The 144,179-nt window shown below is 40.7% G+C and overlaps 1 protein-coding gene and 1 long non-coding RNA gene across 2 annotated transcripts; both read right to left on the reverse strand.

Moving 5' to 3' along the window:
* Nucleotides 1-18,926: 18,926 nt before the first annotated feature.
* Nucleotides 18,927-72,862, reverse strand: RASEF (RAS and EF-hand domain containing). The gene is made up of 17 exons (XM_081104216.1): nt 72,056-72,862; nt 49,514-49,660; nt 46,180-46,270; nt 45,574-45,669; nt 44,377-44,454; nt 43,386-43,501; nt 41,102-41,170; nt 39,393-39,477; nt 38,388-38,476; nt 33,514-33,748; nt 33,081-33,212; nt 32,837-32,981; nt 31,304-31,385; nt 29,987-30,101; nt 25,733-25,852; nt 23,233-23,309; nt 18,927-19,614 (listed from the first exon to the last, which is right to left on the reverse strand). The coding sequence occupies exons 1-17, from the start codon at nt 72,490-72,492 to the stop codon at nt 19,509-19,511; spliced, it is 2,220 nt and encodes a 739-aa protein (XP_080960342.1). The 5' UTR covers nt 72,493-72,862; the 3' UTR covers nt 18,927-19,508.
* A 32,743-nt stretch (nt 72,863-105,605) lies between these two features.
* LOC308528564 lies at nt 105,606-142,498 on the reverse strand. The gene is made up of 3 exons (XR_013996712.1): nt 142,441-142,498; nt 140,005-140,155; nt 105,606-105,674 (listed from the first exon to the last, which is right to left on the reverse strand). It is a non-coding gene; the product is annotated as an uncharacterized lncRNA (long non-coding RNA).
* Nucleotides 142,499-144,179: the final 1,681 nt, after the last annotated feature.

Genomic DNA, 144,179 nt, shown 5'->3' on the forward strand with positions numbered 1-144,179 from the left:
CTTTCCAATCGGGTGGAGAGGGGCAAAGGGGGAGAAATGGTGGACATCTGTAATACTCTCAACAATATAATTAATTTTTAAAAAGAAAGAAAAGGTGACATTTCCCCCACTGCAACAGACTGGGTAAAAAATAAATAAATAAATAAATAAATAAATAAATAAATAAATAAATAAATAAATAAATAAAAACAATTCCCAGTTTCACTTTATCAAAATATATTATGAAAAAAAGCATAACCATGGATGTGTTCAGTGAAAAATTATTCTTGGCCCTAAGGAAGGAGGTCCTTTAAGGAATAGTTCCGCTCAGGAAATATTTTTATTTGCACAGTTCTTTTCATGACAACAGTTAGACTTGATTTGCAGCTTGAGCTGAATTGAGAGAAAATCATTTGGCCATGGATTGTTACAAAAGTCTGAATAGGTCCATATGGTCGGAACTAAATCAAATTGCAAAATTGAAATGTATTCAAAAGTTATTCGGAATCAACTCAGAAGCCAGGAAGTAAAGAACATGGCTGATGACAACTTGTTGTGTACTTAAATTCTGCAAATGACATTTTGACACGTATATTTCTAATTTTCAACATTTTGAGGGCAAATGTCTATTGTTGACAAGCTCTTTAACTGTTCCTCGGGCAATATAAACTTTTACACAAATGCAAACTGTTTTAAGTAAACATGAAGAACTTGTATTTCATGAGGATGTCATTTTCAGATGATTATTATCATAAACACACAAGTTCAGGGAAAAGATCATTTCGACAGGCTTTTGGAAAGATAAGGAATTAGTATTAATGATACTTGCAATAAAAGATGGACAAAAATCTGTGGCAAATCATTCAAGACCTATGGGGTTTTCAGCTGCAACATCTTTAGACATTTTAAGCCAATAACAGTGGGCTCCTCTTTGAATTTAAGGAGCACACATACATTAGCAACACACCCCGGGTACAGCAGACCATGTGGCTACCTTCCTTTGCATCATTCCTCTGAGATCAAACAATAATGTGAAAAGGACAACAGAGCAAAGCCACAAAACGGGGAAAAAATGTATTTGCAGCACAAATATCTTTTTACCTATAAATTGGAAAGCAGACAGATTAACAAGTCCACTCATTGGGAGACACAGTCATTTTCAGAAGGGCAAAACTTAGCACACTTAAAATAACTATTTACTATTTTTAGTGCTACTCACAGTGCCTCTGGTGCCCCCTTAGTGTTTTATTCCTTTAGTCCTCCAACAGCGCTGAGTAGTCGGTACTATCAGCTCCCCATTTTACAGATTTACTATGGTTGCAAATATCAAAAAATTTCTATATGTGACACGGCACCAGAGTTAAGTTAGGGTTTTTCAAAATGCTGACACGCCGAGCTCAAAAGGTTCGCCATCACTGGCCTATACCCAAACTCAGGTAGTCTGTGCTCAGAGCCTGAACTTCTAAATACAGGCAAACCTCATGCTATTGCATTTCACTTCTTTGCTTTTCACAGATGCGGTGTGTTTTTTACAAATGGAAGGCAAGACCCTCCACCTGCCAAAAGATTAGGACTGGCTTTATTGTTGTGGCCTGGAACCTAACCCTAGATTTCTCTACAGTATGCCTGTATTATGCCATTAAATTACCACAATAAAGAGCAATTTCTATAGGACAATTCAAGAAACTAACTGCTTTTTCCTGAGGGGTTCTTGAAGGTGGTCCTCAACTTAAGGAAAGTCACTACCTTCCTGACCACGACTCCTGCTGCCTCTCTGTAGGCTCCCTTTTCTGTTGGGATGCCCATTCAGGTCTGATCACCTCCCGAACACGGATAGAAGCCATAAATCCTGCCAGTGTTCTGGGACCTGATGGCTTTTCCCCCTGGATCCTTCTCCACTGGAGTTGAGCCAGCCCATTCTTCAGTAGCCCATGAGGAATTTCCTTTTCCCACTAAGCTTCCCCTCCCAGGCCTCGGGTGAAGGTGACTTTCTGAGGTTAATTAGTATAGCATGTCTGAGGCAGGTGTTCAATAAATATTTGAATAGGATCAATGGAGGTATTTACAAAGCTTAATCAAGCCAGAGGCGTTTTCAATATTGATGGGGTTCCTAGCAGCACTTCTAACCTCACCCAAGATCCCCGGTGGCTAAAGATACAAAGTGGTCGATGGCCTACAGGCATTCCTTGTTCTCCCCAAGTGCCCTCTGGGAGAACTGCAACACTGAAAAGCCTCAATAATAGGATTTTACTGGTTCAAAAAAAAACAGCCAAGGGAAAAAAGGCTCATCTGCAAATGTCACTAAACTAAATATCTCTTTGTTGTACTTTGTAGATCTTTTCTGGTGAGGGTGAAAGGGAGGTCATGTAAAGGTAACTCCCAGAAGCTGCCACTGTTCATTCAACATGTTCAGTTGGGTTAATTATTAACTCTGATGCTATCAGGATATAATAAAATCTAAATTATCAATGGGGTTGGGGAAAAGGAGAATAGAGAGATACGAAATCCCCAGGCACACACCTAATATTAATCACGTTGTACCGTAGCTTCTGGTTCAGAGGTATTGAATGAATGAATGAATGAATGAATGAATGAATGAACAAAAGAACCAACAGATCAACCAATGAAGAAACAAGTTCATAAAGAAACAAAGACATCCTGGGGCCAAAGGTAAAAGGTCATCAGAGGCAGTTCCACTACTACATCTCCACAATGAGCAACCATGTGGATATTCTCTCCTTGCATTTAGTCCGAGTGTGCAGCCAGTAGGTGCAGGCTGCCTTGTGACTTGGATGGTATGCCCAGGAGTTGGGGGTTCCAGCAAACTGAGCTCCACAGAGCCAGAGAGTGTTCATGGCATCATACCCAAGACAGCGTGCCACTGATGGAAGCCAAAGGAGGTTGGGTATCAGGCGTCAACAGAATGCCAGGGTGAGGGTCCAAGAGGTGAGTGAGCCAGAGAAGATAAGCCAAGCAGAAAAGAGTAGATGTGTGCGAGTGCCATTTGGCTTGGCTGGGATTTCTTCTTTGTTTTTATTTTTCAAAATAGGTAATAGGGTTCACCCTTAAACAACCTGGGGGTTAAGGGCACTGATCCTCTGCACAGTAAAAAAATTCGCATATAACTTTATACTCCTCTAAAACTTAAGTTGTCCCTCAGTATTCCCGGGGGATTAGTTGTAGGACCCCTGCGATACCAAGCTCCATGGATACCAAGCTCCATGGATGCTCAGGCCTCCTATATAAAGTGGCATAGATCTATGCATACCGTCTTCTCTCCGCATCTGACTCCCAGCCACAGAGCAAAAGCAGTACAAGTATTTATTGAAAAAAAATCTGCATGTAAGTGGACTCATGCAGTCAAACTTGTGTTGTTCAAGGGTGAACTGTACAAGGAGCCTATCTATGTACTTGCTCAGTGCTCCTACTGAAATCCCATGGAGTCTATAATCTCAGGAGTTATAAACTCCTCAAAGGACCATATCAGTTTATGGCTATCTGAACAGCCTCTGCGAGATAAGAGGCTCAGAGCACATATTAACCCAGTGGCTGGTAGAGAAACCTGTGAGCAAGCCCATTCTTCCAGTTACCACACAGCTGGAATTTATTTGTGGTTCTACTTTCTCTGGTTGCTGAGATGACCTCTTTTGTGATCTTGTCAACTCAATGATATGTTCCTCAGAAATAGGGAGCATCCTTTTTTTCTTTCTGCCTAGATTCTAGACGAGTCTCAACTGGGCTTACTGGGCACTTCAAGTCTCTGCCACGTATCTGTTCCATGCCAGTAGCTACCTCAGGAATGTCCTCATGGAGATGACAGAAACACAAGAAAGAGCAAGGCCTCTTGAGTTGTAGACTTAGAAGCACCATACTTGCACTTCTGCTTCATTCTATTACCCAAAGCCAGGCACATGGTCAAGTCCAGAGACAGAGGCAGAGGACACTTCAAAGTTAAATGCCCAAGGGGGTGGATGCAGATAGGGTAAAAGATCATTCAATCCATCAGCAAGACCTATCAATTCTACCATAGAAATACTTTCCACACCTGTCCAATACTCCTTCTATCTTATTGCTACCACCCCTTCAGTTCACCATGATCTCTCTTACCTATCACCACCTGACTGCTCTGTCCAAATCTTTCTTGTCCATTCCTTCTCAGACCATTCTCAACGTAGCGAGAATAAACTTAAAAAGAAAACCTGGGGGAGGGAAGATGGCGGCGATATAGGCAGACGCGTCCCAGGTCGTGTCCCGGAGCAAATGGAGTCAGCAGCTGAAACTAGTAACACCCACACCGAATTGGCGAAATTGCTCAGCTGGTGAGACGGTTTGCAGCCGAGAAGAGCAGAACTCCCCAGGAAAGGTAAAAAAAAACCAGGGATTTGGGCAGGAAAGTTTGCCAGACCTCTGAACCCAGAGAGTCGGAGGGAGACCTCGCGGCAGCCGCGTCCCTTGGGACAGGCACAGCCCCTGACGGGGGAAAGGAGAACCGCGGGATTCCTGGCGCCGCCTGGGGAATTGAGAGCTCAGTGCTGTGATCACAGAGGACTGAGCCTAAAGGGGGCAGCCTGAAGAGCTGACCAGACCATGCAGTGCCGGTAAGAGAAGAAGCTTACAGAAACCAAGCCTTCCCCGTTTCCGCGGCCGGCGTTTGTTTGATTGTTTTCACTGAATCCTGTTCATGGGACATTTCGGATACAGACACTCACCTGTGCTGAAGAGAGGGAGAGTGTGCGGAGGAGTGGAATCTGGGGAGAGACTGAGGAGAGAGGGGGAGCCGGGAGAGGTGGCAGCGAATTGAGTGCTGAGACACCCCTGAGCACAGGACTGGGGCAGCCATTCTCTCCGGAGAGTGAGACTCCTCCCCCCAGCCCCCAGGCAAGGAGCACAGCCACACCCAGATTCCACCCTGTACAAGATCAAGGATTAAAATAACCTGATCAGTCCCTGGGAGTTAACAGGGTCTGGCCTACAGAGGGATTTTCAATCCCAGCAACAACACAGCGCTGGTAACTAACTATTACGCAGCCAGCTCCGGGCAGTGAACTTCCACTGGACAGAAAGGCCCTATAGCCTCAGAGGCCAACCCCAAAACACTGCCACCCAGAGGCTGACCCACAAACTGACTCTTTGCTAAACACAAAATAAGGCAGTCTGGGAAACAAAAGCGGTCTGCTTTAAAATAAGGACTGTGGTTTACAACACAGAGGAACAGTGTATTGCAGGGAAACTCAACACTCTCCTGAATACCTGGCAGGTCTAAGGCGAGCCACACTGAAGAATAGAAGAACCAAGGGACCTTCACTACTGCAATTTTTTTTTTTTCCACCTTCTAACTAAGAAACCAATTTTTTTTCTTTTTTTTTTCTTCTTTTTTTTTTCTTTTTTTTTTTCTTTTCTTCTTTTTCCATCACCTGATTTTACCCTTTTAATTACTACCTTCTTATTTTTAACCAGTATTACTACTGCTACCATTTTACCATTTTTTTAAAGTGCCATTTTATTTTCTCTTTATTTTATTTTGGGATTAGTGTTCTCCATTCTATTTTCATCGTTATATTATTGGTTGTTTCTAGTTTGCATTCATCTCCAGGGAGCTGTTGCTGGAATTTGTTGGGATTAATGGCTGTTCTATAGGAGTATTCTCCTCATATAAAAAGTCTCTCCCCCTCTTCCACTTCATTCTCTCTTTTCGCTCTTTTTTTTTTTTCTTTTCTTTTCTCGCTTTTATTTTCCCCCCTTCTTTTTCCAGATTTCATTTTTGCACTCCTTTTTTTTTGGTCCCTACTTTTCTTTTCTTTTTCTCTTTTATCTTTTTCTCTTTCTTCTTCCTTGTTCCCTAATTCTCTTAATTTGGTTGATCACCATTATTTGGGGTTATTAATATCGTGAATATATTTGTGTATAGTGCCTGGTACGTGGTGCCTTGTTGTGTTGTATTTTGTGCCTTTAAATCAACGCAGCAGGTCCAAGCAACAGCAACCTCCTGAGCAACACACCCTCTGCCGAGGAACAGCAGCTGTACGTGAAACCTCGCCCCACCAGCCAGAAGAGCCACCACAGCTGTGAACAGAACCCACCAGAGGAGCTGCTGCCAACTGAAGAGCAGCTGCTACCGCAACCGCCCGAAGAGCAACCACAGATCAAGGAGTCACTGCCACCAAGGGAGCAACCACTGAACGACTCAACGTCTAGATATGTCAGTGAGATCAAACATGGGTAGACAAAGAAACCCCCAAAGGAAAGAGAAGGAGGACTCTCCAGAAAAGCAGCTAAGCAATACAGAGGCATGCAACATGACAGAAAAAGAATTCAGAATAAGGGTCCTAGAGTGCATAAACCGGATGGAGGAAAAAATCGACAACCTCTGCAAGAAGCAAGACGAAACAGATGAAAAAATCGATAACATATGGAAGAAGCTAGAAGAAACAGATGAAAAAATCAACAACTTAAGTAAGACCCAAGAAGAAATGAAGAGTGATATAGCTGCAATGAAAAACTCCATTGAAAGTATCAACAGTAGACTAGGAGAAGCGGAGGACCGAATTAGTGAATTAGAAGACAAGGAAGCAAAACACACCCAAAATGTACTGCAATTGGAGAAAAAAATTAAAAGACAGGAGGACAGCCAAAGGGAGCTTTGGGACAACATGAAACGAAACAACATACGAATAATAGGAGTACCAGAACAACAAAAGGATGAACAAGGATTAGAAAACCTATTAGAAGAAATAATATCAGAAAACTTCCCTGAGGTGGGGAAGAAAAAAGTCACACATGCCCAGAGAGTCCCAAACAAGGTGAACCCGAAAAGACCCACACCAAGACACATCATAATTACCATGGCAAATGTTCAGGACAAAGAGAGAATCTTACAGGCTGCAAGAGAGAGACGGAAAGTTACATACAAGGGCTCTCCCATTAGATTGTCAAATGATTTCTCAACAGAAACACATCAGGCCAGAAAAGAATGGACTGAAATTTACAAAGTGATGCAAAGCAAAGGACTGAATCCAAGAATACTCTATCCAGCAAGGCTATCATTCAAACTTGAAGGGGAAATAAGAAGCTTCACAGACAAAAAAAGGCTAAGGGAGTTTATCACCACCAAGCCAGCAATGCAAGGAATGCTAAAGGGACTGGTATAAAAATAAGAAATAAAAAGCTCAGAAAGAAAACAGCCACACAAAAACAGAAATGGCTACAAACAAGTACCTTTCAATAATAACTTTAAACGTAAACGGACTAAATGCTCCAAACAAAAGACATCGAGTGGCTGAATGGATAAAAAAACATGACCCATACATCTGCTGTCTACAAGAAACCCACCTCATTAGAAGGGACTCACACAGACTGAAAGTGAAAGGATGGAAAAATATCTTTCAGGCAAATGGAAAGGAAAAGAAAGCTGGGGTAGCAATACTTATATCGGACAAAATAGACCTCAAAGTGAAGGCCATAACAAGAGATAAGGAAGGCCACTTCATAATACTAAAGGGATCAATACAACAAGAAGATATAACTCTGGTAAACATATATGCACCCAATGCAGGAGCACCCAAATTCATAAAAAAACTCCTGGAAGATATCAAAGGAGAGATCGACAACAATACAATCATAGTAGGGGACTTTAATACACCACTGACAGCACTGGATAAGCCCTCTAGACAAACAATCAGCAAAGATACAGCAATCCTAAATGACTCACTAGATCAGATGGACTTAATAGACATCTTCAGAACACTCCACCCCAAAGCCAGGGAATATACATTCTACTCAAATGCTCATAAGACATATTCAAAAATAGACCATATATTGGGTCACAAGCAAAGTATCCCCAAATTCAAGAAGATTGAAATCATAAAAAGCATCTTCACAGACCACGATGGCATAATATTAGAAATAAACTACAATAAAAACAACCAAAAATACTCAAACACCTGGAAGCTGAATAGCATGCTATTAAATATTGATTGGGTTACCAATGAGATCAAAGAAGAAATTAAAAACATCCTGGAAACTAATGACAATGAAAACACAACAATCCAAAACCTATGGGACACAATGAAAGCAGTCTTGAGAGGGAAGTTAATAGCTCTACAGGCCTATCTCAAAAAACAAGAAAACATGGTAGTAAATCATCTAACTCTACAACTCAAAGAATTAGAAAGAGAGCAACAAGAAAACCCCAGAGTGAACAGAAGGAAGGAAATAATAAAGATTAGAGCAGAAATAAATGACATAGAGACCAAAAAAACAATACAGAAAATCAATGAAACCAAGAGCTGGTTCTTTGAAAGGATAAACAAGATTGACAAACCTCTAGCCAGACTCACCAAGAAGCAAAGAGAGAGGACCCAAATAAACAAAATCAGAAACGATAGAGGCGAAATAACAACAGACCCCACAGAAATACAAATGATCATTAAAAAATACTATGGACAGCTCTACTCCAACAAACTAGACAACCTGGAGGAAATGGACAAATTCCTAGAAAAATACAACATTCCAAAACTCAATCAGGAAGAATCTAAAAATCTCAACAGGCCAATAACTATGGAAGAAATTGAAGCAGTCATCAAAAAGCTTCCATCAAACAAAAGCCCAGGACCAGACGGCTTCACAGGGGAGTTTTACCAAACATTCAAGGAAGAACTAAAACCTATTCTCCTCAGACTACTACAAAAAATTCAAGAGGAAGGAACACTTCCAAGCTCATTCTATGAAGCCAGCATCACCCTAATACCAAAACCAGGTAAAGACAACACAATGAAAGAGAACTACAGGCCAATATCCCTCATGAACATAGATGCCAAAATCCTCAACAAAATCTTAGCAAATCGGATCCAGCAGTACATCAGAAAGATCATACACCATGACCAAGTAGGATTTATCCCAGGGATGCAAGGATGGTACAATATCCGCAAATCAATAAACGTGATACATCACATAAACAAACTGAAAGAAAAAAACCACATGGTCATATCAATTGATGCAGAAAAAGCATTTGACAAAATTCAACACCCATTTTTGATAAAAACTCTCAGCAAGGTGGGAGTAGAAGGATCATACCTCAACATAATAAAAGCCATATATGACAGGCCCACAGCCAACATCATACTCAATGGGCAAAAACTAACACCATTTCCCCTAAGAACAGGAACAAGACAGGGATGCCCCCTCTCACCACTCCTGTTCAACATAGTACTGGAAGTGTTAGCCATTGCAATTCGGCAAGAAGAAGAAATAAAAGGCATCCAAATTGGAAAAGAGGAAGTAAAACTGTCCTTATTTGCAGACGACATGATATTATACATACAAAACCCCAGAGACTCCATCCAAAAGCTACTAGACTTAATACATGAATTTGACAATGTAGCAGGATACAAAATTAACCCCAAGAAATCGGAGGCATTTCTATACACCAGTAGTGAACTTTCAGAAAGCGAGATTATAAAAGCAATCCCGTTTACCATTGCACCAAAAAAATTAAGCTACCTAGGAATCAACTTAACTAAAGAGGTAAAAGACCTCTACTCAGAAAACTACAGGACGTTGAAAAAAGATATAGAGGAAGACATAAACAGATGGAAGAACATACCGTGTTCCTGGATTGGTAGAATCAACATCATTAAAATGTCCATACTACCCAAAGCAATCTATAAATTCAACGCACTTCCCATTAAAATACCAACGGCATACTTCAGAGATCTAGAACGAACTCTCCAAAAATTCATCTGGAATAAAAAAAGACCCCGAATAGCTGCAGCAATCCTGAAAAAGAACAAAGTAGGTGGGATCTCAATACCAGATATCAAGTTGTATTACAAAGCCACTGTTCTCAAAACTGCCTGGTACTGGCACAAGAATAGGCATATAGATCAATGGAATAGAATAGAGAGCCCAGAAATCGGCCCGAACCAATATGCTCAATTAATATTTGACAAAGGAGGCAAGAACATACAATGGAGCCAAGATAGTCTCTTCAATAAATGGTGTTGGGAAAATTGGACAGATATATGCAAGAAAATGAAACTAGACCACCAACTTACACCATACACAAAAATAAACTCAAAATGGATAAAGGACTTAAATGTACGACAGGAAACCATAAAAATTCTAGAAGAATCCAAAGGCAACAAAATCTCAGACATATGCCGAAGCAATTTCTTCACTGACACAGCTCCTAGGGCACTTGAAACTAAAGAGAAAATAAACAAATGGGACTTCATCAAAATAAAAAGCTTCTGCACAGCAAAAGAAACCATCAACAAAACAACAAGAAAACCCACTGTGTGGGAAAACATATTTGCCAATGTCATATCTGATAAGGGCCTAATCTCCAAAATTTATAGGGAACTCATACAACTCAACAAAAGGAAGATAAACAATCCAATCAAAAAGTGGGCAAAGGACCTAAATAGACACCTTTCAAAAGAGGACATTCAGAAAGCCAAGAGACATATGAAAACATGCTCAAAGTCACTAATCATCCGAGAGATGCAAATCAAAACAACAATGAGGTATCATCTCACACCTGTCAGACTGGCTATCATCAACAAATCAACAAACGACAAGTGCTGGAGAGGATGTGGAGAAAAAGGATCACTTGTGCACTGCTGGTGGGAATGCAGACTGGTGCAGCCACTATGGAAGACAGTATGGAGTTTCCTTAAAAAACTGAAAATGGAACTCCCATTTGACCCTGTGATCCCACTTCTAGGAATATATACCAAGAAACCAGAAACACCAATCAGAAAGGATATATGCACCCCTATGTTCATAGCAGCACAATTCACCATAGCTAAGATCTGGAAACAGCCTAAGTGCCCATCAGTAGATGAATGGATTAGAAAACTGTGGTACATCTACACGATGGAATACTATGCTGCTGTAAAAAGGAAGGAACTCTTACCATTTGCAACGTCATGGATGGAACTGGAGAGCATTATGCTAAGTGAAATAAGCCAGTCAATGAAGGAAAAATACCACATGATCTCACTCATTCATGGATAATAGAGACCATTATAAACTTTTGAACAATAATAGATACAGAGGCAGAGCAGCCTCAAACAGATTGTCAAACTGCAGCAGGAAGGCCGGGGAGGGTTGGGGGGCAGGAGGTAGGGGGGTAAGAGATCAACTAAAGTACTTGTATGCATGCATATAAGCATAACCAATGGACATGAGACACTGGGGGATAGGGGAGGCTGGGGACTGTCTAGGGCGGGGTGATAAAATGGACACATATGTAATACCCGTTGTAATACTTTAAGCAATAAAAAAAAAAAAAAAAAAAGAAAACCTGCTCTGACCACTCATTTAATTAAGTGTGCCACATGGTTTTCTATTGTTCTCAGGATAAAGGTGAAAATCCTGACTAAGACCTGAATTGTTTTCAATTTTTAATTGAGGGGTTATTTTAAAGCAAATAGGTGAACCTGGTGAAAGGGAGAAAGAGAGTGAAGAGAGAGTGTGTGAAAGAGAGGCTTTGTAATGACTTCCATGTGAGGACAGCCTGGGACCCCTTTCTCCAACGTCATCTACTTGCATCCTTCCTTTCACTTTATGATTGGAACACATCATAATTCCCCAACTTGTACACTATTTCAAGCCTCTGGGGTCTTACTTGGACTGCTCTGTGTCCAAGTAGAGTTCTTTATCCATCCTTTTGGTACTGAGTAAAAACCCTCTGCCTTTCTCCATTCCTTCTTCCAGGAAAAAAGAAGAGAGGAGAAGAGCCCAGATTGGTTTGGCTGAGTGGATAGAGCATTGGTCTGCTGACTGAAGGGTCTGAGGTTCGGGGGGAGAGGGAGGGAGGAAGGGAGAGAGAGAGAGAGAGAGAGAGAGAGAGAGAGAGAGAGAGAGGTGGGGGGGGAGAAGGGAGAGGAGGAGGAGGGAGAGGAGGAGGAGGGAGAGGAGGAGGAGGGAGAGATTTAGCAAAGGCCAGCTTAGGTGTACCCTAATTAAGTTAATAACAATGTACCTACCTATATAGTTTAAGTTTAAAAAGTTTGGCTCTCAAAAGAAATTTCAATCATTGTACTGCTGATATTTGCCTCTGTTGATTAATGAGTTTGCTGACCACGGGCCTAGCCTTTTAGAGGGCACTCCCCATAACCAGTGCTATAAAAATGTTGAGTTGGTCAACTCTATGTCAAGTTGTGGCTGTTTAAACTTGATGCCTGAAATGATGAATGCTTATTTCCTGTTCTCAAAGAGCACTTAGGAAATTTAAAAATTATCAGCACACTCTCTATAGAAAAAAAAGCATGAACATTTTGATAGTGTCATTACTTAGGTTTTCAAAATTAAAAGATTAAAAAGCAAACTAGTAAAGAGTAAAGAATTGTTCCTTCTTTAAATTTATATCATCTAATAACTTGGAAATTGAGAAAAGAAAAAGGTAATCTCATACAATTATTGTGGATGTTGCAATACACAGAAAAATGGCCCACCAAAGTACCAATCCACAGAATCTAGAAATGTCACCTTATTGGCAAAGGGGGGCTTGCAGATGTGAATACTGCTCTTGGGATGGAGAGGATATCCTGGGTTACTTAGGTCACCTCAGTATATTCACAAGGATCCTTACAAGGGAGAGAGTGAGAGGAGCGTCCCAGCCAGAGAAGGAGATGTGAGGGCAGGAAAGGAAGCTAGAGTGCTGTCATTGCTGACAGGGGGCCAATGAGCCAAGGAATGCAGGCCGACTCCAGGGCTGGAAAACACAGGGGATGGATCCTCCCTTAGAGCTGCTACAAGAAACACCATCTTGCCAACACCTTAATTTTAGACCAGACTTATTTTTGTTCTCCTGGCCTCCTGCACTGTAAGATATAGACGTTTGTGTTGTTTTGAAGTCATAAAGGTCATTGTAATTTGTTAGCTCAGCAACAGGAAACTAATACAGATCAAGTAGAAAAACAAGACTTGGTACATATACTAATTATTTGGGGGTTTGATATTAAAATTAAGAGCTGTCACTTGTAAACAAAAATAGAAAAAAATAATGGATTTATTGCATCTTATATCCTTTTTCATTTTTGAGCTTTAGCAGAAAATGATCTTATTCAAAGGCTGAGTGACTCACAGAATCAATGAGAAGGCTCAAGAACACAATGCAGATTATAGATGATAAGCAGTGACCAAGGAGAGGCAAGACCTGGGGCCATGTCCCAGAGGGTCTGGGTCCAATCAGAGTGCAGCGCCTCGGCCCTCACTGTGGTGTGAGAGATTCAGTGGCTGCCACAGAGTGCAACCACCCTTCAGAGTGGGGTGCTGGGTATAAGCCTGTGATGACCCAGTCTAAGTTGTACACTACACCCAGGTTGAGGGGTCGGGGATGGCATATCTGTTCCATTTAGCTTCTCTCAGGACCCATGGAGCTCTGCTTCCCACTAGCGTTCACATGGGGCAGGATTTCCCTTAAGAAGACCTGTTCAGAGGCTGATGGTAACAAACGTCTACCACAGGACCTGATCATCTGAATTACCCACAGTTAAGAATGTAAAACACTGTTGTAAAGACCATTTGTTTGTAGTTAAAAACACAGGCAAGTGATGCATTTACAAGTTTGTTGTCGACCCCACCGGAGTGCAACATGCTGTGAGTCGGTCTTCTGCACTCTGTACCCCCCTGGCTGGAATCACACTCAGAACACAGTCGGGATTGATAAATGTGACTGAATGAGCTAGGGAACCGTCAGCAGCCAGATCACAGGGGGCCTTAGAGATCACGTTAAGAAGTTGTAGGATTGTATCTAAAAGGTAAAATGCCAGTTCCTGGAATACTGATCGAGAAGAGATGTGTGGCGAGCTAGAGAACATTCATTTTACCCCTAAAACCAAACAAGACCTACTCACCAAACGCCCCCTTGATGGGATCCTTATCCAGCTCTCGAGTTCTACCCCACTCACAGCTTTGGGAAGATGTGTCAGAAAACCTAGATGGAAAATTTTTCAGGAAGCCAACGCCCTAAGAAGGGCCATGAGGAACTCTTCAGAAGCTAAATTCAAATACAGCCTGTGACGTCACAGGTGCAAGGGCCTTGCAACCAAATTCCCATTCTATGGATAGTTAGGAAATATAAATTCACAAGTGAACCTGACACACCGATGCAGATAAAATAAAGAAAATTTGGTAATTATTCCTAGAACTATGCATTTAAAAATTTATCTTACCCTATAATTTTAAGTTGAAGCATTTTGGCCTATTTTACATTTTCAGCTATAAAAACATAGCGTCTGGATATGGAAAGAAAATATTTTATTTTTATTTTAAAGCTTGCAAAACAGTATGCTTTCCTGGGGATTCATTCCCATCTTGTGGACTTTTGGACTCACACTCTGGAGATCCTTCTCAGTAGCCTACTTGTCATAATATGAACATAAAGCCAGCTTCCATTTCATTAGAGAACCCCATGATCCCACCACCTCTTTTCTCATTTAGACTCAACATCCCAGTCAGAGTTCTGGTATCTTTTTCATCTCTTCAGCCTCTTGATTCCATCAGCCCTTAATAAAGGGAGATCCTACACCTATAAGGATGCCACTCACAACTTTCCATGCCAACTTCCAGGCCCTCATTTCTCTCTCAGTGATTTCCTTCTCTTTAAATCCCTCCTACACAATATCCTGTCTTCTGTGATACCCCAACTTTGTCTCCGTCAAAATATCAAGATATGTGGGAAGTAGTCAATGAACTTATGTCAAGGGACTCCTCTATAGTGCCCCATGTCCCGAATTATGCTTGATTTCAAGAGTTCTGTTGTTCATTGATGGCAGACCCCAGGGTCCTGAACAAGACTAATACAATCAACACTGCTCACAACTTTTTAAAAAGTATGTATTTTTTAATTCTCACCCGAGGATATTTTTACCATTGAGTTTCCTAGAAAGTGTAGAAGGGAGAGAGAGGAGGGGAGGGAGGGAAGACGGGAGCAAGGGAAAGAGAGAGGAACATCTATGTGAGATAAACCCATCCATTAGTTGCCTCCCATACCCTCTGGACTAGGGCAGGGATTGAACTTGCAACTGAGGTATGTGCACTTGACCGGAAATCAAACCCAGAACCCTTTGGTCCATGGGCCAATACTCTAACCACGCAGCAAAACCAGCCAGGCTAATAAGCTTTTACTGATATCAGAAATATCACTGAGAGAGAAACATCAACATAAATCAGCTGCCTCATGAGCACCCCCTATTGGGGATCAAGCCTGCAACCTGTGAATGTGCCCTGACCAGAAACCAAACCAGGGACTTCTTGGTGCAAGGGTAGATGCTCAACCACTGAGCCATTCTGGCCTGGCGCACAATTTTTTTTTTTAATTGAAGGTGATCAGAGTGCCAAGTATTATCCCAAGCCCTTTATGTACATTAATTTAGTCCTCACAGACAATAGGGCTAAGGGCTTGGTGCACTATGTCCAGTTAAACAAGTATAAAGGCAATAATCTTGATGCTGATCAGTTAAAAAGGCTGCTACACAAGTGAGAGCAGGCAGCCTCATCTTAGAGGGGGCATTCAGAGGGCAAAACTTCCTGAAGGAAGAGATGTTCAAGCTAAATGAGCAGGAGTCAGCTAGGCAGCATGGGAGTGCAGAGGGAGGAAATGGGTATCAGAGAAAGAGACAAACCCTGAGGTCATGCGGAGGGCCTGAAATTTATCTACAAAAGCCTGGCCACCACACCCCACTGGGTGGCCCGCTGCCCCAGTGGCCAGGATGGCCTGCCTGTGCCACAGCACCAACCACTATGTGTTCATTCCTTTCTTCCACGAGCCAGCTGCCCAGGCCAACAAGACCAGTGTGTCAGGCACTGTTTCATGTAGGCACCGCCTAGAATTAAAATTACTTCAGGGATGCCTGCAGCATAGTTAAAGGAAACACCCCAAAGACCAAAGGAAGCCTGCTTTATTCAATTTACAATGCAGAAAATATTTGTAGTTCCTTAGACATTTGCATGGCTATAAAAATTACACTTTATGGTATAATTATTAATGGCTTGAAGAGAAATAAAACAGTATAAACCACGTATGGCTGATACCATGAAAATGTAAACCATATAAACCAAAATCATAAAACAATTATTCAATACTCAGAGGCCTACTTAATATATACATATGAAATTTCTTTCACACACATACAATAAAAGCCCACAAACAAAAGATCACTTTTGTAAACTGATCACTGTACAAATATGAAAATAAATCTTTATCTTTAACCTCAATTTTATCTTCAGTGAGAGGGCTGTGAGACTGGAGTTTATGCAAATCACATCATTTTGTATTAAATAATCAAGTGTCACAGATGTCATACAAAGCAGCAAGTGGAAAAAATAAATTATGAAAATGCATGAGGCTAAAAGTGAACAGTAAAAAATGTCTCCTTACCAAACATTCTTTTCTATAATGAAATTAAAATATTAGCCCATGTGTCAGAATACATAAAAAAGGAACATAGTATAATAGCGATTTTTAAAACTCTCAAAGGCAAAATTCATACAAGATGAGTTACTTGCATAGAACTATGCAAATGTATCTAATTAAGTTTAAGTTAAAAACATGAAATACAGTCTTGTGCCACACGCAAGAACAGACCAAAAAATACGACTGTAGTCCCATAAGATCATAAGGGATTATAAGCAAAGAAGTTTGTTTGCAATGTTGAAAGAAAAGGCTGGACCCACTTGGATGTTGATTTTACTGCTAGCTTTGGGTGGTTTAAATAGGTGGGGAGGCTCAGCATGCTGTCCATTTGCCCACACATGCGCGCACAACACACACACACACACACACACACACACACACACACACACACACTCTCACACACTCACACACTCTTGTGCACAAACTTAACTTCTCTCCCATTTCTCTTTTTCTTCCCTCCCAGTCAGCAGTCCACTTGCACGTCTCCCTCCCCCCACCACCCTCCACCCCCGCGGGGCCTCTCTCTCTCTCTCTCTCTCTCTCCCCTCTCCCTTTTACTATTTCTCCTCTCAAGCTTTATCTCTCAGGGTCTCTTTCAACCTCTACTCTCCCTTTCTCTCCTCTTCTTTCCTTCCCTCTCTGCCTTCCTAACCTTCCCTCCTCCTGATGTCTATTCTCCCTCCACAGCCCTCCCCGACTCAGTTCCCCACTGGTGCACCTGGGCACACATACTTTATCTTTTGTAACATATTTTTACTGTACCTTTTATCTTTAGATGTGTCTAAATACACAAACCCTTATCAAAACATTTATCCGTGTTGGAACAGTTAAATATGACTGATTTGTCTATAAAGGTGCCTATGTAATCTAGGCAATTTGGGTGCACTGGCCATGCACTTGAGAATAAAGACCCAGGTAACACTTCTGTATCAAAGGGGTATTCGCATGTACAGACGGTAAGACAAACAGAGACACGGTGGTGGAAAATAATGGCCACACGGTAACGTGAACTCTCACAGTTTTGTGCAGCTGCACCAAACACCTAGATGTGAGTTCCACGTGACTGACATACATGTCAGGTCCGTGCTAAACTGGTCTCCACAGACGGCACCCAGGCAGCAATGCATACCCTTCATCTCACTGTGTCCCCAAAATAAGCACCACTTCTTCCATGTGCAGTTTTACAGTTCCCCACAAGCAAGGCATTTTTTGGTCAGAAACAAACTCTTTTTTTTGGGGGGGGGGGACTAACAAAAACATGAAAGAGGAAACAGGAATCCATGGTGGAATTGCTATAAGGAGACCAACTAACTTTACAGGAAAAAAACAAGAGGTTATCAACAGAGAGGAAGTGTGCTTTCAAAAGCTAAACGATGCTATAGCCACTTATAATCTGTGTGGGCTACGTACCGGGTCAATTTTCATCAGATAAATATGAAGATTGGGGATTTAAGGTTTGATCATAAAAATCATAAATAGGAGAAAAATAGCTACAATAAATTATTTTAATTCAACAAAAAGGGATGTTTCAGCTTACATATAACAGCTATTATTTAAGTTTTTCAGCAAACTACTTGGGGCCTGGCCCTGCATGAACCAGGGTAAGCTCAGATCTCCAGTTGGGAATAACTTAATTGGTTCAGGCCAGTGAAAACCAAACACCAAAAACCAGGCTTCGCTGACCCACCTCAGAGTCAGGTGTTGACCCCTTTGGCTCTTAGAGACCTTTCAGTGGGAAAGTGTGGGAGGTACCGCAGGTTCTAGGAGAGCAAGACCAACCAGCTCTTTGGTGAGGAAGAATCACTAGTCACATTGAACAAAGGATCCCCACTCCTTTCCTAACCACACCTCCTCTCTTAGAGAGATGCTTTTCCAAGAACCACGCACAGCACTCTGCCCCATGCCCATTATTTAAGGAAGTGGATCCTGGCAGGGAGGGAGTGGAGGGATTTGCATTGTATTGGAGATCATGCTTTTAAATCGTGGGAAGATTTGAAATAAGCATGCATCTTTTCCCTTGGCAAAATGTTAAATGGTTCTAAGGACTAATGCATTTTTTAATGAGATATAATTCATGTACCATTACATTCACCCTTTGAAAGGATACAATTCAGTGACTTTTAGTATATTCCAAAAGTTATCATCATCCTAGAAAGATGTCACACACCCATTAGCAGTTTCTCACTCTTGGTTCCTTGCTGTCCCCAGCCCTGGCAGCCACGCACTGGTGAGCTGTGTGAGTGAAGAGCGACAGCCTTCCTGGGCATTGTACTCTCAGTCCTAGGTGGCTTTCTATGTGTGTATTGGAATTTTTAACATCAAATTTAAACCAAGGACTTTGTAAGTATTCTGAGTTATAAAATACTCTCTTTTATATAGAACTATTTTTGTCACAAAAATGTTTTGTTTTACACATAGAAAAATAGATTTTTCTGTCTCCACCAAAGACTGAAAATTGCCTTTTTTCCCTAAATTAAATTCTGCTCTTATTTCAGAAGTGAGAAAAATCAATACTCCAATATTTTAAAAGTACAAACAACCAGAGTCTTTATTAACCATGGGCTATCACACTCTCCTTCTCACTTCTAAAAAAAAAAAAAAAAGTGCTACAGAATGTGAGAGGGCCAAGGCCACGCTGCCTTGTTCTACAGATGAGGACACAGAACTAACATGGGCTGGTGACATGTCCACAACCACAAGCCTAGTTAACAGCAAAGCCAGACCCTTACCCTCTTTATCAGTACTCTAGTATTAAATATCAGAAGGAAATGCTGTCATAGGTTTTGTCAGCTCCTGCATGAATCTAATTATGCCCATGAGTTTCTTCTACAGCTTTGATCTGAGCAAAAAAACATTTACACATTATCGTTTAAGACCCTGTAAGGACAAGACAAGTATATTTAACCAGGGAGCCCAAATTGTTCATGGGAACATAGCGAAGAAGAGCCGAGGTTCTGGAGGGACCCACAGCAAGGTCCAGATCTCCCACATGTAACTCTCCATATGACAGTGTCTATAGGCTGCACCACGCCATGTGAGAAGCAAATAAGTCACACACATTCTGTACTCCGGAAATGAAGACTTCACAAGGCAAGGTGTTTGGGGTTTAACCCTTGCAACAATTCTTCATGTGGGATGACTGTTTGGAACTGCTCCCACTCAGGTTGGTAATGGACTTGCTGTCATCCTCATCAGTTCTTTTTTTCACTTCCCTGGAGAGACAGAGAGAGAGAGAGGTAGAGGCAGAGGTAAAAGTAGAGGAGGTAGAGGGAGGATTACTGAGACACAACCTCAACCACAGATGGCTCTGTGGAAATAAAAGCAGCACTGCTGAGCACTGCCATCCAGACACTGGTGTAAATGCTTTCTAGGTGTTAACTTATTTAATCATCACAAGAACCATATGGATTTGTTGTGCCCCTTGTTACATTGGATATATGAGGAGCTCCCTGAGGTCACACAGCAGGAGAGGTGGTTCAGCTGGGATTCACAGCATGCAGGCTGGCTCCAACTCCAGCATTCTGAGCACCAGGCTGCAGACTCACACATGCACACACTCATGCATATATAGGTGCATACACATGTGTACACACACATGCACACTCACACATGCACACACTCATGCATATATAGGTGCATACACATGTGTACACTCATGCACACTCACACATGCATGCACAGAGCACACATGTACACACATGTGCACACTCACACATGTATGCACAGGTGCATACACATGTGTATACACACATGCACAGTCACATATACATGCACAGACCCACATGCACAGGTACATACATATGTGTGCACACACAGACTCCTCTCGCTCTCTTCTGTGGTTTCATATGCTTTAGTCTGCCACACGCACAGCCTACTACTTACTACCCTAGACCAGGCTCCCATCTCTGGCTGATACTTGCTGACATTAACAAGAAGCAATGATGACTTTGTAACCATTCTTTAATTATACATGATCATGGAAGTAACAATGGATGGTTAAAATCCAGGAAAAAAATCTTCCTAAATAGCTTCCTAAATTTCTTTTAGAATTAACAGACAGTGTGGGTGTCCTAGCATCTCAATAGAAAAATTGCGAAATTGCATTTCTAAGAGAAACTTTTCCTGGGATTGAGAGTTTTTCTAAGAACAAGCAAAGTAGCTCAGGGTGTCACATTTCTGGCCTCCCTCCCAAAAGGAATCCTTCAGATGGTGCACATCCAGAAACCCATCTCCTTCAATTTCATGACATGATGCGGTGTGGAAGGCACCATGCTGGGAGTTATCTTATGAGATGTAAATCGAGGACGTATATGTTTTGCATTTTACACAACATTCTAAAGGCTGTAAAACTTTTTAAATATTCATTTAACCTGGGGAGACTATACCATTTCCATTTAAGACTTAGGCACTTTGACAAGCAACTTTGAAGATGGAGTATAAAGCCAATTATAGTCTTTACACATTTTCTTTCTTTATAATGTTCATACATAACACACTGCTGATAACTAAATTTTAGAGACCTTAAACCAGGCCATAAGCAATACAAACAATAAGAAACTCAATGATAAGCGATTCACAAGTGCCCTCATTATTGAAATGCTGTGCACACAGGTGTTTTACATAAACCCAAGCCTGTGTGGAAGCTGCACCATAAACAGCTGCAGAAGCAAATGGGGAAGGCCGGTTACAGCCTCTCCCATCTTTATGATATAATAAAGAAAATCGATCCAGCACTCTGGGTGTGACCACGGCAATTTGAAGCAATTTAACTTTAATATGACCCTATGAGACAATTCAGCGTTACAGAGCGATTATACTATTCAGGGGAGTATAGATGATTGTATGTACAATCAGACTGTTGGATCTATATGGGGCCTGGGAGATCATTTCCTTCAGCCCCACCCTCATTTTACAGATTAGAGAAGCCTACAGGACGATAGGGAACTGTTCAAGACTTTACAGCTATTCAGGGGTAGATATAAGGCTCGACTTTGAGCCTCCTGACACCACAATCCTTCAACATGCCGGGCAGCAGCCCACAGCCAGGCACAGGGCCTGCTCAGCAGGCCCCTTTCCTGCTCAGACAGAGCAGCAATTAAGCACCACACTGCCTAAGGCTAAGATAGCACTGAACCCCTGCCTAGCTTTGGGCCCAATCCTGCTCTAAAGCAGCAGTTGCCAACCTTTTGGACCTCACAGACCACCAGTTGGTGACCACTGCTCTAAAGACCTGCAGGCCCTTCCTATACCCATCTGCCCCCCTGGGCACACACCACCAACTGCATCCAGGAATTCTCATGTACATTTTAATGAAACACCAATACAACCATCTGAGAAAAAGAAAAGGGAACACCTGCCAACTCAACAAGTATTCCATCTTTAGTTCATTTCATTAATTCTTCTCCCTTCCTCATTTACTAACTATATCCTGTTTGACCAAAATAGCTGTGCACCCAAAGGTGCATGGAATCCATTATTTCACCTAATTTCTGAAGGTTTCATTTTGGCTCTCGACAAATGTGATATTATCCCATAATTCTCCTACTAAGAAAAGGCAAAAAAAAAATGTAATTCACTTGACTTTATATGTTTAAATATTTGTTTGCCTTTTATTTTCTACCTGTTCTAGGTCGTATTCAAAGTTAGCACTGTTTTTGCTTTAAATAAAAATGATTTCCAGATTTCCAGTGTGGTGGGGCAGGTGGTTCTCTCTCTTGGATTAATGTCAAAGGAGATAATGTTAAAAGACTCTGAGTTGAAGCTCAGAGGCATCTTTCAGGTCCTGCCACAAACCAATTCTAAGTAGATCATTCAAGGTCCTGGGGGCCCTTTCCTGATTTTCCCAGGCCACAGTCTCCCCAGGGCCCCAGGCCAAGCCTTCTATTAATAGAATTCTATTCTAAGAAGCACTATACACAAAAAGTCACTAATACAAAAGCAGAATTTAAAACACTGAAAGGTATTTTAACTGCCAACATATACTAGCAGAAGAGGCCAATTATCTTACTAAAGTCAAGATTCTTGTAAAACCTCACAAGCGATCAGTAAAAGCACTATATACCTAAAATTACATTTTTGCTGTGTCAGCAATTAAAGATCATTGGCCTGGATTTTGTTAACACATACTTTTTTTTTCTTTCTTTCTTTCTTTTTTTTCCTTTTTTAATATTTAATCCCTTTAGGGCACTAAAGAATCATCTTTTCATTTGTGGCAGAAAACTAGGCAGAAGAGATAAACATAACATACCATGTTATTTCCTAAGAATACTCTAAGGAGTAAAACACATTTATATCCAAGTTCCTCAATAATGAAATATTCTAATCTACATTCCAAAATGTTATTAACACCATTGCCTTAGCTAAATAATTACTTGTGTAATAAATAAAGTGCTTCCAACGGGCATATACACAATTTGTTTTACTGAGGTTTTCTTTCCTTTACCCTGGAAAATGTCATAATACTTATATTCATAATAGTTTATTTTAAACACTATTATATTCATAATAGTGTTTAAAATCTGGTTCCTATAAATAATTCGTACAAGTCAACTATTAGCTTTGTGGTGACATTATGCAAAAACATCAATGACACCTCAGATGCACCTGCTTTGTTTGGCAGTAAAGGTATGCTTGCCAATGTTCACAGTGATTGTGCAGCATTGCCAGTTTTTATAATATCTACATCTAATTGTTTCTCTAACCCCTACTGAAAGACAAAACAGTGTTTTCCAATGTAGAGTCATGCCATGGTCAAGAGGTTTGACATGAGAACCAACTAAATGAAAACTCAAGTCTACATCCAGTTTTCCAAATAAGAGACAAAGCTTTACCGGGCAAGATGGAGGACAGCTTCCACTATATTCGAACCATCTTTGGCACTTGTTTCACAGAATAATGCCCCATAGTTCTGTGGAAAAGAAACAGGCACTATTAAACAAAGCCTTTGTTTAGGTTTCCTGAAAGTTTAGCTTATAATTAATAAACAAGATAAAAATATTTTCCTGTTGAGTACACTGAGTGAGTAGTAGCTAAGAAGTTTGATTCAGAGTTTCAATAATTAAAAAGAAATGACTAGTTTGAACCTCATTATTCTAGAAATAGTTCCTAGACATGGTAGTTTTCAGTTTGCATTTTTAAAAACCACAATACAAAATTTCATGTTTTAAGATACTTATTTCCAATAGTTGCACACATGCTACCCAATGTTTGCTATCGAATCATTTGAGAGAGATAAAAAATGATCACTTACACTCAGGAATGGAAAGTCCATCAAAAGTATGTCTGCTTTTGGCCAGCAGCTAACGCATGTCCCCTTTTACACTATCCTTTCCTATCAAGATTCAGCAGCCTGCATGTGGCTAAACCAATGGACACTTTCTAGTCCTTTATTATTCAACCTTCCAGAGGGCATGTGTGTGATCACTGATGCTATCACTCTCCTGCTTCCAACCCCTCAATGCTTCCCTTCCAGTCAACTCATGTTCAAATGCTTTACAACGGCCAACAGGACCTCGCTCGTATGTGGCCTCAGCCAGCCTCCCAGCCTTACCTGCCACCATTCTCTCTCACTCATGATGCTCCAGTTACCGTGGCCTTCCCTCATTTCCCCAATGCTCCAAATGCCCCCCATCTCAGGGCCTTAGCACCTGCCATTCCCATTGCCTAAGTTACCCCTATACCCACCCACCCTCTTCCCCAGACTGACTCCTACCTACCTTTGGATCTTAGGTAATTCTCCCTTGAAGTTAAGATTGTTTCCTAACCCTGAAAAGGCTCTGTTAGGTCTTCCCGTTATAAAACCTCAGAGCCATCTGTATTCTTCCTGCATAGCACTGATCACAATTACGACTGATAAAGTTACTTTTGTGTGTCTTTATCTAACAAGCAGGAGACAGTTTCCTTTAGGAAAGGAGAATATCATGTGCTGTGGGCCTGGGTGTGGGTCACACAGTCCTGTGGGGGGTAAAGGGAGGGTGTGAGGGCTGCTCTGGAGCAGGGAGAGAGAGAGGGCTCAAACAGTGGGGAAACCCCACTGTGGGACCTTTGCCCACAAGCCCCCAGATCCATAGAAAAATCTATTAAAAAATCACAAAATGAATGGATTCCTCGTAGAAATGGGTAGTGCTGCTGCTGGGTTCTATAGTTATGATGATATGGGGTGAGGCAGAGAATGCCTTTCAGGAAACAGGAGTGTATACGTGACCAGATCATAAGTAAGCAAACCTTGGAAACTGAGAAAGCATGGGGCGGAAATAACACTGGTAAGGGGACAGAAATGATGGGATCTCTAAAGTGGCATGTGAGGTCTCTAGAGTCTGACATGGGATTATATGCGTTTAATGTCTGTCTCCCCCAGACAATAAACGACAGGAGGACAAGGACCGTCTTTTTTGTTCTCTGTTCTTTGCTCAGCACACAATGAAGTGCTTGCCACATGGTAGACACAGTTAAATACGTTTTGCATGAATCTCTTCTGTATTCATTGCCTAGTTTTGATGCTTATCATATTTGGTTCACAGTTCCAAAATTTAAAACAAGCATGATCTCCCAACTCAGAATAGTGAAATTCAAACTTCTTTTTAAAGTGCACATGGATTAGCTACCAAGAAGCCTTTCATGGTGCTGATGACAGACAACGATGATAGCAGTGTCCCATGAGACTGTGAAGGTTGTGAACTCCGCATCTGATCAAGGAGCATCTGATTCCTTGTAGGGTAGGACAAGTCATAAGGGGGCCATGAAGCATTCTGACACAGTGATAATAATGGGATGGTAAACACTGCCCACAGTAGTCATTTCGGCAGGAATAAGCTCCATCCTCTACACAAATAAAAAACCAAAAATAATTCTAGACTGTTCCAACTAAACACAACCTTACAGGGGGAAACATACACAGCACAAAAGTCTTCCTATTCTCTTCCCACCAGGTGATGCATTGCACCATCTTCTGCCCCTTGGCATAGTAACCCTCTGGAACCAAGCCCATCTTTTCAAAATAGGACACCCGTCCTTTTTCCTTTAGCTGGAGACAAGGACTAGAGAAGGATTCCAAGAACTGGGTGCGAGTGAGGAGGAAGACGTGATCATTCTGGCTCCGCTTTATCAATGATAGGCAGTGGGAGGGAAGGATCGAGTGATCGATTTACATCTATGAGGGATTTAATCCTTGGGCAATTACGTGAATTCATAATGTGGGGGGACAATGAGAGTTCTTCCTGTATAAGGACAGGAGCCCCATTAAACAGGGTGCAGGCTCATCAAAGAACCGCTTAAGCAAAGGTGGACAAAAGCAAAAAACCCCTTCCAACCCGGACCCGCTCTCACTCTTACCATGGCCAGCTTTTCTCCAAAGTACGCTGGGACGCACTTCTCTCCCTCTGCAGCAGCAGACTCACGAAGATCAGCCTTGTTTCCCACCAACATGATAGGGATACTCTCGGTGGCTGCATCCTACCACAAGGAAAAGGAAAAAAGTGCGCACACATCAAACACTGGACACGTGAGGACAATGACGACAGCCGCCGTGTCCAAAAGTCCCTGTGTGCCACATGATGGATCAACACTATCTTTAAACCCCCATATCTCTAAAAAGAGCTAAGCACTTTCCCGTTGCCAGGTGAGGACACTGACATTCAAAGGTTTTAAATAGGAACTTGTAAGGGCCTGGGCCAGGGTCTAAATTGACTGTATCCCCCTTCCTGCTACACAAACCAATATAAGCTCAAGAAGCATGACCTCATCATTTCCTACAACTTCCACGGTGCACAACAGTGATTACACGTCAACTTCATTATCCCAGATACAAAACATGTAAGTAAATCCCTCAGCTACTACGGGACCAAAATGGACTTTGAAAGTTCCGCACTCGCTGCTCTCTGGTTTACAAGGAAAGCAAAGTAAGAAGGTCCTAGAAGTCAACATTTTTCCTATGAGGAGTCAGTTACCACTCTACTCAAAGTAACAGCTTCTCAGGTTACTGCTTCCAAAACAGCCCATGCCAGCTGTCACACTGCCCCCCATTCTCAGTGGAGCTGGGGTGGAAGGGCAGATGTGAGAGGCAGAGCTGAGTTTGAGACCCCTCCCCTCCCACCTCCTGGCCACTCACTGGCTGTGTGAAATCAGGCCAGTCTTTTCATGTTTTTGCCTCAATATCCCTATGTGTACAATGAAGAGGTTAATTAAAGGCACATCCCATCTCATGAGCCTATAATGAGAATAAGAGAATATAACCCGCATCGCACAGGAAAATGGGTTTCTGGTTTCTAAACAGGAGAAGTGGCAGCCCTGGCTAAGACATTACTCTTTGCAATCCCTAAGGACACTCAGGTGCTCATTCCGTTTGGTGCCGTACCCGACACAGGATCAAGAAATAAGCCTAAAACATAATGAAGGTATCTTTGACTTCCCTTCTCTTCACAATCCTTGCCTCTAACTGAAGGCACCACCTGGGTGTGGTAAGGGCAGATGAGAGAGGGAGTCAAAGGCCCTCTCTAAACCTACCCCACCCATCCACTAGTGCAGTGATGGCGAACCTATGACACCTCTGACACGCGAACTCATTTTTTGGGTTGATTTTTCTTTGTTAAATGGCATTTAAATATATAAAATAAATATCAAAAATATGTCTTTGTTTTACTATGGTTGCAAATATCAAAACATTTCTATATGTGACACGGCACCAGAGTTAAGTTAGGGTTTTTTCAAAATGCTGACACGCAGAGCTCAAAAGGTTCGCCCTCACTGCACTAGTGTGTTAATTAATTGTGTTCTTTGACACTCTTCTAGGGACTAAGGGATATCACTGGGAAGCCATTAAGCAAATATTCTCTTAAGTTAGCTAAGAATCCAGCGTCTAAATGACTTCCCCAAATCACACAGGTAAATATCTCCTTCAAGTCTTGACTCAAATAACACCTTCTCGGGAGGCCAGGGCCACACTAATGAAAACTGCATCCCGCTACCTCACCAGGAGGCCCTTCACCCTGCCTTCTTTTCTACTATAACATTTATCACTTTCATCATTCTACTTATTTTATTCACTTATGTTTGTTTCTTGTTATGTCTCTCTTCCTAAAGTACAAGCTCCATAAGGATAGGGCTCTTTATTAACAGATATATCCCAACAGAGGAGGTAACCCCAACATATTTTTGAATGTGTAAAAGTCAGGATGAAATCTCATGTCTCAACTGTCTCCATTCAACTTTTACCCAAACATTCAATCAATAAATTATTCATGACAGAGAAGTAAAATGGGCATAATTTTATTTTACACATGATTTTATAATAATTTGTAACCTAGTACTTTTCAATTAGTGTATTAATTATTAATTCAGAGGGTCTACTCACCACTGGCATTCTACTTCCTCTCAATCCTCTGCTCTATCACACAATTAGTTATTTATACAGTGGCCATATAAATTGTCCCTGCAGAATTTCCTCGAATTGGAAAGGGTGAGCCATGGCTAAGGTTCATCGCGCCCATTATTTTTCTAAGATGAAAGTTAAATGCCAAGTGGACTCCAATTTTTTCTCTATAACAAATTCAGTAATTCATCTTGAATACAGTTTTCTTACTCTTCGGACCCTGTGAAAGGTGCTACCAGCAGCTGAAAAGGTCCTTACCCTGTACGGGTTGTTCAGCAAATTAGGGCAGAGGCACACACTACAGCTGGTCACTACGGGCTCCTTCAGGGCCGTGGCTGGCCCTGCCTTTTATACTTCCTTTTCTTGAGCATAATCCAAAGATTTAAAATGAAAACTAGTTTCAACAATTTTAACAAGTTCTGCTGTAATCTTAACTACCCATGTGTATGAGTTAGTTGGAATTTTCCATTATTCTCTGGGCTCACTGCTCTGTCCCAGGGAGGTCCACTTGAGTACATGCCTCTCCTTCATGAGCTGACTACACTTCAGATTCCTTTCTGGACTTCAAAAGCTTCTTCTCACCCTGATGCTTTATCAAGGGGGCAACCATATTGAATCAGAAGGTCCCATTCAAGCCCCCATTCCAACCCTACCCACTATATAACTACCAGCCAGTGCCATATACTTCCTATGCCTCAGGTTTCTCATACTAAGTGCAAATAATACTATGTTTCCTCCTTTCTCAGATATGTTACTGAGATGAATATAACATGGAAAATTTTTATGAAATAAAATTATTATATAAATGCCTACACATTTCACTGTATTTAAAATTTTAAGTCATGATATTTTAGTAGGACAATATGCACATTTATTTATCACTAAGTTTTACTGCCAATTACAATGTCACTTCTCATATCACTTTTTTTGTACAGGGTATGAAATAAGCCCAAATGAAGAATTCAGAAACAAACTGGAGATCAGACAAGAATAAGTTCTCTGTTTAGCTACCTCTGCACATAATGCCTATTAAAAATTATAGATAATAGACCTACTTGAAAAACTGTATTAGCCATTAGTTTCAGGTATGTTTCTCAAGTAAGTATGCTGAACCAAAGCTTAAACTATTGTTTTATGTTGATTAATAACTGTTGGCAGCACTCTAACTATGGTCAAATAATTTCCCACTTTTAAAAATTATTTACCAAAGGAAATGAAAGCTCCTCAGTTCAAAAGAAAGCACAAATAGTACCACACATGTTAAAAATTCCAACTGGTTTTTCAGTGGTGCCTTGGGATGTGTAAAGACCCAAATCACTACTGGAATAAGGGAGAAAACACAGTTGTGATAGAATGAGGGCCTCGTACCTGCTCATACCAGGTGCTGTCTCACCTGTGTGTCTAGTGCACATGGAAGCACCTGTACTCATCCAACCATGCTACACACCCAGACCCTGTACACAACCAGTCATGCTACACACCCAACCTCTGTACACACCTAACATGCTACCCACCCAGCTCTGTACACATCCAACCATGCTACACACCCAGCCCCTGTACACACCTAACATGCTACCCACCCACCCAGCTCTGTACACATCCAACCATGCTACACACCCAGCCCTATAATATCCAACCATGCTACACACCCACCCCAGCAGCTTCGTTTGTAAGAGCTGCTGCTTCCCAGGTGACCTGCATTTCCATTTGCTTCTAATTTTATCTGTAAGAAAACCCAGAAGTGCCCTGGCCGGTTTGGCTCAGTGGACAGAGCGTCGGCCTGCGGACTGAAGGGTCCCAGGTTCGATTCCAGTCAAGGGCATGTACCTTGGTTGCAGACACATCCCCAGTGGGGGGTGTGCGGGAGGCAGCTGATTGATGTTCCTCTCTCATAGATGTTTCTGGCTCTTTATCCCTCTCCCTTCCTCTCTATACAAAATCAATAAAATATATTTTTTAAAAAAAGAAAACCCAGAAGTTTTATTCCCAGAAGCTCCTTTAGTTGTGTCCTTGGCCTTGCAGGAACTTGCACGGCTACTGAGAGAGAGCAATCCTGCCGAGTGCCCCTGGGAACTCTGCCTCCAACATCCCCTTCTCTGTCACAGCTTGGATCAATGGGTTCTCATCACATTCCTTTCAACGAGGAAGAGAACCAGCATTTTCCAGCATGGTCTATAGCTCCCCAGGCAATTTCCTGTCTCTCTGCTTTGATTTCTTACCTCAATCATATCCACCCATTCTCGTACGTTAAGAAAGCTTTTCTCACACGTGACATCATACAACAGCAAGACTCCATCTGCTCTTCTGAAGTAGGACTTGGCAATACTTCTGAATCTGGGTAAGAGAGAAGCACTTACAGCACGGATCTAATCAGTCTGTTTGCTGCTGCTCCATTCTTCGTCTCTTCTGTGCTCACTCACCTTTTTCTCATCTTCTCTAATAAGCCCCAAGTGAAAAAATCTGAGGGCAATGTATCACTGTAAAAGTCATCTCTGAGGCCCAGACTGACCCAGTGACAGATAACAGGATGAGAATCTGGGCTACTGATTTTAAAAAGCCAATCATTTGTTCCACCAAACAACCCCAAGAATGTCTACAAACCCCAAAACATAACCAGGACAAGGATGACACTGTAATTTCTGAAAGTTCCAGCCTCAGCTAAAACCTACCAAAACCCATGAGTAGGACATAGAGAAGGGTGGAAGGAGACACACATTAGAGAAAATGGTCTTCCAGGCTTGAGGAGGGTGGGAGAACAATGTGGATGCCACCATGCACCAGGCACATTACATACATGGAGGTGAGGGACTCACTAAGGTAAGAGCACACTGCAACCTACATGTCTTTCTCTAAATCAAGTGCAATATTTCATATTGTCTTAGTTAGGGCCATGTCAGCCACAAGTATTTTTTAAACGTTGGAATGCTCAGTCGGCTGCAGAACAGGAGCTCCACGTGGGCAGGTATTTGTGTCCTATTGCGAAGATTCAATAATGAATCTTAGCAGCCTAAATGGTGCCTGGTGCAGAGGTAGGTAGGCACCCCATACTTACTTGTTGAACAGCTGGATAGATTCTGCTCCCAAAGAGTTAGACAATACTAAAACCGACAGGAAATCCTTCTGGTCAAGGGCAATAAATGCAAGATGAGGTACCATCACCAGGTGCGACTCTGCTATTTAGTTTGTGCCTCTGCCCTGGAACCAAGGGAAGCTGTCTTCTATTGTGCCCCCTGAGCAGCTCCTCACGCTGTCACTGCATTCAGAGGTGTCATCTCACTAAATTCTCTAGTTAGGAAACAGGCCCTCTCTTTTCCCAACTGAACACAAGCTTCGTAGAAGCTTAAGATCCTTTTTCTCACACAGCTGATAGATGAGTGAAAGAGGTAAGAAAGTGAGCATTCTTGAAATTCTAAGGTACCATCTAACTGTATGGTACCTTATAATTACATAGTGATAAGCACAGAAAACACGGAGTGGGCTGCGAAGCTTGTCTGTGTAAGCCTAAGCAGGGCCCAAGCTCTCCGGAAAGCACTTGCCTCTCCTGACCGGCCGTGTCCCAGAGCTGCAGGACTGTGCGCTCTCCATCCACAATGAGGGTCTTCATCTGAAAGTCAACTCCTGCAAAGGAATAGAAGAGAACACGGAGAACAGGATGTAAATCATTCCACTGGTTTTTACTTTCAAGTTCTCTTTAGATGAGACAGGAGTCAATAAAGCAAAGAGCCCAGGGAGATGAGAGAAATGAGCATGGCCTTCATCGAGAGTGACTTCACATACGAATTATCAGTCAGACCCCACAACTGCACGGGATGCACTATCTGCAGGCTGCCTGACTTGGGGAAGAATCTAGTCTATGGACAAAGGGGAAAAATCTATGCTCTATCTGTCATGTAAGTAGGGAACTGTTATATCTGTGTGCGCATGTACATAAATATGTGTAGGTGTATATATGTATATGATTATGTACATATGCCATATATACATATATAGCAACTGAACCGCATACTGGAGTCTTTTTATGAATCAAATTGAATTGAACCTTTGGCTTTGTTATTTTGAGTGGTCTAAATAAAGAACCATAAATTTACAAAGATGCCCACTGTGAAGAGGGTAACCAATCTTTTCTAACTTTTCTGGTTATCCAAATAAGAACATTTTAGATACACAAGAAAAATAAATGATAATTTGCATATCTTCAACTCCTTCTACTGATTATTATGCAAATTTGGGAAATTAGGCATAATTTCTGCCTTCTTCTGAGAGGTAATACATTCCATTGTTAAGGAGGGAGGTAGCAAACTTGTATGATTTTGACTACAGTGACAAACAAGCCATCAATAATGTCCCTTTACCAATGTCAAACGACATCTTATGAGAAAAGCTTTCCCTGGCCACACTGCATAAAAGTATACCTCTCCCTAAACCTCTTTTTTTAAAAAAATTATTATTTGTTTTTCATCCATTTCCCTCCTTTGAGATGTAAACTCCTTGCGGGCTGGGATGTAGTCAACTCTGTTCATTGTGTATCCTTAGCACAGGAGTCCTCTAACTATTGCCCGCAGGCCACATGCAAATACAAATGCTGTATTTGTTCCCGTTTTGGTTTTTTACTTCAAAATAAGATATGCGCAGTGTGCATAGGAATTTGTTCATAGTTTTTTTTTTTTAAACTATAGTCCGGCCCTCCAACGGTGTGAGGGACAATGAACTGGCCCCCTGTTTAAAAAGTTTGAGGACCCCTGCCTTAGCACCTGTAACAGCAATTGGCTCACAGTAGGACTCAGGAAATGTTTGCTGAATAAATGAACTTGTCCTCTCAGGCTCTAAGCTTAACCTGTCATCAACTGCTAAGTAGATACCTCTGTCCTTTGTCAGTCTCCCTTTCCTAAAGCTAGGCCTTCGCCAAAACAGGAGAGGACCATTCCATAGACAAAGACACACACACACACATCTATCTATATGTATGGGGAGAGAGACTGACCTGTGTATCTGTGTACACAACCCCTCAAGAAACTAAAACCAAGCTAAAAAAGTCATTTCTCCATTAAAATCTGAAAAAGGAATCATACCCAGTGTGGCACTTGTATTTCCTCGAAATTCATTCTTGCAAAGTCTCATGAGGAAACTAGACTTCCCCACTGCGGCGTCCCCCGCGAGCACGATCTTGTAGGCCTTCTGTGAGCTGGAAGACCTGTTCTCATCCGCCATGTCTGTCTAGGGGTAAAAGACACAGTGGGTGACAAAGGGGGTGTCAGTTTCCTTCCTAACTAGTTACAAGACACAGAAAATTATTTTTGTTCAGGAACCACCTACCTGGGGTGAAAGTGCCAAGATGGGCTTTCTTGGGTAACTAGCAACGCTGCCTTCACTAGCAGGGGGCTTCCAGTCTAAGACCGAAGCCACACCATCTGAACCATACGTCTCTTCATCCCTTATATCAGGAACCTGTTTTTTAAAAAAGTTAGCTGTTAACGCCTCTCATTACACATATGCATCATAGGTTCAAGAGAAGAAACAGATACAGCTGAATGTGTAGTCCATGCTGCTATGGAACAGAGTGCCCCACAAGTCAATCAATGAGGATTTCTCCTTAAATTAGTGGAGGAAAAAAAACCATTCTACCTGTGTTTCATAGTTATAACCTTTAAAATGGATTCCCATAACAGATCAAAGTCAAACAGGGTGCCAGATCTCTATGGAGGATGAGCCTAGGGGCCCTAGGAGAGCAGTGATTCCCAGGGCTTACGTCTGTGTCTGAAGCATCGCCAGCAGAGCTCTCCCGCATGCCGTGCGACCTCGGAAATGCTCTCGGGTGTTTGTATTCCACCTCCGAGTCGTATTCATTGGAATCTCTCAGGGTGGACAGGCCACTGTCGAAGCAGCTCTCAGGCAGGCTGTCAACTTCACAATTCACCCTCTGCATAGGATCGCAGAGGGCCAGCGAGTCACAGTCCTCATCCACGTAGGAAGAGCGGGAGGACCTGGGGTAGAGGAGAAGACTGGTATCTGAGGGCTTCAATGCTCGAGACCACAGGGGCAAGAGTGGACTCAAGACCGACACTCGCACGTTTGCCAAGAATCACAGTGTGTTCCATGATTAAGCATCGGGAGAAATAAAACATTCAAAGCCATATCAGTTCATTCCATGCAACAGTCAATTAAAATAAAGACACTCAAGCATTTAATAAATGAAAGTATTTTTCTAATCACCTTTACTAGTATTTCCTGATTAAAAAAAAAAAAAAAAAAGGTTCCCAGAATCTAAATGCAATCTAAAGTTGCATTAAGAAAAATAAATGGCCCTAACCGGTTTGGCCCAGTGGATAGAGCGTTGGCCTGTGGACTGAAAGGTCCCAGGTTCTATTCCAGTCAAGGGCATGTACCTTGGTTGCGGGCACATCCCCAGTGGGAGGTGTGCGGGAGGCAGCTGATCGATGTTTCTAACTCTCTATCTCTTTCCCTTCCTCTCTGTAAAAAATCAATAAAATATATTTTTTTAAAAAAGAAAAATAAATGTAGAACATGTGAACCTTTTCCCTCTCGTGTGGTCAGACCACATGCTGAACAATGCATCCATTTCTGAATAACATCTCTACTTAAAAGGGATGCTGATAACCTGGGGAGTGTGTATGGGGGGAGGGGAAGGCAACAGTGATGACATGAGACTCAAAACCCTCCAATATGAGAAATGGTTCAGTGCACTCAGCTTAAATCTTAATGGTTTCGCTCTTCAAATAAGCGAAGGGCTGACACGAGAAGAAGAATACATTCCCTCAGGTTTCCCAAGACAAAATAAGGGCCAACTGGTAGACTTTTCTGAGAGTCATATTTCTAACAACATGGTGAAAAATGACAATTACAAACATGTGGTCCTGAAACAGTTTGGAAGGTGAAATGAGTTTTCTGCTGTGAAATGTCGACACACAGTCTGGAAAAACCCCTACAGGAGAGGTTTCATGCAGAAAGGTTAGAACTTCTGACTTCTGTGGATCTTTCCTCTCATGAAACTCAAACATCTGCTTTTCTATTTATTTTCATAAGAATCTAGTTTTATATTAAAATAAAAACAGTGGCTATAATTTCTTTAGTCCCTGCTACACATCGGACACAATCCTAGCTACTTGGCACACATGATTTCATCAGAAAGGGGCAATGGGCGGGTACATGGGTCTCCAGATATGAGAACTAACAAGAGATGGATATGCTTAGAAAAGACAGGGTGGACTTAATAGAAGTATAAGCTATATAAATCTTAGAAATCAAACTATTTTGGTGCCTTTAGCAAATGTTTAAAATGAACTAAAAAGGTGATTTAACCAATATGCTTTATCTGGTATGTTGCTCACTTACGAGGTATTTTTCTTGGAACAGGAATTTCATACCAAATCTCAATCTACCTAGCTAGCTAGGTGTGTATACATTCTTTTACTATTTCATCATTTATGACACTCTCCTTCTGAAATTGATTTTAGGTTAATCTGTAAGGAACTTAAGAAAACCATTCTCATTATAATATAGTACAACCTACTTCAGCTCCATGTCATTATTGGTCAGAACTTTATCTTTTTAACATACTTGTATCTTTGATAAGGAAAAAGGAGAAGTAAAATCCTGAACTGAGATCATCTCCATGAATGTCTAAACTTTAAATTAAAAATATAGGTACAGATCAGACTTTTTCAAACTCAACTTATATACATACTATTTTAAAAGTAAACTATTCTTTTTTTTTAAAATATATTTTATTGATTTTTCACAGAGAGGAAGAGAGAGAGATAGAAAGTTAGAAACATCGATGAGAGAGAAACATCGATCAGCTGCCTCCTGCACATCTCCCACTGGAGATGTGCCCGCAACCCAGGTACATGCCCTTGACCGGAATCGAACCTGGGACCTTTCAGTCCGCAGGCTGACGCTCTATCCACTGAGCCAAACCGGTTTCGGCAAAAGTAAACTACTCTTACCCACCCAGAGAATATTTTCATTACAATGAAATATGTAAAAATCTAAAACAAGTCATATTGTCATTGGCATTCTTAGAAAAACACAAAGCTAAAACAAATAGACAAGTTGAAATTCAGTAAGGCCACAGAAGTAATAAAATTAAATTTATAATATGCTTTTAACTGTTTATACTAGCATCAAAAAGAAAAGAAAATATTAACTTCTATCAAACTAGTGACTGCCCAAAACGGAACATCAGTGGGACAATGGCATCCCTCTATTCAAGGTGGTGAGCACATAGGTGACAGGGTCCTGTCGCTCTGAGCCTCTGGGGTGTGACAACTTGTCCCTCAGAAGCTATTGTCCATGGGCTCTTAGTCCAGTATTTATGAGCCTTGTTCATGGTATTTACTGTCTTCAAAAATAAATCATGATGGAATTTCTGGAATAATTTTCAGTTAGGCATCTTTTCCCGTGTGCTTAAAACTGACCTTAGATATCAGCCCAGAAAAATGCCATCACACCAACACATTCTTAAAAGTAATCTGTATTTCCCAATAACAGAGCAGTCAGCTGCCTATAAATCAACAAACCATTACAATTTTTTATTTCACAAATCAGTGGACAAAACATCTGCTACATGGATAGAATTTTCTTAAAAGTGACCACTGACCTTCCTGAAAGGGGACTGGCCCATTTTGCTATCACCAGCATATTAAGTACATTATTCTTTAGACTAAAGATCCCCAGGTGAAAAGGAAATGAGCATGAATCAGAATGCTGCATCAGAGATGGAGAGATGGAAACCTGTAGTTTGCCCATTCACTTCTACTTTCGAACCCTGACATACTCCAAAAGTAACCATTTAAGTAGCCGGATGCATGTATGTGTTCACGTGTGTGTTCACACATATTATCTTTCCATTTTTAGTGCTAGATCTAAAGTTACAGTAGGGCCAATATTTCACTTTATTTAATTAAAAATAGAGCTAATGGCAGTTCCATTTTTAATTTTTTGAGGAAATTCCATGTTGTTTTCCATAATGGCTGCACCAGTCTGCATTCCCACCAGCAGGATACTAGGGTTCCCTTTTCTCGACATCCTCACCAATACTTGTCATTTGTTGATTTTTTTATGGTAGCCATCCTGACAGGGATGGGGTGACACCTCATTGTTGTTTTAATTTTATCTCTCTGATGATTAGTGACTTTGAGCATTTTTCATATGCCTCTTGGCCATCTATATGTCCTCTTTGGAGAAGTATCTATTTAGGTACTTTGCCAATTTTTTAATTGGATTTTTTGTCTTCCTTTTGTTAAGTTGTATGAGCTTTTTGGAAAGTAATCCCTTATCAGATGCATCATTGGCAAATATTTTCATGCCACCTGACCCAGTGATCCACTTCTAGGAATATACCCTAAGAATCCTGAAACACCAATCAGAAAGAATATATGCACCCCTATGTTCATAGCAGCGCTATTTATAATAGCTAAGATCTGGAAACAGCCTAAGTGCCCATCAGTAGATGAGTGGATAAAAAGGATGTGGTACATGTACACACTGGAATACTATGCAGCTATAAAGAAAGAAGGATCTCTTACCTTTTGAGAAAGCATGTAGGTACCTGGAGAGTACTATGCTAAGTGAAAGAAGCCAGTCAGAGCAAGACAAGTATCACATGATCTCACTCATATGTGGAATCTAATGAATTTAATAAACTGACATATAAAATAGATCCAGAGACATGGAAACATGGAACAGACTGACAAATTTCGGTGGGAAGGCGGGGGGTGGGAAGGACAGGAAGAGATTAACCAAAGAACTTAAATACATACATATATAATCCATGGACAGATAATAGTGCGGTGAAAGCACGGGGGGTGGTGGGTTGGAAGGGATCAATGGGAGAAAGAGGGAACATCTGTAATATTCTCAACAATAAGATGAATTTTTAAAAAATAGAGCTAAATTTTCACTTCTGGTAGCCTCTGTGACTCCTTTAATACAGTAGAGCTTGGAAACACTAGCCATATTGCTTTTGTTTGGAAAGTGTCCTTTTCCTTGAATATAGCTTACATATTATGCTGAGCTATTAAACATTTACCAAGAATCTCAACATCATATAACACAGTGGTTCTCAACCTTCCTAATGCTGCGACCCTTTAAAAACAGTTCCTCATGTTGTGGTGACCCCCAATTTAATTGTTACAAATTGAACATAATTAAAGCATAGTGATTAATCACAAAACAATATGTAATTATATATGTGTTTTCCCATGGTCTTAGGCGAACCCTGTGAAAGGGTTGTTCGACCTCCAAAGGGGTCACGACCCACAGGTTTAGAATCGCTGAATAACACAACATATACCGGAGTTTGAGTGGTTTCCCTGAAACTCCCTTTACCAAGTCCACTTCTAAGAAACAAGACACAGTTAGGAATGAGGTCAAGGTGAGCTTACATAAAACCAAGTCATGACATCTTAAGGAAATTACTTTGCCCTATCTTCAACATTTTTACTTTAATCTTTATACATATTTCATGTTTCAAAATTTAAAGTAAGTGTAGAAATACAAATTAGTGCCCAAAATATATTCTATTATTTTAATTTACCTCTAAGGAAATTTACTCTCCTTTCAACTTTGATCCAGAATTCAAACAAAATGAAAATAACATACCTGTCATAGCCTGGAGGTTGAGGAGAATGACCATTAAATTTCGGACTGCTCCTAGAACTTGTATTCCCTGGCGATGTATTATTTACGCGCTGAAATGCATAATTATTGTTCCGTTACTCAATGTAAGCATTTTATTTATATATATGGTTTTTAACCTGTAGCACACTAGTTAACTTCCAATGCAATTAAAAGTTTGTTGTCTTACATGAGCAAATGTGAGCACCAAAATCAAGGGGGTGGTGAGGGGATGCAACAACCACATATGGAATCTTCTCCTCCTTGTATCATAAGTCTAATCCCTACCACGTAAGCCATAAAGGGGCTCCCAGTGCCCTAAATCTGCCAGGACTGTGCAATACCAACTTCTTTTGATTTGTTTGTTCTCGAACCATAATCTGGTTTAGTGAGTGACCCTTCCATACCCGAAGCTACACCTATGAGACCCCAAACTTGAAGTTGACCCCCAAAAGAGGGAGAAGAGGCTTTCTCACACACAGAGTCTGGGGAAGGTCCTCAAAATTCCAAACTCCAAAAGGGGCTTAGCTAGTTTCTGCAGGAGGGTTTAAAATCCAAGGCCTCCATCTGATGGTCAACTACCGTAAATAATGCTGTGTGTGTGAGCACACTCCTCAGCCAGAAGCACCCTCTCCCTCCCCTCACCTGGGCAATGTTTCATTTGTACCTCCATGGACTGCCCACTCTCTCTTATGTTACTGCTACCTGTGCACGTCTTACCTACCTGCTACACTATGGACCTGCCAGGGCCCAGGTCACACCTGCTCATCATTCTCTGGTTTCCTAGGCTACCTAACAAGAGCTGGTTAGCCTCTGGGCATTTGTTTCCTCAGAGGGCTAGCACAGTTTTTTAATTTTGGAAAATGCCCCCTTTTATTATATGAAATAGTTTCTCATAATTGTAAGTTCTCCTGAATAAAATACAAGATTTCCATCGATATAGTCTACCACGAGACAGAACACCACGCGTTAGAAAATTCTGCTGCATACCAAGGACCTGTTGAACTTGCTGTAAGTGTTTTCGAGGGCACTCCTTAGGCCGTCGTTGCTGTCGTGCAGCTTCCGGTTAGCTGTTCTGCAGAGTGAGTAAATAAAACATAAATCAACGTGGAAAGTATCAGTAGGGGGAAATGTCACCACTTATTTTCCAGGCTGTGATGTTCAGAAGGTGGAATTACCATCTCCTGTAGCTTCCTACATCTTCCCTTCACACCTCACAAACTGAGATCACAATTCATTACTAGAAGTACAACTGAATGCACGCATCACCTCTCTTTAAAGATCTCAAGGCATGTTAGGAAGGCATTCGCTGTTCTGTGGAACTTCTCTTCCCTTGGGGAGCTCTGTTGTTTGAATAGGTTTCATGCAGGTCTCTGCACACTAAATGCCTGGCCCCGGCTGACACCAGGAGCCACTCTATCGCCCTGTGCACAGCCCGGCTATGGACATGGTGTGTGATGCTAGACTCTTTTCTGGCTACTCGTGCATCCCACTCCTGGCCTGGTGCTGTACCACTGGGCACTGCCGTGTACCTGTTAACGGCTCCGACATTGACTGTGGTTTCAAATCCCAACTCAGGAGGGTCCTTTTCACGTGACTGACAGGAGTTATTTAACCTGCCGGAGCCTCAGCAACCTCTTCTATGAAATGAGGATAATTCAGAACCTCTGTCTTGGAGAGTGGCTAATCTTTCCCCACTGAAGGCTTATTCATGCTTCAGACCTCAGTTCACTTGATGCTTCCACTGGGAACACTTCCTGGGCCTTCCCGATTAGGCCAAAGTTCTCTACAGTATACACATCGCTTCCCTTTGTCCCACCTCTTTCATTCGGCCTTTCATATTTCTATTATTATTGATCAGTTTCTGTCTTCTTCTCTAGACTAGCCCCATTAGGAGAGAGATTCATTTTTCTTCCTACTTGCCACTCTATTCTCAGTCCCCGGCACCTGACCCATAAAAGGTGGTGAGTGAAAATATGCTGAATGAATGAATGAATGAATGAATAGGATTATGGTAGTACATCACTCTGTAATTGCCACAGGGGAGACTTGGAAACCATTCAAAGATGGTGAAAAGAATTTGTCAAGCCTGACCTTACTTCACTGGGGTAAGTGAACCCAGCAGAAAAGACTGCATGGGTAGAAAACAGAGACAGGGAGAGAGAGGGGGAGGTTTCGTGGGGAAGGGCCTCAGAAGCTGGAATTACTGCAACTCAGCTGTGAAGTTGACAGAGCAGGTAAAATATTTCCAATAGGGTGTTTTTTTTTTAACCAAGGAAAACCATACCCAGTTATAACCAGGCAATATAAATTGTGAAAGAAGGACCGTGTAAGCCTGCTGCTGTGACATGCACTACCGTGAGACGCCTGACCACCTCTCAGGTGAGCTGCAGAGAAAGCCGCTAAGGTCAGGGCCATTATTCTAACAGAGGTGTAATAAAGACACGCTGGACACACCACCTGACTTGCTAGGACATAGAGAATGACACTCTAGTGCCTGGGTTTTATTAGATGATTTAGGATTAGAAGCGTCAGACAGCTAAGAGGTTGTGCTAAAGGCGGCACAGCTAGAAGATGCATGAGTGGGCATGAGAACCCAGCCCTTAGCATACAGCACCTGTGTTACATGTGGCACATGTGTTACTAACAAAAAATAAGTAAAATTGTAAATGCAATGAGCATTTTATATGAGAACTTACTGGAGTATTTCAATTTGCCTCTCAAGACTATTTCGATCTTCCGTGTACTCTCGGATTATTTCCAGATCCCTGTAAAATTATATTTTATGTTTGAGTGAGAATTAGGTGATCAGTCCTGCCTTACCCAAACCTGCCCTTTCAAACTCTTTTTCACCTTTGCAAAGACGTGTGTCTTTGACCACGGTTTCTATCTCACCTGTGCTCCCACTTGGTTTCTCTGGGCTGTCAGTAGCCTCCTCTCCTCTTGGGACTCCACAAACACACCACACCCTCAGCTTCCTTGTGCAAGGTGCTGTTCCACCTCATCGCCCACTCTGCACCCACCAGCCCTTCCTCCCCACTCCACTGACCTGGTGCTGTCCTCACTGGGAATGAACCTCTGACCTTCTGCTAAGTCCCTTCTCCTCAATTCACCGTCAGTTCTAACCCTTCCCTGCTCATTCCAAGCCTCATACAATCCCAACCCCAGCTATCCTCTCCTTTCTCATGATTCCTTCTCTCCCTTCCCTGCCCCTACTCCTACTTTCCCTCCTCTCCTCTTCCTAAATCATGGGGAATCCACAGGACCAGGCTTTCTCCATGCACTACAAACTCTCACACACTGATTCCTCTGTTGCTCTATTATGAAGCCCTGGCCTCATCCTCAAGAAGTCCACTCTGAACACCAGCCATTCATAGCCAGCCCGTATTCCATCTCAGCCCCATTTCTAAGCAGATAAACCCCCTCACTAGCTTCCGAAGCTCTCAAGGTATCAAACTTTGTCCACAATAACCTGCACATTTGCTCTCTTAATAAGGCTAAAACTTTTCCAATTGTCTGCAGAAATTTAAGTTTGTTTACCAGAAATTCTGGGCTCTTACATTTTAGTTTTAAACAAGGTTTTAAACATTTTAATTTTTTAAAACTTTTACCTTTCATTTCAAAATGTCTTTTTCCTGTCCAGTGGCATAACCACTTCCCCCAAACCAGGCTTATCTGTCCTTATATTCTTGACCCTGTGTTGGGTACTGCCTCACCTAGAATATCTCTTAGCTTTCTCTTACCATCTGTGAAACGGGGATAAGGAAAGTCCCTGTCTCATTGGGCATTATGTGGACTGAATGTGTTACTACTAAGTACTAGTTAGTACTAGTAAATTACTAGGTACCCGTGTTACTTGCTGATGTTGCCTCTGCTCCCCTTGACCAACACAAACCTATTCCCCCTCCCAAGGTCACCTCAATGGGTCTTCGCTTTTTAACCTTCCTCAATTAAATTTCAAGTTCTCAAAGAGCAGAGACCACAACTTTTACATTTCATATACACATATGTATATAGATGCATTTATATGCAAATGTGTGTATGCATATATATGTACTTTATATTTGCACATATATACAATTTTATATCTCCATATACATATACATATATATAAATACATGTCTCTCTGTGTGTTATTATATACCATACTACAAAACTAAAGCACAGCAAAATAAAATTACTTGTCTAAGATGTCTACTTTTCCTTTTCTTATATTGAAGGGCCACTATTCCTACCTTCAAAGCCCTTTAATTAGCACTAACTCTTGATGTGATATTAATGTACATCAAGAATGTAACATTAAGTACATTCTTCTACTCCCAATTAATTCAATCATTTATTAAGCCCTGCACTGTCCTACACAGTCAATATTTAAACTAATTAATCTGTTTGTATAAAAAATTAAAAACACAAAAAATCACTAGGAAAGCTGATACTTGTTAGGTCTGAGAGAGCCCAGGATCGATTGGATACACGCAGACGTGTGATGAGATAATGGACCCTCCCTGGAATTTCTAACAGATCAGCCTGCCAGACACAGATACAGGCTTCTCCCCGAATCCACAACGACCCCCACACAGATACTGACTCCTTCCTGAATACCCTGCCGACCCCCTGCAGCGGAGACTTCCTCAGTTCATGCCCCCGCCCCTCACCCAACCACAGTATAAAACAAAGTGCCCCCCCTCCCGTGGGCATGAATCCACTGGCCCTGTCTTTGGGGTTCTTGGGTCTCTCAGGGACGCAGAATGAAACCTTTCCTTTTCTTTCTTTTCTGATTGACTCGGCTCTCTTTATTTCCTCGCCGCCTCCTGGGCCACCTAACAATACTAAAAGTAAAATCTTTAGAAAGCAAAGACTATACCAGTAAAGTTAATAAATAAGTCTTTATTATTACATAACTAAGCTTCATGCCCATGGATGGTTACCTAAATAAACATTCCACTCAAACTAAAAAAAAAAATCAGATGTGAAGATTCATACCTTTCAGAATTCAGACTCTGATCAGCGTAATCACTTTTCAAAGCATCTAATTCACTCTGAAGAAAGGCTATGTTTGTCTGTGCTTCCAACAGATCTTTCTTAACTTTCTGATTTTCCTAGAGAAAAGGAACATTGCAGGTCATTAGACTCAGTTTCTTCCACCTGGGAGAAATGAAATAACAAGTAGTGTAACTTTCCCACACACCACTCTCACCCATCCACAAGTCTTCAAATCTTGGTAGTCAAAAAACTAGTTATCAATTCAATGTAACTTGAAATTATGATAAAGTATTAAAGTGTCAAAAATCTAAATCCTCAAAGTTGTGTGTTTGTTTGTTTGTTTTTAATACATAACATTTGGTGCCAAACTCCAACACTCAAGAGTTTGTCATTATGTACTTTGACATGTTATTGGCAAATTAACAGAGACTAAACATTTAAACATCTGTCTTACTAATGACAGCTATGAAACTACTGATAAAAATTCTGTGAAATTAATATATCTATTAATTAATATATCTATTACCATCTAGACTGGCTTCTTTTTACAATAAATCCTATCACCTAACATGTTTACATTTTGCATTTAAAAATAAATGAGTGTGGTTAGAAATTTTCTAAAATGTTCTTTTGGAAATTTTTGGAAATTCTAAAGGAATTAGAATTTCCTAAGTTTTTTTTTTTTAAATAATTTTTAAACTTTAAAAATTTATCTAAGATTTTTTAAAAATATTCACTGAAGGCTACCAGCTCAAGATGGTGAATTGTGTATATGAATTTGTCTTCCTTCCCTTTTGAGAACTCACTGACATGAAATGCCAAAGGAAATAAACCAATAAAAGTTAAAAGAATGGAAAAGAGGCCCATCTGCACTCAGGTGACTTAAACATTTCTGGAAAATGGAAATTGGACAGAAATGTGCAATGATTATGTTTAGGGAACAGCAGTCTAACAGGAAATGTATTTCTGTAAGTGAAAAGGTGATTCTTACCATTGATAAATCATAAATCTGTCTTTTTAATGCAGCCACATCTTCTCTTTGACTTACATGTTTTGATTGTTCTTCTAGCTGAAAGAGCAAATAAAGGTTGTGCATTTACAGACTTACTCTTAATTGATTCAGTTAATTTTGGGAATATCCCTGTATATAGAAATGGGAATTCTAGAAGTCAATTTTCCATAAGAATTTAAGTAATTTAAACATTTGAAAAAAGAGTTTTATTGTTTAATAAATTTTCTTTGAAACAATTAGAAAACCCTTCCTGGAAACCATTCAACGCTTAACCCAATCCTTGCTTTTTCAGTTACATTGCATGTGTCTGGACGTCTATATTCACCTATAGCTTTATCTGCACTTAACACTTTCTATCCTGCATGATAATTATTTGTGAGTGTTCTGCCTGTCCTGCTAGAGTCTAAGATTTTTAAGAACAAAGTGAGTGTCGTTTTCACCTAAGTTTTCTTCATAGTGATTTCAGGAAATTCTTATCAAATGATTGAAATCAGTAAAATTTACGTATGATATGAAAGTAGAGACATGTGCACACTAAAAATTATATAAGTATGTCCATGAGCTCTGCTTGCTGGCTGACTCATTAGTTATTTCCAGACTAAACTAGCTCAAGATCATCTATGACATGGGCAACAAAAATGATTTCCCTACAAACAGCTTATAGCCGTGGGAAATGTGAGGATTTGTGGGTGTCCATTAATTGAATATTTAGGCACTGATCAAAATGAATGCCTTATGCCATTGAGTCTAAGTCTAAGTGCTCTGACACTGGACTTTCTCCATCTTTCAGCTGAAGGTTTCACACACTATGTCATGACTGCACACAGCTGACTGTGAGATGAGCCCTTGACTTTAAAATGCACGCCAACTTCAGAGAAGAAAAACTGAGTTGGCAAAATGAGTTTCTCAGCATCAATGGCTTAGGTAATTGCGATTAAAACAACTGTGTAAACTTCTCTACAGTTCTTTACAGCCTTTAATGTGCTCCCACATAGATCTATGCAAAAGAAAGGATGCCTTTGGAAACATAAAAGTCTTGCCACAGAGTCCAATTTGATCCTGAGATCTGATTCCACCTGCTGCTTCAAAGTGATTCCAAATGTTTTTAGTCACCTATAACTCAGTCACACTGATATCTTGGAGCTATTCCTAAAAGTCTTGTTTCCACATACCTACCTTTTTCAGTTTCTTTATTGTCACCTGTAGATCCCCTACTTCTGTTTCATACTGACGCCTGAGGTCACTGAGGGCTTCCTCAGCTTTGCGTTTTTCCTAGAAGGAAAAAAAAGTGAATTTGATTTAAATAGGCTCTTCAAAATCACAGGTGATAAATGTCTTGTGTCAAACTAAAAATGCTCCCAAGTCTCCTACACAGGGAGGGGGGAAGTAACCACATGACTGCAGATACTTGGCCATTTCCAGAATTGGGACCACAAAGGCTCAGGTCAGGCTATTTTCCCAGCACCATCTATAGCCTACACAGGACAGAGCCAGAAAGCATACTAAAGTCTATGAACACCAGCACTCAGGCCCTCTACTTGCTGCCTCTGAGAGTTAACAGGACAAATGAGTAGGAAAAAGATGACATGTTTTTCTAAAAAAATAAAACCTAACACTAGCTACTGAAAGAAATATGCCTAGTCCTGGCTGGTTGCTCAGTGGTGAGAGCATCGGCCCATGCACTGAAAGGTTGCAGTTCGATTCCTGTACATGCTACACCCAGAGGTGGCCCGGTGCCCTGTCCGTAAGAACTCACTGAATGAATGAACCCCAAACACTCACGTCTTTCCGAGTCTTGTGTTCTGCAGCCTGAATCCTCTGATCCATTTCCTCCTCCAACTCACTCAGCTGCATGGCTGCCTTGTCCTGGGCTCTGAAAGTCAAGGGGTGATGCATACCTTTTATTCTCCTCTTAAACTTGTAACAGGAAAACTTCCACTAATCAATCTCATGCCTTTTATTTTATAAATGAGGAGAAATACAGCATTCAAAATAATAATTGCTGTGCCTTCCACATAATAAAATTAGGTTAGCAAGGTGACCATTTGAATGTAAGAGAACATTAAAACTAGATATTAAATAAACTGAATAGATTAAATAAAATGGCATTCAACTAAACTGTGGCAAAGAACTGATAAATATACTAAACAACTGGGAAGCTGCCAATAAATTCTGAAAATCCTTTTTGCTGTCCTGATGAGCTAGAACCCTAGACCAAAGGAAAAAAAAAGCGCTCCGTGGCAAAGAGATGGCTTGAAATTTCATTATACGAAACACACACTGTTATATGCTACAGCTGGAAGAAGGGAAAGGAAGGAACTCAGCAATTGTTACTAATCAATTCCTTACAGTTATAAATGTAGATACAGTTACCCGTTAGAAAATTTCTTTTATTAATGTAATCAATTAATTACATTTTATGGAGACAGAACATACTGATTTGACAAAAAAGTAAGAAATGGGAGAAGTCTGTTGAGAAGAGTTTCAGGAAAGTTTTACGTAGCAATTGCCCAGTATGGAGACATCTGCCACTCTACAATGGTTGAGGCTTCTGAGTGAGCCCTAACACAATTATTTTTCATTCTCTCTCAGCTATATGTCCAAGTATCTACATTTCACACTCATATATCTTGCCTACTCAACTAGATTATAAGTGACATGAAAGCAGCCACCAGGAGATTTAGAGTTGGTTCACCTGGACCAGTGACATGCAGTTAATAAACAGTAGGGAACAGGACCTGAGTAGAAGACCTCCCATCCTCCAGTTTGCTGGCTTCTGCTACAACATCTCACCTGCTCTTACTTCCTTGCGAGGCAATTTGTTGGTGCATTAGTTTAATTTCTACCTAAAGTCTCAAGCGAACATTGAAGAGTGGGGGGAGGACCTCAAAATAAAATTCTGAATGACTTACTACTGTTTCCTGTTCCTGTTTACTCCCTCATCACCTTACAGCCTGCCCAAGGTTATGTTAACCTGGTATGGAAAGCCAGCTAGTTCTAGTTTGTTTATAAATAACTGCTATTTGAACCCTAGGAATTATGTTTCTCCATAGCGCTGTGGGTGTTGGGGTTTGCTTATTTTTCAATGAACCCTGAAACTGTAAAGAGTGATGCCACATATCCATTTCTCCCTTTCTTAGGACCGGTTTTTCTAGCCCTTCCTTCTAGACATCCCGTCCCAAACATCTGGGTACCTGGGCTGCTTCTGAGTGTGTTCCTTCATCTTTTCTCACTTCTGAGCAACTTTTACTCTTTTTTATTGTTCAGGCTATAACGACAGTGTTTGCCCCAGCAATTCCTAGGAAAATGTCAAGGGTATTGGGAATGTCTACTTTACCCCAGTCCAGGGCCCCTACCAGAACACTGGGTACCCATTCTTCGGGTATAAATACAGACCAAGACTCTCCCCCAATTAAAAAATAGAGGTGAGGATGAAGGGGCCTTAGCGAGGACTGTAAGGAAATGTCCACAGTGGTCATATAAATGCATCAGTGAGGTGTCTAACAGCTAAGAGAGGGGCCTTTAGGAGGCCCGGAGCTCAGGGCAGAGCCTGACTTTGGATCTTACCCAGAGAGCACAGGACGGGGGAGGAGAAAAGCATCAAGACAGCTCCACATCATGTGACATACTCCACAGCTGAGAGCAGCACCAGTAATGAGAACATAAAGAATGCCATTCCTCTTTTCCCTAATGTGTTTACCTGGTACTGCCTTAGAGGCCATGTGTGCGTGAGCGTGTGTATGTGTGTGTGTGTGTGTGTGTGTGTGTGTGTGTGTCCTGCATATCTTTCTGTGAGTCTGTATATGTGTACCTGTGTGTATACATGAGAGTTTGTCTATTTTAACAGGTACTCACTGGACGTTCTGAAAACTCACTATGTGTGTCTGCTAGTCACTTCTCAAAGGAGGCCAACCTGGGGCCCTGACCGACACTCCACATGCTCCAGAGAATCGAGAGTTCTGAGAGCATCTACTGCAAGGCCCCAGCAGACCCGAGGGAGAGGATCAGAGCCAGGAAGTGATCATGTTCATGAGCAACCCCCTGAGAACAGTTCAACTTCTGCATGACTCTGGGACTCTAAAAATAATCCTACTTAACATCAGTGTTCTACAACATGTTCTCTTCTACATTTTCATTCACTCCGGTTACTTCAAAGGGTCAACTGGATAGCCTAATAATTGTGTTGAAGGAAAGAACAGACAGAGGAGCAGCCCTGGCCTGCGCCATGGAGGTGGGGCATCCTATCCAAAGGGCTCGGAGCTGCTGGAGGAACGCACAGCAGCAAGAAGCCTCTGTGGGTGAACCAGGAATGTGACAAACAAAATGTCCTCTTTCCCAACATATGCCAAAGCAGTGTTGCCCTTCCAGGAAGCAAAGAGGCCGATGTTTGGATTACAACACATAGAATTCTGCTTTGCACTGTATGGCATTCTTTATGTTCTCATTACCTTACCGGTTTGCTGTTAAAAGCAGTAAGATATCCTATGTAAGCAGCTATGCCTTCCACAAACCGGCTGTATGACTAAGGGCTTAGCTTCGCTTAGCCTTTCAGTTGGGTAAGGAGGGCCAGAAAGGGGAAAGCAGCATCGCTGAGCATCCACCCTGCGTAGGTCCGGTGCGAGGGGCATCCCCCATGAAGACCTCCATTAAGTCTCCACACCCTGAGGAGGGGAATATTTACAGCCTCGTTTTGCAAATGCAGAAGCTGAGACTCAGGGAGACTAAGGAACCCGTCCAGGCACACACCAGTCAGTGACAGGGCCAGGCTTCAAACACAGCCCTGCCTGCCTCTCCGGATGAAAAGTTTCCCCTACATTTCAAGTGGCTGGACAGAAGATAACACATCTCTCTGAAGTGTTCTGTATGGAATCATGACCCTGAAGAGTTTAAATGACAGGATCACAGTGACCTGCTGACGGATTGCTGACTGACCCTGGGCGGTACTGCTTGCCTCAACTTCCCTCATGCTGCTCAGTTCAGAAGGCCTCAGATTCCCAAGGATCAGGAAGTCCTCCCGTGCCCCAGTGTGACAATGCAGTTCAGTCCATGTGGCCCCTGGGTCAGGGAGCCAGTTCCAGGACCCCATGTGCCACTTAGGAAGGAAGGACTTCAATACCTCTTCACCGCGATGGCCAGGCTTTCCATTTCTGTGCTTTGAAGTTTGATCTCACGGATGAAGTTCTTGATAACGTGTTCATACGGCTGAATCAGTCTCGGCTCCACAAGGTTGATGTTTTGATACAAGGTACTAACTTGCTCTTTCCTTCAAGAAAAAAAAAAAAAAGAGTGACATTAAACCAGGTGAAAAATTAAAAGGCAAATTTTCAAAACACTTTTACAAGAGAGACACGTAAGTAAAGAACCAAGGAAGAAAAAGGCAGCAATAACAGAATGACCTCGTGGGAGGGGCATAGTCAGAGATGTTGTTAATTATTCTCCACAGCTTTTTTTTACAATGGACCAGCAACCTTATAGTTTTTCCAGCATTTCTGAGGTATGACCAACACATAAAATTGCACAGAGTTAGGTTGCACAATGTGATTTGTAAGTGATGATTTAGTAGTAGAAGGTGGAGAACTGTGGAGTAGTGGAAATGCATATGAAGGCGTTGATAGGGAAGGATTTTTTTTTCAGTCAATGCTGGGTTTTCTTTAATAGAAAGGTAAATAGATTTATAGAGAAAAAGTTAGGTAACACTAAAACAATTACTTAATTCCATGTTCCACCAGGCCCTAGTAAGGATGTATTTCAGATTTTATGATCATAAGAGTACATATACCTATTATTGTATAGTCAGTTAAAAATTACTGCATATAAATTCACACTTATATATGTATTTAGAAGTGACAATCATCCTACTTGTTGCTTAATAACTTATTAAAAGACAAATATTTCTCAGTCATTTCAAAAGAGAAATTGTAAGGCAGGGCAGCTGGCTAGCATGCCCTTGACTCAGGTCTAGGAGCTGATGAGCTAAGTGGATCCAGTTTGGACCATGCATGACGTGCCTGCAGCAATGAACTGCCATCACTGCAGCTGAGACTCCCGAGCACATCCAAAGGTTCTCTGGACTGACGGCATGTTGTCCCTCTGGGACAGCAGACTCCATGAGAGCCCATGGGACCTGCTTTCTCTGACCCTCGTGCTTGCTAATGGGTAACATGAGCTGTGACTGTGTTGTGACTGACAGTAGCAGCACTTTTTTAAGAGAAGGAACATTTATGTCAGTTGGAAAAAAAATAGTCAGGAATTTAGATAACAGGCACTTATTTGGGCCCAAGATGATAACTTACCATAATATCAACATTATAGAATTCTGCCTGTTCTCACCAGTCTAGACCTGTGTGGGACAGGTACAATCACAAGTATGCTAACCTCATTCACACACTGCATTCCTTAAAAATCATCTCCAGTGCTTGGATAATTCTCTCATTCAGCGATCTACCACTGTAATTTTATAGTTACTCCCCTGACAATATGAAAAGTCGTCTGTCTCTTGCCCTTGTCACACATAGACAGATTATTCTTCCCCAGGAGTTTATCTAGGTCTGGGAAAACTTTTGGGCAGGCCATTACAGGAATTAGGACATCTGAGAGCATTTCACAGCCATCTCTGGTGCCTAACACCAAAGAAGACTACTCAGAAACCCTTAGCACAGTATCCATAACCGTCCACTTGATCACAACATCTGGGCTTCTGCCCTGTTGCTCTGTTGAAGGCAGCTTGTTCCAATGCTATGGGGGCACAAGAAAGACTATACTAATCCCGGGCCTCAATAACTGAAAGGCTGGGCATACAACATCTCCCAACTGGGACATATGACACAGGTACATATAATAAGATTTATGATTATAATAAAAATACTTCTATTTAGTGAGTGCTCACTATATGCCATGTATTACTCTAAGCAATTGGCATGCATCATATCTTTAAATACTCACAACAGTGCTATAAAGTACTTTTATAAACCCATTTTGCAGATTGGGCAGAACTAAGTGCCTGTTATGGGCTGAAATGTATCTCCCCAAATTTCTATGTTGAAGTCCCAACACCAGTGCCTCAGCATGTGACTGTATTTGGAGAGGACATTTGGAAGGTCCCTAATCCAATACGACTAGTGTCCTATAAGAGGAGGTATTTGGACCCAGACAAGCACAGAGGTAAGACCACATGAAGACACAGGATGACAGCGATGTACAAACCAAGGAGAGAGGCCTCAGAAGAAACCACCCAGCCAAAACTTGATCTCAGACTTCAATTGTGAGAAAATGAACACTTGTGGTTTAAGCCATCCAGTCTGCTATTTGTTACCAGAGACACCTAGACAACCACAGCAGACAATGAAAGTGCCCAAGGTCACACATAGTGACTGGGTGACAGAATTGGGATCTAAACTCAATCTGATGCTGGAGACACCAAATGATTAACCTTTACATTATACTACTTCCGAATTGTATGAACCCTGGTTGAAGAAATGGGATTGGAAATCAATTCACAGAACTATGAAACATTACAAAACATGATGTATATATTACCTGGAAGTGTAGTTAAGCCTGCTGAAGGCAGCCTGTTTTAATGCAATGGGGGCACAAGGTGTGTCCCTATAGCTATAAACTCTCCCAGGTTTGTTCATAAATAAACTGTTCGATCTGTGCAGAGGCCAGTTATGATTCAAAATAACTGCTTAAGTGAAATATTATTAACAAACCTGCAGGAGCAAGTCTCTTTATTTGATGATATAAGTCACAGAATGCTGCCATCATCCCTCTCATCACAGCTGAGTACAAACACTAGTTACAATAATGAGCCATATTTATTAAAGAGCAGTTTCTTAAAATTTTCTACTCTTAGATAGTCCCTTGTAATTTCAATCACAACAGGATCATTAACTTCTTTGCTTTTTGTCATTTACTGACCACCAGCAGGAAACAAAACACAAAAACTTACTCATTACCAGAAACCTGTTTGTCAGGAACTTCACCAAAAGTCCTTGTTTACTGGCTAACTGCCCAGCAATAAAATGTTCAGAAGTAGATGTCTCAGGAGATTTCCTGACTTCCTGAAAATTTCTAAAATAAGAAAGAAACTTAATGATTGTAAATTCCCTTGAGTCCTACCTGGCTCCTGGCATTATACAGAATTTCAGAAATAGTTTACAGTGAAGTGTACAAATTAATAATAGAAAATATCTGCCACTAGCATAAAATGTGTCATATGGTTAACAGCTGTGCCAGAAATGACCTGGATACTCCTCTTTCCTGCTTCTTATTACAGGGCACATGGGGAGAATTGACTTCCCAGAACCCCCCAGGTAGATTGGAGCCATGTGACTAGTTCTGGCCAATGGAATAGGAGGAGAAATTGTGTGTTGCCACTTCCTTGCTTGGCCTTTACAATCCTTTGTAAGATCCTTGGCTCAGATTCTATCTCATTCATTTATTCATTCTCTCTCTCTCTCTCTCTCTCTCTCTCTTTCTCTCTCTCTCCCTCTCTCCTGTCTCCCCTCTCCCCCTCCCTCCCTCTCCCTTTCTCCACCCCTTTTCCTTCTCTCTCTCCCTCTCTCCCCTCTCCTTCTCTGCCTCCTTCTTTCTCTCTCCATCATCCTTACAGCTGAAGTGAAGGACTCCAATACAGCAAAGCCAAGGGATGGCATGTGCTTGGATCCCTGAATCCCCACACTGAGGGGAACTACCTGACCACTCTGGTCTGCCTGACACATAAGCAATACATAAGCCTGTACTTTATAAAGCCACTAAGACTTGGAAGGTCTGTTATGGTCACTTTGAACTTAGAAAGTTGGCGCTACAGTTTCCTAATTTTTTTTTTTTTTTTACCATGCTCTTCCAGGTTAGGTTACTTCCTTGATAGCTTCATACGAACTAAGTCATAAAACTCCTCCGACCAGAGTAAGTCTTTCCCACCACCACCCACTTCTCTTTCAAGGGAACAAAGGACCATTCTGAAGCCTTCATATACTGACGCAGACATTCACTTAGCACCTGACATGCATTCCTGGCAGTGATTTCAGCTTTTCCATGTGCTATTTATTTAATCCCCATGACAACCCTACGAAGAAATTATCACTAGTTTCCTATTTCCCATGGAGGAAACTGAGGCAGAGAGAGGTAAGTATCATCAGGTAGCAGAGCCAGGAATTCCAACCCAGCCCATCCGGCTCCAGAGTCTGGCTCTCCAGGGAGGAACTAGCTCTTCAGGCTGAACTGGCTTCAGGGGTCCCAAGTGGGTGGCTCCATTTAAGAAAATGTGTTGTACCAAGATTTTTAAAATTATTTTGGAGGAGGATATGTATTATTGCTACAAACTCTGTCCACATTGCAAAGGGACTCCTTTAGAAAATAAAGGCACAACTAAGATTAAAATGAGGTAATCTTACAAAAGTTGTCTTACCTAAAGCTATTTGGGAAAAGCACTGTTGCAAACAATGAGGCACAACCCCCACCCTCATCTGCCTGTGTGCTTTCATTTCTGCATCTGTGAAAGGAGAGCACCTTCTGGATTATGCCAACAGATTGCAACATAAGGCACTTGGTGATTTTCACACCTGATGGGGGGGAAAGCACACAAAAAGTACTTCTTCAGAGCAAGAGATAATACCTGGCCCCTCAATGTAAGATTGAAATGATGTGCCCTGTACAAGCCGCTAAACACTTGCAGATTCTTCAGCTCAACAGCCGTGGTGCCATTACTTGGTGCCAAGACAATCTTTTGTTCCACTCCTGAGAGTGTAGTCACAGGCCTCCCCCGGGTCCAGCTCCTGACGTCATAGGTTAAACAAGCAGAGACTGTACAATGCTGCACACACAGCCTGCTTTCTCCAGGGCCTGTCCCAGCGTGGCACACATGAGTTCTGAGAAGAGTGCCCACCAGTGACACTCAATTAAAATTAAAAGGCTCAAAGCACTTTTAATTTCATTTCAGGGCCTCATCTAAAGCAATTACACTGGATTCACAAATACCAAGTAGACCTGTTTACAGGTGTACTTGACAAATACCAGGTAACGATCAACGTTCAAGTCATATGTGTTAGTCAGCCAAGACAGTCTACTTTTGTGCAGAGAGAGCCACTAACTCAAAATAATCTAGTTTATGTCTAATGAAAAGGGATCAAATGAAAGGCATTCAGAGGAAAATGCACCCTGAATTACCAACCCATTTTAGATGTTTAAAATCTGAGCCTATTTATCTTCTTTCTTGGCAAACTACAATATGGTTTGTGAGAAAGATTGTAGTTAAGGCTAATTACTGATGAAAAATTCACAACTTAAAATTTTCAAATGATCCCAGAAAATAAGCATTTTAAATTACAAATAGTCCTACTGAAGCTGAAAGGGGTATCACACGAACTTATTAAAAAAAAACAGGTACATTTACACTGTGTAAAAATTTTAAAAGTCACACATAAGATTAACATTTTACTTAGAAAAGCATATACATGTGTATATATGCATGTGTGTGTGTGTGTGTGTTCATGTATTTGTCCTGTAGTGATGCTGGCACTTAGAATGCCAGGACACGTCTGGGAAGTAGTCAAGTGCAGACAGCATCACTCCATGCTAAGGAGCACAGCGACCCAGTAAGGGTGCTAGGAAAATTGCCCCTTAGATTCAAAGTCTTGCTGCTTTAAGCATTAAGATAGGGGGCTAGTTATTTATTCAAATTATAAGTTATATAGCTCTAAAGCCCAAAGCAGTTTTCTGTGAATGAAAGCAAATAGTGTTAAGTGCCAATGCCTACATCATCTACACTATAGGCTGCCACAAGAAAACTGAAATTAAACATCCATGCTATCCAAGGGGCACCATGTTAGAGCCTGGATACTCAATGCTAAGAAACTGGCCGAGTTCCTTCCCTTCTAAGGCTCACCATGAAGATGATGTGCAAGATGCTCATAGGGCAGGTGAACACGGATGAGTAGATGCCAACTAGGCAGAAGGCAGGGGGGAAAGGGAAGCAGCCTGTCCCAGACACCAATAACCATAGGTTGAAGGGTGTGGGGGCAGGGAAGGAGCCAGCAATTCCTGTAACTGGAAGAAGCTGGTCAGGCTGGACAGCTCAGCATAGGGAAGAAGCAGCAGGTGTGGATATGGGAGGGGAAATTAGCAGGAACCAGAGGTCTGTACACTAAGGACATGGGAGGGGGCACTTATTTTGAGGGCAGAAAGCCACCAGAAAGATGACATGATCAAGTGTGCATCGTAACTATTCCCATCTTCACAAAATGTCGGTGCTAGCAAAGAATTAAGTGAAGGGTTTTGGAGAAAAAATTTCAGAGACAAAGGTAAATCTAAGTTCACTGTCATTTAATCCAGAAATGTGGGACTTTAGGAGTTTTCACTAGCTTCTACCTTCCTTTATTACAGAACTAGAGGCCCAGTGCATGAATTTGTGCATGGGTGGGGTCCCTCAGTGTGGCCTGCCTCAGGGTGGCCTGTGGGGATTGGGCCCTAGCTCACACCCCCAGCCTCAAAGCTCCACAGCCCCTCCTGGCCCCCTGCCTTGGCCTGGAGCCACCCCCTCACGTGCTCCACCATCCCACCTGTGGGGCAATCGATGGGGCCAGGCCCCCCCACCTGGCTCCCTCAGCACTGGTTGCCATCTGCCGGGTAATTGGCGGTGCGATCGGGCCCCTGCTCACACTCACCTTGGCCTGGAACCGCCCGCTCACCTGCTCCACCATCCTGCTGCAGTCCCGCTCTCATTGGGGCCCATCAGGGCTGGCAGTGCCGCACCACCTCCTGGTGGTCAGCGCATGTCATAACAAGGAGGCTAACTCCCAATCGAGGGGACAATTTGCATATTAGGCTTTTATTACATAGGATGTGTAAAATGCAGACAAATAAAATCTGATAGTGCAGACAACAGCTGAATTTAGCTATATGTACTGCTAGACAAGGATGACATCAGTTCTCTTTCTGCAATTCAAGTCCTTTGCTCCAGACAGGATGGGCTTCTACCCACTAACCGCCTGGAGCTGGCTGCATATCACTGGAAATGAGTCTAGTTTGTGTTCTCACAATAGGTCCAGCTCTTAATTCAGTTATAGAATAGGTATTGGCTCTCCCTTCTACAGAAAACACAGAATGGTTTTTGAACTTGGTCCCACCATCCTTCAGACTGGGAAAGACAAGCCAGCCCAGTGCCCCGGGCTTTTCCCAGCTAGTTTTGCTGCTGCTCCATCAAAGGCTGATCTAGTCCAGGTATTCAGGCATCCAGGTATTCAGTGCCACACCCAGAACCCTCAGCCCAGACACATCTCCTGCAGGTGAAACTCCTTCCAGATCCACATGACCCTGAACAATATTTTACTAAGTACTCGCTCACATAATATTCCCCAAAGAGTTTTGCAATAAAAACTCCCTGGAACATGGATATGTTACCTAGATTTATTCAAAGCCTAGATGGATTTCAAATAGAAAACTGCTTTCTGTTTAAGATCACTGACATTTAGGCACTTTCTGGGAGTTTGCCAGTGGAGCGGGGGCAAGAGGGGAGACAGAAACAGCAAGGGGCATTGTGCTGAAGGTTGAGGGAAGGTGCACTCAAAACAGCTGAGGGCTTCTTAAGTCATGAACGACAAGTGCACAGGGTAAGTGTAACCGCTTGGCTAAGTTCAAGTGCTTCCCCACCACATCCTGGCCCTGTGACCCAGAGAAAACCCTTAACCTCCTGGGCTTCAGTTTCCTCAGTCACCATGTGAGTGTAGCAATGGAATCTGCCACACAATGTTGTAAGGATTAACCCTACTGAAGTACATACAACCGTACAAGGAACAGTAAGGGTAACAGATAAAAGTCACCCATTGTTGCCCAAATGAGTTAGAGAGAAGCTGATGGTTCTCTCCTGTTGGGTTCTGCGCTGTGTCTTGGGAGAGATCTAGAAGGAAGCCAGTGGTGTAGTGTGATGTGGTGTGGAAGCCCATGGACAGACATGTTATCTCATGTGTGATGTGTGCCAGTGCAGGAGAACCTGAAAAATGAGAACTGGGTCGTGCCTGAGGTCAGTCTGCAAGGTTAAAGTCCAAGGGTCAGTGAATCTCTTCTGTAAAGCACCAGATAGAAAACAGTAACACTGTCTGTTGCAATTACTCAGCTTTGCCACTGCAGCATGAAAACAGCCATCCATGACATATAAATGAATGAGCTTGGCTGTGCATCAATAAGGCTATATTTATACAAACAGGCAGAGGGCCAAATGTGATCCCTGTCTATTGACATAGACCCTGAGCATAGGAATGGGGTTGAGGTAATGCAGACCTAACCTTCCAATACCCTGGAAACAGGCCTCATTCATGTCCTGTCCCTAGGTCGATATCAAGTTTTTCATGTATGGATATCACATTATCAGTGCCATACAGGTATACATGTACATGTGAGAACATGCACCTCTTTACTTAAGACAGTGGTTCTCAACCTTGGCTTCACATTAGAATCACCTGGGAATCTTTTTAAAATCCTGATTTCTGGGCCTTATCCTCCAGAAATTCTGTTTCTTTGTTACTAATGTTGTGGCCCCACCCCATAACAAAGAAACAGAATTTCCGGAGGATGAGGCCCAGAAATCAGGATTTTAAAAAGATTCCCAGGTGATTCTAATGTGCAGCCAAGGTTGAGAACCACTGACTTAAGAGTACTTATAATGCACACTCACTCCCCCAGCATTTCTCTCAACTTACTTTGAGTCAAGCTAAATGCAGGAATAATCTAGTAAAGTTAGTGAGTCGGTGTATTACAGTTATTTTTTCACTGAAATGTTTTTCTATTTTGGCAAGAAAGATAAGGCTTGGGGAGGAAAATCTAGAGTGCCATATCAGTTTCTATGCAAAATTTCCTTTTAGATATCTGTCATCTTCTCAGGTTTGCTGGGAGCAATCACAATTTATGCTTAATGTCCTGTATCCTGTCTGCTTTAACATTCATCCAGAATCTTCTGTTTTAATCAAAAAGTGATGTTAACAGTAACTTACTAAACTGTGTACTAATGCTTCATTAAAGGTATTAAGAGTCGCATTAAAATAAACCAGTGCAAGCTGATGGATCTGCACTTTTTATCTCCGTCTTTCACCTGGTAGTGTTGAAAACACGTGCAGTAAAAAGACTTCTCTCTAATGTGCCCCTCAATCGGAAGACAATCAGTGATAAGCCCATCTCCCCTTTCCTGACCCTTTCCAGGCACAATGTAACTAAACCTTGCCTTTCAGGAGCAGGAAACAGAACAGTCACTGATAAAACAAGTTAAGCTGGGAGGAGAGAAGCAGGAGATGGGTAACTCCTTCGTGTCTCAGACAGTGGTGGAGAAAGACCGGAGGTGGCTGCTGGCTGGCCACCTGGAGAACCAGCAGTGCGGTTACCTGCAAGATTTGCAATGCTGCTCGGCCCAATCAACGGGAAATTGGGAAATTCTAGGCACAATGTACATGAAATAGGTACAGAAAAAAGACGTTGCACAATCCTACCACAGAGCAACAGAGAGAAACTGGAGTGCTCTTCTACTTTGATTTAACCATTTTTAGTATGGTTTAAAGCAGTGGTCGGCAAACTGCGGCCCCGTGAGTGTGGCTCTTCCACAAAATACCACATGCGGGCGCACATGTACAGTGCGATTGAAACTTCGTGGCCACACTCAAGGGGCCAAAGAGCCACATGTGGCTCGCGAGCCACAGTTTGCCGACCACTAGTTTAAAGTATATAACTAGTTATCTTATTGGATGGCAGTGCTTTTACATTTTGCAATAAAATAAATTATTTTAGACCTCAAAAATCAAAGGTGCATGCTTAATAAAATGTTAGGTACCAAATTTCCTTTGCTCAAGAAGGATGGTGATCAACTGTGACACACTTGCAATGTTTAACTATCACAGCGAAGGGGAACCTAAGGAAACATGGCAACTAAATGTAATGTGGGGTCCTGGATGGGATGCTAGAACAAAAAAAAACAAAAAAGAAAAGACATTAAGGATTAAGCAAGAAAACAAAAACACAAAAAACTTACATATACAAACAAAAGTATGGTGATTACCAGAGGGGAAGGAGGGTAGATTGGGTAAAGGGGAATAAATGGTGATGGAAGGAGACTGGACTTGGGATGGTAAACACACAATACAATATACAGATGGTGTATTATAGAACTGTATACCTGAGACCTGCATAATTTTATTAACCAATGTCACCCCAATAAATTCAATAAAAAAATAAAAATTTAAAAATAAAAGAGGACATAAGGGGAAAACTGAGGAAGTCTGAATAAAGTATGGACTTTAGTTAAGGGTAATGTGTCAGCATCAGCTCATTAATTGTAGCAAACGTACTACACCAATGCAAGATGTTAATAATGGTAGAGAGTGCGTAATTATACGGCACTTTCTGCAGTATCTTCACAATTTTTCTGTAACCCTAAAAGACATTCCAAAATAAGAAGCTTATTATTATTTTTGCCAACATTTATCATTTACCATAGTGGACTAGAGTGATATCACTAACCCCATGAAAACCAGAAGGCATAAATCTCCTGAGGAAGAAAGCGATGTTCAGAGCCTGCGGTTCCACTCATGCAGCTCCAGAAGGTTCATTTGCACACCGCCTGCAAAGCATGACTCTTCCCTTAGATCAAATGGCTGTCTTTCTAAATTGACACTGTGCATTTTAATTCCAATTTCTCTTATACAAATGCAAATAGTGAGGTGATGGCTGTTATTTGTCTCCATTATCAGAAAAAGAGCTCACATAGGTAAATGAGGCTAGTTTTATCAGCCTGATCAGATGCTTCTAAAAAAAAATCAGTTGCACTTAATTCCAATGAGTTTGATATTTCCGCCTCCATCCACTGCATGGAATCAAAATGACACCTTGGGAAGTTCATTGTGTTGATGGTAATACATCCAACCTTATTATGAACTAGAGGCCTAATGCACGATTCGTGCAAGAGTAGGCCTTCCTTCCTCCGGCCACCAGCACCGGCTTCCCTCTGGCACCCGGGACCCAGGCTTCCCTCGCAGCCCCGGCTTCATCCAGAAGGTCATCTGGAAGGATGTCTGGTCTAATTAGCATATTATGCTTTTATTATTATAGATTATTATAGATGCTATTGTAAATTCAGCGAAAAATACCAGTGAATCATTTTGGTATACAAATTTTTACTAAATTAAGAAATTTGTCAAGTAGAAATGCACCTAAAATTGGTGGTAGTGCACAAAATTGCACCCAAATAGGCTCCAATATTCTATAAATTGAAATAGAAGCTGTAACTCTCAAAAATTCAAATATTTATACACATAGTTACAGTATCTAAACATTTTTATTGGTGTTTATGGTGGTTATTTTCTCTCATTACAGTCTATCATCATTCTGGTTTTTGAAATGTTTGAACATTTGAAGAACTACTTAGCTAATCATTCTATGCTTTTTGCAAACTAATCCTATGTTTTCATTACATTTGATTTAAAATCTATGAGAAAATTTAATGAAATTAATCAACATGGGAACTAGAAAAACTACCTTCCTTCTGCCTTTGAAGCTGTTAACAGTGTGGAATCAATTGAAAACTAAGCCTGATACCAGGAAGGCAGGCAGACTAAATAGATTAAATGATGAGAGCTCAAATGTTGTACAAATTTACTCCAAAATTCTGTAATTATGATTTGGAACATCATACCTTATGGGAAAAATCTTTGGATGGACCTCCTATTTTTACTTGATTAAACTTACATTATGTACCAGAATAGGATAAAACTGAAAAGGCCTACAATTTGGAGCATCTAAATATAGGAAAACATTTAAAAGAGTCATAAATGAAGACAATGTATTTTCCAAGTCTTATCATAAAAGTTAAGAAACATTCAAAGTCCTTTAAAGGGAAAAAAAAAAACAGAGAATTTGTGACAATCATGAGCTGACACATTTAGATATGTCAATATTTACACATCAATACAAAAAAAAAAAAGGAATTGCCAAAACCGGTTTGGCTCAGTGGATAGAGCCTCGGCCTGCGGACTGAAAGGTCCCAGGTTCGATTCCGGTCAAGGGCATGTACCTGGGTTGCGGGCACATCCCCAGTAGGAGATGTGCAGGAGGCAGCTGATCGATGTCTCTCTCATCGATGTTTCTAGCTCTCTATCTCTCTCCCTTCCTCTCTGTAAAAAATCAATAAAATATAAAAAAAAAAAGGAATTGAGAATATCCTCCATTAATCAAACTTGCTCTAAGCTTATCTCAGAATTTGCTCTCAATGTGCTCCTCAGCACTTTGTACAGAGGATGTTTTCTGACTATAACTACAGAATCATGATTACCAGTAAAAAGTACATTTGCTCTCCTAAAATTAGTATATTAGGGATATAATTGCATTCTTGTTCGCTTAGCAGCAAGTGTACTTCTTAAATTCGTATTTAATACATGTTAAACACTTACTACTAATTATTGAATGACTAACTAAATTATTGTTAATATCATGGAAGGATAACTGGTGCTGTAGCTATAGTCTCATTTTTTTCAACAGTTAAATATCAACCTTATGACAGAGTACAGATGATACTGGCAAGAATCTTTGTTGGAGATTGTACACAACCTTCCCTGGCCTTCCTAAAAGCCTCTTTCAAAGTTACAAGAGTTGCTCTGGAAGACTGTGTAATGAAATGACAATTTCTCTTCAAAAACAACGTTTTTAAACTATCTTAAATGAAAACTGCTTGGGTACATGGTAGTGTTAGTTTAGTTACTGAACAAAAGACCTGTCCTAGAAAGAATTTTTAAAGTCTACTTTTAATTTTAAGAATCATTGATTTTTATCTACCTACCTTGCTACCTAACCATCAGATATAAAGATAAATCAATAATGCTTTCCAGCATCTCTCCTTTATGCAAAAAGATGGTCCAAAAATATCAAACTAAAGCAAAATTAGTTCTTAGAGATTTTCTTATAAATTTCTTGAACACATATCCCATTTAAAATAAAATGTCCCTTACATCTTAAATCCCACATTTCAACAGTGAAGACCCTTTGAGAGACTCATGCCTGGGGCGTATTTTCCACAAGGCAGACGCTTCCCCGAGCTTCCCCGATATACTCCGCTGCTCATCACCTGTCCACTTCATTGCTTTCCCGGCAACCTGCAGGAATTTAATTATTTTTTCATTTGATTTTCTGAAGAACCGAAAGGTGATTTTCTGGGATGTTATTAAAAAAAGAAAGTAGCTAAAAATCCTATTAAAATCTGACTTTTTCATATTATACAAGTATCAATTGTCCTGAAAACTAGCCCTCTTTGAGCTCCCAGAGCCCCAGCCCACTAAAAGAGCAAATGAGCCTCAGATTTGCAAACACTATCTCCTGAAGGAATCTGACCCCAGCCCTGCAGGAGAGCCAAGAAAAGAAAAACCCAGTCTTCTCCCAGTTGAGTCATCATCTCAAAGCACTGGTTCATCAGATAAGTGACCTGTGTATTTAATTTATCTCAGTTTATGTTTCCACCCCAAACCTTTACTCTTCCCTGGCTCCCTGTGGTATAAGCTGCCCTCCTCTCTCATCTGCATGGATAACAACCCCTCTGGGCAGTACAACTAGCCCAAAAGCTACTAAACAAAACGGAAATATATGTTGAACAGTAGCTTTAAATCTAAGTACTAAAGAAGAAGCTATAATGAAGTATTACAAAAATTCACGTGAATGGACAAGAAAAACAAACAAACATGAAGCAGTAGCATCTGTTCACCTTCATGTATAGTTTTTGTAGCTTTTACCTAACTCAAAAAAAAAAAGAGTATTAAAAATAACTTCAATGATCACCTGGGAGCCTAAGAGAGAGCTGTAAGTCCCTATTTTGCCAGACTCCCAAGGGTTCATTTCAGCATAAACCCACAGCCACTCTTGGCTTGGTGCCTATATATATATGATTTCATATATATATTATACATCCATGATTTGTGCTTACCTTTCTTAATGGCATTATTTTTAAAAAGATCATTTAGAACTAAAATGTCTACTTTGGAGAGCTTTCAATATGAACAAAATGGGAAAAGGAGTTAAAATTTGGATACAAATAGAAAATAAAACTGCAAAAAAAATAATAATAATCTCAACATTATGGCACTCCAGCCATCTGAAACTCAGGTAACTTGGCACCATGAAGAGTCCATCCAGAGGGTGAGAGTCAGGAAAGAATGAGGAACAGTCTCTGAGACACCCCTGCTTAGTTCAGGAATAGCCTGCACTCCAACACTGGTTTTAAAACACAATTCTAATATATCTGATCATTTACTTTCTGAATCTTCAAAAAATAAAGGTCCCCAAGAAAGAAGGAAGTACCGACAATAGTAAATTGTAACCGACAGCAAGAACAGAAAATGTCTACAAGAACTAAAAAAGTCAAGCTGAACTAAAAAAGTCAAGCTGAACTACCATCTCCACAAATCCTAGGAATATCACTCCACTACTGCCCAGGGGTAAGGCGAGACTACCTGAGTTAGCAAGGAAAGCTTAAATATTTTGCATTTATTACAAGCAATGCATTGTATGTGTCCACATGCTTACCAAATGACACATGATAAAACTGCTCACTGCAGTACTACATGTAATAGCCACCAAGTAGAAATTACCCACACATTCATTAAAGGTAAAATGGATAAATTGTGATACTCTGCACAGTGGAACACTCCACAGCAATGAGGATAACAGATCTACAAATACTATAATTTATTTACCCACGTCTAGAAGAGTTCTCAGGTATGGCCAATGCTGCTGGTCTGAGGCCCTTGAGGATCAAAGCCTGAGAAAAAGATTTAAAACTAGTGTCTGCTGAGTTCCTGGGAACTGAACGATGCCTCATCCTGGAAATAGGAGCCTGGAACTAGCCACTTTCCGATGGCTGAGCTTTTGTATCTGGCCTTCCCTATGCCTCTCAAATTGCATCCCTGTCAGCAACAACCAACTCAGGGGAAAAAACTAGCAGTGGGGGACAGCAGAGTAAGAACTTGTTCGAACTGAAAGGAATTTGTTACTGTCTCTCATTAAATCTTCAGCCTTTGGATTTTTTAGCTTAATGCCTTTCCAGAAGGCATTTGCAGAAGGGAGGGAGAGAGGGAAGGAGGGAGAAGGAAGGGAAGGAAGAAAGGAAGTGAGCAAGCAAGCACTTAGTTTGCTGGGAAAGTGCAGCCATGTAAAGGTTGGGTTGGCTTCCCAGACGGCTAAGGCTGCTTAAATCCAAGCTGTCTCATCGGACGCGCTCAGTTTGGAGTTACAGATATTTAGATGAAGAATGAGACTGAAGGGTGAGAAGGAAAGGGTAGAGACAAGTGTGAATAATAAACCCTCTTCTCCCAGGGAGCATCTTAGAGCCATAAGCACATGTAGGGCAAAGCTTTTCTTGGCAGATAGAAAAATGTTAATAACTCTAAAGTTGCCCTAGAAATTCAGTACGTTGTTTTGAAGTGTTGAGGCATTTGGAAGGGGTACAGGAGGAATAGAACATATGTACAGGGATTTTTTTCCAGATTCGAATAAATATTTGAAAGTTTTCTGGTACATATTTTATAAGCTGAAGGCATTAAAAAATGCTCTCTGATCTTTTCGAAACTGATTCCCCTAACATAGGAAATCTCAAAAACTGAGACTCTGAGAAAGTTCCTTCGTGACTGTGATGGTTAATTTTACTTGTCAACTTGGCTAGGGGACAGTACTCAAACATTTGGTCATGCATGTCTGGAGGTTGCTGTGAGGGCATTTTGTGCATGAGATAACTAACAACACAGTAGAGTTTGAGTAAAGCCAATTATTCTTGTCCAAGAGCAAGAATAAAAACAGAGTATTTCTGGGTCAAATTACTATTCCACCAACTTGAAAGGGGAAGAAGGAGCACAGTGAAAGTTCTGAATTAGAATGCCATGGAACCACACCCTAGCATCAACACAGATCTTCAAAGCAAGATCATACCTGACAAGTGAATTTACCATTCACAGGTAGAAAATAGAGGTTGCAAACTGGACACAGTATTGTTTTCATCTCCATGTTTTGACCTTCACAGATCATGCAAAATTAGAAATTTTCATTTAACATCTGCATTTTTCACCATCTTTATAAGTTGGCATCACTGGCAAGACTGGGCCTACATCCAGCATGGCAGCAACTGTCCATCCCCCTAACAGAAGAAGCAGAGCCTCCTCCTGGTCCAGACTCCACTCCAGTCCACTGAAGCAATGTGACCCGCCTGGCCCCAGAGGCCTCTGAGTGTGAGCCCATCCACCGCATCAGTCACCCGCAGGTAAGAAAAGGGAACCCAGAGATCATCTGACAGGGGCCTAGAGTCTCTCTTGCTGGAGCTGTGACACCCCCACAGTAGATGACTGGAGATAACTTCTCTACTGAACACAGGAGGAAACTCCCTGAATTTAATTGGTCTGCTTGATTTCCGGCCACTGGTGAGAGCTGAATCCAGACCATCCCCCTCATGATTCTTCCACTCTGTACCCTCACTGATGCCATCACCTCTGGATAGAGAGAAACTGGCCAAGAAACTTTGATTTTTGATAGGATACTATTTGAAAGCCAGGGTCCAGCGCAGTCCTGGGCACATGTGGCTACAAAAAAAGAAAAAAAATTTGGAAGCGCAGGAAGGAGGGAGGAAAAAGGCAAGAAAAGAGTTCCTTCTGTGGAAAAATGACAAGACTGAGAACAATTTAAGATGAATTTTTCTCCACAGCATTATGCCCTCAATTTAAATGACAGACAATGTAGATTCGCAATGAAAAATAGAGAAACAAATGTTCTCGATCCTATGTAGTTCTTGAGGATTTCAAGGCCTTTTAGAAGAATATTTCTCACACTTGATAAATATGCAACCTTAGTAAAGAAGATACTTCCTATGGATTCCAGAGTTGACATAAATATTGTTTATATCATATTACCTAACTATGAACAAATATAAACCAGATATAAGCTCCTTATACTTACAGCTCCAAAAATTTATAAGACCAACACACATTTACTAAATCATTGAAATCAGAATCAGCAACATTCACCTAATCTGACAGGAGGGTGCACTTGAACAGAAACTAAATCACCACAGCCAATGTCCATATGGTACCAGGAGCTGGCATGTGGCTCTTTTGAGCAGGGTTACATGAACAAACCCCATTCTCCTACCACTTTCTATTGAGACTACAGATGACCCAATGCTGTGTTCTCGGTCACTCCATTCCACATGAACACATCATTCATACAGTAAGCTCACTGCTCTGCCTTCCTCTTCCCCCCACAGCAATGACTGTAGTGTTGGGGGATTCTGTACAATCTTAATCACAAGGCAGGTTATGAAGCTGTGTAGCCAAATCTGTAATGGATGAGTCATCCAGGCACCTCCAAATGTGCTCAAATTAACTGGTTTTTTTTTTTATCTTTCATTAAATGAAAACCGAAATGTTTAGTCTTCTAAGACTCCCAAGCATACATGTAAATACCCCTTTGGGTTTATAGCCCTGATTTGAGAAACACCCTTGACATGAAATGTCCATAGTCCGGGGTATGTGCCAGGAAGTGTTTTTCCATTCCCCGTACTGCATCCCAGGTCCTTCAGGCATCAAAAACTTCTAGATAATTAAGAAGGTGAGACAATAAGCTCCTTGAAAGTGAGGGTCAGGTTTAAAAGTCTCACTAGTTCCTAGAACACTGGCAGGCACATCAATACTGAGAGAACCAGAGAAAGAATTAAAAAGTTACAGTGGCTGCATCTGTGTATTCTTGGTGTGTTTTTAATGTTTTTAAAATTGATTTGAGAGAGAGAGGATGGGAGAGGAAGATAGAAAGTGAGAGAAACATCAATGTGAGAGAGAACATCGAACAGTTGCCTCACACACACATCCTGACCAGGGATCGAACCCGAAACCTGGGTATGTGCCCTGACCAGGAATCGAACTGGTGACCTTTTGGTGCATGGAACTACAATCAACCTACTGAGTCACACAACTCTGGGCTGTATATCTTGTTTTTATAAGATGCACAGGCTAAGGCCTCAAGCGTTAAAATTCATAATTACAATTTGGAAGACCCCAAATATTTACAAATTGAAGCAATGAAATTGGTTTTTGTTGTGTGTTGTTGTGTTTTTTTTTTGGTGGGGAATAATTCCAAGGAAACCATATGTGTCATACATTCATTCCACTTTTAAAGCTTTTCTCTGAGAATTAGTGTTTACTTTGCATTTTACAACCTGACATGAGACTAATATAATCAGACAGAAACAGCCTGAATACCCATGATAACCATTTCCCACTTCTTCCTTCCAACTACATACTGCAGTCAAGGGCTCCCTAAGCCCTGGCAAGATATAGATAAAGCAAGAATGTATATTGTATATACCATCTTAGGAGGAAAAGAAACAACAGACATTTGAATCACTATGGAATTCTGACCTCTTCCATCATCTATAGGTTCAGCTGTCAGCTTCCACACCTCCGTTCAAGGCAGTTTAACATGTAGTAGCTATTTCCACTTCACAAATGAAATAAGACTATGCAACCACAAAGAAATCAAGAAAGAGGTCAAGGGTGTCACAAACTCGAAGTGACAGGAGCAGTAGGACCCTGATTTTGAACAGTGATTTGGATGAGTAGTAAATCAACATTGCAGGTTAAAAGACAAGCTAAAGAAGAGTCTGAGGTTCTTGGAGCGTAGTCTTCCAATGACATCCCATTTTAAGCCATTTTCTTTTTGCCCACCCACCAGGGCAGAATAAATAATCTCTCACCAAAGCCTGAGAGAAAAGCTGCCCACTGTGTGCGCATCCAAAACTGGCAGTTCTATAAGGCTGGGGAGGCCAGGATACATATCCGGGGCTAGGAAGCCAAAAATAAAGTATTAGCTTGAGATGAAATTCAAATATCAGAACCAGAAGGGACCATCTGACTACACAGAACCACTTTTAGTGCCTGACCAAATGCCACCCTAGCCCTGTCTAGCAGGTCGCCAATCACGCTACCCTACCTCCTGTTACACTCTAGGCACCAGCTCTGGGTCTATCCCTGATCTGGCTATTGTGGCAGAACCTGTGCCAATTCATAAAAGCATGGTGGTCCCAGTCAGCTAGACCCTCATGGTTCTGTTCTGAGAATGTGGGGTTCTAAGCTAATTTATCAAACTGAATCATTTCACAAATGACACTCAAAATTGCTTCAAATGGAAATGAGAAAACTCTGAAAGCTTCAGCTCTGATCAGAGATGACTTCCGCCATTCCCCTGCCCCAGGGCAAATGCTCAATGAACACACACACACACACACACACACACACACACACACACACACAATTTCCTTCTCTCCCTGCCAATCTCTGAACCCCATGACCAGCTTTCACAGAGAACTTGATAAAAATCAAGAACTGAAAAAAAAGGCATCCAGAATGAACTAACTGCTTTCTCAGTATATGAACCAAGGAACTGAAGACAAAGTCTTATCCAATTCATCCAGCAAATATTAATTGAGTCCATTTATTAAGTACCTACTGAGTACACATCTCCCTTTCACCAAGATAATGGCCCTGGCACCAGAAATCAGCGAGGCTGTTAGTACAAGTCTGCTCTCTGTCTCTCCCCGGAAGTTCTCGGTCCACTTCGTGGGCTTCTCTTGACCTGGAACAATCTTCCTTCCAGAATTCTCTTACATAATTACATCACCTTGCCCATTCCGGTTTCATCTGCTGGCTGACCTAGTTCCAGCTTACTATGAAGTGGTAACGATCCGTCCTGACCCTGTCCACCATGTATACATACCCAGGCCATGTGACTGCTTGGAAACCTCCCTCCCCCATCCTTTAAGGGAAGGAGCCTTCAGTTTTCTAAGAGGAAAAGAACTTAAGAATGTGTTGACACATCCCAGATCCCATTTTCATCCTTTCAAAATGCAGTATTATTTTCTCTCTAATATCACAGTAACTGATGACTGGAGAATTTAACCCAAATTTGCTTAATATTTTGATCTAAGAGCTTGAATAAACTTTGAAATGGAAATCATTGCCATGTTTTGCCTCTATAGGAACCAAACATGCTTTTTATTTTTGAATATATTTTTATTGATTTCAGATAGGAAGGGAGAGGGAGAGTTAGAAACATCAATGATGAGAGAGAATCATTGGTTGGCTGCCTCCTGCATACCCCACACTGGGGATAGAATCCAAAACCCCAGCATGTGCCCAGACCAGGAATCAAACCATGACCTCCTGGTTCATAGTTTGACGCTCAACCACTGAGCCACACTGGCCTACCCAACCATTCTTATATCTGGTATTTGTTCTCCTCAAACTGTATATGAATATATCCTCTACCACCCCACAGGCATGGAACAGCGTACCAGGGGGAAGATGAGAGTGCCAGGAGGGAAACAAAGCCTCCAGATGAACCAGCGCACCTTTCCAGAAAGACAATTTGCCCTTGGAAGAAAGCATGTTTTATATTAAAAGCAGCTCCACTACATTATGGAGTAAAATGACCAAGTACATAATTTTTTAAAAAAGAGAACTCAAGACTTCAAAGAAAGTTCCTGCTTGCAGAAGTGTGTCAAGCTATGTCTACAATAGATGGAGCTTCCTGCAAATAATTATCTTGCCTTTAAGTGGTCTTTGAGAAAATTTTTGAAAAATGTTTCACCCACACTATGAACTTCTTGAGGGTATGAACTACATCTTGTCCTTCTTTTTGTCTGCGGGGACCTAGGACAGGACCTAAAAGAGTATCCAGCCCAAAACAGACACTCAGTAATGTTTGCAGAATTTATTTGGCTGAAATAATGGCAATGGCATTATCAATAACAAAAGATTTTTATCACATTTGGATGAGAGGAAAGGAAGGAGAACAGCTGTATGAGGAAGTGGAATAGAAGCAATCCAATTTACCAAAACAGTTATGGCTGCCATGGCAACAATCAGATGAAGCAGCTCTGTTCAGTTCTTTTCCACTTAAACAAGTACAGGAAGGTAAATATTGTACTTGTTTATCTCCCATAGAAGGGGGTGGGGCTTAGGACACGAGTCTACCAGGTGACACTGGTAGCCATTAAATGTAATAACCTTTGAAGAGTTTGAAACATATTATAATGATAATATCATCAATACTAATAAGTTCCAGTTTGTACACTGATCCTAGGAAGCTCGTTTTAATTACTTAAGGGTTAAGTGTCAAACAACTGCTGCTGAGACCTGACAACTGTGAAAAGTAGATTCATATGTGCGTGTACATATATACATAAAAATGATATGATGTGAACTCACTCTTCCTTATTCCTAAAAGTGTTACCATTTTAATTTGCTGATCCTAAACCAAGTGACAAAGTGAAGGATGATTCAAAGAGCAGAGTGTATAGCAATGTTTAAATTTTCTACTTCCCTGGTGGAGACACTGAATTTTAATTCATTTGTAAATACTAGAAAAGATGAGTATCACACCCTCTTTCTTCACACAATCCTTCTTATCCTGCAGTGAGTCACTCTCCATCCCATGTTCCCTATACTTTCCAAACTGCAGAGAGAATTTGGGAGAAGGCCGAAGTGAGGATTCCTTGCCCCAAAAGTCTAATCTATGAATAGGTGAGCCCATCTCACTGCTGCCTGTCTCTCAGGGAACTTTCCTTTTCTGAGTCTTATGTCTCAGATATGTGAACTGCCAATTAACACGAGGTATTTCAGATTTTCTTAATGATGGTAGCCGGAGGTCCAAAAAATTTCAACTGAAATCTAAGCAGAAAGCAAAAAAAACCGTGTTACAACATTCACATGTTTGTAGTGCGTGAGGAAGACGTGATCGCAGCTGCCAGAGACACACCATGACACCAGGCAGAGACAGAGCAAACGAATCCCAAACCAAAAAACACCTGCGGTGCGACCTCCCTGCCCTGAACCAGCAGGCATCCCCTTTCCTGCTAAGAATTAAGTTAGTAACTTTATATTATGTTATTTCTGTTGGAATCAGTCATAGGAGTAGAGAATTTATTGTATAATCTTATCATTTTATTCTATTGTATATAAAGACAGTTTTTCAATTCACAACATCTGGGATCAAATCCCTGCGCTTTTATTAACTGTGCAAGTCCCTTGACATTTTATAGGCATACATTTCTGGGTCTAAGTTTCTTCATCCGTGGGAAAAAAGAAAGCCTACCCCGTCCCCAAAGTTATTCTGAAATTTAAACAGATGAACTCTATAAAATACCTATATGTGCCCAGCAATATAGATGCCCAATAAGGTCTCTTTTTCTATTTAGTAGTAGGAAAACAACACGGGCAAAAACTGCTATAGCGAAGACCAAACTGGCCACGGGCCCGGGTCACCACCGCCCCCAGCTCCCGGAAGTCCTCCAGCAGATGACATAACCAGGTGGCACCGAGGAGCCTGAGCTCCTCGCCCATGTCCTGGAAGAATCTCTGGACACAGGAGTTCACCGTGGCCCCTGTAACTAACCAAGCACCTTTTGCAGGGCTCAGAAGTGGGCATTTGAAACTTGCTCCTCCACACCCTTATTCTGAACGCATGCCCTTTCCTGAACTCTCAGGGGACCGCGGTCTCGGAAAAGTTCGTGAATGGAGAAAAGCAACTCACCAAGAAGAGAGGGTTCAGTGAGTCTGCACAGAAACACCATTTGTACCGCCCGCCTTCCAACCCAGACACGCACCTGGGGATGAACTTGGCCTCCTCCCCGAGTCGCGCCTGGAAGTCCCGCCAGGCGGGGCCAGGGCCAGCCGAGCCCCGAGGGGCCGCCAGCACCTCCGCGGCCGCGTCCTGGTCGTCCTCGTCCTCCTCACTGTCCCCGGAGTCGGACCCAGCCTGGGACTCGGGCGGAGCGGGCCCCGGCCGCAGCCCGCAGCCCCGGCGCCGGCCCCCGCGGCGGGCCCCGCGGAAGCCGCGCGCGAACTCCTGGAATGTGATGGCGCCGTCGCGGTCCGAGTCCAGGCGCTGGAACACGGCCTCGGCGTCGGCCGGCCGCACGCGCAGCTCCGCGCACAGCGCGCTGAACTCGTCGCGCTCCAGGCGCCCCGAGCGGTTCGCGTCGCAGGCGGCGAAGACGGCGCGCAGCCGGGCCAGCTCCTCCGGGTCCCCTTCCGCCTCCATCCCGCCCGACGGGGCGGCCTCGGGAGCTCCGGGACGGAACGGGACGGGACGCGACGGGCGTCCTGCGCGCCCTGGTTGCGGCGAAAGCGGGAAGTCCGGGGCCACCCGCCGCCGCCGGGAGTCGTGCCGAGCTGGGCTGGTCCGGCGGGTTCTGCCACCTGCGGAACGTCCGGGCGGCGCGAGGCTCTAGGCGGGCGAGGTCGGCGCACTCCCACACGGGCCCAGGTCCCGCGCACGGAGCCCTGCTGGCCCGCTGCCGGCCCTGGAGCCCGGCAAGTGCGCTCCTGGCTGCGCGCACCGCGCGGGGAGCCCGCCAGAGACTGAGATCCAGGCGCGAGGCACCTGCCACTTTCCTGGCGGGACCGGCCCCGCCCAGCCCAGCCCGAGAGGAGGAGCTCCCGGCGCTGGTTCCCACGCCTCCGGGATCCTGGCGGTGCTTTCCGTGTGCGGATCTGGCAAGAGCATGGATTTGGGGCTGTTGGAATTGGGGACCCAGGTGGAACTGGGGGTGCGGCAGGAGCGTTACCAGGCCCTTGGAGGTAAACTCTTGCTGGAGTAAAACCAAGAACTAAGCTCCCCCACAGGTATGTTACTGGCATGACCTTAGGAAGAGAACTAACTGGACAGAAAGGGAAAAGGAAGGTAGGGTTAGGGTTCCAGATGATTGTTATGTGTATTTTATTATCTTCTAATTCTGGAAAATTGGTGAACTTCTGTATATGCATATTTTCTTACAACCAAGGTGTGAGATGGACCAGAAGACCCCATTCTCTGATTTTCCCGGCTCTCCTTAACACATGTCCATCCAACATTAAAGTCCAACTAGTTAATACGCAATAGAAATCATATAGATCTTCCAGGTTCCCACATCCAAATAATTTTTCTCACTCTTTGTCTCAACCTGAGTGAAAATTAATAACCTAACTCCTTGGTAGGCAGCAATGTTTACCAGACTGGGGTAGCTTTTCTTTAAAAAAGAAAAAAATCTATGGAAATGATATATCCAAATGTATGTTCCCCTTTGATCTTAAACACTTATTTCAACAAGGCTATTGTTTCTTTATACTGACTGTTTTATAGGTACAAGGTCTTTAAAATTACTTCATTTTGATCCTTTTTAAAAACCTTGTTCTTCTTGCCCTCGTCAGTTTTGCTGGCCCACAAACTGAAGGGCTGCGGGTTCAATTCCGGTCAAGGGCATGTGCCTCAGTTGCAGTGGGGCCTGTGCGGGTGGCAACCAATTGATGTGTCGCTCTCATATCTAGATTTCTCTGTCTCTCCCCCCTCCCTTCCACTCTCTCTAAAAATCAATGAAAAATATAGCCTTGGGCGAGGATTAACAAAAAAATACAAATAAATCTTGCCTTTCCATTTACAAGAGACCTTCACTCTGTCATATGACTTCTGTAGCATATGTTCCTTTCTGTGATTCCTACAGCCTGAGAAAATGCATTTGGGTTATTTTCACTTTGTTCACATTATATGTTCCCTCCACTTTTTAGACTTTCTTTACTATCATTTCTGTCAGTTATGGCTATATTTTCATTTGACCTCATTCTGGATTCTCTTTATTGCTGATTACTTTGATTTTTAAAAATATAATAAAATAAAGTAGGGGAGTTGACTGACACATTTCTGCATGCTAGTGTTCTTAAACATAGAGCTAAGTGGTAAACATCTGAGGAACTGTTTCTTCTTGAACAATACAAAAAACACAGTCAACACTCTCAAGCACCTGTCAAGTTGTAAATACCACCGGTAATCTCCATCTGTAAATTTAACTGGCCCATTATGAGAAGCCCAGGTCTTAGCAATCTAATTGCTAAGTGGATATAGTTCTATACAAGTGGACAGCTTAATACATTGAAATGAATTTCACCCTTAGCGCAATATAAATTGTTATTGATTTTGAGTGTATGTGCTTTCCTGTTTATTCTAAAGATTGATTTTCCATATAAAGTAAAAAGTGGATAGCTTGTAATGCCTTTAAAGCTTTACAAATATACTTATTAAACTGAATCTTTGAAATATTACTATCATTATACTGTTAGCAATGAATAAATATATGCTTTTCAAAATAAATGAGTTAATATTTTAAGTGCTGAGGCAGAAGTGCTTTCTTAGTGACTGCTCATGCAACTCCATTCCTGAACTCACTTTGAATTTGCACTAATTTCTAAATTATTATATTCTTTGACCCGTTTTGCCCTTTCCCCAAGCCCCTTCACTGAAGAGTCATCAATAAACATGGATTATTCCAAATGTCTTGTGTACACATCTCATTTCCACATATATTAATCTACTCCAGACCTAATGTAACAGTTATCTATCACTGCATAACAAACAGTGATTTAAAACAACCATCACCACATTTGTTCATAATTTCATTGTCATGAACTGGGGCAGGGCTCAGGGAGGTGGCTTTTCTGCTGGCTTGCCTGGGATCATGTAGCCATGGTGGCTTCATTGTGGCTGCATGGTCTTAGAGGACCCGGCTCATGTGCCTAGAAGTTGGTGCTCATTGTTAGCTGGACCATGTGTCTTCAGGGGTTCTAGGTAGTATCATCTTTGTTGTAAGCATTTTAGTCACATAATTAAGTGGCTTTAAAGCAATTTGGCTATACAAAAGATAAAGGAACAGAAATAAAAGAGGGACATTAAAAAAGACATAATGAAGCATGAAAAATTAAGAAAATTCAGAAGACTATTGCAAAAATGAAAATACATTATCATTGAAGTCTTTTGTTCATAGTATTATATTTTCTTTGGGAGCAGGGAGGTGCTTGTTGATTTGTCTCCTTGTCAGGCATCAAACTTTTTCTCTTTTTCCCTAAAATGTCTTTCCTCATTAAGAGAGATATCAGTTTCCAACTAAAGAATCAGTAATGCTAAGACTGTTGTAAATGAGCAGCTCTCTCTTTTATATTTGCCATTGTTTGGTAAACTTTCTGTTTTTATGGGTGGGAGAGATGACTGTGTTCACCAAAGGGCTTGCAAAAACTGATATGTTATTATTTTCCAATATAGTATACAATCTGGCTAAGATTTATATAACATAAAATTAGGAGCACTCTGAGAATTTTGTCAATGGAGAAATGAAACCAAACTGTGAAACACTTACTTTCTCTCTAATGATGAAATTGCCTCACTGACAATTATTTCTGCAGTGAAAGAGTTTGTAGCAGAAATTATTTTGGCAATGATGTTTAAGGCAACGATGTCTATGGCAACACTACCGGATATGGTCTCCACGAGGCCAGGTCTTCACAAGGTCTCACGGGTCTTGTCATGTGGCAGCAGTGTGCTGATAAAGTCCGAATCCACAGATGCTTTTCAAGCCTCAGCCTGTGTCCTGTTTGCTGATATTCCACTGACCAAAGAAAGTCACATGCCAGGTCCTACATCAAAGTGGGAGGGGACTGACTAAAAGGTCATGGATACAGAGGGTGTACTTTATTGGAGGCCCTTACTATAACAATATACCACACCTAGGGTATGGATCAGCCTCTAATACATTCTCTCAGGTTTCTGTCCTGCTGACCTCCTATTCATTCTACACAACCAACCACAGCTAGACAGTCCTTCTTAAATACTGATTATTCTGTCATTCTAGAGATCAATGGTTCTCATTCTATGGTAATCCTGTTCCCCATAATACATTTGGCAACATCTGGGAACAGTTTGGTTATCACAAGTTGAAAGGAGGGAGATGGTACAAGCATCTAGTAGGCAGAGGTTCGGGATGCTGCTAAACATCCTATGGTGCACAGGGCCAGCCTGTCATAACAGAGAACTATCCAGCCAAAAATGTAAGTAGTGTGGAGATTGAGAACCTTACCAATCATTTGCTAAGTAAGGAGAAATTGCCTACATTTATTAGAAAGATCCGCTTCTCATAAGCCCCCAGAGGTGTCCCACTAAAAGAGAACCAAGGGTAAGCTCTTCATCAAAGTCCTCTACGACCTAGTCCCACCTTATGTATCAAACATCTCTCCCTTTAGTCTCCATCAGAGCTGCTACTGTCCCCCAAGGATGACATAATTGATCACATAATTCACTTTATAGCTCCTTACTGTCATGACAAAATATAAATATAAAACAACTCTTAGCTTTTCTCTCTTCTATCTAAATCATTTCCCAGCCTCAGTAGAAGAGTTGGATACTGCTTTTCCTATCAAAGTTTCTACTATTTCATTGTGACTTAGCACTTACAAGAATGTTACTTAGTGTGTATGTCAGCTCAATAACAGGCCAAAGGAATGTTTTTATTTTTCAAGTTTTTTCCATGGTTTTATTTTTCCAGTTAAAACTCTGATCCACCTAGAATTTATTTTGAGTCAGGTGTGAATTGTAGATTCAACTTCACTTTGTTTCTGAATTTCTACCTAGTTTGTCTCAACACCATTTATTCAACACTATCCTCCTCGTGGATTTTAATACCATCTTTAGCATGTACTAAATTCCTGTATGTGTTTGAGTTTATTTATGGACTTTCTAGTCTGTTCTATTGAGGAATCACTCACATTTTGAAAGGGATCTTCAGCTTATAAAAAGATTCCCAAAGGAGTCCTATAAATATTGGTTTGCATTTTGTATTTTTAAATGTTCGTTTATATTTCATTAAGCAATTGCAGACAAGATTGGGGGAATGTAGGGAGGAGACTTAAGACATTTGTTAGGCACAGATGCATATTGACTGTCCATCTGAAGTTTTCATGTAAATCAATGAGAAAATAGGAGTTGATTTTTAGAAAGAGTAAGGAACTCCCTGTTTAACTAAAGCATGAGGTGCCTCTACAAAGCCATTCACAAGGTACTAAGGAAAGCTTTTGAATGTACCACCAATATACCCAGGGGAAGGCCAATGTTATATAATCTGTCTCTAATTTTTTTCAAGAAAAAGAGGAGAAGAAAGACATAACAGGCATTTCTTTTCTATTTCAGCATCCAGAAACAGCTAGCAAGGAATCGGAGATAACAGAGCAGCCTTTGAGAGCCAATCATTTGTTAAGTAAGGAGAGCTTGCCTACATTTATCAGCATGACTTTTAGAAAGATCAGCTTCTCTGTGGCTGCTCCAGAATTTTAAAAATCAGAGATAATTATTTTTAGAGCGTGTTTCTCAAAATAGTGAAACAACATTGAAAAGAGTTTTATGATCAAATACATTTCCAAAACACAGATACATCTGGAAAAGAATCCTACTGTATTCCTTCTTGAATGAGATAACGAAAGCTATTTTAATCTAACTGTCCCTAAGTGTTTTTTACATGGAAGCTTTTAGTTTTTTAGTTTTGTTTTGGTTTTGTTTCTACTTCTGTGGGCTTTCCACAGAGTAAGTGCTCTTGAGAACACTCTTTGGGAAACCACATGTGAGACACTGTCTAGAGTGATGAGTCATGAGAAATTATCCCTTTCTACTACATCATAAATTGGGCCAATTTCCTATCGCAGGGAATGAGCACCACCCCTTAACCTCCTCTTCACACAGTGGGAGAGGCTTTTAATGGAAGCCTGTTGTAATCTACCCTATAGGATTTCCTTTGGTACCACAGCCATCCTCAGAGCCTGACTTAACGTTTTAGTTACTCTGCCTCAGAAAGATCCGATAAGCCTGTTAGGGTGAAACTAGATATAGCCAAGTAATGGCATTATCACTGAGGGACCGATTAGTAGGTTCAGGAACTCTCTCAAACATATGCACCCCTGCAACAGCTTGAGTCTCAGTTTTCTCATGATATCTACTCATGGCTTACTGCCCCTAAGGAAATGGTAGGAAAAAAACTTGAAGATTTTATAGAGAAGAATGTGTTGGCAAATTTACATCATAGGGATTTACTTACTCTTTATGTAGCTATGATAAGAGAGAAAAGAATAATATGGCACCCATGTACCCATACCCAGAGTTAGCAAATGTGAACGTTTTATCATATTTTTATCTGTTTATTTTTAAAATACAACATTATAGACCCAGTTGAACTTCCTTTTTTGATTGCATATTGCATTTGTAATCAATATATAGCATTGTTGTGTCTCCGTGTTGGCAGCTATCAGACTCTGGTAAATCTTTCATTGTAAAAACGTATATATCTCTATAATGCTCCAAACAGTAGCAAACACCAATTTGCAAACCAGAGCACAGGAGGCATTCAGTACCAGCACTGAGTGAGAAGTGTTGTTTCAAACCTCTGATCCCATTATGTAAGCAAAGCTCATATATATCATTTTCCCACATTAGCAAGCTGTGTCTTACACCTTACTCCTCTCAGTTAAGAAAAAGCTATGCATCTATAATAATAAAAGCATAATATGCTAATTAGACTGGACAGCCGAATGCCCTTCCGGACGTCCTTCTGGACAACCTTCCAGGGCTGCAAAGGCCAAGGCAAGCCACCACAGCTGCAGGGGCGGAGCTCCTTGCATGAATTTTGTGCATCGGGCCTCTAGTTTTATTACATATGCAGGAAGTGGAGACAGAAATCGAGTCCAGTGAAAATAGATTGATCCCAGTTTAACTTCTGAACAATTAAAAACAGCCAATTCCAGTTAGCTGAATGACCTTACAGTGGCCCCCAAATTCAAGCCCCTTGGTGTACATGCTCTGTATAATCCCTCTCCCTTTTTTCAAGTGAGCAGGACCTGTGAATATGCTGGGACATTCACTCTTGTGATGCCATTATCCTATATAAGACTCTGCCCCACCAGATTGGAGTGAGATACTCCTACTGGCCCTGAAGTAGCTAGCATACTGAGAGTGATTCCCATGGCTACGACCTAAGAGTGCAGACTTAAGTGACTGTGTCTTTTACAGTTTCATTTAAGGAGAATCATACAGGATGTCCTTTTCCAAGCCTGCCTTCTTTTGCTTTTTCAGTTAATTCATATTGTTGTATATTTTAGTAATTCATTACTTTCTAGTAATGAGTAGGATTACATTAGACATATTACAATGTGTTTATCCATAACTTTGTTGATTGACGTTTGGAGTATTTCCAGGTTTGGGCTATTATGAATAAAGCTGCCATAATGTTCCTGTTCATATCTTTCTTCAAGGGAACATATGTGTCTTGGGTAAATTCCTAGTAGTGGGACTGTTGGGTAGCCCAGTAGGTGTATGTTTAACTTCAGAAACAACTTAGTGCTTTCCAAAGGGATTGGAATTTTGCATTCCCACCAGCCGTGTAAGAGAGTTCTAGGTTCTCCACACCCTGGCCAACCTTGAAGAAATCAACACACTTGACATTGTGGCAGTACATATAAAACCACGCACGGTGCAAGGGTATAAAAGAAAACATTGCTCCCAGAGTCATCTGACTTATTTTTCTCTCAGAATACATTGAGTGATTGAAGAAAAGTAGATTAAAATGTACCAATTAGTAATCTTAGGTAAAAGTTTAAATCCATTAAACTAATAATACAAATAAGCAAGGTAATACCAATATTTAAAATGTTGGCTTTTTCACTTTATCATTATTGGGGGGGATGATAATTTGGCATATAAAATGCATTATTTGGGTAACCGAATGACAAAATTTCACATGAAATTATTACTTCATTATCTATATCTAAATTCAAAAATAATTTATATCTAATTTTAATTGGGGAAATTTCTGGACATATTTAACTAAGTATATTTTTCAAAGTCCTTGTTGCTAAAAATTCTGTTTTTGTAAAAATGTTAGCAGAAATGTCATGAAATATCTCAACTCTTTTATAAGTTTCTTTTACTTTGAACAGATCAGAAGTGAGGCTACAGCCATAAAGATGGAGAATCTTCAATCTAAAAAAAAAAAAAAAGAAAAGACCAGATTATGTGGAGGGGATACAGTTGAGCCTAGATTCTTTGTGTGATAAATGTATGAAGTCTTTAAAATTACTTTGACTAATACTTTGTTTCTCAAATGAGAAAGGCCACATCAAACTTGAGAATAACAAGTATACTTTTTAAGTTTGTCATGTTAGTGAGGAATGATGAGAATATCTAAAATTAAAGGCCAGCTGTATTCCAGAGGTAAAGGATGTTGGGCCCTATGATAGAGATACTCACTGTTTATAAATAAAGTTTTATAGGACCACAGTCATGCCCATTCACTTTCATGCTATAGCCGAGTAGTTGCAACAGATAGAAAACCTGCAAAGCCTAATATATTTTTTCTTGGGCCCTTTACAGAAAAAGTTACCAACCCTGCTCTATATGAAGTGAGGGAAGCACATGCTTCACTCATCTCATAGCATAAGTTAACTTAATGCATTGGACAAGAATGTCCTCATTTTCAAACCAGTTCTCTACCTTCAGTGCCTCTAAAAAATTTTTCAAACCCAATAAAAACATAGTAATTCAATTTACAGGGTAAAAAAATGAAGTCACAAGGGAATGGTGGTAGGATGAAGGAAGGATATGGAGATTCTATTAATGGCAACTTATTTAATGTTTTAAAAAGTAAGAGGATACTGACTGACCACAATCTTGTCCAGTTTTTTTCTGATTGTTAAATTTTTCAGTTTCTCAATATTTTAGAAGAACCCTATGATAAATTCTCTTTGGAATGTATTAACTTTGCCTTTAGTGAATAATTATCAGACTTCCTTTTAGAAAGCAGAAAGGACTGAGTTTATCTCATTTTTCCCTCTCTGCCAGCAGTTCCAAACGTATATTTAGTGTTAAACCTTGGGACTCAGCTTGATCTCAATTCCATTTCTACTCTTTCTCTAGTTGGTTTCTAATCAAACTTTTTTGGTATAATTTTGAATTGCTCAGCTGTGTGTGTGTGTGCGTGTGTGTGTGTACATTTGTTTTTAACTTTAAAAAAGTCCCAAAGCCTTTTTGAAAGTAGGCAGGATTTATAAATTATAAATAATTATAAACAATAATTAGGCAGTTATGTGCATTTTAATGTTGGTAATACTGGAATAATTATGTCAATATTTCCTGTTATTATTTTACTAATTTTTTTATTTCTGCTTAGGACACACTCAACTTCATATCCCCAAATATAAATTTATATTCTAACAATAGACAAGATCATGTTCTAAGGCCACAATGGATATCTTCCTAGGGAAGCCGATACATTTGATCTCAAACACTCAAAAATTACTTTTAGCTCCAGGGAATGCAATATGTGCATTGTCAGATCAGAGATACATTTATATTCATCCAAAATAATGTTGAATTGTATATTTCTATGTGGCAAGAAAGTTGTTCTCAATTCTATAAGATGTTAAAATATTAATATCTTTTTTAAACTAAAAAAAATGAAAGCTCCTGTTCCCAGAGTGCAAAATGAGTCAAACTAGATCAATCAGAAAGATATCTATAAAATTCTAAAACCATTCCTATCCCTCTGGAAAGCTTTATAGAAAAGTCAGTATTCAAAGGATGTGATACTCAAATAGCCAATACCATGGAGGTCTCAGTTTAGCAATGAACTAGGACACTTATTTCTTAGTAATGTAGTAATTGGAAATACAGAATCAAAGGCTTCTAATGTCACATGTATATTTTAATTTGCAAGTCTTTAGTGTTATAGAGATGGGTGAAAAAAATGGAAGCTAGCTTTTAAAAAAATAAGAGGTCACATTTGCGCCATCCAAAGAGAGGTAGAAGACAGATTTCTTTGCCCACCAACACATTTGTTGAGAATGCCATACCTTTTGAGATGATTTTTTTAAACAATGTGGATTTCATTATGTTTTTTAAGATTTCGATGCCTGTTTTCCAGTAATAAATTGTTAGTTAACTTTTATAAGAAGTTTACAATTGGAAAACTACATTTCTTCACATTGTTCCATTGTCTTGTTGGTTTTGAAACCTAAAATGTTCCCAGGGTTCCATATAGAAGTTTTTGTTCTATGGATTCCCCCCATTTGTTGTATGCACTCCCCCACTGCATAAAATATTAATTTTTGACAAACCTCTTAGACTTCAATCAAAACCCTAACATTTCACCAAGTGGACTAGGACCAATGAAATTGTTTTTTACTTTTACTGGTAGACACCTAAAGTGGTTACTTCAACTCGGATAAGTCTTGAAATGTTTTTCTTTCACCAGTTATATAATTCTAGCCAACAGTACTCCAAGGACAGGGCCACAGTCACTGAAAGGTATTTCACTTAAGTTTTTCCAAGTATTTTTTTCAGAACTTTTTTATGAATTCTATAGTACAAAGGAACTAATACATTCCCTGCTATTTGAAGTCATGAAAACTGATTTAGTCTTAAATGTAGTCAGTATTTTCTGCGAAATATTTAATGATTGCTAGAACTCTGGGTTTAAAAAAAGGGAGGAGGTAGAACAACCCTGAGGACTTATAAAGAAGCACAAACCAAAGCAAAGCTTATATCAAGGTTTCTCTTCACTTTATGATGAGACTTAGGACTAAAAGAGATACAAGTGGCCTAACCATCATTCTCTTACCGTCTACAGTTTTTGCAAAGTTTTTTAACCACATCCAGGGTAACATTCTTGCAGAAACTGAGTTTCACACATTCCAAACTAATATGACAATAATTAGCCAGTGAACAGACTCTAGAAAGGAGAAAGAGGAAAAAAAGGATTTAAAATAGGTAGTTAAATGTACTTTTCACAAAGTTTTCAAAAACTCAACCCTCAAGTTTACCTTGACCCTACATATCAACTAACCCCACCCCAACCCTCCTCACCTACTCTGAGACTGAAAATGGAACTTCTTGAAGGAAATATACACAGGGTGGACACACCTAATTAAAGTTTCCAGAACATAAAATCAAGCAAAAATTAAGAATGTGACAGGAAAAAGATGTAAAGATGTCAGAGTTTCATTCTGAGGTTCTTAGAGAAATGGTAACAGTAGATAAATCCAGAGAATTATTAGCGTTATTACTTCTATGTGTATTTATAATAAGTGGGTGCAAGTAATCATTATTTTAACACCTGGCACCAGAATTACTCCCTGGAGAGACCCTTGGGCAGTGATGGCAAACCTTTTGAGCTCGGCGTGTCAGCATTTTGAAAAACCCTAACTTAACTCTGGTGCCGTGTCACATATAGAAATTTTTTGATATTTGCAACCATAGTAAAGCAAAGACTTATATTTTTGATATTTATTTTATATATTTAAATGCCATGTAACAAAGAAAAATCAACCAAAAAAATGAGTTCGTGTATCGGAGGTGTCATAGGTTTGCCATCACTGCCCTAGGGTATTGGTGAAAAAGAGCCTTATTAATTCTTATAGGAAGAAAGAATCTGCAGAACATGTGACAGTTCTGCCTCTTTTCATGGACAGGGATGGGGTTTTCTTCCTCCTGACCAGGAGATGAGAGGGGAGAAGAGAGGCTGGAGCCAGCAAGGTGAAGTTGAAGGGCTTGCAGAAGTGCATTCTTAGCTGTGATGCAAGGCCTTCGTAGGGTCCCCGGAAACATTTTAACTGAAATTTATTTTGCTCACTAATGAGTTAGAAGAGGCTGAGCTAACATTGACTTTTCATAAAATGGCACCCTTGGACAAATATCTAGAAAGTATTTTAAAGACCTGACATTAGTACTATAATATCTATAAAGAATATTTATAAATCTATGAAGCAAGATGTATATTTCAATAATAAATTAGGCAAAAAAATAAACACCCTCACCTATACAGCCACCTGAAATATAAAAGTAATCAAGTAGTGCATAATGCTATTTAAAAAATAAAAGAATATTTAAAAACTTTAATGTTAAGAATCAGCAGCAAAACAAATCAAAATAAGACACCGCCCCATCTGATGCTGGCTATATATTAAGAGAACATTGAGGTTTCCTATGGCGTGACCAATAGGCACTTCCATATATTACTATTAGAATAAAATGTTCAGCCCTTTTGATAGCAATTTAGCAATATTTACTTGTTATGCTTAAAAATGTTTATTTCTCTTTTGAGACTCTATAGAGATTCCTCTTGGACTATGATATCATAGTCTACATTATAGACTCACAAGGTGTCCTTAAAATGATAAACTGAAATGGACAATAAAGTCATGATTCATTATCTTTTTAAAAAAATATATACTTATTGATTTCAGAGTGGAAGGAAGAGGGAAAGAGAGAGATAGAAACATCAATGATGAGAATGAATCATCGATTGGCTGCCTCCTGCCTACTGGGGATGGAGCCTGCAACCCAAGCATGTGCCCTTGACTGGAATCGAACTCGGGACCCTTCAGTTCACTCTATCCACTTAACCAAACCAGCTAGGGTGAGGATTCATTATCTTAAAGCAACTGGATAGAAAGGATAATCTGCAAAGTTCTTACCCTCTTTTGCTTATCCCTGTAGAACTTAGGTCCAGATACTTGAGCTGGTGGCAGCTTCTTGCCAGCGCATGGATTCCTGCATTGGTTACCTGCCGGCATCCACTCACATCGAGATACCTCCAGAGTTTAAGTAAAAAGGATTGAGTGGGAGTTTTTCACAAATTGGCACACTCAGTTTCTCCTCTCCTAGTTAGTAGGTCAAGAATTTGTGTTTCTATACAGAGAAACATTGGCCTCATATTTAACTAACTAGCTGAAAGGAAAGGACACTTCAATGGAATCTTCTGTTATAAAGAACACACGTGCCAATGCAACTCAAATCACACCGTGCAGTGCTCACATTTCTAGAGACGGAGCTCTGTCCTCTATACTCCCCGTATCCTCTTGGTTAAATACCATAAGCTCGAAGGATCTGAACAAGTTTAGCCTTACATTGATTTTCATAGAGTGATCTGATCATGAGAATTATTTTTTAAATGTATTACAGATAACATAAATAAGACTTCCATGATCAGAGTACAAATAAAGCTCAAATCTTTGTGCTGCTTTCATTTAAGTACTTTTAATATAAAAATCAAGAAATAGAATACTTTTCCAAATGAAAAACTCTTTGAGACATCATTGTTAAATTTTTACAAGACCAAAAATAGCTTTAGCTTTCATAGTAGAGAAAAGCTTGTATACAGACATTGACACAGATATAATAATAATAACCATATTATTAATTGTTATTGTTTTATTATTTCTATTTTATATTATTAATCTTTCTTCTTTCATCTCTAAAGTCACCTTGAAGAGTTAGTTCATAACCCTTTGAGCTTATAGACAAAAATCATCTTTAGGGTCTTCTCCTCTAGGGTCTTATTACCAGAAACCACCATACCTTACTTACCTTGCTTCTCTATGGAAGCAAATGCCATTTCTGAAAGTCTCGCTTTACTTGGATGGGGGCTGAACCATTTAAGAAGGGGTGTACTGCTGTAAGCAGGAGTGACATTTCTTGCCTTTTACCCCCTTTCCCTCTTCTGAAGGAAAGAGGACATTCCTCAGTAATGGAAAGCTCACCAGGTGGGTTCTGGAACTGGCGTCAAAAGTGCCGACTCCATGCCCTTCAATGCATTCCATGACATTTACGGCCTTCCCTCTTAGAATGTAAACTTCCATAGAACAAAAGTATCCCTGTCTTTAAATGTTGTATGGTAGAGATTAAAACAGTTTCCCATTTAAAAAAATACGTCATAATTTGTGCGGCCAGATGATGTGGAGGCCTACACTGACATTTTCTAATTAGGCATATTTGGAGAGTTACTTAATTCCTTGGAGCCCCAGTTTTCCTTGGAAAAAAAAAATGGGGATAACTGCTTAATATCTAGAGTTACTGTGATGACTAAATATACGTGTGTCTGTGAGAGTGCTAATCAAATAGAAGGTAATATCATCAGCGAAGTGGCATGTTGATGGATTTCCCAGCTATTACTCTATCCCTCATTGCGGGGGGGGGGGGGGGGGGGGTGCTAATTCCAGCAGGTCATAAATATAAAAAGTTCATCAAAAGGTTGGTGAACCTTGAGACTTCAGCAGGGCTGAAGATACATATTATTGCCTGCTGCAGACAGCTGAGGGCATTTCCCCAGACCTGCAAATCTACATGTTATTACTGCTGCTGGCCAAACAGCTGAACAGCCAAAGGCAGTTCCCCCAACCTGATACTTTACTGCTTAACAAACTTTACCTTTGATATGTGTGTTTGCTTTGCTTTAGGGCAAAAATGTGAGAATAAAAAGCCCTGGATCTGGAAATTCTGAAAGAACTTAATTACCAAAGCTAAGCTCCATCTATCTCCCCACAAAATGCCTTCCAAATTTATATTTCATGGCTAGTTTATTTAATTTACTCACAGCCCTTCTCCAGATTCCTGAACCCTTCTAGATGCAGAATAACACCCCATCACCTCATGTCTTTAGTTGTGATGGTGGTCTCTACTTTGTGCAGTCTTTGATGCTACTGCTGCTGTCATTTGCCATTTCAAAATTCTCTTCTATGAGAGAAAGACTCTTTTAGAGTGAGTGTTGGTCAACTGCTAGCACTCATTCAGTGTAGTGGAGAGATTTCTTGTTAGCAAGATGACTGGGTATCTAACTCCAGCCCTGCCATTGCCTGTGTGAGCTTGGGCAAATCTCAGCATCTCTCTCAGCCTAGATAATATCCTCATTATTTAGGTGGATTAGACTCTCAACCTTCCTAATGCCGCGACCCTTTAATACAGTTCTTCATGTTGTGGTGACCCCCAACCATAAAATTATTTTTGTTGCTACTTCATAATTGTAATTTTGCTACTGTTATGAATCATAATGTAAATATCTGATATGCAGGATGTATTTTCATTGTTACAAATTGAACATAATTAAAGCATAGTGATTAATCACAAAAACAATATGTAATTATATATGTGTTTTCTGAATGTTTTAGGCGACCCCTGTGAAAGGGTCATTCGACCCCCAAAGGCGTCGCGACCCACAGATTGAGAACCGCTGGATTAGAGGATCATTAAAATTTCCTTCAGCTCAAAAAGTCTAAGTCTATAATTACTTTAGAAGTTATAGGTATTTATTGATCCTTTCTGACTCTTAGGTGCCTCAACTCTGAAATAAGTAGTAGCCACTTTTTTTTTTAATGACCACAGAATTTTTACATTCCTCCAATTGATTGGTGATATCTATATGCCCTATTTTATAAAACTGGGCACACTTGCCATTTCTTCAATCAATAGAGTATAGAAGAAATAAGACTACATGAATTTTGAAGCTAGTTCATACAGATGATGCAGCTTCCTCCTTGCTTCCTGGAAAACTGATACTTGAGCCCTGAGCAGCCATGTCAGAAGTCTCACTATCCTGAGGCTGACACGCTATGAAGAAGCCCAGACTATCAGGAAAGGCCATGTATAGGTTCTTTGGTTGATAGTATCAGCTGAGTCCAGAGTCCAAGTTATTAGACATGTGAGTGAAGTAGTCCCAGATGATTCTCTAGAACCAACTATTAAGTCATCCAAACCTTCAAGTCTTCCCTGCTCAGGTCCCAGACAGAGATAAGCTATCTATACTTCCTATGCCCTTCTAAATTCACAAACCATGGAATCTGTGAGTCTAATAAAATGGTTATTTTATAACACTCAATTCTGATGTGGTTTGTTATACAACAACAGTAACTGGAACAGAGGCAGATTATAACATATTACATAAAGATGGGTGGTTGCTACCCATTGTCCTTTGCACCCTGCAATTTGGGTTAAAAGAAAAAAGTGGAGGAAAGAGTCTTGAGATGAGACTGTATTAAGCAAATAGTGCTCAGACCATTTAGAACATCACTTCCAATGCCACGCCTTTCTCTGGTGAATACTCATGGGTAAGTGGGCTTTTGCTGTGAAGGGTATTGCCTCTGTGATTACTCTACCTTCCCTTACTTCTTCACACCATCCCAGGTCTTACTTATATTTGATGATGGAAGGAAGAAACGGTAGAACCATTTATTGATATTGCAAGGCAGGCCCTTTAGGAATACAGAATGGACATAGTGCTATTGTTGAAATTATATCCTGAATTTGCCCTTCAAAAAATATCTTTGCTCAGATAAAACCTCACACATCCCCAAGCCATTCCTTTATGTTTTATTCTATTTCAGTCAGCGTGGATAGGTCAGGTCACTTCACAGAATGAAGCTGGCTGCTCTGCCAAGACACAGATATGTATGAGAGTCCCAGCTCCTAATTTATCCACCATGCCTTGGTTATTCCAGTGATTTAAATAAAGAAAAAGGAAGAGACCAAAGCCACAGTCCTAAAGAAGAATGTGACCACTTTGCTGGAGTCTGGTTAAAATGCTCACAGAGGAGGAAGTACCTGAGGGTTCGCAGATAGGTGCTGATTTCCACCAAGCTCACGTCTGTTACCTGAGAGCAGGAGCTGAGGACCAGACTGTCCAGTTTAGGGCATCGCATCACAATAAGGTGAACGATCTGATTCCTCACCTATAGGAGGAAACAAACAAGTATTGGTTTTCAATCATAGGGAAGACAGGGCAGTGAATCAAGTGTGTTAGAGATTAAAATGTGCATTTTTTCAGAGGCTTTATAATCATCATCATCAATATATGAGAGTTCTCATTTGAGGGCTGCCTAAGATGTGTCAGATTCTGAGCTAGGCACTTTATATGCACTAGCTCTAATCCCTGCAATGGTGCCACACAATAGATGTTAGTATCCCCACCTTACAAGTAAGGAAACTGTGAGTCTGGGAGTTAAATGTCTTTTTGAGGCTAACAGTCCAATCTAGGGCTGATGGTTGCAAAGCCCATATTTTTTTCAAAGCATTTTCAATTGAGAACTAAACTGAAAAGAGTCAGTCATCTGATGCAAGCCTGCAGGTTCTCTAATAATAAAATCAGCAAGTAAGAAAGACCTTGAAAAACTAAAGACATAAAATGGAACTATTGTAGTTATAAGATCTAAAATTAATGTCAAGTTTAGGCCTAGTGGGTTCAATTTTAAATTACTATTAGAATAAAATGAGTTATGAAACACTAAGAAATTGAGGATCAAATATACCTAACTGGAACCTAATAAACATAAGAGAATCAAAGCTAACCTATGATTAACCTCAAGATTTTCTGTGACTTTTCTTCTTATTTCAACCACTGCTCATTACGTTTTTTAAACCATCGTATTAATGACTACTTAGTACTCTATTAATTTTAAGATTAATGACTACTTAGTACTCTATTAATTTTAAGATTGTATTCAATTCCACAATATTATTTTTATTAAAAAGTCACTAATAATCACCTAATTGCAACTAGGATTGTGCTAGGCACTGAACACAGACTCAGATTTCCCCTCTCATAATTTATAATAGACAGGATTTTGAAAGTCCTATCCATTTATATACATATAGAAGCACACACCCATAAGGAAGGGAAAATCAAGTACTACAACCTTCACGCACCTTTATATCTGTCCATCGCTATGTCTTTACATATATCTATATATATCTATGTTCAATCATCTATCCATATATGATGTAGTATAATTATGCTATAATATATATTACCTTTACTCATTATAGTCTGATTTAAGTGCATATGGACATTTGTGCTCTCTATGTAAGCAACAAACTCCCACTTTTCAAACCCTGAACTCCATCTGGACCACAAAGGCTACAGTCTCAAGAGCAAAGAGAGCACGACCCTCTTCCATAATGACTTTCTTAAGAATTTACTGAAAAGCGTAACATTCAGAGGACATCATGAAGAGTCTTTGACTTTCTAGGACGTAAAAATTAAAAAAAATCACAGGAACATCCTGTCAGGATACCATGTTAAGCTAAGCTATTTTCTCATACCCTCAGGTGATCCACACTTGAGGGAAACCTTATATAAGAGAAAGCCAAACTTAGAAAGTAGGCAAATTAGGAAATAGCAATTCATTTTACAAATAATTCCAGGCAAAGTTCCTAAATATAACAAGTACTCAGTATACATTCAAAATGAGATTTGATTCACAAAATTTTAATTGACATGTAATTACTGTAATATAGACTTCATAGCCTGGCTGCAGGCCTGTTTAAGTTAACATGAATTTACCTAATACTGACCACATGCCAGGAACTTTGGTTTGCTTTGTGATCAACAAATACAGCCCCAAAGACTTATTGTGGCTGGGCTCCAAATCTATGCTCTGTATGTCTGTTTTAGTGCCAGAATCTACAAAATCCCCATTTGAGTACAGAAATCAGAGAGTCATGGAAATGCTTATCCCATTTTATACTTAGATTAACTAAGGAACCTCAAATATTATAGAATTTATTAAACTAGACTGAAATAATTTAACTAATGGGCTCTGCTCCCTAATCCAACATGGCACACATGCTAATTTGGGAGCTCTTCATGGATTTAGAAGTGCATGCCTGGAAATTGAGTTAAATTAAGCTATTGTTGCTGTGTGAGTTTGCTATTTTTAGTTAAAAGAGACTAAGAATGAAAGCTTGTTCCTTCCCAGAATTTTAAGTTTGCAAAAGACTTCCCCAAACATATCTAAATGCATCATCAAGTAAGTTAAGAGCAGACTGTCAACTTTTAATGGAGAATTTCTTTCAAGGACATGACATTTTGATTTAAAAGAAAAAGAAATACAGTATTGTTCTTCTCTTATTACTTCATTCAGAGCCGTATTCAAGGCAAGAACACTTCAGAGCCCAAGATGAAGCTATAAAAAAGGAAATCAAGCACATAAAATTTATAATTCCACTGCTTATCTCAGAACATTCTTTCACTGGCTTTCAATCAGCCATTATAAAAAAGCACAATAACAATCAGTTCTCAGTCAGAGGTACTGTCCACTACAAGTTCACAGAATTGCAATCAACACTCAATTTGTAAAAATCAGCCTCTCCCGTAGTCACATTACCTTTTGGCTAATCATATCTGGAGGAAGAAGTCAAACCCCTTTCTCCTTCCACATAGAAGGAAGCCAGTGGGATATGGAGGGCAGAGTATCAGCAAACCTGAGGCCAGGTTTACCAGCTTTGTGACCTGTACTATCTCTCTTTCAACTCCTAGAATCTCAATGACTCTACCTGTCAATTGGGGATAATGCTACTTCTCACACAGGGAAGAGGGCAAGCTAAGGAATTAATGTGTGTAACAAGTACCTCATACATACTGGAACATGGGGAGGGGCTCAATAAACGATAGGTACTATCTATTATTTGTTCAATAGTTTTATTGAATTACCTTAAGTTTTGTTAAGTTATAAAAATAACAAAAGATCCAGTAAATGGGTCAACTTTTAGATCTATTATCTACTCCATAACTACATAGCACCATTTCCTTAGGGAGATCATGTTTGTTCCTCCCATTTCAAATATTTCTTCTTTTGAATAGAAGAAATAATACTACGTCCAAACCTTTTCTATCACGTGGGTATTATGGAATTCTTTCCCCCATCAATGCCCATTTCAGAGCATTACTTCTTGATGAGGTGGAAAAGCTGTGAAAGCAATATTAGTTTTATGCTCTGAAAACATAGGACATGAAGACAAATTAAAAAGTCAGTCTGAATCCAAGAGGTCTCACCATTTTGAGGCCAGCAACATTAAGTGCAGTTAGTTCTCCTAAGTTCTTCAGGCTCCTGACCAGGCAGGTCTCAGAAACCTTGGGGACTCTCCCGATGTTCAAGATATGCAGGTGTGGACACTGCAGGGCCAAGGAACCTATACTCCTGGGGGTGAGAGCAAGGCAGCCAAATACTTCTATTTTGTGAAGACTAAGGGGAAAAAAAACAGCAACAGTAAATTACTGTTCTCCCTGATCCAAAGCGTAAGAGCAGATCCCTAAACCACCTGATTGACATTTTTCTTTTTCATGGTGGAAAGTCTGCATTTTAATATCATATTTGAAAAGTGAATAGATAGTGCTGATAACATTGAGTTGGTAAATTTAATCAACAGATGAATAAAATTCACAAATGTGATATCCTCAGCAACTCTAAGCAATGTTGAATTTCCTTCCTCATGATGCTTATGTTCCAGAAAGCCACTGCAAATGCTGGATTAGCACACAATCATTGCTGCTAGGGGACATACACGGTTAGGTGCCTTCAAGCCTCTGGTCATTTTTATCAACTGATCAATACATAACCTCTTTTATGTGCGTTTTGGTTTAAAGACACCTTATTTAATATAAATTATTGATTCATTGACATTGAACTCATGGCCAACAGCACTATAACTCATGCCTAAATAAAGATAATTTGACACATATTTTCTCCTTAAGGCACTTCACAACCTTCTAGCCCTTAGAAATACTAGATAGCAAACACTTCAGTACAATGTTTGGGGGACATTTTGAACAGCAAAATCACACACACACAAGCACAAAAATGTGAAAAACACTAAATAGACCATGAAAAGGACACTTCTTTAGCATGAGAGCTGAAAAAGATTGGATCTCAGCTGACAACATTCACCTTGGGCAACTCAAGTTTGTCCCCATTCTGCACATGCCCACAAATGACCAGGAAAGCACCAGGAGTGTTGATTTGGGGTCACAGATAAATTGTAGCAAGTAGGTGAATTCACAACTATGAAATCCATGAATCATGTGGATTGACTATTTCAATATACTCAAATCAGACAGTAGCATATATGATTAAAGGCAGATTACAGTAGAAGCAGCACTACCTTAGTTTGTTCTGGTGATAGCTAAATCGCAGGATAGCCATGCTCAATGCCAATGGAGGTTTATACAAATATTTTCTGATTTCTTACAAATTGGGAGTACACAAGAATATGGAACCATCCCTCATCAAATTACTTACAAGACATATAAAACCTGTCTGCTTTAACGAATTAAGGCTTGCAGGTGTTGACATTATTCTAGGAGCTGGTGCTGTTGGTATATTTTTCACATGTATTTTAGGAGCCTCCTCGTGGAATATTTCCGCTCATAGTAAGGACACAGGAAAAAGAGTAAGTCATAACATTGTTTATTTGGCGTAGGGCTGCAAGCTCATGAGTTGGCTCTGAAGGACTCAGGAAACTCCCATCAACAACTCTTTTTGTATAATTTTCAAGGAAATGATTACCTAGGGTAGTGGCTCTCCAAGAGTGGTTTCTGAACTAGCAGGAACTTGTTAGAAATACAAATGCCTGGGGCGCACTGAGACCTACTCTATCACTAGATGGGGCCTAGTGATCTGTGGTTGAACAAGCCCTCCCGATGACCCTCATGGCTCTCCAGTTTGAGAATCACTGACCTCGGGAATCTTTCTAATCATATCCAGGTCACTTCAGTAGTGAGCATAGGTACATGGACCCTGGATCTGTGATTTCATCTTAAATAAGTGAGTTCATTACTCACTTAATGAAGCTTTAATCATATATTTCCCAGAACCAGTACAAAGTAATAAAATGCCTCTTTAAACTGATAGCATAAGCCTACTTTTTAAGGACATACTTTGAAATCAATTCACATTAAAATTAATGAGTTATTGTGAAATGTCTTAATTCGTGGCCTATTAATTTATTGTCCCATCCATTGCGATAGGTTAATTTGAGTTAAGGAGTTTTTTGTTGTTGTTGTTGTTTTGTTTTGTTTTATTTAGTTTTTTTAAATATATTTTCTTGATTTTTGACAGAGAGGAAGGGAAAGAGATAGAGAGTTAGAAACATCGATGAGAGAGGAACATCAATCAGCTGCCTCCTGCACATCCCCCACTGGGGATGTGCCCGCAACCAAGGTACATGCCCCTGACCGGAATCGAACCCGGGACCTTTCAGTTCGCAGGCCGACGCTCTATCCACTGAGCCAAACCGGTTTCGGCAGGAGATTTTTTGTTTGTTTTTTAATGCCAAAGGAGAGTGAGTATTCAGGTGTGGGATGTGTTTATGCTATGTATTTGTGGGTGTTTGTGAGTGTATTTGTGTATATATAAGCAAAAGTCAGAAAGAAAAAAATCTGGGAGAAACTAAGATGGCGGCATAGATAAACACCGGGAAATAGTCGCCACCCACAACAATTGAAAAATACCCCAAAGGACGGAGCAAACATCGTCCAAAACAACAGGAAGGCTGGCTGAGTGTAATTTCTACAACTAGAAGAAAAGAAAAGCACGCTGAGAGCCAGGGGAGCTGCGGAGGTGAAGTGCAGAGGTACGGTGGCGGCTCGCGCGCGCGGAAAGGGGGTGGCACCTGAGGACGCGGCTGTCTTTTTGAATCACAAGCTCCTGACTGCTCTGAACTCCGGTTCTGGGAAGTCTCTGGGGACCCAGGACTCATACAGGGAGAGGCTGCTCTGTCAGGCGGCAGCGGGCGAATTTGAGGGCAGCTTTCCCTCAGAGGTGCTTGCAGCCGTTACCGGGACACTGAGACACGCGACTCCGGGCGCGGAGAATCAGCCATTGCTTCTTTCTCCGCCCTTTGACTCCCTGAGACCCCGCCCCACCCAGGCTGCAGCAGAGGCTTTTGCAGGTGAATGTACCTAACTACAGCCCAGCCAGGCAGACCCTGAGCTTCCAAGAGAAGGCCCAAGGCCCCGCAGCAGCGTGCATTGCTTCACAGCTGAGCCTCTTCCTGGCTCCTGCTGTGTGACCTCAGGCAGGGGCTGAATTAGCACCTCCTTAGATCCAGGAGCCACTGTACCCAGTGGTCAGAGGGGGACCATTCTCCCACTTCAGACACAGCTGCTTCCCACAGCCAATTGGCCTGGAGGTCAATTCCTCCCAGTGATCCTACAACAACCAAGGCACCAAGAGTGCACCAAGAGTGTCCACCCCAGGTAACTGGGGAGGCTGAGCCACTGGGCCCTACAGGACACCTGGCGCGCAGGGCCACTCTATCAACACAGGGAAGCAGCCAAAATGCGGAGACAAAGAAACAGGTCACAAATGGCAGAAACCGAGGAAAGCAAACGACTGGATATAGAGTTCAAGGCCACGTTTATAAGGTTTTTCAAGAATTTTATGGAAACCGCTGATAAATTTAATGAATCCCTCAAGGAGTATAGTGAGACCATGGAGGACATGAAAAAGGACCAACTAGAAATTAAGCATACACTGACTGAAATAAAGAATAATTTACAGAGATCCAACAGCAGACAAGAGGATCCCAAGAATCAAGTCAAAGATTTGAAATACAAAGAAAAAAAAATACCCAACCAAAAAAGAAAAAAGAAAAGAGATTCAAAAAATATGAAGATAGTGTAAGGAACCTCTGGGACAACTTCAAGTGTACCAACATCAGAATTATAGGGGTACCAGAAGGAGAGAGAGGGCAAGATATTGAAAACCTTTTTGAAGAAATAATGACAGAAAACTTCCCCCACCTGGTGAAAGAAATGGACCTACAAGTCCAGGAAGCGCAGAGAACCCCAAACAAAAGGAATCCAAAGAGGACCACACCAACACACATCATAATTAAAATGCCAAGAGCAAAAGATAAAGAGAGAATCTTAAAAGCAGCAAGAGAAAGACAGTCAGTTACCTACAAGGGAGTACCCATTCGACTGTCAGCTAATTTCTCAACAGAAACCATGCAGGCCAGAAGAGAGTGGCAAGAAATATTCAAAGAGATGAATAGCAAGAACCTGCAACCAAGATTACTTTATCCAGGAAAGCTATCATTCAGAATGGAAGGTCAGATAAAGAGCTTCACGGATAAGAAAAAGCTAAAGGAGTTCATCACCACCAAACCAGCATTATATGAAATGCTGAAAGGTATTCTTTAAGAAGAGGAAGAAGAAAAAGGAACTCTTACCATTAGCCACAGCATGGATGGAACTGGAGAGCGAATAAATACCACAGGATCTCACTCATTTGTGGAATATAATGAATAACATAAACTGATGAACAAGGACTGATCCAGAGATGGAGAGGCATTGATTGGACTGTCGGGCCTTGGAGGGAAGGTAGGGGAGGGTGGGGGCAAGGGGGAAAGATCAACCAAAGGACTTATATGCAAGCATATAGGCCTAACCAATGGACACGGACAACAGGGGGGTGAGGGGATGAGCGGGGGGGGGGGGGGGGGGGCGGTAGAGGGTACACATATGTAATATCTTAATCAATAAAAAATAAAAAAAATAAAAAAAAATAAAAAAAGAAAGAAAAAAATCTGAATTATAATGAAACTAGAGTCCCAGTGCACAAAAATTTATGCACTCGGGGGGGGGGGGGGGTCCCTCAGCCCGGCCTGTGCCTTCTCGCAGTCTGGGACCCCTTGGGAGATAATGACCTGCTGGCTTAGGCCTGCTCCTGGGTGGCAGAGGGCAGGCCTAATCCCTAGGTGCAGCCCCTGGTCGGGCTCAGAGCAGGGCCTATTGGGGAATTGGGGCGCCACCCCCTGTCATGCACAGAGCAGGGCAGATTGGGAGGTTGCAATGCCACCCTCAGTCACGCTCAGGGTAGGGCTGATTGGGGGTTTGGGGCACCATCCCCTGTCACACTCAAGGCAGGGTCAATGGGGAGGTTGCGGTGCCACCCCCTGTCATGCACAGAGCAGGGCCAATCAGGGGGTTGGGGCATTTCCCCCTGTCACTCACAGAGCAGGGCCCATCAGGGGGGTTGGGGCTCTGTACCCTGTCACGCACAGAGCAGGGCCAATCAGGGGGTTGGGGCGCAGCCCCCTGTCACGCACAGAGCAGGGCCCATCAGGGGGTTGGGGTGCCACCACTCTCACACTCAGGGCAGGGCCGATGGGGAGGTTGTGGCGCCACCCCCTGTCACACACAGAGCAGGGCCCGTGGGGGGGGGGGGGGGTTGGGGCACCGCCCCCTGTCACACTCAAGGCAGGGTCGATGGGGAGGTTGCAGCGCCACCCCCTGTCACACACAGAGCAGGGCCCATCAGGGGGTTGGGGAGCTCCCCCCTGTCATGCACAGAGCAGGGTGGATCAGGGGGTTGGGGCGCCGCCCTCTATCACCCACAGAGCAGGGCCGATCAGGGGGTTGGGGCGCCTTCCCCTATCAGGAACAGAGCAGGGCCGATAGGGAGGTTGTGGCCCCGCCCCCTGTCACACACAGAGCCACAGGGTGATCAGGGGGTTTGGGCACTGCCCCCTGTCATGCTGATCCCGGTGCTGGGAGGCATATTACCCTTTTACTATATAGAATAGAGGCCTGGTGCATGGGTGGGGGCTGGCTGGTTTGCCCTGAAGGGTGTCCCAGATCAGGGTGGGGGTCCCCACTGGGGTGCCTGGCCAGCCTGAATGAGGGGATGATGGCTGTTTGCAGCTGGTCACACACCCTTCAGGGTGGGGGTCCCCACTGGGGTGCCTGGTCAGTCTGGGTGAGGGGCTGAGGGCTGTTTTCAGGCTGGGACTGAAGCTCCCAACTGCTCCTTTTTTTCTTTTTTCTTTTTTTTATTCTGAGCCAGCTTTAGCTCTGAGGCTCCAGCTCTTAGGCCTCCGCTCCTGAAAGCAGGTATCTGGTTTGTTTCGGTTCTACATTCGAAACTCTGTATCAACTCCAGGTCTGAGATCCCGGCTAGCTGAAAGCTGGTTTCTGGGGTTTTGTTTAGCTTCTATTTTTGTAACTATGTTTCAAACTGCCAGCTCAGAGGCCTGCAGTGGCAGGCGGGGAACGTTGGAGTCCTCCATCACTGGCTAGTTTCAAGCTGCCTGGCTGCCGGCCGCCATCTTGGCTGGCAGTTAATTTGCATATCACCCTGATTAGCCAATGGTAGCGGTTGTACACCAATTACCATGTTCCTCTTTTATTAGATAGAATATGACATAAGCCATTATAAGGACATTTTTATAAGGAGATAATTCCCCAATTATCTAAGTAAATATTCATTATGTTAATTATTCTATAGCCTTGCAGTCCACTGGAACATAATGTGAAATATGATCTACATTAAATAGAAGTCAGATTTTACTGAAAATTACCAGTATATTAAGGGAACACAAACTTTAGTGTCAAAAGGCCTTCACCTTTTTATAGCCTTTGTTCTCAGGACCAGTCCCTTTTCCTCTCTGAAGCCCAGTTTCCTCAGCGGTAAAATGAGGATATTGTATTTAGATAGGACTATGGTGTCTGATCTAAATGTCTAGCTGAGGTGGAAACCAAGCTGGAATACAAGAGTTAGCCTGAGAACCAGCATTTCTGAGAAGAAGAAACACTTGAGGTAGAATCAGGGACTATCTCAGAGATAGTCCTTCACTGTTGACTATTGCAAGACTGAATGGGCTATGCAGCACCAGCAGAAATGGTCACCTAAAGGAAGAAATGTTGGGGAGGCATCAACATCAGGATCAAGGGGATGCTGCCTTCCTATAGTCCTAAGGGGAATGTATTTGAAATGATGTTCAAACTCCTGGGATATATAAAATATAATTCCCCCTGGAACTCAGCCCACCTCAGAAAGCCAGTAGGATGACTGAATGATTGCCTATTGCCATTCACTTATGACAGCTCTGAAGTGCTGTTGACCTCATTGCCTGTTTCCTACTGTTATTCTTTTCCAGAGTCTGACCTCCAATCTGATTACCCGACCTGTGACCTCACCTGTTTCCAGCTAATTTTGTCAGATCTTCGAGTAGCAAAGCTTTGATATTAGTCCCAGGAGATTTTACTCACTCTTTACTATCTTGTTTTAAAATATAGGATGTACTGTTATCCAGGTGTGGTGAAGCCACCGAAAAGAGAGTATGTTATACTCACAGTTCCCAAAAGAAGGGGGCTTCCCACACAGGGAAGCTCCAGGGTCAGTCAAGAGGCAGAGGGAGTGGAAAAATGTGGGCAAGCACTTTAATTGTGGTTTCCACAGGAAGGAATGAGTGAAGCAGAGTAAGCAGGCTTAGGACTGGCTCATTTAAAAATTTCTGGGGCTCTAAGACAGTGGGGCTGTCCCTAGTTGTCTGGTACCTGGCTCTGTGGTGATAAAGACAGGCAGATTAGTGGCATGGAGTATGAAACTAGGTGAAGGGAGGTGATTGGTATGGGCTTTGGATTGGTTGGTTTTCATATGAAAGACACACCTGCAGGTAAACACTTTAGTATCACTAGGAAATGGAGCCCTATGTAAGTTTTAGCATATATTGAAAGAGGTGAATACTGAAGTATTTATGGGTGAAATGATGTATCTGGGATTTGATTTTAAATCATCACAGCAAACCAAAAAGTGAAGCAGACTGATAACACAAGATTGACAAATTTTGTTCATTATAAAGCTGGATGAGGGGTACACAGAAATTCTATATATGATTCTTCTTTCATGTATTCATGGATATTTTCATTAAAAATTTTTACATTCAAGTTGAGAGACAGAGGAAAATAGGTATTAGACATTAGCAATCATCAGAGGATTGCTATTATATAAAAACCCAAACTCTATTGTACAATAGTTATTTTTGCTATCATGAATCAAAAGCCCATTCTCTTTCCTTAGACTCTTGGATAGCTAAGGTGACTTGATCTTTGCAATGTTTCCAAATATCTCCAGGCTAAAATTGACTTAGGTTAATCAAATTCTTTTTATAATCCATTTGTGTTAAGCAATGGAATTCCTAATGGTACAACTATAATCAACATGTTATGACTGTTTTATGATGAGAGGTCCTACTCAATTAGGGAATTTTCCTAATCAAAGGCCCTCCACTCTCAAGAGAGCTTCACTGAGTAGCTATGGAGGTTGCTTAATTAGTAAGGTTAAAACATCCTTCTGAAACAAGGTCAAGAATGACATTTCTACCGTGCCAACTTGCAGCACTCAGAAAATTTTGTGTGAAAATTCCTGCAAGATTTATCAACAGAAAGAAAAGAAAAATATATTGATCTTAATGATATCAATGGATTTTTCTTTGGGTACATTCTAGGTATTGAACCTACATAAGTATTTCCTAAAACTTGCCATAAAATGACCAACTTTTCACTTAAGAAAATGATTTCCAGAAATTTATTATTCTTGTTTGAAGAATTAAGAATACTTTAGCCTGGCCAGTGTTGCTCAGTGGTTGAGTGTTGATGCATACACCAAGACATCATGGATTAGATTCCTGGTCAGGACACAGGCCCAGATTGTGGGCTTGATCCCCAGTGGGGGTCATGCAGGAGGCAGCTAATCTATGTTTATCTCTCCCTCTCCTTTCATCTCTCTCTAAGATAAATTTTTTTAAAAAGCATAAAAAAGAATATTTTAAAAAATACATGCACCATAACTATAAGCCATTTAACAGAGGGAATTAAGAAAGAAGCTGTTTTTTGAGGGTCTTCTTTACATAGTATCTGCCCCTAGTCTAGCACTGCAAACACCAAAAGGATCAACAAATCCCTGCTGTTTAAGCAAGTAAGGTCTTCATGAACAACAGTATAAATGAAATAGGATATCTATATTAAAAATCTGTATATACTAAAAAACATAGATTAAACTCAAGAACATGTTGAATGAAAGAAGCCAAACACACACACACACACACAAACACTGCTCTATAATCTCATTTAAATGAAGTTCAAGAAAAGGTAAAAATTAAGCCATGGTGACAGAAGAGAGAAGAGTGGTTATTTCCAGGGGGAAGAAGATGATTATGACTAAAGAAGAACACGAGAAAAATTTCTGGAGTGATGGAAATATTCTATACCTTGATGTGGGTGGTGGTTACATGGGTGTACACGGATGTAGAAATTCAGTGAGTTGTATACTTAACACACTGCAGACAGATCACAAGAATTCTCGCTTCATATTACAGTGTTTTTCAAAGTATCATACTTTAAAAAGACATTAACTTGTAAGAATATGTAATAAATAACTTCAAAATGCAATGGGTATTTAATTTTAAAGTGTTCGTTTAACATTTATGTAAAACATTTTTGTACTCATTCAATAGAAACTTCTCTGGCCACTGGGTAAAGCTAGCAATAAAACTACTGGTCCACAATGTGTTAAGATTTGCTCAGTTTACTCCATGCAATTAATACTTCAACTAGAGGTCCGGTGCATGAAATTCATGCATGGGCGTGTATGTGTGTGTGTGTGTCCCTCAACCCAGCCTGCACCCTCTCCAATCTGGGTCCCCTCGAGGGATGTCCGACTGCCCTCTCACAATCCAGGACTGCTGGCTCCCAACTGCTCACCTTCCTGACTGCCTGATTGCCCCTAACTGCTTCTGCCTGCTAGCCTGATCACCCCCTAAACACTCCCTTTCCAGCCTTATTGATGCCTAACTGCTCCCCTGCTGGCACGATTGTCCCTAAATGCCCTCCTCTGCTGGCCTGGTTACTCCTAACTGCCCTCCCCTGCCATCCTGGTTGCCCCTAACTGTCCTTCCCTACAGGGCTGGTCACCCCTAACTGCCCTCCCTTGCCACCCCGGTCACCCCCAACTGTCCTTTCCTGCAAGGGCTGGTCACCCCTAATTGCCCTCCCCTGCTGGCCATCTTGTGTCCACATGGGGGTGGCCATCTTGTGTATTGGAGTGATGGCCAATTTGCATATGACTCTTTTATTAGATAGGATGAGAAAGAAAACACAAAATTAAATAAAATTCATATAGCCATCCTAGCCTCGATTCTGGAAAAAGCACAAGAGAGAGGAGTGAGCAGTGTCACATACAAAGAATATTGGCACATTTACTCAACAGATCAAGAATATAGAGGAAGAATATAGACCAAAGATATAGAGGAAGTAAAAATCTGTGGTCTAAACAATGGAGTGTATATGGATAATGCCAGCTGTTTTACAGCAGGGCCACACCTGTGCATCTATTTAATTCCTACAGTGCCTGGCACATTGTAGGAACCTAATAAGTAATAAAAAAATGGATTAATTAAACCAATTTATAAAAACAAAAGTCATTATTTTATAAACGGGTTGTGCTTCCTGGGACGAATGTGATTGTTTGATTTATTTTGCATTACATAAAAACACAATTACAAGTGGGGAACACTCCCTGTGTTTTTGTAATTCTGATCTCACATTAATGTGCTCACACAACATATATCAAAGGTCTACTTGGTGGGAGGCCTGCCAACTTATTAGCACCATTTATTGTCCTGAAAGAAAGCACTCGCAGAAGATGAGGACATGACATGTTTTGGCCAATTCCTGAATAATAACAAAACAGTCTTCACACAAAATAAAGATCCTCCAGTCAGCATGATCTCTGATTCAATGCTAGTTCTACAATTTTTCATTACTGCCTTCCTCACTGCTGTGTGAACAGTGGGTGGCATTCTACAAAAGCTGATTAAGGATGGGATTTCAACTGCTGAAAATTGAAGGACTCTACCCCATGCTGACAATTTGTTAATCAAAAATTGCCATTTTTACCACCATGCAAGCTTTAGCCCATCTTATGTTCGTCCCAGATGCCATATTATATATTCTCCCCTCAATGAGACTGAATGCTTTTTTCCTAACAGTATAAAGGTTTTATGGGTTCATCAAGAGGCTAAATCCCTCTAATTCCAATAAATCAACTTCCAAAGTGGAAGGAACATATTTCTGCCCATATTTGCTACTTTTCCTATCAGTTGATAAAAATCCACAGATTTGTGCTGACATTGAGTTTATCAAAGTTTTTTAAAAAATATTTTATTGTTTACACAATTGCTGAGAATTCCCAGGATTTGGCTGACAGCCTGTGGTTAAACCCAGAAACCCCGCTTTGAAGAATCCAGCTTAAATAGTAGTCGGTCAAGGGAAACAGGAATCTCCATGCAAAAGGATGTATCTTTTAGGCAGCATTTATTTTAAAATATTAGAAATATCCTAACTGTTCAAATTTTGAGAGATTTTGCAAGTGTTAATAAATTTTGCAAATGTTAAAATGATGCTAATGCAAGTTTTCAATAATGTAGGAAAATAGTTGCTAAATACGAAGAAGGTACTATTTTTAAACATAAGCCTATGCATTAAAAACAATTAGAAGCAACTATATCTGAATAGTAATAGCTTTAACACAGAAACAAGAAAGTCCACTGAAACTAAAGCATTGGCATTCATATTCCAAAGTGAGTGAAGGTGAGATGGGAAACTGTGGCAGCAGGGGTCATTTTGGCTTCATTTCTAGTTTTATCTTTCCATTTAATATTGACTTATGTCAAAATTATTCCAGGTCTAGGATTCAAAAGACTTGAGATAATTCAGAGAAACCACAACTTGCTGCCAACTGATTTAAGACATATTGGCCTTCTTAATTTACTTGTATACTTTGCCAATCAGAATTCAATCTGATGAGGTTTTTATTGGCCAGCTAGAGCCTTGTTTTATCACAGGGGCCACACTCCTTGATGTGTTTTTCTGCCAAACAAGCTATTACCCAATTCACAGGTTGTTGGAAGGATTCATGGTCTTTCCCCATATTATGTCCTGCTTTGTGCCAGATCCTGTAGGTACAAAAGCTATTATTGCCCTAGAAGTTGGCTAAGGAAAAAAGGTTATCTTTATCAAAATATTAGGGAACAAACGTGTGGTACAGGCATGCAAAGAGAGGGATAATCAATGTAGGCTGGAATAAAATAAAGTAGCATTTATTGAGGACATATTAAATAGTAGTCATGAAGGTTTTTATATACGTTATCTTTTCTTAATTTTCAACAACAATTGAACAAGAGGAGACAGGACAAAAGTGTTCACAATGTTTCTTTGAGTTGAGCTAAAACACAAAGAACAGTATGCTTGAAACAGGACGGTGTAGCTTCTGTAACTTACTGTGGCCCGTCAACAGGTCACTTAATATTTCTGGACCTCCATTTACTCAAGTGGCAAATTCCTACCCCAATGGCTGCTTGATGAAAACACCAGATAAAGCAATACAAATAAAAGAGCAGAATGCACAATGTAAGCTGATAGATGATACATAAATATAAGGTACATGCAAATGAGAAATGTATCGTTATTACCTGTTTCCATGCTTTTTAACTAAGGCTTTAATGGCTTTGTCTGTAACCTGGCATCCATTAATGGAGAGTCCTTGAAGGCTGAAAGTTAACCAAAAAAATTACATCTCAATGCCTTTATTTAAAAAGAAAAATTTCAAACCAAAATCTTGCAGTTTGTTAATTATTCAAATAGCCTCAAAAATACCTAAAGAGGAATTTTATTTTGGTAAACAATATACTTTAATTTTGATTTGTGAACTTTGTGGGCTCAATAAATCAGCCACAAATATAGATAGATGATAGATAGATAGATAGATAGATAGATAGAGATTGATAGATCTATCTTTACTTCTTGGATTTCTTTTCTATGGCTTTGATTTTGTCTTTGTAGAACACATACTTTCATTTCTTTTATTCTGTCAAGGCTTTGGTTGTGTCTAAGCACTATGGTTATTTAAGGGATATGGAATGTTCCTGGGTGTGGTCTTTACAACCATAGTTTCCATCATCACCACCATGTTATTAAGCCAAAAATAATTTCCTATAGAGATAAATTAAGGGAAACATACTATGATATAATGATCGTTACAGAGATTCTCTATGCTCATCACCAAGCCAAGCTTTAGCTAGAAATTGACAATAAAATAAAATATAGTGAGCCTCACATAGCACTTGATTTTAGATTTATCACCAAATATAGTGGGACATAAAAGCAACGGTACTTCTTATATGACACATTTCTTCCCATCAGATGTACAAAATCAGAAAAGCTGAAGGAGCATCTTACCTGACAATCACCAAATTATATCAGCAGGATTCTTTATGAAAACAAGGCTCCATTTTAAAAGACTAAACTTCACTAAAACTTGAAGTTGACTTTAGAGAAAGTGCTTATTTTAAAACACTCTATGTGGAAACATTTCACTTTGAGAGGCATGATTAGAGGACCCTTGATAAAGCACTGATCATTGTAATGGTTATCTCACATTATGGCTTGTAGCAAAGAATGAAAAATGAAGCAACAGCACTGGTACTGAAGACTTCCCTCCCCATGAGCCGTGCCATCTGCAACTTTGAAGCAGGCCATGGAGGAGCTGGCAGTGGCATCACTTCCCTTACACAGACAACTGAGGTTAGAGAAGGTCAATTGTGATATCAGAATGGATATTCAAAAATGTCTGGTTTTCTCTTTCCTTCCAGAAATATAGTAAAATTGCAATTTCTCATTCCATGGAAGTTATTGCTTTGACCATGATATGTAATCAGTTGCTTTACAATCCAGTACATGCTTCACCACGTCCTCTTTCCTTGCCTCCCCAGACAGCGCCTGCTCTTCCGGCCTGGGCTCTGGACTGAGCACGACAAATGGCAAGGTAATTTTGGGTGCGTTACCTTGAAGCTCCCTGTATAAGGGCCATCACACCCACGTCTGTGGCCCCAGACCAACTTATGTCCACTGCTGTCAATCTGCTGCAAAGGGCCCCTGCGTGGAGCAGGACCTTGTCTCCCATAAGCCCAGGGCCACTGCAGCTGGTCACATTCAGCTCCTGGTGATTAATACCAAGTGAGAATTCATTAGAAAGGTTTCAGAATCCCTTCAGAACAGGCCATGATCAGGAGATTTTAGCAACTAAGAGAGAGGATTAGGGAGTAAGCAATCACCTTAGAAGCTGAGATGTAAACAGCTCAGAAAGAAGGAAGAAGAACATGACGAAAGCAACTAAAACTAGCATGTTCCTGTTTGGGCCAGCCCATCTTCCTTCAGGCCTGTTCACTGAGCCTGCCACAGCTTCCTTCTGATGGCAGGGGATTACACTAGTGGAGAGGAGTAACTCAAGAGCCGTTGTAGGATTAAAGGAGCTCACCCAAACAACCAACAATTACATAGCCATTAATATGTATTTTTATGAAGAGCTTTTAATTGAGAAAACCAAGGCTTAAGGGAAAATGATGACTACAAGATGTTTTATATATTTTAAAATCTCCATTATGTTCTTTAAATATTGTTTTAAAATGCTTTTTAATAAATATGTATTAACTTTGTAGCCTGAAAAAATATTCTTTTCCAGCAAGGCAAAACTGATTTATAGTGGGAAAATTCAGAACAGTGATTAGCTCTGGAGGATGGTAGTGTGGTGATTAAGTGAGAAGAGGCATGAGGCAACTTTCTGGGGGTGGGGGGGGTAATGTTCTATATCTGGATAGGGGTGGGTTACATAAGTGTACACATTTGTCAAAACCCCATAAGTAGTGCATTTACAATACGTGCATTCATTATATATAAGAACTGTAATGATACACATACTAAACTATTTAGGAATGAAGTATACCAGATACCTATAACTTACTTCAAAATTATTTTTTTAAAAAGATGGATTGATGGACAATAGAGGAATGGATAGATAGATTTGTGATAAAGTGACTATACTATCACTTAATTGTAAAGCCAAGATGGCATTTGTGTTAACTGTATAATTTCTTCAACTTTTATTTTAAACTTTTCACTAAAAAGTGTTGGAAACTCCAGCCAAGACCTCGGTCTGGTCTACCTTCAATCCACATTGAATCTGGGAGCACATTAGAATTGCATTACCAATACAGACTGGCAGAAGTGGGAGATGCTGGTTTGCCTGCCTAGATTCTAAAACAGATATTTAGATATAAGTGCTCTTTTCATTAGAAAGTTATTCATCCATTGGATATGTCACTCTATTATTTCTTTTTGAGCTGGGTTGGACTTCTTGAATCCTTAGAATCTAGTCAGTTTTGGACCTCATCCTCTGTAATGGCAGCCTTACTGATACTGCAGGAAGTATCAGTATGTCCCCTCACATGCATGACAGGAGCTACTCCCATTTTATGTAAAAAAGATCACAGATGCCGGGCCAGCATGTTCAGTGGTTGAGCGTCAACCTCTGAACCAAGAGGTCATGGTTCAATTCCCCATCAGGGCACATGCCTGGGTTGCAGGCTTGATCCCCAGTGTGGGGTGTGCAGGAGGCAGAAGATCGATGATTCTCTCTCATCTCCCTTGCCTCTCCCTTCCTCTCTGAAATCAATAAAAATATATTTTTTAAAAGATCATAGAAATCAATCATTCTAGGCTAGAAGTTAGTTCTCCCAGACAATAGGAATTTTCTGCCAATAGAACCTGAATGTTTTGAGAGGCTAAGTTAAAACTGAATTATCTGAAATCACAGTGACCTTGGAGTCTCCTCCCATGCCTCTGATCCATCCTTTGATTGCCCACTCCCATTCCTGCTTCAAAGACACGAAAGGTTGAAGTTGGTGCATTGCACCTAGAGCTTCACACTTACTCTGGGAGGACTCCCAGTGACTGCCTGCGGTCCCGGATAGCAGCACTCTGCTTTCTAGAACTCAAATAGCCAACACTGGCAGGCATTCCCTGTTCACTATGAACACCAAAAGTATCATGTTCAATGTTATTCTAATTAAAGATTATAAAAATTAATTTTGTTTTGATATTTCATGCTTTTTTATTTAATGACATCTGGATATATCCTGAAGCACCAAAGAAACAGGCATGGATTCAAGTCCTTCCTATTAGTTTACAGAAGGGTTTGGCCCTTTTTGTGCTCTGGACTCCTTTGGTGAGCTTATGGTGAACCTGGGTCAGAATAATGTTTGTAAAAGAATAAAATATAATATATAGGGTTGCAAAGGAAACCAATTACATTGAAATAGTTATCAAAATTTTTAAAATCGTGTGATATAGTAACATATTTGCTTCTTTATTAATATGTTATAGGATATGATCTATTTGCTGGTCTATAGCTGTCATAGTTTTGAAGTAGTGATAGACATAAACTACAAGTTGAGATTCTGCAACTACTTTAATGTGAAATGAAAGTAAGTATGCTTTCTAGTGGTGACTAAGTCACAGGTATTGCTAAGACTAGATGACTGGCTGCCTACAGTCATTGTAGAAGGAGATGCTGAATTTCTGCAGGGTAAAAGTGAAAATAAACACATGAATGTTTTTTTCCTTCCAAGTTCACAAACCCCTTGCAGGAAAAAAATGAAATGAGAGATGGAAATAAGAAAGAAAGCTTCAGAGCTTCTAGCTGACAGTTTATCTATCCTTCTGTTAGGACAAGCTGGGAAAGGAAAAGTGAGGAAAACAAAAGAGATAGAGAGAGAACAGTACTGGCAAAACAAATGAAAGTGTAGTATATGCATGTGCTGGCAGTAAGAATCGAGAAAGAAAAGGCAGGAACAAAAATGAGATGAGAGAGGAGAGACTAAAATGAGAAAGCTTCATTTCCAAGGCTCCACAGGTGGGGTTAGTTACAGTGGTGTCCTGATCCGGGTGTGACCGCTTTCACAGGCAACTCTTTGTCTCAGCTCCTTTGTCTACCAGCAGCCCTGAAACAGGATACTAACAGCAAGGATGTAGGAAACCTGGCAAGTCTACCAAGATGCATACTCCAAAGCCTACAATAACCACTGACGCATAGCAACGAATTTAGAGATGATTTTCCTAATTTTTAATTAATTTCAACAAAAACCAAACCTGTTTGTGATGGCCAATATTTCCCATGGTATTTGTTAGATGAGCTGACATTTGCTCCTATTAATCTGAAACTCAAAGAATAATAGGGCCAAGAAATAAAGTGCCAAAGGGGATTTTTTTGCAAAAACTAATAAAATTATTTCCAACACTTCCAACTTTCCTACTCTATAATGTACATTGCTTCAAATTCAAATATTTTGTTACTAATCGTGGACTATTTCTAAGAGAAGAGATGCCTGCCCTCTTCTCTCTTAAGCCTACAGTTCACACAAGAGTGAGACATTAAATGGGAGTGTGTTCATTGTTTTTAGAATGTGTGTCTCCACCTTAGCCAAGTTTTGAGGGCTATATCAACAAGCTCTCCATTTCTGAGGGGATGATTTTAGTGCGATGAGCTAGCTTTTATCTAATCCCAGCTTCTGAATGTTGAAAATCTAGTAAACAGTGTTTGAAAGAGGCACCTCCTGCTGGGTGACACTGTTCGTAACCTAGGTCTTTTGGATAAATTATTGCCTATAAATCTAAGAAGCCCTTCCTTTCCTCTAATAACCCATCTCATAATCTTTCTCCTTTCTTTTTGTTTATTCACATTTTACTTACATTGAAATAAACTGTACAAAATTGACTTTCTTCACCAAAAATTACAGCAATATTTTCTGTATTATTCCTAGATAAACTACAAAACACATTTTTGTAGGTTTTCCAGGTTTTGCTTATAAATCAAGATGAGGCAGTAGATATAGTCATGGACAAAGACAGAATAAAACAGACAAATCTGTTGTCAGTATCCATGGTCATGGTCTCTGATCCTGTCTTGACCATGAAACAGAAGTGGTTGACATATATGTGCTAAAAAGCTTATGAAGATATAAGCTCAACAAAGAAATGTAAACAGCAACATCCAGATGTGGAACAATGGCAGGTTCTTCCTTCAATGTTTAACAGTAATTTGTTTCTTTAAGATCATCAAATAAAGACAAAATCTACACTGAAATCCTTGTTTGGCAAGCTCACATTTCTTTCACTATCTAGTAATTCCCTTAACTGTCCATTACAGATTTTTAATAGTATACTTAAAACTCCTACTATTCAAAGGTTAGTCATGAGCTTCATTGTAAAATTTTTATTCCTTCCTCCCACACCACTCTTTCTCCTTTCTGTATGCAAAAATAAACTGATTTTCTCCATGCTATTTAACTTAAATAAGCACTTTTTTATTCCTAACAATGGTATGTATTAATTTGGGATGTCCCAGAAGTAGACCCTGGGATGAGAATTTGAGTATTGGGGCTCAGGTAACATCAGTAGCTTATTAATATGTCTCTCAAAGCTTGGCAGCACTGCCAGGAAGCCGTTCAGTTTGATAAGAACCCACCTTATTTGGAGAAGATTCTCTAGGCCATTCTGGATTGTAGTAGATCACTTCTGAACCTTCTCTAGACTAGTCTAGACATATAAATTCCAAGAATTTTTACATAACCTCTTTCAATTATTGACAGTGATGTAGAATGTCAGAGTTTTAACCCTCTTACGTCATAAAAACTAAACATCTAGAGGGTACCCGTAGGATATAGGTACCTTTGAGCGTAGTTATGCCAAATAATCTCTTTGTGAATTACATTCTGGATGCCTTCAGAATTTATGGTGACAGATCTGTATTGACCAGTCTGTCTTTCTCCTTAGAATCAGCTCTGATGATAATTGTCTAAAGCAGGGATGGAGAACCTTCTTTCCAGCAAATGCCATTTTGATATTTACAATATCATTCACGGGCCATATAAAATTATCAACTTAAAATTAGCCTACTATATTTGGTCAAACATTTAATTAACTCACCCCTAATGCCTTGGCAGAGCCAGTCCAAATGATTTTGTGGGCCTTAATGGCCCGTAGGAAGGATGTTCTCCACTCCTGGCCTAAAGCAACATTCACAAAGTACGTTTCACAAAACCAATGTTAAATACATTCCATGGAGAGAAGAGACTTCTGTGATAGAATGTACTTTCCAAAGATGGTAGCAACAATATCTCCAGACTACATGCTCTTATGGAATTTTGCTACTTCTTCCTCCAGATGTGGGAATTGAATTCCCCTGCTCTTGTGATCTTATGACTGACTCACTTGTAAGTAACAGGATGCAGTGGAAGCAATGCCGCATAATTTCCAAGGTTAAGTCGTAAAGTCATATTGTGAGTTGAAACACTCGCATTGAAAGTCTGAGCTACCATGTAACAGTTTTACTGCCCCAAGGTAGCCATGTTGTGAGGAAGCCCAATCTAGCCTACATGGAGAGACCACAAAAAGAAGCCTGAAGGTGACATGAAGAGAGATGCCCAGCCAGTCGCCAGCTGCTCTCATCACCTGCTTTTCTAGCACCAGCCACCACCAAGACAGAACTACCCAGGTGAGTCCTTTCCAAATTTCTGACCCACAGAAACAATGAGAGATAAAGAAATGATTATTGTTTTCATCCTCTAAATTCTGGGGCAATTTGTTTCACAGCAATAGTACAAGGAAGTTCCATAACAAAAACTGGGCAAAACCAGGTTCAACTAAAATCTTTAGGCTTTTGTTTTCCCCTAAAGATTTCTCAGAGCCTTCATATGCTAATAAGGCCAGCATTTAGTATGCAGTATTCCCTCATTTATTTCAACAAGAAACCACTTTAATAGCTACTCTCAAGGGATAACTTTCAGAAATGCTGATCTAATATGGTGCTCTCTTCTCATTTTTAGCTTTCCCTTTTCCTCAATGATGTGAACTACAGATAATAATTTTACTTCACCACGATCATAATTTGAAGAATAAACAAACAGTCATTGGCCAGCCCAGAAAGAGTCACTGCTTGGTAACAAGTGTGTGTGACCTAAACTCATTCCATCAGTATCAGAGAACAAACAGAATAAACACTGAATGTCACTATTTGCTGTGCCAATAATAGCTCCAGGATGTGCCATTCTTCCAATGGTTTGAAAAACATTTCAATGCACTGAAATTTTCATAACTCTCTGGATCTTCTGACTATCACAGTATGAAACTGAAAAGCTCTAAAAAATTGATGAGAGACAGAGAGAGAGGGGGAGAAAGAATGGGGTGGGGCTGAGAGTGAAAGAGTCCCTAATCTCTTTGAGAAGAATAAAATAATTATGCAGAAAATTCCACTCCAGTATAATATCACTTCCCTATCTGGCTTTAAAATAGAGTGCTTCTCCTGTTCAGAAAATTCTGGAAGGCCAGGAATGAGGATTAAACAGCTAGTGATTGGGAAATTTGCCCACTTTGTAAGGGTTGAAAAATTAGAAAGACAGTATTGAGAACTTTAAAAATAGTTCATATTTCTAACCAAATATCTGAAATGAGAACTAAGGTAAAGAGATCAAAACTTAGTAAATATATAACAAGGGAGTATCACTTACTGATTTCATTAAAGAATAGGAGGGAGGAGTCACTCTTCTGATGCCCAATTACTCACTGTATGCCTATCAGTGTGTGACATTGGATTACCTAATCCATGACTCAGTTTCTCCATGAATAAATTGCCACTCAGCTTCTATCCCTTTAACCTGACAAACTCTAAATATGGAGTCAGACTAAGGTGTGGCCCATGAGGCACTCCCCTTGGGTGTAAATTTAAGAGGATGTTCAAAATCTCAGTTATTAAGATATATATTATTTAATGCAATATTTTTAAAAATAAAAATTATTGCAAACAAAATCTATGATGAAAATAAATGTCAAAACTTTCAATAAAAACAGGATCAATGTACCTGATTTTTCTTTTTGCCTCAGGTTCAAATATAGCTCAGCATGGCCTTCTTACAGAGCCCCAAAAGTCACATAATTTGAATTCCATCAACACATCACATGATAGTTGTTACAGATAACAAATCAATGCTTACATTGATCTAGGTACCTCCATGCAATTCTGAAACTTTCTTTTGTATGTAGATCATATTATTTATTTAAACAACTACTTCCAGACTTTGCAATAGTCAAAGTTTTGATAGCCAACTTCAACAGACATAATTATAGATGAGATACACATAGAGATATATCTATAGATGGAGCTATAAATCCCAAATATACTGAAACTGATTTTTTTCATCACGCACGGGCATTCTCATCCCTCTGCCCTCCCTTCCTATTCTCAGTCACCTGATCAGCAGAAGTGGTTTACTCTACTTTCACAGGTCAGTGTAAGATGAACACAGAAGATAGGAACTCCACAACTTACACAGAGAAACCCTGTGAAGAACAGAGTCCACACCTCTTCCCAACAACTCTATCATTTGGGTCAAAGTATTAGGAGCAGATTTTTTCCTCCAACAAAGAATTTGTTCCTCTTTAATCACAGTAGCTTCTATATGTAGCATATGAGACAGGGTCTGTTATTCAGTTTAAAAACAAAGATGGTACCCAAATGAATCAAATGCCCATTGCAATAGCCCTGTGGCCCAAAGATTGGGACTCAGGGTTGTTTATTTTAATAACTCTCTATTATTCTAATCATTAAAGTAACATATGTTCATTATTGATCAGTAAATGAAAGAAGAAAGTAAAAGCCTCCTACGATGGGATTATAAAATGGTGTAGCTGCTTTGGAAAACAGTCTGGCAGTTCCTTAAAATGTCAATTATAGAGTTACCATCTGACCAAGAAATTCCATTTCTAAGTATATATTGAAAAGATATGAAAGCATATGTCCACACAAAAACTTGTAAACAAATTTTCATAGCAGAATTATTCTTATAAGTCAAAAGATAGAAACAACCCAAATGTCCATCAACTGATGAATGGGTAACATAAATATGATATATGCATATAAGGTAATATGTTTTGGCAATAAAAGTAACAATATATGCTGTAACCTGGATGAATCTTGATGCAAGCCAGACAGACAAAAATTGTATATTATATGAAATGTCTTGAAGAGGCAAATCCATAGAGCCAGAAAGTAGATTAGTGACTGTTAAGGGCTGGGGGAAGGAGAAATAGGGAGCGACTGCTAATGGGTACAAAGTTTCTCTTGGGGGTAAGGAAGGTGTCCTAAAATTAGATAGCAGTGGTGATTGCAGAACTTAGTGAATATACTAAAACCTACTGAATTGTACACTTCCAAGGGGAGAATTTAATGGTTTTTAAATTGTGTCTCAGTTCTTTCTTTAAAAGCTACCCATAAATCCAAGACATAAAAATAAGTAGTTAATATTGTCAATGTTGCAAATTATCTGCTAATGGGTATCCACCAGTCAGTCCACTCAAAAATGGTTCTATCTGTTGTTAATGCAGCTAAAACATGAATGCCTCTAAGCTATATGCAGAATCATTTGCTTTGTGCTTAACATTCACGCTAAGGTAGACAATGCTTCCAGAACATTTCTTCCAAGCTTCCCCTCGGCCCTAAGGCGAAACTGCATTTCCTGCTCTCTTGTAAATATTCATTAGTAAGTCTATTGGTTAATAAGTAATTATTATAACTTCCCTGGAAGAACAACAGGTTACTAAGTTCATAGGTATGTGTGTGTGTGTGTGTTTGTGTGTGCATACATATATAATATATAATTGAGAGACAACTTTATATATTTCAATTAAAGCTCTAATTTTAAAAGATATATATAAAAACAATATTAGCAAGACCATAAGTCCACCACACTCATAAAATTGCTTTTATTTCTGCATATATGCAAATTGCCTTCTATATGCTTAGAGAATTTTTATTGTTGAAATCTGAATATAACAATAATAATACACATTATATTTATACTGAATAAACAGTTTCCATGTATCTTTAGAATTAATATCATTTGTGTGGTTTCATGGTTTCATAACATACCCTTGTGCCAAGTGAAAATGCATATAACCTATCCCTCTAATATTAAATATTATAAGTAAAGTTATACTGAACAGCTTTAATGTAGAAATATATATTGAATATGGAAATATTAAAATAAATTTAATATGCATATATAAAATATTTAATCTTGGGTACTTCACATTTAAATTTCTGCCTGAGAAATTATGTTCTCTTATTGTAAATTACCATATTACCTCCCAAAAGTTAATCAATTTATAGAGCCACTAAATATCACTGATACTTATATTTTAAATGATTTTAGTTGGCATATTTTAGTTGTTTATTTTATAGTAGAGGCCCAGTGGACTGGGGAGGGGGTGCCTCAGCCTGGCCTGTGCCCTCTCACAGTCCAGGACCCCTCGAGGGATGTTTGCCTGTTGGCTTAGGCCCAATCCCCCCAGGGGCAGCTCCTGCATTGAACATCTGCCCCCTGATGGTCTGTGCGCATCATAGCAACAAGTCATTCTGGTCATTCTGCTGTAATGGTTGCTTAGGCTTTTATTATATAGACGAGAGGCTCGGTGCATGAAATTCATGCATGGGAGGGGGGTCCCTCAGCCCAGCCTGCACCATCTCAGATCTGGGACTGCTGGCTCCTAATCGCTCACCTGCCTGCCTGCCTGATCGCCCCTAACCACCTCTGCCTCAGCCCCCAACACCACTGTTTCATCAGGAAGGTTGTCCAGAAGGACATCCATAATGACATCCAGAAGGTCGTTTGGCTGTCTGGTCTAATTAGCATATTATGCTTTTATTATTATAGATATTCCTGCAGCAATGAGCTTTTATAAGTTCACTTTCTATTTGTTTCCTCTTAATTATTCATTCAATATTTATTATATACCTATTATGAGTGAAATACAAGAAAATGTCCCTGTCCTCATGGAGCTTACAGACTAAGTGAAATGCATTAATATCCTCTTTTTCATTTATCTTTTAAAGTTTGGCTGTCTTCTTTATAAATATGAATTTTCAAAAATACTATATATATCAGCCCCTTTGGGGTTTTTGAATGGTATAGAAATTTTAAATATGTATATTATTAAAGCTATCAATCATCCCCTTCATTTGTTTCTTTAAAAATGAAGTTATCCTTACATATATTGAATACATGTTCTAATCTTTGTCAACTTTTATTATAATTTGATTAGATGTTTATACTATTCTATATATATTTATTTTGAAACATGATGAAGCAAAGATTCATCTTAACTGAAACACTGTCCTGTTTCTAAAATACCCATATATAACAAGATTCCCTTAACCTCCTTAACACTCACGCTCACACACTCACACAGTTTTACATACACATCATCATTGCCTGATGTTGCTACTCTCTGTGGTATTCCTATTTTTACTGTAGCAAAACTCTGTTTGGGGAATTGTTGGCTTATGGACTAAACCTGATACACACATAACAAAAGAATATAGTCACCAGATGCAAAATGAATAAAGACAGTGAGTGTGTAATAAAGAAGATAGTCATAAAAACTGAGTAAATTGTAGTCAGGAGTAAAGAGTTGTGATATATTAATATTAAAAGTTATTCTAGAAAATGTTATTGCTGGGTCTGTCTTAAAATGAGATTTCCTGCCATAGAGGAATGTCATTTAGTCGACAGAAAAAAGGGCAATGGTGAATGTTGAGAGGGAAGGATAAAGAGCTACAGGCAGCAAGACAGTAACTCTCATGCTGGGAGTGAGGACAATAGCATGGTACAGATAAACATTGAAGCGCTTGCTGACTGAAGTCAGAAGTTGGGTGAGCTGGGGGAGGAGGCCACTGGAGATTGCTTTATCAGAAAGATACGGAAAAGCGAGAAAGTTATTTAAGCACAGTTTGGGGCCGGGCAGAGGGAGGAGGCTGAAAATCCAGTAACAACAGTGGAGCAGCCAGAAGGGATTTTTATATGCAAAGAGACTGAGAGCAATGAATGGAGAGCAGTAACTGCTAAGAGGCAGGGAGAGAGGGTGGAAGGGAGGGCAGGGATGGATGTAGGTCCAGCTGGCAACAAACTATTGTTTTCAAAAAAGGAAAGCAAAAGGTACTTTAAAAGACTGACTTTTTTGCTAGAGAATAATACAAAACTTGAACATTATCCTCAGAAGGAACTGACCTATTTTAAGATATAAATGCAGTTTAATTTTGTAACTGCACAGCATGAGAAATTAAGTAACAACTGCATGATGTGTCCAAGGCCACAGAATCGGTGTCAGTGGTACTTGTGTTAATCTGCTTTTTACAAGGCCATTAAAGCCTGCTGCATTGCTTGCCTACCTGTGTCCACCGGTCAGATAATCCCAGCAGGCTAGTTCCAGGTGGCACGATTGTTGAAACTGCCACCACTGTTTTCTAGACCTTTCCAGTTAAATGCCTTGCAATTCTTAGGCACACTGTAACCCATAAATTGAAATTGCCAATCATGAGGATGGTTCTCTAGAGAAAATATTAGAATAAGGAAGTAATTATACCGGGGAGGGGTCTAGAAAATAGATGTCAAGCAGCTAGGGTGATAAAAGCAGTCTTATCCTGAAAAATAATTCCAATTTATGTTTGACAGCATAACAATGCCCCAACTGGCAAACACAGGACTACACTGGCATCTGTTTGAGGGGTGTTCTACAACATATCTTCCACATCGATGGGAGCATTCATTTTCATTGAATCCTAAAGCATCAACATCTCGGCTCTCCTAGAGCAGGGCCAACCTTCGCAACCGTGGCTTCTTTACCCACAGTTCCCAACGCAGTCCTTGGTAATTCTCCTGGGAAGACAGCATTCCTTTCAGAAATCCCGCTGTGGAATTTTGTGACCTCTTGCTCTATCCCTGACCTCAAAAAACTGTCTGAATTTTTATGACATCACCTACAATACAGCAAATCCACTTCAAACACTTAGAAGCTTTTTTTAAAAAAAATAAAAATGTATCATTGATGTCATAAAAATGATAAGACTTATCTGTGGTTGCCACCTCCTTACTCTAACAGTCTCCTCCCAGATAAAAAGGGCATGAGTATTTGAACATGACATGGTACACAATTATTGACAGAGCAATCATTTGGTAACAGTCTCTGCTTTGGGGGGCAGGGGCCACAGATCACCAGGCCCTCGGAGAGTATGGAAATGATGATGCTGCGGAATTTTCCCAATTTGCCTCTTCTGAATGCTAATCCCAGCAGGAATGATTTGGGCTTCCTATGAGGGACACAGCACACCAGTTCCTCGGGCACCTTACTGACCAAAACAGCAGTATCTACATCACCTGGGAGCTTGTTAGAATTGCAGAATCTGCATTTTAACAGGATCTCCAGGGGTTCATTTGCACATTAAGGTGTTAGAAACACTGTACATTGAGATTCGCTGATCTAGCACACACTCCTCCAAGATAGTTCTTTGTATACAAACTAGAGCAGAAAATTTATTTTTCAAGGTTTAGACAAAAAATCTTAAGGGTCATCAAAAAAAATCCCCTCTGAACATGAAAACGTTTCTTTCGTTTAGCCAATATTTGGATAATTTTAGTATAGGGTAGCAGGTTGCTAATTTTCCCCTCCCAGTTTAAAATACCAATGTAGTGGGAAACTTACAAGAGCAATAGAAACTAAGAATATAAATGAGTGATGTCAGTGAATTTTTAAATCAGTCATCCTGAGTCATATTGAGAAATGATGGCCAGTGAGCTCACATATGGGTCTCTGAAAGAGAGCAAGACAGCCATAAAAATCCAACATCGTATTAGAGATCCAGTTCCTGAAGGATCTTCCTCTCTGAGGAAATTCTCCCCTGAGAATTCTTTGGTGCTTCATTGCCGGGCTGCCTTTGGAGCCTAAAATGCACAATAACCGAACTTGGCTAGGAGCTCATAGGCCCCGCAATGATGTATGGCACACTGTGGTGTCAAGTCTTCAGTGGGTGGGGGCAGAAAGAGGAAGCAATCCTCTTTGGAGACTGGGCTTAACCATGCTCCACTTCCAACAAAGCAAGCGCGACATGCTGACTCAAAGCTGTCAGTAATAAATACACTGGCTCATAGTTAGAACACCAGGTAAAATGGAAACCAGTAGTCCTATCTCAATAAAATATTGTTGAACTGGATAAATATCTTCTGGACATTAGAAACTTAAATGCTAGGGACTCCTACATCTGTTTGACCTCCAGCTTATATCCCAAGAAGAGAGTACTGATGGTTCCTTGGTGGACAGTGAGAGAAGCAAGATGGAATATGTGGGTCTTATCAGCTGGCTAACAGACAGAATCAACCTTCCCTATTCAAGTGGAGTAATCACAAAATTATATAACATGCAGCATTTGAAAATGGAAGGGTATTATTGCTCCAAAGATGTGAGAAAACGTATTCATATTAATACTGAGAAATCACATAAAGTTTCAGAAAGCACTTCCATTGCCAAGCAGCTAGAAGAAAATGCCTTTAGAAAAAGTTTAAACAGTGATGAAAATAGAACGGGGTGCAAGGCTGAAATAAAAAGGTAGACAAGGGCACAGGAGAAATGTAAAGAAACTAGTACTGCAATAACTGACTAAAATCCATCTCAACAGCAGTGCAGAGCTGGGGAAGCACCGCAGAAAACAGAACGAGTGTGGTCAGGAGCTAATTCAGAAACAGAATCCGTGGTATCCGGGTCTAACTGGAAAGCTCCATAAGAAAACAAAGACATGAGGTTTGGAAACAGCCCAAGGGTCCATCAGTAGGTGCATGGATAAAAAAGCTGTAGGACACTTATACAATGGAATACTATGCAGCTGTAAAAAAGAGGGATCTCTTACCCTTTGGGGCAGCATGGGTGGATCTGGACACTATTATGCTAAGTGAAATAAGCCAGTCAGAGAAAGGCAAGTATCATATGATCTCACTTATTTGTGCAACCTAATGAGCCAAATGAATTGACGAACAAAGTAAGACCCAAAGCACGGAGGCATGGAACCAACTGAGAAGAAAACAAAGACAATAAAATAAGATGAGATAGCAATCGATTACAGAGCACAAAGACCCAGTCAGCTGGCTATTGACATCATTGAGAGAGAAACCAGAAAAAAAAAGTTTTTGAATAAAACAGTTAAACGTTTTATGTCAAAAGGTGAGATTCCTAGCTATGGTGGTCAGCAAATCCTCTTCCCCAAAATAACTGTAAACAATAACCTGTGACACATTTACGCTTAAAAAAAAAACAGCTGAACTTCAGGTAAGAACAGTGAGAGTCTCAGGCATTCTTGCCTATGGCTGCCCGAACCACATAACACCCCCTCCAGCTCAGTAAGCCCCAGGGCTTCTGTCAGGCCAAGGGCAGGCTATGCTTCTGAGGAAGGGGCTTCACCCTATTTGGAATAGTGGTGACACCCACGCCCAGTGACTTGGTGGAAGTGATGTCTCCATGATGAGTGAATAGAGAGGGCCAATAATTGCCCCAGGTTGAGGTCCTAGCATGAATATTAAGTGATTGTTAACGAACCTGACACTGTGCCCACAACATGATCTGTGCCTTTAATGGATGTGCGATCCCACAGTTGACAGCACACACACTCCTTTCAAGGAATAGATCTCAGAGCAACACAGAGGCTGAAGAACATCCTATCTGTGAAGGAAGAGGGGGAATGTATCAGCTGAGGGAAATTTCCACTGTGCTTTGAAGGATGGGTTGAGTGTTTCCAAGCAGCGCTAGGACTGGTAGTGGGTATATAGGACAGCATGAACCAGCACACACAGGTGTGAAAGCACACAGTACATCCAGGGAAAATGAGACAGCTGGTACACAAAAGGAAACAGCAATCAGAAATGAAGCATTCACCTGTTCACTAATGAATAACTGGATGACATTCATCAGTCACTTTCTTATAATATTCAGCATGGAGGAGAAGGAAAAACAGGGCTCAGAGTGAGAGGAAGCGAATCCTACCTTCCATGTAAAGTCACTTATTCAATTATGTACTCTCGATTATAATCACAAGGGATAATCTGTTATGTCAACAAGCCCAACTCTCTTACATTTTATAAACACATAAACATAGCAGGTACAGATTTTTACACAAAATATTAGTATCATGGGTTTGATTCTCAGCAACATTCCAGTGTTAATTTCTGGTTAAAATTTATAAAATAAAATAAAAATTTAAATCATCTCAAACAATTTTGAGTCTACTTTGCTTAGCAATCTTTGGGGCTGACTCCTTAGTTTGCTAAAAATCCCCAACAGCCAGAATGATTGTCTGGAATGCAGACTGGATTCTTGTTCAAAATACAGGTGAGACAGAGTCCTATTTATGTATTTCACACGGACTACACAGCATATGGAAGAGGGTAATCAAACAGCTCACATCTCTGAGGTTCAGTCATACCATGGCATACTCTCAGTCAGAGTTGAGCCCCTAACTTCCATCCAGGATTACTACACCACTTGAGAGAATTTTGGATTAATTTTACTTGTAACATTTTAAAAATATAACTGTACTTTATTTTAAAATATGTATTCAATACTCTCATTTATTTTCTCATTTAGCTTAAGAGACCTTAGACCTTGAGATAAGTCTGCATTCTTCTTATATTCTTCCTACCTGGTAGGAACCAAAGTTCTTTCCAATATTAAAAAGACAGGTAATTGAATTCTCTCTCTTTTAAAACTGTCTCACCACAGCTTCTCAGATGGGTCTATTGACCGTGCCTCACATACTTTGATGTGCAATAAATAATAGACTTAAAGAAGATTATTAAGTATAATATTAAAAAGGATCTCAGGAACTTAAAAATACCCATAGTTTAATAAGATAGAAATAAGGTGGCCTTGGATTGGATAGTTCAGTTAATTTGAGCCTCATCCCAATATGCCAAGGTTGTGGGTTTGGTATCTGTTCCAGGCACATACAAGAAGCAAGCAGTGAATGCATAAATAAGTGGACTAACAAATCAATGTTTCTCTCTGTCTCTTTCTCTAAAAACAATAAGCAATTTAAAAAAAAGATAAAAATAAGGAAGGGAGAAAAGAATAGGCAGTAAAAAGGGACAGAAAAATAAAATGAGGTCAAACTTTAAGTTAGTTTACAAAATACAAGTCATCCTACGTCCTATTAAAGCGTTTAATTTCATAAATCTGATCTGGATTTCATAGCAACGAAGGCAGAAAAGAAAGCAGCATCGTACCTCCCATCGAGTAAACACAAGCAAGTTACTCAGAAGACTGATAACATCTGTAGGTCCAAGTTTTCTGAGAAATTTATTTCATGGGTCTTCATAAAAAGGATAATTTACAAAATAGCTATCAAAAGTGTTCTGTGTTAAAGTTTAACAATCCATGATATTTGAAATGGACAATTAAAGTGCTAAAAAAGCAGAGTTCCTGAAGGTGACATTCCTCAGGGAGCCCTATGCTGGCTCAGAAGTTAAGTCCTCAAAGACATCTATGTTTTCAGTTCATCTCTGTGGGCATCAGTGTGGAAAATTTGCAAAAGGGAGGATGATAGGCTGGTAGAATAGACTAAAGAATCCCTGAGGTCTTTCTAGGTCTGAGGAAATGTTTGTGATTCGTGATTACATTTTTACTGAGCCCCTACTATGTGCTGTTTCCCTGGCTTAAAAAGAAATTATAAACACACACGCACACGCATACACACACACACACACACACACACACACGAGACTGAGTATTTCATAATTTTGCCCTCCTGGAGAGTAGATTCGCTGCTATTTGCCTATTATTATAGCTGGAAAGAATCCAATATTTGCACACAATTGATCCATGAATGTCAACAGAGAGCAGACGCACTCTGTTCTCCTAATTTGTTAATCTCTGAACTCAGATGAAGGTTAGAAACTCTCATCAAATATTCAAAATGCTTTCTGACAGCTTCTGTCAGACTGACATTTTCAAACTAATATATGCATTTTCAAACTAATATGTGCATATGCTAAATAAGGTACTCAACACCCCAGTATTTTGGTGTTATTGTATTCAAACTCCCAAATATATTTTCTACCTTCAAAATCCCTTAACTGGAGATACAACTAAAATGTTGGGATTTTGAAAACTTGGTGCCAAAATTATTCAGAAAAGACAGAGCCCCCAACAGTTGGATAAGAATGAGGAAGTGAGACAAACAAAAAATTGACAATTTTAAAAGTAATTTTTAAAAGTAGTAATAATAGCATTTTCGAGGCATTTTACAAAAACATTATTCTCTGTACCTCCCAGATGTAAATATATATGTAAATATATCACATTTGTTTCATATGTGTGTGTGTTGTGTATTTCCCATATTTTGAGAGGAAATCTCTGTAAACCTGGCTTAGATATTTTGCAATCCCTTCTTTCTGCTTCAAAAGAAGAAAACTAGGTAATAAAATAAAAGCATATTCCAGATCATTTTTATAGTGGCAGGAGCCTGACATCCTATATAATAAAATCCTAATATACAAATTATCCCCTTGAGTGGACATTCGACCAGGAGTTCGGATGCTCGCTATGACATGCGCTGACCACCAGGGGTGGTGGGGAACACGGCAGGCATCAGTGAGGCAGCCCTAGCAGTGGGCAACAGTGGAGGCACTGCTAGCCCTGATGAGCCCCAATGAGAGTGGGACCACGGTAGGATGGTGGAGCAGGTGAGCCCTGCTGATCACCCTGCAGACGGAGACCAGCAGCAGCAGTGGGGGGCAGGGCTGCTGCCCAGCTCCCAGGTGCTGTGGGAGCCAGGCAGGCAGGAGAGGGGGGCGGAGGGCCGGGGGGGGGGAGGGTGGCCCCAATCAATTGTCCCACAGGCAGGACGGTGGGTGGAGCAGGTGAGGGGGCAGCGCCAGGCGGGGCTGTGGGGCTGCAAGACTGGTGGCACGAGCTGGGGCCCAATCTCTGTAGGCCACCCCGAGGGACCCCACCCATGCACAAATTTGTGCACTGGGCCCTAGTACGTCTATAAATGAGAGTACTTTGTGTGTGTTGCTTGGTGACCCAAATATTATGCACAGTGTTTTCTAAAGACATAAACAACTTTATTAAAACTTCAACAAAACAAAAGCGTACTCTTTCTTCATAAACCTGGTAGCTACATTTCTGAGAAATTCAGTATATATTAAAAGTGCGAAAATTACTTCAAGTGTATATGTAAAATATTAAGTTCTTTGCTCAGATCATTATAAAGTATTTTTTCATCTTCATGAAAGTCCAAACATTGAAATATCATGTAAGATATGTTATGGCTTGAACTGTAATTCCCAACATTTTATATTTTGAAGACCCATTCCCAGTGCCTCAGAATGCAACCTTATTTTGGGATAATTGCAGATGTAATTAGTTAGGATGAGATCAAACCAGTGTGGGTGGGTCCCTAATCCAGTGTGACTGGTGTCCTTATAAAAAGAGGAAATTTGGACACAGACATGCTCACAGGAAGAATGCCTTGAGGAGATGAAGGCAGAGATCAGGCACTTGGTGGTACTTTGTTACAACAGCCCCAGCACACTAATACAACCTGGGTGAGAGTGAGGCTTCTTAAAGGATATCTTTTTTAGGTCATTTTCACTTAAGACAAGTGAATGTAGTGTCCATTCAATCAACTACAGCTTTTATACAATCCCATGCAAAACAAACACCGTTTTATGGGGCGTGACGGGGATAGTAGGTAGACAGCCACTAGAACCTATGCCATACTATTCCTCACGGGGAGGAAAGGGTGATGTTATGCAGCCTGTACTAATACCTGAAGAACATCTCCACAGCGATGGAAAAGGCGCTGCAGCCCATGGTCTGTCACAGCCTGGCCGGCATGGTGGCAGCGGTGCAGAGTGAGAGAGCGCGGCTGGCGACAGGCCAGAGCCACCAGCCAGCCGTCCTCCAGGACACGGCAGTCTGAGATCTGGACGTGCTTCCCTAGGGTTAAAAATATAATAAATAAAGCCATCTGCGTGATCAAATATATATATTCTTACAAATCACAATAGTGCGGGGTGACATCGGGGAGTTAGAGAAGGTTCCCCAGGCAGACATTCACCCTGAGATGTGAAGGAGGGTGGGAAGTCATGTGGCAAAGGGGAGGGTGGCACCTGGGAAGAGGTTCTGAGGCAGGAGGCATCTTGGCACAGAGGAAATGACTACAGGCTGGAGTGATTGGCATTTAGACAGTGAGGGGGGGAGTGACCCAAGATGAAATGACGAGACAGGCAGGGGTCAAACTGTGTGCGGCCTCAAGCAGGCCACAGTGAGGGTTTGAACCCACTGGTGTTAAACAAGGATCAGACTTGAATTTTCTAAAAAGATCACTCTGGCTGCCTTGTGGAGGTGAGGTAAGTCATTTTTAAATCCCCATCCACTGTAGGGCATATTCCCAGGCAGGTATGGCAAGCTCAGGTGTGTCCACTGCCATGGAATGCCATCTCACTGAGGTTGGGGTGTTGCCCAGGCACCTGCTGAGTGCCCAGCAGTTGTCAGATAACCTTTCCACTGCCCCCTAGGGAAACCAGGTGAAATAGTGGAGAGTACATGGGGTAGAGAGTCTGGGTGCCTGGATTAAAGTCCTGGCTCTGCTATTTACTGCTGTGTGACCTTTAAAGAGTTGCTTAACCACCCTGGACTTCAGCACACATGGCCCCCTGGATGGCTTGGAGGATAAAGAATACACCAAGATAACAGATCACATTCTAGTCTACATTCTGCCACTTACCAGCTCTCAGTCAGTATGACCTCACATAGTTTGGTTACAAAAGGAGAATAGTATCTTTCCTGATTGCATAGTGTCACTGTGAGAAGGAAAAGAGAGAGGAAATGTGGAAAGCCCTGTGAACTACACCATCTTCTGCAAATTGATTGAGGGAGTGACACCTCCTTGGGCCTCCTTGACTATCAATTTGCCTATCATTTCCCATGTAAATGTTCAAGCCTTTGTAGGACACTTTCTCCCCAGCACTGCAGGTACCACCCGCAGTTGTATTTTCAGTCATGCAACTTAAGATGGGCCGGAAACTCCAGCACATTGGGTCTCCCTAGGCCTTAGTCGCAGTGAGAAAACTCACAGCTGGGCAGAAAACCCATCGCCTCCCATTCTCTACCCTCACCTGTGTTCTCATTCCCTGGATACACAAGATTGTCTGTGAAAAACTATAAATTCAGGAACTTTTAAGGCATGATTTCTACAAATTTTTTATCTAAGCTGGCCATTCCTCTGTCTACTCCACGGCAATTCCTTTGCTCTCAATCCAGTTTTTTGGAAGCCTGCCTTTTCCTCACCAGCCCATCCCCTTTCCCTGCTTGCTTTTAAAATAAGAGTCCTTCCACACATACAGCTAGTGTTCTCACACAGATGAAATCACAAACACCTTCTTGTGCATTCTCAACCATCTAAGGAAACCATGGGAAGGGTGTTTATATCCCTATTTTGGAACTTAAAAAGTAAAAACAAACGAAAACACAAAAAACAAGTCCTAGAAAGTCTAGGTGACTTGCTCCAAGGCCACACAGATAGTATGTGGCTAAGTCTGGCCCCACACACCAGCCTGCTGACTCAGTCAGCATTCTCACCACTACTCCTTGTGGGTTCCACCAGAAAAGCAAGAGGCATAGCCAGGGAGGAACACTTTCGAGACCTTTTCCAAACAGACGGCCTGAATCCAGAGGTAAACCAGAAAGTAAAGGAAGGAAAAAGTCATTGGCTCCAAGGGGGTCATTCAATCCCCACCATCATGTTCCGGGGACCATTAATATCCTTTAAAGCCCTTAAGATTTCTGAGTGCTTCTGTGATCCTCTTCTATCTGTGGCCCTGGGTTCCACATATTTCCTTCAGACTTCACAGATGTAGAACTTCTCCCAGTGGAAAACAAAAAAGTATCTTCATTTTCCTTTAGAATGTGGATGGGTAAGAGCAGAAATATTTCAACATACCCATGAAAATATTCTGGAGCAAACAAAACATAATTTTCTCCACTTTCTGCACTCACTTCAACAGACATATAGACAGAGCCAGCCTGATGCTTAGATTTATCAGTCAACTTCCAGAAATACTTGGTTTCAAAATGTCCAGGACAGTAGTTTGGTGCAGTGAAAAGAACATGAGCTCTGAAGTCCATCAAGTTTCTACCCCAGGAACGGCCACATAATAATAAGGTGGCTCTGGGATGCATTGACCCTGCCTGGAGGCCTGGCAATATCTTTGGAAAAGTTAATAAATAGCAGGCATCACAAGCACATGGCCCCTGGGCCATATCAGTCCCAGTCATAATCCCCTTAACCCCTGAAATTGTGAAAAGTTTTTAAATTCCTTTAAAAGAGGCCTATCTCCTCTTTGACATTTCTTCACTCCTCCCTCTTGTCTTATACTGACCTGAATCGGAGGTTTGTGTTCTAGGCCCAAGCCCGTGGGCATATTTGAGTTGAGCGCTTCTTCAGGAGCTCCATGAGGGTGTGAAAGCTCCAAGCTGATAGTGAGCACTCAGAGGATACAAGTATCCCCCACTTATCACAAGTTCACTTTACCCCCCTTCACTTTTATGAAATACCTACATCAGTACCTGCTTTTGCTAACTGAAAGACATCCAAAGAGGATTTATACTTTTAATTAAAAAGGTGAAGAGTGAAAACAGCGTTCAGCATTTGTTTGGCAAACAGACATCACTGAGGCAGGGTGCACCTCGAGCAGCGAGAGTGGCCCCCCAAACTCCTTCCCCCAGAACTACATTCAGCATCCCAGCATCAAGCCTCCATAGCTTTGAGCTGTGTCTGGGAGCATCTGTGCTTTCTCTTTTTGTGCATTCGTTAGCCACATGTGTTATCAGGTCACTACTTCTTCACTTTATGCCATTTCAGCTTAAAAAAGCATTCACAGGAAAGATGTACTCTCTGATAGTAGGGGAGACCAGTTCTCTGAAATTCGAGCAGTCGTTGCAACCTGATAGGTGACATTCTGTGATTTGATTTGAGTTTCAACTTTCAGGCTCTGTTGTTGGCTCCTCATCCTCTCCCCTTCCCCATGATGCGTGCCCAGGGTAGACTCATTGGGGCTCTCCTTGTCCCTGATTACAGTCACTCCTATTGTGATCCCATCCCACCTCATGGCTTTAAATACAATCTACAGACTGATGATTCCCAAATGTACAGACTCCCAAGTGTGTTCCAGAAAAGACACATCCCAGGAACTCCAGGCTCATTTACCCAACTGCCTATATGATTATCTCCACTTGACCTTCAAATAGTGGGGTAATTGTATATGTCTCTCCAGAACCTTCCTGGTTTGCATAGAACACCCTGGCTTGTGCCTATGGTCCCCATAGCATCCTGTCTGACCTATGTGTGTCATGGATTTGTCATTTTTATGAAGTATTATCATATCATCTTAATTACAGTAAGCCAGAATGGGTTTGTGAGCTCTCCACTTTATACTTCCAACTCCTGTTGGGGTCTTATCTAGTAACATTGAAGATGCATGGGTGATAGGCAGAGCTTTCACTTTAACATGTGGTTACATTGAAATTACCCATCATTCTTCTCCCAACCCTTCCCAGATGAAATGTAACTAAGATAACTAATATACCTACCTCTTAAATATACCAGGCAAGACACCTGCTCCTTTAAAAAACACGCACATAAAGTAAAATGAAATAAAATAAAATACCCTCTTGGTGTCAGGTAGTGTTATGAAAAGTATTGGAAGCTACTGCTGCAGCCAGTCACGTGGTACGTCAGACGATTTTGCCATGGACACCACTCTGCCTTACAAGATGCATAATGACTCAAGAGGCCAGTCGGAGGTCAGTGGGAAACATGGGAATTATACATGAGGAGGACACGAAAAATGTGCAGGGAATAGAGACAGAGCACAGGTCTACAAGCAGAGTCGTCCTAGTAGATGAGTAGATTTGAGGAGTTTGTCACAAAGGTATAAATCTACAACTACTCATTTATTTTATTGTTTGATAACAGTTTTTATTTTTGCAATAAATTATTTCATCAGCAATGATCTAAAAATGTGAATGCATGCTTAATGAAAAATTAAGCACTGATTTTACCTGCTTAAAAAAATTGATAATCAAAGCATAACTTATATAGACTTATATAGACTGTTGGCACTTCTCATCTACCATGGCAGTGATATCAGTGACCACATGAAAACCAGACACAAATCTACTGAAGAAACTTCAGCACTTCATTCAGAGTTGTGATTGCAAGAAAGCTGTGTCCCTTATTTGGATCCTGGTTTTTTTAAAAAAAAACAAAAAACTAAAAATAGGGCATTTGTGGGTTAATTGGAAGTATAGATACTGGTTAGGTATGTGATGCTATTAATGAACTATTGATTTTGTGGGGTATGATAATGGTTTTGCAATTACGTTTTTTAAATGTCTGTTCAACAATCTCCAGTCTTCTCATCTCCTTCAGAATTAAAAGCTACAGCTCTTACAATGGCATAATAAAACCTATACAAACTGGCCCCATTGCCTGCCACTTTACCTCTTATATATGCTTCCTCTTAACTAGAGAGAGAGAGAGAGAGAGAGAGGTGTGTGAGAGAGAACTCAGGGGATGGTGGAGGCTGCAATCACTAAAAAGTATGAACCAGAATACATTTAAAGTAGTATAAACTGAATAATCCTTTTACCCTACCAATATTTCTATTCAACATACAAGTACAGAAGCATTTATCAACATTTTTTCTAAAAATCACAATTCAGATTTAAGTTGTATGCAAAGATTTAAAAATATAATTTAAAAAATTAAGAGTTAATAGGACATAAAGGAGAATATGTGCCCAGATACAGTAAAGGAATGATAAACTGTAGAATCTCCAGGTTATAAAGAAATGTAGGCATGATTCTAAAAAGATGCTGCTACAGTGCTGGGACCCACGTGTTGAAGATGTGGGGCTGTGAGATGGAAGAGTCTGCCTGCCTAAATCGCTGTTTTGAATATGGCCACACCCAGAATTGTCTTTTGTGTTTTACCTGCATGAAAAATAAACACATTTGACCCGTTAAGAAAAACAATTAAAATAAAATAAAAGGATGCTGTTAAGGGCATGACCATTATTAATCCTCACCGAGACTACACACTGTCCCCCGAAAAATAAAGTGCACAGTCCTTGGTTTCACCACCACATGCAGTAAGCAGGACAGCCTCATTGCAGGCTAGTGTGGTCCTGTTCTCCCAGGTCAGCCCAGGGAATTAGCGCCATATCCCTCCTCTCCACCCCCAGAGCTGCAGGTTAACTCTGAGTGACCTGACATATTGGGAAACCAAACAACTTGGCCCTTGTCCACAAGGCAAATACAAGGCAAAATAAAAGGATGCTGTTAAGGGCATGACCATTATTAATCCTCACCGAGACTACACACTGTCCCCCGAAAAATAAAGTGCACAGTCCTTGGTTTCACCACCACATGCAGTAAGCAGGACCTCCCCCCACCATAGCCAGATGCAAACACCACCGGGGAAGGCAGCATGTGTGACCTGGTAAGAACTCTTGATTACACTGGTCATGCAGTGTTTATAATAGAGGCTGAAAGTCACAAGAAAATGACCATTCCACTTGTAAGCCTTCTCTAAACAACCAACCAGAAAGACAGGAACTAGCTGTGGCTGCCCATTGACGCAGAACCCAGGGAGCCAAAGGTGTAAAATAACATGCAGCTCTGAGGCCATGTCAGCAGTAAGACACTATGAGGATTATGGTATTGTCATCAGCACAACGTGTGTGTGTGTGTGTGTGTGTGGTGAGAGAGAGTCTTACAGCTCTTGTTTAGGCTCCTTCTTCCATGGTGTTGTTTTTCCAGGCAGGATTTTCATAAAACTGAATATACACATACAAACTCTGCAGCTCCTCCTCCACCCTGCTTACCTCACCCCCACCCTGACCCGATCACCTGACAGATGAATGTTCAGTTACTGCAAAGCAAACACTGCTCCTGGCTGAGCTGTGGGCCTGGAAGGCTTTACTTCCCGGTGCCACTCACCTTCGGCTCTAGTGCTTGGGAGCCCAGAGCCCTGGGCACACTCATGTAGGGCTGCAGTGTCAGATCGCAACCCGACTACACACAGGCTCCCTTCATCTCTTTTTACTATTGACGTTGAGAGCCAAGGCACAAGCATTCAAGGAAGCATTGAAGAGCAACAGGGTCTGGAGCCAGACTCTCCTGGGTTCAAATCCTAGCTTTCCCACTTCCTGGCTCTGTGATCTGGGAAAGTTAAGAACACATGCTGTATTATTGTAGTCTTTTTAAATGTATCAAGGCTTGATTTTTAGCCTAACCTATGGTCTATCGTGGAGACTTTTACATGTATACTTGAGAGGAATGTGTATTTTGCTTTTGTTGGGTAGATTGATCTATTAGGTCCAGTTTGTGTAAGTGCTCTTCAATTCCTCTATTTGTGTCACTGTATCTCATATATAGAACATTGTTTCCTACCTATCTCGTGCCTTCATTTCTCCCACTGAGCTCCGGCATCATGAACCCAACCACCTGCTGGCATTTCTGTTATGAACTACAGACACCTCAGGTGTCAACACGACATCACACCTGAGGTTGAGCTCCTCTCTTTCTCCAGAGTTTCTCTGTTTCTCTTCTTATATTCCATATTCTGGTTCGTTATATCCAAGTGCCTAGTCATCTAAACCAGAAACTGGGAGCTTCCCTTAGGTCCTTCTCTCTTCTCAACTCACATTACTGCTTATTGTCCTAAGAGCTGTCTCTGCCTTAATTCAAGCCTTTATTTTTTGTCAACTTCCATTTTCCTTCACTGCCAATCCATTCCCCACAGGGCAACCACAGAGATCATTCTAAACCACAAATCTGATTATGTGATCCATTGCCAGACCTTTTCACTAGCATCACTAGCATCTACAACCACATTCCCCAACTCCAGTCTTTGGAGTACGATCTTCATTATTTTTGCCCTAATAACCATCATCACCATTATCATCATTATCATCATCATGATGTTTATTTGCATAGAACCTGTGTCATTATTTGCTTAACTAAATTTATGACTAAAGCAAATGTGGAAACTGGTGTTTTTTATGTTTGTATCTCTTAGCACCAGTCAATACTGAACATGTAGAAGTGCTTATTAAATAACTGATTAACATAAATGGGTTAGAGACAATGTCTGTGAAATTGGTGGATGGATGTATTAATTGCATATAAAATACAACTTATTTATCAAACACAAAACCTATACAGCAACAAGAAAAGTAACACAGACAGTAACATCTGTGCCCTAAATAAAAAAACAAAAACAAGACAGTGCAGAAGTGTCTCTCATACAGAGAATATACTCTTCTGATAAACTTTTTCTGAGCAACTGCTTCCTTTTTTCTTTTGAACAATGAGAATTTTTTATTTCATCATGTTCGCCTCTTTTTCTAGGCCCAAGAAAATTCAGTCCATTGTGCAGTGACTTTACCATGATAAAAGGATAAAAAGAGCATCTCTATGTGTTTATCCTCCTCCCTGCCTTTATATTTCTATCTGGCCCTTCTTTTTCTTTTGCCCTAATATCATTTTCTTACACAATTAAACTAATTACATGTCAAGCATTTTTATAAACACCTCAAATTATTTTAGAAAAAGTAATAGGGAATAAATAAATAATAACATAATAAAAATGTCTTTAAGTATTTACGAAATTCTTTCTTACATAATTTGGTAAACAAAAATGAAAATTCTATAGTAATTTGTACAAACTTCTTTCTCTATATTTATCCATTCCTGGAAACAAGAAAATACAACCAGTCCAGGTCATTCCCCAAAGTTAAGTGTCCACTCTAATTCCTAGGTAATTGAATTTCATTTCAGATGAAGGAGTTTCTGTTGTGACTGAAGATGACCACATGTTCCCCCCGGGTGTCCTGTAACCATGCAACTGCTCAAACATGTAGCTTCAGTTGCAAGATCCCAGCCCAGGAGTCCTGCTCACCGGAAACAGCAGTGTGCCCGATGTCTAAAACACTCATGCATTGTGTCTGGGATCCAAGAGTTTGCTGCTCCCAGCCATTCAGTCTCGTTAGCACAGCCAGTTCATTGTTAGCTTCAAATTTCACCATGAGAATGTCACAGAAGCTGGAATCTTTGACAAGTAGCAGGTGAAATTCAGATCAATGGACTGATGAGGGCACTCTCTCAAATGTGTTTTGTTTACAGTCTTAAAACTTCCTTTGACTGGATCATGAAAATGAGGAGATTCCCACACATAAGCCATCACTGACTATCATTGGACAAACAAAAATTACACCATAAATAAAAGGGAATCTGTGATTCACTCTTTCTTTTCCAATGTAAGTATAATTTCAGGGAATCGTTTTTAATAAGTCTATTTCATTCAAAAGCTATTGTCTAACAAAGAATTATATAATCAGAATGAGTGTAAATACCTAGACAAATGCATCTATATTTAGGTTTCAATTAATCAATTACATTGTTGTTAGCAGAATGGTCTGACAAATCAATGAAATAGAATGTAAGAACCTAGAAAAAATAAATACAAATAAGTATTTGAGTTACTTACCATTTAAAAAATAAATTTCCTTTCCTAACTTGCCAAATGCCAGATGGAGTAAATATTTAAATGTAGAAAAGGAATGCATAAGAATAGCAAAAGAAAATATAGGTAAATATTTAAACTATCTCAGAATTATAAAATGTTTTTTAAGAAAGAACAGAGTCAGAAACCATAAAAAGATTTCATTATATTGAATTTTAACACTGGCACAGAAAAACGCCACCATAGAAAAATCAAAAGGCAAATGACAAACGGAAACATTTGTAAACTACATAAGAGACTGCTGAAATATTTCCACTTCCGTATCCAAGGCAATCTGGGCCATTACCCAGATTCTAAATGTTTATAAAGGGAGTTTCTGGAGTTGCAGCCCTTAGCGACTCATCTACTCTGAGAGGATCAAAGGGCTGAAAAGGCTGGAAGCTGGAGTTGAGGGAATTTCTGTAGAAAGAGTTGCTGATGTAGTATGGGTAACAACCATGAGAGAGGTAGTACTTAGTCCTCCTCTCAAGCCTAGAGAGAGATAATTTAAGCAGACTTCTCAAGGAGCTTGGTACGTACTTCCTGGAGCATGCAGGACAAGATGGACTGATACATGACTCAACCCTGAATTTTTAAAAAAATGCCCACAAGTGAGAGACAGGCTGCAGCAAACATGCAAGCACACCAGAGAACTATGTTTGGGAAATGACTCCTTTCTCCCTAATAGCACATCAACGTACATGATCTGGGCAACAGATGTGGAATCCATAGTTTGACTATCACCTATGGGGTTCTTTTGAAAGAGATCAAGGAGGCTACATCAGGACATCTATTTTGGATAATTCAAACCAAATCTCCCACTGAAGACAATGGAAAACCCTAGGTAAAAAAAAATATATTTTAAAAGTCAGTTTGGAAGTGCTAAAGAGCTAACTAATGTGGTGAGGAACTACCCCACTGAACTTCTAGAAGAGCTGTAAGCCAGTGTGGGGAGATTAGCATTTGACCGCCCCCCCCTTTTCCCCTAGGACATATGCATATCCAGCAAAGGCAGCTGAGAGGCCAGCAGTGACCAACACGGGCCCCTTGGGATAGAAGGAATCAAAAGAAAGAATCCAGGCCCTGCAAGGATGGATGAGGCCAGGATGAGGACCCAAGGTCTCATTTAATCTGATCATTAGGAGTAAGAATGAACTTAAAATGAACCCACCCTGCGACTTAACCTCTCCTAAATGGTCCAAGAGAACCTCAGGCACTAAAATTGGATAAAGTAGATGCTGTTACCATCATAACCAGCTAGTTAATATCAATAATAGGAAGAGAGCAAAAGGGAAGCCAGAAACTATAAGCATGGTCATCTGGGCAGCTTCACCAGGAAGCTGCAAGTTTCACACTCCCCAGGGACCCACTGGTCTATTCCCTACAGACCACTGGGGGGGGGGGGGGGGGAAGGGGATCAGACAAAGGGGAAGATGTATACGCATGCACAGTGAAGTCGGGTGACGTTGGGAAGGTGCTTGCCTGTCTAACCTGGGGAACAAACATCACTGACTAGAAGAATAGAGCCACTGTATGCACGGAAATCCTAAAGGGTTCATTGATTAAGCTCCTAGTTATAATCCCTACACAAAGAGTTCTCTCTCTTGGGCTCCTGTTTCTGGCTTGCTCTATGACCCATACCTGCCTGTGCAAGAGCCCGCCATGTGGCCTTGGCAGTCGCATGGCCAATGGCCACACAGAGTCCACAAACAGTGGACTGCAGCTGGGAACACAAGCTAAGCTAGCCAGATGCTGGACTGGACTGTGCTTTAATATGGAGTGGAAACTCTGGGCAGTGGCCCTAATCCTAGCTCTGCTGAAGACAAGGCTGGACTTTTTCCATGGCAGGACAGAAGGAGATGGGCCCTTAATTCTGTATCACCAATAAAGCTTTCCGTAATCCCTCATCCTCTTGTAGGGGCCTCAGGAAATTATTTTCCTCAACGCACCCTAAGAACTCCACTTCCATGAGTAACAGGTTGGGATACAGAGGGCACCCCCACTGATAACAATACCATGTGAGTAGTGTCTCCAGGGGCAGAGCAGAACCAAATAAAAGCACCTGCTGGAGGAATGTAAACCCATTTCAGGCCTCAAATTTTCCAATAAATACTTTTTCAGAAATAATGTTCCACATATAATCAAAGAAAACAAGGTTTATAAGGAGATAAGATATGAACAAAATCTAGTACAAATGACACAACTGGACACAGGCTCTAAAGCAAGTATGGTCACTATGTTCCAGAAAATAAAGTCTTGAAATAATCTGGAAACTTAAAAAAGTGATATGGCAGATTTGATAAAGAAAGAAACAGAAATTTTAGAACTAAAAGCTAAAAAAAAATTAAGAACTGTATGCACAGGATAATGCACCATGATTTGCTCAAGTTTAATATTTAAATGAAGGATTGGTTTAATACTCCAAAACCAATCAATGTAATTCATCATATTAACAAAATAAAGGAGAAAAGTTGTATCATTTCATTAGATGCATAAAAGGCATTTGATAAAATGCATTATCAATCCATGATTTTATTTATTTTAAATATATTTTATTGATTTTTTACAGAGAGGAAGGGAGATAGATAGTTAGAAACATCGATCAGCCGCCTCCTGCACATCTCCCATTGGGGATGTGCCCACAACCCATGTACATGCCCTTGACCGGAATCGAACCTGGGACCTTTCAGTCCGCAGGCCGATGCTCTATCCACTGAGCCAAACCGGTATCGGCAATCCATGATTTTAAAAAACCTGTCAGCAAATAGAAATAGAAGAAAACGTCCTCATTCTCATAAGTATCATCTATTAAAAACCAATAACCAACATAATATATTAAACTATTAAATATATTAAATATTAAACTATTTCCCCCTATGATTGGGGAAAAGGCGAGAATGAATGATATCAGCATTTCTATACAACTGTTTTGGAAACTGGGCAGTATTTTTTAATAAACTTGGTCCTTTTCTCCTATTAATCTGTGAGGATTTATAAGAGCTTTAATATCATAACTGGTGGCCCAACATTTGAATTTTTGCAACTTGAGCTCTGAAGCTGCTAATAAGATGTAACTGTGCCCTTTTGGGCTCCAAAACCATTGCAGAGCCAGCAACACCCTGTGCTGAGTGCACTGCTTAATAAATTGTACTCCCTATACTATCACTGTGTGATAAACAGTAACAAAAACACCATGCTTTTTGTTCTATAGGCCTGGGCTAAAACTAGGAATCTGATAAATGCTTATTCACATATTACCCATTGTTCGCATATTATAACCCAACTTGCTTGACCATTGGGTCAACTGACCATTGAAAATTCAGTTGCTCCCACCAATCAGAAAACAGAAAATGAATGATAAAAGTTTATGGTTTTGTTTCCCCTAGCAACCTATCTCTTTGATCATGAGCTCCCTGCAACTTATGCCTTGCTCTGTCCCCTCCATTTGATAGCCTGGCTTTGGTTCATACCAAGGACTATGTTCTCTTACTTGCAAATCATATGTGAATAAAATGTTCTTTTAATTTCTTCTACAATTATGTTAACATCTGTCTCGTGTCAATTTGATTATTCGACCAGTCAGAATAACTTAGAAGGGCAGAAGGAAAGTTATTTTTCTTCCCCTACACTAGACACAGATTAAGAAAGGCATTGCCGTGGTCTGCAAACTGCGGCTCTCGAGCCACATGCAGCTCTTTGGCCCCTTGACTGTGGCTCTTCCTAAGCCTTAGGAGTACCCTAATTAAGTTAATAACAATGTACCTACCTATATAGTTTAAGTTTAAAAAATTTGGCTCTCAAAAGAAGTTTCAATCGTTGTACTGTTGATATTTGACTCTGTTGACTAATGAGTTTGCCGACCACTGCATTAGATTTTAGGTACAAAGATAGTTTACTTTAAATGGACATACTTGTTAGAAAAATGAATTTCATCAGCAGGCTTTTCTCCCTACTGTTAGATAGTTTGGCTTCTATTAAATCATCGTTATTATCCAATTTGTTACAGCACTCCAAAGCATTCATTATCTACGGTTGAATTATAATCATCTTAAAAAGCAGTCAGGGCATTTGTACTACATAACATAGTCAGTGAAATGTTAAACTTATGAGGAAAATATTCTCATTTTGTTTTTAAAGAAACTGCTAAGGAAATTAAAACTGTTCATCTTATAAGAAATGCAAAATCTCAATGCTTAAAATGGACTGCTAGTAATTAGAGAGCAGGGATTTCACATGGGAGGAGGCAGGCCTCTCGGAGGTATTCGGGCCACCTGCCAAAAATCAGCTTTCCTCACAGAGTAGCATTTATCAGAATCACCTGCAGGGCTTGTGACAACTCAGTTGCTGGGCCTACCCCAGAGTTCCAGGCCTGGGGCGAGGTCGGATATTGGCATTTCCAGCAAGTCCCCAGGTAAGGCTGGTACATCTGGTGTGTGGACCACACTTTGAGAAGGGGGTTGTCACAGAAGAAGAACAGGCAGATTAGAACTGATAGATGAAAAGTAAAACTCAGAAGCAAGTAAATGGGGGAAGGCAAGCTATGCTCTAATCACTAGAGCTGGGTGTAGGGAGGAGCCCGGAGTATTTTCATTTGAATTGCACCCTGTGGGACTGGTAGAGAAAGGAGAAAACTGGGTTCAGAGGAAGCAGATGCCAGGGACAAAGGATCAGTCTTGGAAAGTACAGACAGTTTTTAGGGAACAATGAGGAATCTGATCAAATGGAAAGCAGAGGGGAGATGAGACAGGACGATGGTGGCACCAGCTTGGGGGGAACACCCTCCCCCATGGCCAAGGAGGACACACTGCTCTGCAGCGCCACAGAGAGAAGGCTGTGGAGGGTGATGTTCTCAACAATAGGCGTCCAGGAGCACCATGAATCTCCCAGGGCTGTTTCTCAGTAGATGCTGATGGTGGCCCTGGGCCAGATGACATTCCACCAGGGGACAGTGCAAAGCGGGGAGACTAGCAGTTCTTGAACATCTGAACTTAAACCAGGGACAGAGTGCCTAGAAGAACAGATGAACTGGAAGCTTCAGCCGCTCCTCATAAATACCTTTCCCTCAACTGGACTTCCGACTGGAGACTCGCGTCTGCCAGGGGTTGCCCGCACACAACCACGGTGCCCAAGAACTCAGGAGGCATCTTATTTATTCCTGAAATCTTTCCCCTCTCAATTAAGTGAATGTGAATCTGCGGTGGTAATTAGAGGGGCTGCCTTAGCAACCATTTGCAGAATAAAAGTCTCCTAAAAGAAATATTGTTTCACCCACAGATTATTCTGTTTCCACCCTTTATCTAAACATTTACTCCAGTGTTGAAATGCAGGACACCTAAAATCATAATCTTAAAATGACCTTTAATTATGGTTAGCCACAAATAATTAAAGGGTTTCCTTTTATTGTTTGCTCCACTGGAGAGAAATTTAAATTTGAGGACTCTGTATTTACAGAGTGAGATTACAATAACAAGTACATAGGAAGTGCAAAGCAGAAGCCTGTCAGGGGTTCATAATTAATTTCTAATATGTTTCTATAGCCACATAATTTACATAATCACTTGGGAGAGCAGGAAAAAATAATATTTTGTTTTATTTTTGTTTAATTTGATGTTTATTTTTAAATTTTTTTCAAGAAACTTAAACAAACACTATAGAAAGTACTAATTAAGCCCCTAAATCTCAGGCCCAGTAGCAAAATGATTCACCCTATTCTCCCCCCACAGAAATCACCTGGAAAAAGAGGAATCAGGCAGGAGCCAGCAAGCTTTTTCTTTTAAGGTATTAAATTTTAAATAATAAATATGTTAGGCTTTGTGGGTCATTCTATGCTTGTCACAACTCTGCCACTGTAGCAAGTAAGCAGCAGCCAGAGGTACTATGTAAACAAATGGGCATGACTGAATTACCAAAACAAAAAGTTATTTACAGAAACAGGTGACTTCCCAATTTGGCCCATGGGCCATCGTTTACAAACCCCTGGTTTGGGGAATCCTATGAGTTTCCTGCTGCCTAGGGAAAAAGCTTACCCAAGAGTAAGCTAACCAACAAAGCTAGGTGACCCAAATTAAGGAACTCCTCCTTATGAGTCCCTTGGTCCTTGTTAAAAACACATCCCTGCCTTTGAAATAACAGAGCTAGACTACTCATCCTCAATGTCTTATTCAGTTCTGTTTCTCTGAGGATGGAATAAAGCCCCAATAAGATGGTTAGGGGAGTTGCATGATAATGGCCAGGAACTAATGCACTTTCCAAAAGACTTCCCTTAGACTAAGCATGTCAAACTCGCGGCCCAAGGGCCACATGAGGCCCACAACGAATATTTTTGTGGCCCAACCAATATAACGGTATGTAAGAAACATTTTAATAAAAATTTTGTAACTTAATTTTTACAATGTCCTGTTATACATAATTATTAATAACGAACTACAACATTCACTAATGACTGATTACTATAATCATGTTGCATTCATTTCTCTTACGCACCTTACACGCAGGCACACCATTTCTCTCCACTAATACTAGCGGCAAATATTTTAGCAGTCGATTGCCACATCATTAGTCTTGGACTGACTTGTTTGCGCAACAGGAAATATTTCGCTTTCGGAGAACAAGAAAAATAGGCTTATTTGCATTATGCTTATTACTTTGTGCAGTTATGCAGTGTCTGGTAAGTTAATGTTCAATAAAAAATATTAATTTTTATTAAAATGTTCTATTATTTTATGTTAACGATTACTCATTTATTTCAGCCCTTTGTATTCAGCATGTCTCTATAGAAATAAACCTATGTTCCTATGAAAATTGAAGCTTTTGGTTTTTTTGTGGCCCACAGAAACTTAAACCTTGTTTATTTGGCCCTTGTAACCTTTGAGTTTGACATGCTTGCCTTAGACAATGGGAAAATTAGAAAGCAAACTTGATGAAGTCATATGGACATTTTCTTCCCAATTATAGCCCGTTCATTTCAAATATCAATTTGTCTGCTTACAGAGGCTTTCATCACTTGTGAGCTGGTAAAAGTGGTGACACACTTGTGCAACCCAAGCAAGCTCCTTGTGCGACAAAAGGGAAAATATACAAATCCAGATTTCATCGGGCAGGAGCAGCCACTGTGAGACATCAGTGTCCCTTTTGTGCTCCTGGAATAGAACAAGAGACAATGGAACAATAAAGCTAGTGCAGAGAAGTTACACATCTTGAAAATAAAAGAAGTTAAATGTGTTGCATTTGCACAAAGTGCATACATTGCACAGAGACCAGGTATCTCCTTCCTCTCCTTCTCCTGACCTCACCCCAGCTCATCCACAACAGAGATCAACATGTGAAAACCAAAATAAAACACATCAACAGAGAAACCCAAAAGAAGACTTTCAAACCCCTCTGGGTTCACTACCGTGCAGTGTCTCATTGACATTGGCTAAGCACATTCAGGGGCTTCTGTTGACAACTACCCCTAGTGGCTGGCAGGGAGGAGCCCTGTTCCCTGTCTGACTGCAATCCCATAGCCCAGCCCACATGAGAGGGTGTGGGCTCCATTGCTGGTGCTGGAAAGGAAGCTTGGCCTGGACAAAGTGCTTTGCCATCAGCCTTCTTCCCCTTCCTTGGATGACTCCGGCTTCTTGAGAAATTGGTTACTATTCAGGTTGGATGAAAATGCATTTGCCAGGTGACACTTTCATTAGGAAGTTTTTCAGAATTCCTCATTTTAGAGATGCTTCATAATATCCCATAGGATTGGATCTCTAGTCCTAAACCACGCATCTCAAAAAGTGATAATCCCAATTCAACACGGTGCCCTTTGGCTCTCAGCAAGGATGATCCCATTTCACATCTTATTGTTGCTCACTCTACAATCTTACATGTGCCGTAGGCAAGGCAGGCATGCTGAACTGGTACTCCCGTCTTAATTCTTGAATAAATCTGAGATGCTCACCTCCAATCTAGAATCCTATATTTTAATGTAGAAAAATGTAATTATATCTCTTCTAGAGCCTGACCCTGTGTATCTCATTCAAATAAACATCAACTTAACCATCAAAAATAATTTAAGCAGCATTTCAAATATTTATTGGAGTCTTTTTAGAAACAGCAAAGGAGACATAATTCTGATAAAATGTCTTAAACTCCTACTTCCCTGTTTATTTCCTTTCAAACTTTCTCACACTGTGGAGTGGCCCCTACACTGTACTTCTTGCTCTAAGCTCCCCAAACGTGTCCTCCTCACCCCGTGCCTGCCAGCCCTGTGCCCTTCTGGATTAATTACTTCCTCCCGTTGCTAGTTTCAGTCGTTTCTGATATAAAATCTCAGTGGCATCTTTGGCTTCCTCCAATTCCACAGCGCTTTCCCCCCAGTATTCCAATCATCAACACAAATGGCTAGGATTCAAGGAGCCAGAAAGGCTATAAATTGTCCTATATAATTTATTTATAAATTTATTTACTGTTACTGAAATATTTGCATCTGAACTATATGCGCAATATATATGGAAAATGTGCTCTATGAAACAGTGTGAAAAGTACAGTACATTAATTGACTAAACTATGTTAAATATATATTTGTAAATCATAAAAATGAACTGTAAGTTACCTGCTGAACTCTAATGCAGTGGTTCTCAACCTTCCTAATGCCGCGACCCCTTAATACAGTTCCTCATGTTGTGGTGATCCCCAATTTCATTGTTACAAATTGAACATAATTAAAGCATAGTAATTAATCACAAAAACAATATGTAATTATATGTGTTTTCCCGATGGTCTTAGGAGACCCCTGTGAAAGGGTCGTTCGACCCCCAAAGGGGTCGCAACCCACAGGTTGAGAACCGCTGCTCTAATGGATCAATGGACATCCACCTACATGCAAAGGAAAAACACCTATTCTTTGATGAACTTGTCCTTCCCTTATGTGATACATCAGGTCTCAGAGGATTCAGTTTTACACTCTCAGACTTTCATGTTACTTATGATTATGGATTTCACTGCACTCATTTTTATTCTGTGAGTGCTGCACTTTTATTTTGGTGCCTAATAATAACAACTTTGCATGTTTTTTAAAAGATGCCTACATAAGAAAACAGGAACACCTGGAAAAGGCCTGGATGTCTGTCAAGGTCCCCACCTGCATTGAATCATTTAATATTCATAATCAGCAATGATCCACTTTACATGCATTTTCACCCCAATTGCCACAATTCTGTTAAGCAATGACTACTGGGGAAAACCTATGAAATCCTCCCCTGGCTTTAAGAAAAACCATATTTCAGGACTCATCAGCTTCTCCCACCCACCATGATCCATGCGCATCTAATCACCAAATGACCTTCCTACTTAAGCAAGGATTTTCCCAATTGGAAACACTGAGATTATTCAAAATTAAGTAGCAGTGAGACAGCATATTGATTATTCACGCAGAGCACTGCCTGAGTACCTCATTTTCTCTCTCCACATCTTGAGGCAAATTCTTGAAAGAGAGTTTTTCAACAGATCCTAGAAGAAGAAAAGAAATTTAGTGCAAGAGACCCACTGGAGGAAACGAAACAGTGACATATCCCTCTAGTCCAGTGGTTCTCAACCTTCCTAATGCCGCGACCCTTTAATACAGTTCCTCATGTTGTGGTGACCCCCAACCATAAAATTATTTTTGTTGCTACTTCATAACTGTAACTTTGCTACTGTTATGAATCATAATGTAAATAAATATCTGATATGCAGGATGTATTTTCATTGTTACAAATTGAACATAATTAAAGCATAGTGATTAATCACAAAAACAATATGTAATTATATATGTGTTTTCCGATGGTCTTAGGCAACCCCTGTGAAAGCGTTGTTCGACCCCCAAAAGGTCGCGACCCACAGGTTGAGAACCGCTGCTCTAGTCTAATGAGCAAATGCACCAGAATCTCAAGGAGGCTGGAAACTGCCTCCTTTCCATTCAGAGAGAGGAAAGCCTGGCCTGAGAAGTTGTGATGAGTCTGTGGGTTTTGAATTTTCAGTCACCAGAAAAACCAATTTGCTAACAAAGGCTCCAGAAAAATCTGATTGAGCTCCCATGGTATTGGTGGGCAGCTCTAGTGCCAGGCCCCTGCTTTTAAATTTTAATGGGGTCTGGCACATGCAGCTGTTCTCCATTTCCATCTGACAGATTTGACCATTAGTATATTAATGACTTGGCCACCTACCAACAGCAGGAGCAGTGGTGGGATAAGTCCCAGGGGAGCCTCTTTCCTCTGCTTCAGCCGAGCTTGGTCTTGAAACGCTTTGAGACCTAAGGCAATGCAAGCACAGGGGAGCAATCTAATTGCCTGATGGCAGCACTGCTTTGCATTTGCATATCAGAGAGAATTGTCTTTTGGAAGTTCTTGTGTACATCTCAATGTTGTCGTAGTCACAACCAGCTTACAAAATCTCTTTCTGGTCTAAAAGATGTCCTAGAATAAAATGACTTCTTAGGCCGCTTTATTTACTATGGTTAAGTGACCACAGTTCACCATTCCTTTAGTAAGTAACATCAGGATTCCATAAATAATACATTTTTTAAAAAAATTTCCCCAAGATATATAATTTGGAAATAAGGAGCCACATGAAATCTATGACTTCATGATACTTTTGTTGAAGGAAACAGACACCCTAACGTATCCTTTAGCTAAAGACAACTCAACAGCCTGGCTGACATGACTCAGTGGTGGAGTACCAACTTATGAACCAGGAGGTCATGGTTCAATCCCCGGTCAGGGCACATGCCCAGGTTGGAGGCTTGATCCCTAGTGGGGAATGTGGAGGAAGCCGCCCATCAATGATTCTCTCTCATCATTGATGTTTCTATCTCTCGTTTCCTCTCCCTTCCTTTCTGAAATCAATATATATATATATAATTTTTTAAAGACAACAGACTTCACCCCTTTCCCTCTACTGTCTAAAACAGGGGTGGGCAAACTTTTTGACTCGAGGGCCACAATGGGTTCTTAAACTGGACCGGAGGGCCGGAAAAAAAGCATGGATGGAGTGTTTGTGTGAACTAATATAAATTCAAAGTAAACATCATTACATAAAAGGGTACGGTCTTTTTTTCTTTTAGTTTTATTCACTTCAAACGGGCCGGATCCGGCCCGCGGGCCGTAGTTTGCCCACGGCTGGTCTAAAACATGCATTGTCAAAGGCCCCACC

The sequence above is a fragment of the Myotis nattereri genome, assembly GCF_964212035.1.
Source record: "Myotis nattereri genome assembly, chromosome: 12".
Classification (NCBI taxonomy): domain Eukaryota; kingdom Metazoa; phylum Chordata; class Mammalia; order Chiroptera; family Vespertilionidae; genus Myotis; species Myotis nattereri.

What these genes read in the sequence shown, in the direction of transcription:
- RASEF (XM_081104216.1), bottom strand. Translation starts at nt 72,492, where the DNA reads ATGGAGGCGGAAGGGGACCCGGAGGAGCTGGCCCGGCTGCGCGCCGTC. An exon ending in CTGGCCATCGCGGTGAAGAG is followed by an intron (nt 46,271 to 49,513) that starts GTATTGAAGTCC and finishes CTTGACTTTCAG; the next exon opens with AGCCCAGGACAAGGCAGCCA. An exon ending in AACACAAGACTCGGAAAGAC is followed by an intron (nt 45,670 to 46,179) that starts GTGAGTGTTTGG and finishes TTTTCCTTCTAG; the next exon opens with GAAAAACGCAAAGCTGAGGA.